General features: G+C 36.8%; 1 protein-coding gene across 2 annotated transcripts; it reads left to right on the forward strand.

The window, feature by feature from the left end:
• Nucleotides 1-6,196: 6,196 nt before the first annotated feature.
• Nucleotides 6,197-82,906, forward strand: LOC134754262 (atrophin-1-like). Of its 2 annotated transcripts, XM_063690475.1 has the most exons (12): nucleotides 6,197-6,415; nucleotides 17,427-18,061; nucleotides 23,894-23,948; nucleotides 27,493-27,587; nucleotides 33,454-33,535; nucleotides 37,065-37,224; nucleotides 46,879-46,923; nucleotides 54,178-54,261; nucleotides 55,125-55,242; nucleotides 63,894-64,229; nucleotides 66,243-66,435; nucleotides 82,607-82,906. In XM_063690475.1, the coding sequence occupies exons 2-11, from the start codon at nucleotides 17,434-17,436 to the stop codon at nucleotides 66,416-66,418; spliced, it is 1,779 nt and encodes a 592-aa protein (XP_063546545.1). In that variant the 5' UTR covers nucleotides 6,197-6,415; nucleotides 17,427-17,433; the 3' UTR covers nucleotides 66,419-66,435; nucleotides 82,607-82,906. The 2 variants fall into 2 exon arrangements, with proteins under 2 accessions (XP_063546545.1, XP_063546546.1); XM_063690476.1 differs by lacking the exon at nucleotides 82,607-82,906 and having other exon boundaries at nucleotides 6,198-6,415; nucleotides 66,249-67,234.
• The last annotated feature ends 44,189 nt before the right edge of the window (nucleotides 82,907-127,095 follow it).

Consider the following 127,095-nt stretch of genomic DNA (forward strand, 5'->3'; position numbering starts at 1 on the left):
TTTTAAATGGCGAATTAAATGAAAAGATTTACATGGAGCAGCCTTCAGGCTTTAAAAACTGTGATAAGGTTTGTTTGCTTAAAAAGAGCTTATACGGCCTTAAGCAAGTAAGCCGAATGTGGAATATAAAAATACATGATTTCTTAGCACAAAATAATTTTACTCAGAGCAAATGTGAGCCATGTATTTATACAAAGAAGACAAAGACTGAATATATTATTATTGCATTGTATGTTGATGATTTTTATATATTTCACAATAATTGTATTAATAATATTTTACAACTTTTACAAAATAATTTTGAAGTCCGACATTTGGGCAAATTAAATAATTGTCTTGGAATGAATGTATGTAGAGAAAAAGGCATCACAACTTTAGATCAAACTGAGTACATAAAGCGTTTATTATTCAAATATAATATGTCAGATTGTAAATCTGTTTCAACACCTTTACCAGTTAATTGTAAATTACAGAAATCAAATAAGACATGTCTAGATGATGAAGTCTATCAGTACAGACAGCTATTAGGAAGTTTAATGTACTTATCAGTCTGTACTAGACCGGACATATCTTTTGCATGTAGCCAACTTAGTATGTTTAACACATGTTTTGATGAAAATCATTGGCGCATGGCGAAGCGTGTGCTCCGTTACCTAAAAGGTACTATAAATTATGGCCTTTGCTTCACAAAGAGCAATACTTTTAATCTTACTGCATACGCTGACGCAGATTGGGCCAATGACCTTTCAGACCGCAAGTCCTATACTGGCTTTGTGATTAAGTTAGGATCTAATGTAATTAACTGGGAGGCAAGAAAGCAACAATGTACTTCTCTTTCAAGTTGCGAATCGGAATACGTAGCTCTTGGAGATTGTTGTAAAGACATATGTTTTGTACGAAATTTCTTGTCAGAAATTATCGATAAAACTTTTGACACTGTCATTTATAATGATAGCCAAAGTGCTCAAAAATTACTGTTAGTTAAAGAGCACTCCCACAAAAGAACCAAGCATATAGACCTAAGGTATCACTTTATTAAAGATCTGATTCAAAAAGGACACTTAAATGTAAAGTACTTGCAGACTGACAAAATGGTAGCAGATGTATTAACAAAACCCTTATGTGCTGAAAAACATTGTAAATTTATTCAGGGACTTAATGTTAAGCCTTTGAAATGTTAATAGCTTTACTTCTCTACTTGTGATATTTTTTAAATGTGATATTCATTCCTGTCTTACATAATTATAGCTGCATGCCTTATCACTATATTTATGTCTATGTGTTTTCTTTACTAGACTAAGCTTGCAGCATGTAATTAATTATAAGAATGCCTTATGTAGAGCCATACTTATAGAGCTTTTATTTGGCATGTAAAGTGTAAGGAGGAGTGTTGGAAATCGTGTAGTATACCCTTTACATGTATTGTCTATTGATATATATATACAGGCAACACCTACTTGTCTCTCTATGCTACCGCTCTACGACCGTATCCGGTTTGTCTTTCGTTGCCCTTCTTTCGATATGTAGCTCTGCATAAGTCTTTCCCAATTTTAAAAGTACTTATTATAATATGTGACAATTTCTAATCTATTTTAATCAATCGTTGACAAGAACGAAATGTAGTGTGATTTATAGCAAATTAAAACTACATATTTGTTAAGCACGAATACGATTTTATTTCCGTCGACAATCTCCACAATCCTTCGCTGCACTTCAACGCAGAGCCCTGCGCCTCCATCCTGCACATCAATTATGTATGTAAGTTTTGCAGGTAGATATACCATACCTGCATTCAAATTGATTTCCCTTCATACTTTACCAAAATAAAATGGAACTCCAGGCTTAGGACTGGCAAACTTCTATAATTATTTTACTATTATTTACAATTTCATTTAAGTATATTTATAATTTAGTTCAAACAGTCTATACATACACAAATCTAATTTCTACACTCAGGTTCGGTACGGTACGCACTAATTCACAATTAAATTAAAGGATAAACAAGTAACTCGTACTTAGTTTGCCGCGAACCGCGAAAGTCAACCAAACATTTCATAACAATATTAAAAAACGGTTTTGTTTTCGTCACATTCAAAATCTCAAACAAATTACTTGATTTAGCCGCATCCTTCTCGTACTATAAGAAAACATTATAAGCTCTACGCGGACGCACTAGAGTTTTAAATTTATTGCAGATGCAGAAAATCATATTCGTAATAATATTAGTGAAATTTGCGACAACTTAAACGCAATCGGCCGAGCGGCCCGACCCGAAGTCTTCCGAAGATAGCCGAAAGAATCGCAGAGCGAGAGCGCGCGATCACTGAGTGCGAGTGCGAGCGAGATAACGAAGCATGGCTTGGCAAACAACCAACTGTGATGACACTATTGCAATTGGCATTATACATTACGCGCACTGTGTATAGAGTTGAACTGACCATTCATATCGGCGCGTCAATCTATTGAATTTATTTAGAATTGAAACCATTACGCGCGCTTCGGCGCGGGGCGTTCGGCTCGCGTGATGAGTGATACATGAAGTAATGGTTGATTTTTGCGTGTGATACGTAATGGCATATTACGCGTTCGAGAGATATCTCATTTGTGATATTACGAGCATTACTTACACATGTCTACTAAAAACCCAGTAACAACAGTTCCAGAACAATGTCCAACTATTAGCTTTTCGCCCAATGACTAATCATTTTTACACGCCTTGCGCAGGCGGTAATAAAAGGTCTTGGCGTTTGGAGCCATGTTGATTGTATTATACCAGTCTTATAGTATTTTGCTTCATCTACTAGCTTCTCATGATAATGAAACTCGCACGCCTTGCGCAGGCGACGGGTCTTCAGCTGGCTAAATAATAATATTCACACGCCTTACGCAGGCGGGAAATTTTAAGTATGTTATTTGAATTCTAAAGCATAGCACAGCATAGCTTATCAGCACATATTTTAATAAACTTTCCGGCAATACCCGCTTGCGCAGGGGGTAATTGCTGTAGTATTTAGGGCTTGGCGGATATCCATTATATAAGTTACGTTATGGTGGTAAATTTCTCCACACCTTGCGCAGGTGGGAAATCTTAGAGTATGCTAAGTCAACATAATGCACCATTGTACTACTCTGATTATGCAGCAGGATAATGTATGCCTTGTGCAGGCAGCGGCTCCGTAACCACCAGACCTCACAGCCTCAATTACGTTACTCGGTTTTTTCACAAGAGTTATTGTTATAGCAAAGGGTAAAATAGTGCCCCTCCTGTATGCTGTTATACATATACATATATATACGAAAACAAAATTTTGTATGTATAAAAATACATATAAACCAAAATTCATAACAACACAAACTGGATAGAGATACCTCAGTTACATACAAGAGTTTCACTTTCCAATCCCTTGCTTGAACTAGCAGGCAGCTTTTAACAGCTAAGTATTTATTGTTAGGTACAAAACCCTTAATTGAAAATAAAATTCAAAGGTGCTGACGGTACCGTGACTACCGTGCAACCAAAGTTGGCTATACTTAAGAGAAAACTTTCCAAAGACTATAGACACAAAGATCGAAAAGGGAGGTTTTCGATGTAGGTTTGTTAGTTACCTTTCGCTCTTCAGAGCGGAAATAGAAGCCCAGCGATAGCTGGGCTTCGTCGACTTTAAGGCAGATAGGACCCTAGTTTGGAAGCGACTAGAGTAACTGTTTAATGGTGCCAATACCAAATATGGCATTTCTTTATTTTTGTGATATTTCGATTTCAATGCAAAGGAAAATAATTTTTATTACAGCAGCACAGTACCAGAAAATGTGGAAATGCACGGAAAATATCAGGTCATAGGTATATCTCACTATCATTAACACTTTAATTACTTAAGCCTAAAAATACTAAATGCAAACACACAGTGATTACTTAGCATAAATTACGACGTCATAGAGCGCGTCTGTTTAAGACCTTTGAAATTAGGCAGTTCTATTTTGAAATAGAAACCGTTATAACCTCCCTTTCGGAGGACACTAAAACGGAGGCCTATAAATTGCCATTCTCACTTTTTCAAGGGCCTGTTCCGTGCCTTAAGACGCATCGATTCACGGTAAACAAAATAATATAAAAGTCGCTTACTTACGGCGACCGCTGCGCTGCGCTCGCGATGTGAATCGATCACGTGTCAGCTTCTCTAAACACGTTAACGAACCCGAGCTGTCCGTTAAATGTTTTAAATTTAAATTATATTAATAATCGAACGGTAACACCGTTTAAAAAAAAATACTTTTAATTAGTACTTACAAAAAATTCTAAGAATTTAAGAATTTCTAAGATTTTTTTGTAGTGAACCGAACGTTCCGACAAACAGATTAAACAGAACGCCAATAAACCAAATCCGCGGCCGCACGTCACGGACGGACGCTGGTGGAGGGGGTTAAAAATGAAATTGGTAAGTGGAAACATGCCGGTAGGTGTCAGCACAATCATGAACCGGAACCGCTCGTCACTGACAAACTGCATCGCTCTCTCAAATATTAAAATATAGGCTTCAAATAACGGTACAGAAGCTTAATAGCCTATATCCCCTATTCCTCGTCCTTTGGAAATCTGAAATAAAAAGTTGAGTTTTGTGACCAACAATATTAATAAAAATTCATCAATGATCATTAATGTCTTTTATCTTAGGGTTCTGTACCCAAAGGGTAAAAACGGGACCCTATTACTAATACTTCGCTGTCCGTCTGTCACCAGGCTGTATCTCATGAACCGTCATAGCTAGACAGTTGAAATTTTCAAAGATGATGTATTTCTGTTGCCGCTATAACAACAAATACTAAAAAGTACGGTCCACTTGGTGCGCGCGTCCGACCCGCACTTGACCGGTTTTAAGTATTAAACTATAGTCTGGCAAACACAATCTGTCAGTAAGTAAGAACAAAGAAAACTATAGGTACAGTCGAAGGCAAAAATATCGATCCAGACAAATGGCTTAAAAATATGTGAACACGATTTTATTGTCTGAGCGTACACATATTTTTGAGACTTTGGGAATGTATATATATTTATGCCCTTGACTGTACTCATCAATTAAAATGAGACAGTCCTGGGCCAAACTATAAGAAAGCTGTAAATGTCGATAGGTTATTGATCTGAGGTCGATACATCACAATGCCAAAAATATAACCTTTCATACTTAGCAGAAAAGTTCGAAAATATATGCAAAAATCTATATAGACTTGAATGCAAGTAATAATTACATAAACAACATATCGATTTCTATGTTTAGGGTCAGGTCCTATAAATTAATTTCTTCAAAATTGAACACAACTCACCGATTAAAGGTTATCGGTTCGTGCGTATTTTCTTTTTTTCCTGTATGCGATTTACAGCCCTCGATCACACAAGACATTATCACAAAGGGAACTTCAAACCATTACAAATAAAAACTTCCAAAAATCTTTCAGGAATAGCAACAATATAATTAAAATAAACCAAGATGACCGCTGAAATTCCCGAAATATTTCAACTAAAATAATACGACTATGTCAAGTTGTTACAGTTGACACCTACCTGTGAAATAACGAACATATATTTTATTTGGCTGGATTATATTATAGAACCACATAGGACCATTTGACATTTCCCTCAGTTCATCTTATGACAATACTGATAAAAACGAAAGAACTTGCGGATTGTTGTCTCACTCACTCATAGACAAAAAGTAATAGCGTGTTGTGAATACGATATCTTTTACAAAGCTTTTATTTTTGCCCGGCTTCTTTGCTTTAGTCATTATTCTGAGTCCCTTCCTTACTTATTGATCCTGATCTTTATAATATAGTCTGTCAAGGGACTGTCTCATTTCAAACATAGACAGAGATAATCATACTATCTTTGTCTTACACTAGTACTAGCAAGGATGAGTATAGTTTTTTGTTCTTATTTACTGACAAGATTTGCTTGACCAACTATATCTTAACTTACTTCATCTTGCGTAATAATATAAAAGTATAGTTTATTTTAGTTTTTATCACATTGTATTTATTTATTTTTTGTATACCTGACCCTTTTTTTTGTTATTCCAAATTCCGAATTTTCTTTATTCCTTTCCGCGTTATTTCCAAACCTCGGCAACACCGCCCTCAAGTCCATCAAGGAAAAAAAAAACTGCCATTGCCAACTGGCGTGGCTTCCTTCTCTTCATACGCCACGCTTCCGCCATTTTGTGTTTACTTGGGTTTAATTGTACGGGACGGGCGCACGTTGAGTGTCAGTAATGATTATTATTTAAAATTACAATTACTATGGAACTAATGGTGGACAAAAGAGGACGTTCAGTAAAGACGTGATATTTTTCATATTATGACGCGGGACGCGCAAGCACGAATATTAGCTAACGACTGGCGGCCAGCCCAATTTACATATCTGGTAAGTTTTGTGTTATATTTTTTCTCTTTGTATTTAATACTACCAAAAGAAATTCGGCACCGAGTCACGCTAGTGAGCTGTTTTAAAATGTTTTTGAGTCAGCTCGGCTTAGATGGGTAGTTCCGTACTCCCGGTACTCCTAAATACGTAGTCTATGTCATATATTATTTTTATTTTACCTGAAGCTGAAGCGCACAGCATGAACAGCTCCTTATAAAAAGACCCTGTTCATTTTGTAATTAGTAAGGTGCGAGAAACGGCGACAGCGTATTGTTACTGTCGTACTGTGCTACATGCGAAATGTCAGCCATTAGTGATAAAACTGATGAACTCGCTCCATTAAGTCTACAACTTCTTGTATTCAACTAAAAATCGTACTAATATCTTTTGTGCATACTGTACGCAAAGCGAACGTGATTTACGGCATTATAATATTATTTATCTACTCCAGCACTTCAATTGGTAAAAATAAACCAACATACTTGGTTATTACTTTCTACATGCTACCTACATTAGACCTCAAAACTTTGTGGGCAGATTACACTTGCATTTTTTACTGTTTGATGGGATTATATAATTTATCTACTAAAATCTGTCCATTGTAATCTATGTGATGTAGTATTTGTATTATTCCTATTTCATGTTTAACACTTTCACTACTATTACTAGTCCTACCCTAGATATAAAGTACGTCGGTAGGTGTTACAAATACCCTATATTATTGTTTCTGAATAAGTAAATGTTTGTTTGGATTTTTTCTCTTTTTCATAGAATTTTGTAATGGTAACTGGCAGGGCTTGGAACCGGTATTTTTTTTAAACCCCGAAATAGCCCAATATTTTGAATTTTTTAATCATGTATTTAGGAAACAATTTTGTGTTATTAAAACGTCCCATTAAAAATGAAATTATAAACAAAAGAACGAAAAAGAACGTAATAATACCGGTATTTTTGTATGGAGCAAATACCGGTTTCCGACCCCTGGTAACTGGTGATAACAAAAAAAAGAGAATTATTGAAGGTGGTGAAAAAATTATATGACAGGGTCTGAAATCAAACTTAAGTATAACTGCATAAAAAATACACTGTTTTTCTTACTAAAACTATTAATGCACATTTGAATATGGTCCATGATCAGCTGTTCGACGGAGTTTAGTCAAAATGTTCGCACAAGAACGTTGGACAGCAATCTTATCCATTTTGGGTATGCAAGATTTTATCCTCTTTATCAGCTGAGCACAATCTTCGGCTCTCCAATTATTCTTGTACACCAATGAACTCAAATACCTGAAGAAATCTTCAATTGGCCGACATTGAAGCAGATTTTTGCGGTATTTTGGTACAAATAGGATCTTTTTGGTGTCCAGAAAACTGACCGTTTTTTTGGCATAATTCCCCCAAACACCACCTACCCTAGTATGTGTTTTGGCTGGATACACCTTATCCAGCCAAAACACATACTTGCCATCCGAGTGATATTTCTAAATAAATGGCATTAATATTTTCTTCAAGCATTCGTTTTTGTATATGTTTTGATTCACGGCTAAACCACTGAAATACGGTTGGCTACAACTCGCCTACGGCTTGTGGCAAGATATCTCAGTACTTGTGAAGTAATGTCATACTTTCCGCACCAGCACTGAAATGTACTATTTTGAGTTCAACCTATAACTAGGGAATTTGTGTAGTCTTAAAAGTTCTCTTTAAAGACTTGTCTTCAATAGGAGATTTAGAGGTAAAAACTGACTATGCTATGGTATATGAAATGAAATGAAAATCTTTATGAAATAAAACTATGAAAACGGATTATATCGCGTATCAATTTAAAATACATCCTTCGGGATGTATGGGTTCGGGTTCGAAATGTCGGGATGTATTTTAAATTCAATATACGCGATATAATCCGTGAGTGAGTAATGAGTAACTATCGTGGTAACCGATGACAATATTATGAAAATCTTTATTTCAGGCAACTAGTGGCGTAGTGGCCCATAAACAGATACCTTAAAACTAGCTTAAGAGGCCTTATTCCTACAAACGAGCGTATTTTGCAAAATGCTTCCTTTTTCATTCAACATTACGACGTAACTATTAGTATTTATTCAAAAACTGTTAACATTCTTAAATAATCATTTCCTAAGCTAGCAGCTGAAATAGTTAAAGTTTTCATTTTCTCTTTTTAAAACTAAAATAAATTTCTTGGGAGTATTTTTTAAAATTTGCAGTGAGAAGTGTCGTTTCGGTTGCCAATTTTGCAGTAAACAAGAATCATTTGGTACATGAATGATAACAATTCAATTCACCATATCTTGTACGAAGGGCTGAAATGATTGAAAATCAGATTCATTTAAAAAAATTGATAAAATACCTTCCGAGTTTTCTTCATTTTTTCGGTGAAAACAGGGTCGCATTATATTTTTTTATGGCAAATTGTACTTATATTTTGCCCTCAAAATAATATTATAGCAAACTCTAACTTTATGTGAACCCATAAAAAAAAAACATAACTATAGGACCTATTTTCCCCTACACATAAATATTTTTAAAAGACGTATAAATCACGCTGCACCGACACTGCGCGCTCAGTCTCCGCCGAGAGCGCTTAGGGGACGGACCTGTGCTCGATCGTCAGGCGTTTGTTTTGTTCGTAACTAACGAGCTAGTTCCGAGAAGTGGTGTATACTGCGATTAGAAAATCTTGATCCTTAGGTGATCAATGTAATCATAGGTACATTTTATAGCACAAATATTAAATTTTTTCGCCTAGGTGATCGGGTCTGTTCAGGGTGCCCAGCCAAGATGCCAACCGTTTAGGTACCTATAGTTTATATTAAAACCAAATCTGTAGCTGGCCTCTGAATGGGTAGTAGAAACGGGTTCCGTATGTCTTTCCCTTTCCAGATGACCAAGGTGCCTAGCCAAGATGCCAACCGTTTAGGTACCTGGAATATAATTTACATTAAAACCAAATCTGTAGCTAGCCTGTAAAATGGGTCATAGAAACGCGTTCCTTGTGTATTTCGCTTTCTAGATGACCAGGGTGCCTGGCCAAGATGCCAACCGTTTAGGTACCTATAGTTTACACTAAAACCAAATCTGTAGCTGGCCTCTGAATGGGTAGTAGAAACGGGTTCCGTATGTCTTTCCCTTTCCAGATGACCAAGGTGCCTAGCCAAGATGCCAACCGTTTAGGTACCTATAGTCTACATTAAAACCAAGTCTGTAGCTGGCCTCTGAATGGGTAGTAGAAACGCGTTCCGTATGTCTTTCCCTTTCCAGATGGCCAGGGTGTCCAGCCAAGATGCCAACCGTTTACGCTCCGTAGCGAACGAAACGCAACTGTCTCTGTCGCACTAATATGGAAGAGTGTTAGAGAGAGATTACCCTATCGTTCGCTGCGGAACGAACGACTGGCATCGCTTGGCTAGGCACCCAGGTTTAGGTACCTATAGTTTACATTAAAACCAAATCTATAGCTGGCCACTGTAATGGGTAATAGAAACGCGTTCCGTATGTGTTTCGCTTTGCAGATGACCAGGGTGCCTAGCCAAGATACCAACGTTTACGCTCCGTAGCGGACGAAACGCAACCGTCTCTGTCGCACTAATATGGAAGAGTGATAGAGAGAGATTACCCTATCGTTCGCTGCGGAACGAACGACTGGCATCTTGGCCAGGCACCCAGGTTTAGGTACCTATTATAGTTCACGTTAAAACCAAATCTATAGCTGGCCACTGTAATGGGTAATAGAAACGCGTTCCGTATGTGTTTCGTTTTGCAGATGACCAGGGTGCCTAGCCAAGATGCCAACCGTTTACGCTCCGTAGCGAACGAATCGCAACCGTCTCTGTCGCACTAATATGGAAGAGTGATAGAGAGAGATTACCCTATCGTTCGCCACGGAACGAACGACTGGCATCTTGGCTAGGTACTCTGATTATCTGGAAAGCAAAACACATACGGAACGCGTTTCTATTACCCATTTCAGTGGCCAGCTACAGATTTGGTTTTAAGTGGTTTTAACGTAAACTGTAGGTACTAAACCCGAGTGCCTAGCCAAGATTCCAGTCGTTCGTTCCGAAGCGAACAATAGCGTAATCTCTCTCTATCACTCTTCAATATTAGTGCGACAGAGACAGTTACGTTTCGTTTGCTACGGAGCGTAAACGGTTGGCATCTTGGCTAGGCAGGGTGTCATTTGGAAAGCGAAAGACATACGGATCGAGTTTCTATTACCCATTTCAGAGGCCAGCTGCAGAATTGGTTTTATTGTAAACTATAAGTACCTAAACGGTTGGCATCTTGGCCAGGCACCCTGGTCATCTAGAAAGCGAAATACACAAGGAACGCGTTTCTATGACCCATTTTACAGGCTAGCTACAGATTTGGTTTTAATGTAAATTATATTCCAGGTACCTAAACGGTTGGCATCTTGGCTAGGCACCTTGGTCATCTGGAAAGGGAAAGACATACGGAACCCGTTTCTACTACCCATTCAGAGGCCAGCTACAGATTTGGTTTTAGTATGTATATTTTATTAACATAATAAACTGAAATTACTACTACCATGCATATAAAATAAAATAAAAGAGTGGCTATAACAATAAAAATAATGTTACTTGCTATTGAAATCGACAACGATCAAGATTATTCTTCTCTGCGTTCAAAACGCGTTATAGTTGCCGGCGCTCGCGTACCGCGCGTCAACGCCATCTATTGAGTGTTATTTCGTGAAATCGATGAACGCTCCAGGGAATAAGGCCTCATAAATATTATAAAAATATATTACATGATATACTAGGTGGTAAATGATATAGGTGGGTGGCATATTAGCATATTACCTTTTGCCTGGTAAAGAATTCAATTACACTAAATTGAATGGCAGTTCATTACTCAGACAGGCAATGGGATTACCGTATCCCACTTTTTTTCTGGTCTACTCCTGTAGACAACTTATCCGACTTTTGTAAGTACATTTTGGACAAGACTTTCAACGTTAATAATTTTCCATTTTTCTGCCATGTACCCATTACATTAGTGGAATTTGAAAAATCTTTTATTCAATTTAACCGGATTTTTTCAAAAAGGCAAGGAATTTTTACACCCGAAAATATGGGAAAAAATTGGCAGTCTAACTGCCTGGCCACGACATGACGACATTGCGCGACCTGCGGCAGCGGCGGCGGCGAGCGAAAAGCGAATGTTACAAAATAAGGTGAAAGAAGAAAGAGGCCACGACCCGCCGCTGCCAGCGGCGACTCGCGCGAATTTACTCGAGCGACCGGCGGCGACGGGGAGCGGCGCGGCGGGCGGTGAAAACAAACACGGGCGCGAGGAACGCGGCCACGACTCACAGCGGCGCGAGCGGCGCGGCGGTACAGATCGGGCGGTGAATCGTAGAACAATTTTTTTATAATATTCGCGCGCGATAATGGACACGGGAGTGTTTATCACGGAAATATTTAATAGGCCTGCAATTTGGATGTCGAAATTACCTACACATAAGTTGCGGCACGTAATTAAAAGGTTGTGGGAAGAAATAAAATAAAATTTTCCTGCTTCTACACTTTCTACTATACTCGTAAAATTTTGCGGGATGCTTTCTATATTCTTCGTACAACACTAAATTCGCCTAACGTATAACGGCGTCTATTAAGTTCGTGCACACCTTCTCTTATATTTAAAATATCTCTCATGAAATATGATCTGTTGTCGAGGCACTGAAGAGCCACTTTTGACAAGCCCATTTTTAAACACTTGAGTACGTCCCATTCGCTCGATGCCGCCAACGCTACTGCGAAGTCGTGGCATGCTCGCCGCGCCGCTCTACCTTGCCGCGCCGCCCGCCGCACCGCTCGCCGCCTAAGACCAATGTCGTGGCCAGGCCGTTAGTACTTCAAGAATTATGTTAGAGAACTATTAGAGATGCAACGGATAGTTGTTTGGCCGGCGGTTAGGCCGAATATCCGGTATCCGGCCGCCGAATATTCGGCCAGCGGAACATTTTGAGTATTTCAGGTGCGCGGTGCGCGTCGTGCAGGTTTTGACCCGTTTCGTAGTGAACGTTCGCGCGGACTCATTTCTAGGTTCGGAACAAGTTTTATCATGTTTAACATTTAATTTGTAAAAATCTATTAGGATAACGCGGGTCGCGTTCCATACCTCAAAAGCAAAAGTAGAACCCTTATAGAATCACGTGTGGCTGTCTGTCAGTCCGTCTGTTACAACCGATTTGCTCCGAAACTACTGGACCGTTTGAATTGCAATTTGGCACAAATAAATACGAGTACTTTCAAGAATTTTCATGACCACATTATTAAATTGCAAAATCGATGCCATTTTCGTAATTAACGTCCCAAAAACCATGTTTAGACATTTCAACCCCATTGCACCCCAACAGGGGAGATGGTTTTCCGCCACGTTGGATTTTAAACCATAGAAACAATAAACAATACCCTTTGAAAGTCGGTTAAAATTTAAGTTTTGTGCGCCTGGGCTACAAAGGCGAATGAATTGACGCCTCATTTATCAAAATCAGTTCAGTAGTTGCATGTAAACAGTACATCACACGTAGACAGCAAATGCTGCCTATTTCTATTGTCTGGGAAAAAACACTGACTTCTGTAACACAGGTTTTTTACCTAGCTCAGAACTCATAGGGATACTTCAACACCTATTTTGTACTTGCTTCTGTCAATAATTTTTTTTTTAATTTTTTTTTTCAAATTCAATTTATAAATTATTATTCCACTCCAAAATATCGTTTTCATGCATTTTATGTAATGTTCTTTCATTTAATACCCGATAATTAGGACTATTCTTTGCATAATATGAGCGCATTAAGGTAAAATTGTTGGCGCGCTTTAGTTTTTTTTGTACAACTTCCACAGTTTTTATCAGAAATTAAAAATTTAAGCTGTGACGTATAGTTGGATAACTGGTTCCTTTTATATTAGACGCAACATTGTTATAACGTTTTTAAATAAATAAAATAAAATTCATTTATTTCGGACAATTCGGAATCCATATACAATTTAACATATCAAATATTAAAATTAAAATTAAAATTAAAAATTAAAATTAAAATACAATCAACTTTAAAAAAAATATATTTAGATACAAAATTCAAAATTAGAGTTAAAATTATAGTATTGTTTAAATATAAGATTACAATTAAAATAGAATTAAAATAAATAATTTTTTTTTTTAAATTGATTGGATAAAATGAACCAATTAAATTAAATTAAATTAAATTACACATCATTAAATTAAATTAAATTCAATTATATTAAATTAAATTTATAAATGAGGCTAACGTGCATGGCGGACCAGTGCTTCAGAAGGCCACTGTCCCACCTGCTAGCCACGACGGCCAGGAGGCTGTGGCGGCTGTCACGCACCCTACCGAGCATCGCGGCGCAACGCTTGCGGAGCGTGGCGTGGAAACCGTCAACGCTCGCGTCCGCAAACATTCCGGACGCGCTGCAGTATCGCGGCAGCCGCAACAGCACCCTGAAAGCGTCGTTGTACTGTACCCGCAGAGCATTAAGCGATCGTTGTGTATGGTCCATAGGCTGCAGGTATACAGCGATGTACAGTACGCTCTGAACAGAGTTATTTTTATTTGGGCTGTACAACAGTGAAACCTGCGCGCTATCATATTAGCTCTCATCGCTAATGCTCTGCGTTCCCTTTCGATGTCTGCGTCGTCTCGCAGATCTTCGGTTATCAAATGCCCTAGGTATTTGAAGGTCGTCACCCTCTTCAGTACCTGACCATTCAAGTGAATGGGAGGTACATACTCTGGGCACTTGTTTCCCGCTTTAAACACCATGTACTCACTTTTGAGTGCGTTATATTTTAAATTGTGATGGCGAGCGTACGATTCGCAAATGTCCAAAAGGTGTGGCGGAACTCTCTGAGCATGCTGTGGTTAAATAACAAAGCGCTATTTAGGCATATTAACATATATATTGAATAACGTGTATCACAATGTAAACATTAGGATCGAGTGACATAACGGTGTCAAGCAGTCAAAAATCAGAACACAGGCGAAATATAACTTCAAATAATATTATCATAGACTTACATCATTGTAAGCCAGTACCAAACTAGTTCATATATAACAAATAAGTATATACACATTACAGTAGATTCTAAATCTAACAAAAGGATCCTCAATCCGCCCACCGATGGGCTCAGCAACACCATATCATCAGCGTAACTTATATTATTAAAAAAGACCCTGTTAATATGGCATCCGACATGCGTGTTGCTGAGCTCACCGATTAAGTCGTTTACATAAAGATTAAATAATTTTGGAGAGGTAAGCCCCCCCTGCCTCACACCGCACTGCAGTCCATATTCGTCCGAGAATACATCGCCCCAGCGGACGCTATTTTTCTGGCCCCCATACCAGTACCTAAATATGCGTGTAAACGTGCTTTGGAAACTCTATCCTGTCCAGCTTTTTCCATAATAAGTCATAATTTACGAGGTCAAAAGCCTTCGAGAGATCCAAAAAGCACGCATAAATAGGAGTTTTTCTGCGGGTATAGTACTCGACAGCCTGCTTTAGACAAGCTATTGCGCTCTCGGTTGACAGACCAGCACGGAAGCCGAACTGCGCGTCATGTATTTGCAAGCACTTGTCCAGTTGCAAATTGAGCATGCTGTCAAGCACCCTAGCCACAATGGTTGCCAGAGAAATAGGTCTGTAGTTCGTCTTGTCAGATATATCACCTGTTTTATTTTTAACGATCGGAACCACTAGTGTTTTGATCATACTCTCGGGCAAATACGAATGACTAATGCAGAGGTTAAAGAGCATTGCCAATAATCTAGGCAAGTGACACCCGCAAACTGCAAATGCTCGACGCTTAAGCGGTCATGACCGGGAGATTTACCTCTCTTCATACTCCTTAGTACTTTAGCAACATATTTGGCACTAAAACGAACTTGAAGATCACTTCCGCTTTGAGCGTCAAGCACCCGCAGGTCCCCGTCCCCACCGAGAGTCGACTTCACACTAAAATGCTCCTTAAACATGTTTGCCACCTCCTTCGGATTTGAGGTGCCGTCAACACAGACAGAGAGTCCTGGCCTTGCCTCCATCCGCTTGGTGAGCTTCCAAAAACTACGAAAGTCATTTTTACCGTGATGCACAGCGAGCAAATCCATTTTTATTTGTTCCTGGTGGTTTTGTACCCATCTAAGTCTAGATTTAATTATTTTACGACTGGAACACATCGCAGCAAAAATATGACCTGACCTTGGTCTGCCACACGCGACCCAGTTCTGGAAGCAAAGCCTGGCCTCCCTGTGGGCCTCGCTAACATGCTTGTTCCACCCTATGACCCTACCCGACCCAGATTTGGTTGAGACCTCTTTACTATGTATAGATGCCTCACAAAGTGCGGTAATTATTTTGTGATACAGATTATCTAGAATCTTGTGATGGTCTAGGTCGTTACAGCAGGTATCACAACAGGCTCTAAGGTCGGCAGGAAAGTCGATTTGACTTAACAAAGTATTACATTTATTAGTGTAACTTTCAGTTTCGATAGGCGTACGCTCGCCCCAAACCGTTTGTTTACCTTCTGAATTAAGAGAAATATTACACAGCTTAGGCTTTACTATGCTAGTGTTACACTGCACTATTAAAGGGTAATGGTCAGAACAGAACACGCTGTGATTGATAGAAATATCAATAATCGTTTGAAAACCGGCTTTTGTTGTTACGCAGTGGTCTAACCAACGCTCACACCCATGCGCTTCACTTAGATACATAAATGAGTCGGATTTAGTTTTTAGTTGAGCTATAAAATATAGGTATATACGCGAACTTTTCTCAAAAAAGTGGTTTTTCTTTGTTTGTAGCTCCTAAAATATACATTGTTTTTATAAATAATGTATTAACGAATCATAATATATTTAATAACCTTTCGTTTGATATAGCACACGTGTATGTATGACTCATGGTATAGTTATAATTTAGATTTTGCAAATTTCGGCAGCGGTCACATGTATGACGCCATTATTTGTTACTCAGGCAGTATAGAGATTGTCTCCCAGCAGTTTTATGAAACTTTTTATATTGCTAATAACATACTAGAAGCTTATGCGGATTATCCTGAAAATGACCAATTTCGATTTTTTAAACTAATGCATTTGTTCTAGCAAATACCTACATTTTGATGCATAATTTTCACATTTTTGGTCTGATTTTGATTATTTTGATATCATTGTATGGCTTAAGACATCAGCTTTAATTTTGTAGTACATTGCTTTAACGTCCGACTTTTGGTTTGGTTGAAAAATCCAAATAATCGAAGTTTTTTTTTCATCATTTTTATTTATTTTTAAATTTCTCTTAAACTATTGTATATTTTATTGGCTTTCGTTTAATACCCCACACGTGTATGTGCAATGTATAGTTTGGGCGCAAAATGCAATATTCGCAACGAGGCGGGAGTCATTTTGATGACGTCATTCCGCTGAAGTAGATGGTCGGCGCCGCTGTCTCCTGGCAGTTTTGGAGACCCAGTACCATGCCCAACAATATACTAAAATTTGGTAGCGCTTTCCGGATCTGAAGTATATTCCCATAAGGCAGTGCACTATTAGAGCAGTTTAAAGTCAACTGTAGATTGTGAAATTTTTGAACGTTTTCTAATAATTTGTTAGACGAAGTAGTGAAAATGTTACAGTATGTTATATATTTGTGTTCTACTCACAAAGCCCTTTCATTTGATACCCCACATGCTATGATAAAAAAAAAAGTAAAAAACTTTGTACTGCCGGCTTTTTGACGTCACAGCAACTACCCCCACCACTTTCGCGCTTGTCATCTCATATATTTGTGTTCAGGACATCACACTGAATGCACTGATACCAAATATGTCCATATTAGCGACGACATGAGCGAAAATCGATTTCCAGAAGACTTCTAGACCAAAAACCACCGTACTATTAAGGTAAAGAATTAAATAGTGCAATTGTAATTTTTTAGTTGCCTCATGCTGCCTCGGCAACACCCTTCAACGTCAGCTTTGGGACCATTAAAACCTCCGTCCTCTTCTGATTCTGGATGTGGAAATACTCATCACACCGAACAAATCTGCCGTGAGTACATCAGGGGCAATTGCACCAAATATGGACAGTGCAAATATCGCCATGAGCTCGATACAAATATAATGAAAGAGATCTTACAGTTTTGCCACGACTATCAAAATCGAAACGGCTGTACACGTAAAAATTGTAAATTTATTCACGCCAGCAAAGAAGAGCAAAATACGTTTCTTGCAACGGGGCAAATACCTCGCGTGCTAGCTAAGAAACACGCCGCCTCGGCCGCTGCCGCTTCCAACATGCAATCGAATGCAGCTAATGCGGAGACGATTCCACAAATAGCTATGTTTATCAGCGAATCTTACATGTCGCAACCGCCGCCCGGTCCCTGGCCGCCGCTGCCACCTCCGCAAGCCGTGCTGCCGCCGGTGGCGACCGCGCCGCCGCCGCCGCCGCCGTCATCGCCGCCTCGGCACGCCGCAGGCCCATCAGTCCAATCAGCCCAACAGCTCCCTCCGCCGTCCGCTCCCGCGCCTGGCGTTTCTCAACTTCGCCCGGTAGCCACAGCATACTCTGGTAAGTTTCCTAGTTCGTCGCTTAAAAGAATAGTGGACTACCGCTTCTCCATACATTACATACGTAGTCCCCATTTTCCTCTGTAGATATTGACAGGAAAATATTGAAAGAAAGAATATTTACGTACAGGCTATATTGTATTTGTCTATGTTACTTTTCTAAGATTTAGTTTGTTGGTATAAAAACTAGCCAAGACAAATTCTGAACTATAATTACATTCCAAGTGAACTAAAACTTGGCTTGGCAGTCTTGGACCCATATATAAAATAGATCTCAATTCTTTTGCTGGCGAAGTCTACAACGACGCATATTCTTTAATTTGAACTTTGCTCTCATTTCACATTAATGTTTTTGATGGGATATCATTATAGTACTATGCCTTATGGGAAACGGTCGAAGAGATAGTTCGGATCCGGAAACCGCTACCAAATTTTAGTATGCTGTTGGGCATGGTACTGGGTCTCCAAAACTGCCGGGAGACAGCGGCGCCGGCCATCTACTTCAGCGGAATGACGTCATCAAAATGACTCCCGCCTCGTTGCGAATATTGCATTTTGCACCCAAACTATGCATTGCACATACACGTGTGGGGTATTAAACGAAAGCCAATAAAATATACAATAGTTTAAGAGAAATTTAAAAATAAATAAAAATGATGAAAAAATTTTTTCGATTATTTGGGTTTTTCAACCAAACCAAAAGTCGGACGTTAAAGCAATGTACTACAAAATTAAAGCTGATGTCTCAAGCCATACAATGATATCAAAATAATCAAAATCAGACCAAAAATGTGAAAATTATGCATCAAAATGTAGGTATTTGCTAGGACAAATGCATTAAAGTTTAAAAAATCGAAATTGGTTATTTTCAGGATAATTCGCATAAGCTTTTAGTATGTTATTAGCAATATAAAAAGGATCATAAAACTGCTGAGAGACAATCTCTATAGTGCCTGAGTGACAAATAATGGCGTCATACATGTGACCGCTGCCGAAATTTGCAAAATCTAAATTATAACTATACCATGAGTCACACATACACGTGTGCTATATCAAACGAAAGGTTATTAAATATATTAGGATTCGTTAATACATTATTTATAAAAAACAATGTATTCAATATGTTAACAATTCTCTGGAATATGACCAATTTGGATTTTTTTAACTTAAGGCATTTGTATGGGCGAATACCTACATTTTGATGGATAATTTCCACAATTTTAATCAGATATAAATTTTTTTTGATATTAATGTAAGGCTTGAGACGTCATCTTTAATATTGTAGCCCATTGCTGTAACGTCCGACTTTTTGTTTTGTTGTAAAACCCAAATAATCGTATTATTTTTTCCACCATTCTGATTTCTTTGTAATTTGCACTAAATATTGCTGTATAATTTGGGACACGGTGTATAAATAAAATATAGAACATTTAATTGGCTTTCATTTAATACCCCACACGTGTATGTGCAACGCATAGTTTGGGTGCAATATGCAATATTCGCAACGAGGCGGGAGTCATTTTGATGACGTCATTCCGCTGAAGTAGATGGCCAGCGCCGCTGTCTCCCGGCAGTTTTGGAGACCGAATAACATGCCCAACAACATAGTAAAAGTTGGTAGCGGTTTCCGGATCTGAACTATATTCCCATAAGGCAGTGCACTATTATTTTTGTACAGAAATTATTAGTATTCATAATAATTGATTTCAAAACCAAAAATTATTTTTGCTATTACAAATTCGATAGGCGCTTTGTGTGAAGATGAAAATGTTTTCTTGTAAAATATTAAGAATCGTAAAAAAAAAAATTCTTTATCTTAGGTTCGTAAACACACAATTATCCAGCTGGGTGCCAAATTTCAACTTGCTAGGTCATCTGGAAGTGGGTTAGGTTTTTGTTCTTAGGTCAATCAGTCAGTGAGAAAAATTTAAAGGGATATCTTAAATCTTAATAACCGATTGAGTTATATTCATAAAATTTGGGTTTCTAGTTAGCCTTAAGGGGTTTAATAATTTAATAAATGAACCAAAATTCATGTTTATGTTTAATAAATAGATTTTGACCTACGTAGGGGTCAAAAGCGGCTTCAAATGTTTCGTGTAATATGACACACGACAGCTGCGACACCAGTTCTCTTCTTTTGAACTTGGCTAGACACGCTACCGGGTGTCTAGGTACATCAAATTGCGAAAAAAAACCGGCCAATTGCGAGTCGGACTCGCGCACGAAGGTTTCCGTACCATTACGCAAAAATCGACAAAAAATCACGTCACGTATGGGAGCCCCACTTGAATATTTATTTTATTCTGTTTTTAGTATTTGTTGTTATAGCGGCAACAGAAATACATCATCTGTGAAAATGTCAACTGTCTAGCTATCACGGTTCATGAGATACAGCTTGGTGACAGGTGGACAGACCCATTGGGTTCGGAACCCTAAAAACTGAAATGTTAATATCCACAGAGGAAAATAGAGACTGTTTGTTTGGAGAAGCGCCTGTAAGAGGTGGTCCACTTTCCTCTTAATTATTGTTTATTAAGTATTCCCTGCAAAACGGGCTATCCCCACTAAGTTGTTACCAGTAGTAACAACTGAGATTTGATTCTAACTTGTCTCCAGTGGTAAGAACTGAGAATAAAAATCCCCACTAGTTACCACCAAAGTGAGTTGGTAAATTAATATTTGTGGCTTTCCATAGAAATGGGTCCTTATGCACATGTAAATCATTTTTGTTATATTTGAGCAAATTAACGTTTATTCCTTGTATGTTATTGTGTATTTTTTTGTGTTAGCCTAAGTATTTTAATGTATAATTTCCAATGCGATGTAAATATTGCTTGTGAATGAAATAAATGAAATGAAATGAAATGACGCACCAATTCGCTTCGGTGGTAACTAGTGGTAATAACCTTGTAAAACTGTATAAACTTATGAAGAATTCTCCATGATGGAGCATTTGCATGTAATAATAATTGAGAATAATCTTATACCTTTAAACGAGCAATTCTTGTATGTATCTATCTATATATATTTATATATTTCGGGGATCTCAGAAATGGGTCTAACGATTTCGATGAAATTTGCTATATTGGTGTTTTCGGGTGCGAAAAATCTATCTAGCTAGGTCTTATCTCTGAGAAAACGCGCATTTTTGAATTTTTTTATGTTTTCCGAGCGAAGCTCGGTCTCCCAGATGTTAGTAGTTTATGTGACTGCTACATAATGAAAGGCATTAAAATTAAAACTCGAGTGTGGGCTTATGAAATGAACAAAGTGAGTTTCATAATAGAATCACACGAGTGTTTTAATGCCTAATTATGTACAATTACATACACTGCTTTATCTACACACATATTATAAACTTTCTATGATATATTCACTAACCTCATATTACAGCCGACATTGTGGCATAGTTGCTTTCTGGCGGAATTCACGGATGGTGGCGTCTCCGAAATATGTTTATCGCACATTTTACACGAAACTTTTGCTATAAAACACTTATACTTTAAAAACAACAAAACAAATTATTTTTTTACTTACAAACTAATTTAAAGATAAACTGTACGTCAAATGGCGGCAAAAAAACTTTTTTCACGCATATCACGCATCCGTAGTTTTTATTATTCATAGAGACAAACTACGAGGGTTGATCCGTATGCACCACCCCTAACCCTCTTACAATGAAACTACATTCAAGATTTATTTTTTTATTTTTCTACATAGTCTCCCTCAACACTATGGTTGGAGAGCCAGCAGTAAAGTTTCGAACCAACGTGATACCGCGATGAGATGAACAATGGTTTCCCATAAAAGTGATGCTAAGTCCGAATTTGATAGTCTGCCACGGCGGAACTTGCCGAAAGTACGAAAAAGGAGGGGTCATTTAACCCATCTGATACTGCAATAATAGCTATGGCATCAGTTAGAAATTTACTGGTAGATACAGAAAAGCGAAATCTGCCAGTATGATTCCTGCCGGAAGTGCTTGGCATACGCTCTCAAAGGTGACCATCGGGACCCCTAAATTAACCCATCTGATACCAGCATGAAACCAATTCCAGTCGGTAGATATGAACCTTCTCTTCAGGAATATATAAGTCTGCCAGGGCGTTTTCTGCCGAAACACCTTGACATACGAGATTATGTAAGCAACATCCGTGGAACCCGTATTTTGGAATTATACAGATTACAGACATTTTAATTATTGCAGGCTTATGATTTATTACCTAATGCTTATATTTGTATATTTTTATGTCATTAGTAACATATATTTCAAATTTATTAATATACACAATATAATTTGGGCATTAATTTAATACCTGCTTACGGCTTTAGGTACTTCTTTGTTTGCCTTATAAAGGTGCTAACAAATTAGCTACCGATATCTTTACAGTTGATAGTACTCGGCTCCTAAAGTATATGTAAGTATGAAACATAGGTTTTGTGATGTTATTTTGAGAAAATTGGAAAACAAGTTTGCGCTTTGTAAAAAAACTCTGTTAATGAGATAATTAAATGAGACCTCATTGAACAGATTCTAAAACCTCTTTTAAATATAAAACTTAACTGGCAACTTCACGTTGATAAATCAAATGACACGTTGACAATGACATACAAACAAGCAGTTAAATACATGATGATTATTTTTTAGATAGAATTATAGTTTATTTATTTAGTTCGGTAAATAAAATAAAAATTATGAGAAATTTTCTTAATATCTATTAAAAGTTAATTGTTCTAGTGTAAAGTACCATCTCGTAAAATTTCTGTAGCTAATTTGTTAGCACCTTATATATAAATAATAAAATAATATCAACTTGATCTTCCGCACTTAAACTCTCGACACCAACGTTTCACTATGTAATAGGATACTGCACACTCCCCTACAGTTGCCACAATATCTTGATGGATTTGAGTTGGTGTAAAATATTTTTTTTGTAGATATTTTATTAATTTATTTATAAATAAATTAAAATCCATTTTCATACAAAAAAACCACAACTCAACAATTACAGTAAGCTGTAGCTCAATAATAGTTCGATATTTAAAAATGTTTTTTTTTTTAATAACCTCTAAATTAGTTTTGAATGATTCACGGTTAGTTTCACTAGACTTATATTGACCGGGATATAGACCGTCTTCAGTCACCCGTGAACATGATGCATGTAACTGCGTCGAAATATCGGGAGCTCACAATTAACCTCTAAATGTCTATAAACCTACAGCAAAAATGGTTTTAATAACCAAGTGACAGCAAAGAGGTCAGGGGTGGTGCATACGGATCAACCCTCGTAGAGTCGGGTCGGGGTAGATTGCCATATCGTTTGATACCAACTAACATGTAAGATTTTCAGATTTGTACATTTCGAAAAAAACGTCATCTCGACTGATATTAGAATAGGGGTCAAATCAAATTGCTTTTTTTTTACAGAGATGTTCTAAATTTGAATGTCATTACCAAATCGATTTTGATATAATAATGATTTTCACAGACAGGAAATTTGCTGTAACAATACAGTTTATAGTTGGTCAAGCAAATCTTGTCAGAAGAAAAAGGCGGCAAATTTAAAAATGTAGGCCCGAAGGGACATCGTCCCATAGAAAATTTGAATTTCGCGCCTTTTACTGACAAAATTTGCTTGACCAACTCACAATCTTAATGTTGGTCATAATTGACGGATTTGAAGGAAACATAGAGGGTTTATGATATGTGTGTAGATAAAAATGCTGCTTTATCGACATATGTTATGTATATATATTTAAGCTGACATCCTGGAACCTATAGTGAAATTGGGCCTTTTAAGAATGCTGAATGTTTTATTTTTATTTTCAGCTATGCCACAAACATTATTCTCAATAAACCAGCCGGCGGTTGTGGTACCGGAAAAGTAAGTTTAATTAACTTCTAGAAAGTTATTTTAATAGTATTTAATTCAAGTGCAAGGTGTTTTAGTCCTTATACTGCGAACTGAATGTGCAGGTTCTACTGTTACGGTCCTACTAACGTTCACGCCGAAAATCACGATTACATCAGTCCCATGGAAACGTCCACATAATATATTAACAGTCATTTTTGTACCAACAATAAAATAAAAAAAAGTGTATTCAAATGCGTGTATTATGTGTATTTATGTATACACCAACACCGAAAACGCAAAACAAACTGGCTGTTTCATACATTTGGGCTAGTCCTTTTTTCTATGGGAGGGTAAATTTTTTTTTCGCGATTTCGTGCTTCATCCCATAGTAAAAATTGCTCAGTATAATCCCAAAACCTCCCTGGCAACGGGAATGCACTTATTTTTTAGCCACCCTGTATATGTTTGTATTTACCAAAATATTAATGAAAGGTCTTAACTACAGTCAAACTGAAATGCTGCTGAAGGTCGTCACCTAATCACTTACGTATGCTAACAATCTCTGTAGCCTTAATACATGCGCAACCCAACACACACTCACACACATACACACACACACACACACATACACACACACACAGAGACAAAGTTTTTCTTTAATTTTCTTTCTTTAAATTACTTAATTTCTTTAATTATTACTTCTATTAATGTCACCTAGTTTTTTACTTAACCTTTGGTTGTTTAATGCGAACCCGGCTACCACGTGACAGGCATTGCCTAGTGTGGGGCCACTGGATATTGTCGAATATTATTAAGGTTTTTTCTTTTAAATAAATATATTCTTATTCTTCTTATTCTTATTCTTATTCTTATTATTGACAAACTAATGAAAATTGAAAAGATTATATTAATGATAATGTCAGTCATGGATAATTAGGATAAAAAAAATATTACAAGTCATGTTGTGCTAACGGTACTTTTCGAATCTCATTCTAATTTCGGTCGATTAATAATAATTGACGAAATCGATTACCTATGTATATACCTAGTTGGTTACTTAATTCTGTTACCAGTTTTCACTTAATAAAAGGAAATAGGTAGCGATTTTTAATTATTCATTTATGTATACAATTGTAAAGCTTACGCCGTTGTATGGGAACCTTGCACTTTGATGCTTCGAGATAACTTTTGAGTAGTTGAAAATACGAAATAAAAACACTGAAAACTTAATAGTTTCACATTTAATTACTATTTACACAGTGTTTTTCAATCTCACGTTTAAATTCTGTTTTAGTTCTAACAAATATTCTATAAGTTTGTTTTTCATAAAAGAAATTACTGTAGTCATCTTTTTTTTCTTCATATAATTTGCTTAAATTACTTATTTTACAAACAAATATCCATTAACTAATATATCTTTTTAATATTTTGTGTTCTACATACATTGCATCGATAAATGATGTAAGTCGATAAATGAGAACTCCATATTACAGTTCAAAAATGCCACAATAATTCCGGTCTCAGCTGATGAGTGATGACCTTTATTAAGACGAAAGTGGAGGATCCGCGCGAAATTGTCTTTTCATACAAACGTAGTCCTCATTTTCCTCTCTGGATATTAACAGTGTTGAAAATAGTATCTTGGACCAAAACGACCAAATCTACAATCTACTTTTAACTCTCCATCAACCCCCCGAAATTTAAAAAAAATCTGTAGAGGCTTTCCTGCTCTCTGGAAAATTAAACTTTATATAACCTTTTTTTCTTTGTATCATCTAATCTTTCGATTCCAATAGGTATGTACGACGCTCGAGTGTGTAGTTAACACATTTAGCATAGCCGGCTCCCCATCTATTAGGTGAAAATAGCGCATTAATTTTCTCGCTTAGATTTGATGGTGATCATTAATTATATTTGGAGTTTGAATACAATTTGAAGTGCAGTCGTGACTAAAACAGCTAGAACTAGTGTAATTTAAGACTTTATTTTTTGGTGTGTATGTTAAGTATATTTTTTAGTAAGTGAGCTTAGGGTAGGATTACCAGACGTCAGGAATTTTCCTGACATGTCAGGAATTTTGGCCGTTTGTCAGGAATGCGGCAGGTTTTAACCATAAAACTCCCGTGAGACTCAAACATATTAGATTATTTTAAACCGGGTCACTCACGTATTATTTGGCCCGCAGTACACGCCGCGCCCTCGACCAGTGAAGACGTGTCGTGTCTCCGTGAAGACGGTCCTCGTAAATTGGACCGAAACATGTCGAGCTATTCGACTTAATAATACGTGAGTGACCCGGTTTAAAATAATCTAATAATGCGGCAGGTATACGAAAATGCCAGGAATTTTAGTGAATTAGCAGACGTTCTTTATTATATACCTAAAAAGGTACATTGTTCCATTTTACATACTTATATAAATCCGATACAAATCAAATGTAAACAATGTATCAAGCATACATAGATATTTATATTACGGGCTAGCCTAGCCTAGCTAGTAGACATCATTTTTTATCGAATCGTAAAGTCTAGATAGGTTTTGTTAGTCCGGCTAATGATGGGAAGGGAAGGAAAAAGGGTTCCGTACTATTAACTATAAAAACGGTCACCCATCCAAGTACTGACCCCGCCCGACGTTGCTTAACTTCGGTCAAAAATCACGTTTGTTGTATGGGAGCCCCACTTAAATCTCTATTTTATTCTGTTATTAGTATTTGTTGTTATAGCGGCAACCGAAATACATCATCTGTGTTTCGGTTGCCGCTATAACAACAAATACTAAATTCATTTCAGCTGTCTAGCTATCACAGATCACGTGATACAGACTGGTGACAGACAGACAGACGGACGGACAGCGGAGTCTTAGAAATATTCAGCTGTCTAGCTATCACAGATCACGAGATACAGCCTGGTGACAGACAGACAGACGGACAGCGGAGTCTTAGAAATAGGGTCCCGTTTTTACCCTTTGGGTACGGAACCCTTAAAAGGAAGGAGAGAAAATGCCTAGGTTGCAAAAATCGCCTGTAAAGTGTATAGCGTGCTACTACTTTTTAACACGCTTTTATTAGGTCGACCTGTATGTACTAACTAACTATGTAATGGAATCTAAGGTAATTTAACCATCTTCCAAAGATCGTAGCGTCATGAAAATTGGCAGTTGTATGTAGTTCTGATGACAATACAATAATATGGTACTGTCGAACTGATCTGATGATGGAGCCGGAAGATATGAACTTTAACTTCATGATGGAATCAACTATGTAATGGAATCTAAGGTAACAAATTTAACCATCTTCCCGGTTTTCGATGAAGCTGAAAATTTGCATACGCATGTAAGTCGGGTGACAGTGCAATATTATGGTATCATCGAGCTGATCTGATGATGAAGACAGGAGGTGGTCATAGGAAATTTTGTGATAAAACAACGCAACCTAATTGTGTTTGGGGTTTTTAGAATTGTCTCGATGAGTATTAGTTGCCTGTGGAAAAAAAGTACAGTCAGCGATAAAAGCTTGTACCAAAAAAGAAATTTTTGCCAAAAACTTATTTACTTATGTTTTTGTTACAAACAGGTTTGACCCGTCGAAGCCTCCCCCGCCGCTGCCGTCGCACTTGCAGCCCACTAACAACGGGCCATTAAAAAGAAAAGTAGACACAAATGGAAACGGTAAATCTCACTACCTATCAGTTTATTTTATCATTCATTACAAAATTAATAATAATAATTATTTCGATGTATAATAAATTTATGATGTTCTAAATTTGACAAAGTATGCAGTTATTTCTCTAATAAAATCACTATATCGATATAGTTTTGCTCAGCGATAATAATAAATAAATATTATATTTACGCAACATAGCGAACGCTAATCAGTGGCTTTAAAGATGGACCATATTATGCGAATAATTTCGCAAAAAAAATATGACTATCAATTTAGATTCAAAAGCAGAATGTAAACTGCTCTGCAAAATAGATCATTAAAATATCAAATATCTTAACTAAATAAATCTCCGTTGTAGTTTTCCTTAGTGAAGTAGGATCAATGAACTATTTGAACTTCCCTGAAGGTCAGATCCCTGCAGCCACTATAAAGACACAAAATTGCTAAGCATCTTGACTTTTTCCCTTGAAGAATGAGTTGCTCTTGGACGCCGCAGGGTTTTTAAAGGCAGCTACTAGATTTAGTGCCGCAACGCAAAAATATCTGAATAACCACAAGTAACTTTTTATTTTTGGTAGAGTGTGTTATGGACCATAACTTATGGTGTTAGCTTTTAGTAATATCGCTAACTCAGAATCTTAAAGGTTTACATGATTGCTAAAGTTCATTCCATGATACCACACAATCCTACAATTTGTCTTGGGCATACCTCGCCATGCAGTGGTTTCATTCATCTAATATCATTGTATAATAGATAAAACCGGCCAAGTGCGAGTTGGACTCGCGCACGAAGGTATCCGTACCATTACGCAACAAACGGCAAAAAATCATGTTTGTTGTATGGGAGCCCCACTTAAGAGCCCTTATTCCCTGGAGCGTTTACCGATTTCACGAAATAACACTCAATAGATGGCGTTGACGCGCGGTACGCGAGCGCCGGCAACTATAACGCGTTTTGAACGCAGAGACGAATAATCTTGATCGTTGTCGATTTGAATAGCAAGTTACATTATTTTTGTTGTTATAGCCACTCTTATATTTCATTTTATGTGCATGGTAGTAGTAAATTCAGTATATTATGTTAAGAAAATATACATACTTGTACCCAGAGTTGACGAGGGTGCCTAGCCAAGATGCCAACCGTTTAGGTACCTATAGTTTACATTATTAAATATCTTAACTAAATAAATCTCCGTTGTAGTTTTCCTTAGTGAAGTAGGATCAATGAACTATTTGAACTTCCCTGAAGGTCAGATCCCTGCAGCCACTATAAAGACACAAAATTGCTAAGCATCTTGACTTTTTCCCCTTGAAGAATGAGTTGCTCTTGGACGCCGCAGGGTTTTTATAGGCAGCTATCTGAATAACCACAAGTAACTTTTTATTTTGGGCAGTGTGTTATGGACCATAACTTATGGTGTTAGCTTTTAGTAATGTCGCTAACTCAGAATCTTAAATGTTTACATGATTGCTAAAGTTCATTCCATGATACCACACAATCGTACAATTTGTCTTGGGCATACCTGCGCGCATTTGTATATATGACACATCCAGAAGTAATTTATTAATGTAGTCTACAACCAGAAAAATAACAACTTATCAAAAATCATCTAAACATACTTAAAAATCCGAAAAGCTGCATACCGTTTTTACAACGCAGGTACGCCGCGCGACACAACATTTTTTTTAACAGAGTTATAAACGAAAAATGTTTGACAAGTTTACTATTCTACATAGAAGGATAACTGGGCTATTCACAAGTTTTTTTTTTCTAGAGCTAATCGCCATAGTTTTATTTCTGTAGTGTTTTTTTTTTTAATTTTGAATTTCTCGTATTTTTGTATGGGTGAGTGAAAATTTAGTAACAGAAATAAATTCTTCAACCTCGAATTACACGAAAAACACACCAAACTTGATATATTTGCTAGATGTATGCAGATATAATAAATTTTAGAGTGAGGCGCGCCGGAGACACTTCCCTCCCCTCCCCTGCCCACCTGTAGGGGGGACCTAGTGGCAACCGGGCTAAATCAGCTCAGATCACCCCCAGAAACAACTGTTCCAAACGGTTTGCTTTGTCTCAAAAATGCAAGGTGGTGGACCTAAGATCTGCTATTATCAATATTATCATACAGAACGGCAACACACCGCCCCGCCCCGACTCGAATTACCTCGCCCCGCGACAGAAATCTGGCGGATTCCTGGCGTACTCTCAGTACTATTTTTAAGCAACATACTTACACTATGACGCATGACGCGTGTATAGACGTGCCTTTCACACATAGAAACGCAAGTGATTTTTGATGTATAGCGTGTCCGCCCTGTGGCCTAGCCAAGATGCCAGTCGTTCGTTCCGTAGCGAACGATAGGGTAATCTCTCTCTATCACTTTTCCATATTAGTGCGACAGAGACGGTTGCGTTTCGTTCGCTACGGAGCGTTAGCGGTTGGCATCTCGGCTAGGCACCCTGGTCATCTGCAAAGCGAAACACATACGGAACGCGTTTCAGTGGCCAGCCCGCGTGGCGGCCCATTACAGTGGCCAGCTATAAATTTGGTTTTAATGTAAACTATAGGTGCCTAGCCAAGATGCCAGTCGTTCGTTCCGTGCGAATTATAGGGTAATCTCTCTCTAACACTTACATATTAATGCGACAGAGACAGTTGCGTTTCGTTCGCTACGGAGCGTAAACGGTTGGCATCTTGGCTAGGCACCCTGGTCACCTGGAAAGCGAAAGACATACGGAACGCGTTTCTACTACCCATTTTAGAGGCCAACTACAGATTTGGTTTTAATGTAAACTATAGGTACCTAAACGGTTGGCATCTTGTCTAGGCACCCTGAACAGACCCGAATCACCTAAGCGAAAAAAAAATATTTGCGGTATAAAATGTACGTATCACCTAAGGATCAAGATTTTCTAATCGCAGTATACAGCTCTTCTCGGAACTAGCTCGCTGGTTACGAACGCAACGAACGCCTGACGATCGAGCACAGGTCCGTCCCCTAAGCGCGCTCGGCGGAGACTGAGCGGTGAGCGCGCAGCGTCGGTGCAGCGTGATTTATACGTCTTTTAAAAATATTTAAATTCACGGCAAAATAGGTCCTATAGTTATGATTTTTTTTATGGGTTCACATAAAGTTAGAGTTTGCTATAATATTATTTTGAGGACAAAATATAAGTACAATTTGCGATAAAAAAATATAATGCGACCCTGTTTTCACCGAAAAAATTAAGAAAACTCGGAAGGTATTTTATCAATTTTTTTTAATGAATCTTTGATTTTCAACAATTTCAGCCCCTCGTACAAGATATGGTGAATTGAATTGTAATTATTCATGTACCAAATAATTCTTGTTTACTGCAAAATTGACAACTAAAACGACACTTCTCACTACAAATTTTGAAAAATACTCCCAAGAAAACTCATTTATTTTAGTTTTAAAAAGAGAAAATGAAAACTAACTATTACGGCCGCTAGTTTAGGATATGATTATTTAAGAAAGTTAACAGTTTTTGAATAAACACTAATAGTTACGTCGTAATGTTAAATGAAAAAGGAAGCATTTTGCAAAATACGCTCGTTTGTAGGAGTAAGGACTCTTAAATCAAACATCAAACATTTATTCAGCAAATAGGCCACAGGGCACAGGGGCACTTTTACATGTCAATTTTTACAAACAATAAGATTCACCCAAAATTACAAAAAAAAAACAATTACATAAATATAAATGTCAAACTACACAAAAAAGCTAATAAAAAATATACAAACAACAGAATATTTATTTTATTCTGTTTTTAGTATTTGTTGTTATGGACCGCGAGCCAGGCGCAAATTTCGTCAGTCATCGCCTCCCGGGCGAAAACTCGTATAGCGGTTAACGGCTATGTATGACGAACCCTCGTGAACGTCAGCTGCCGCTCCGTTGGTGGGTTGAGGAATGGCAGCCACCGAAGCGCGTAACACGGTCTTTCCACCGCGATACAACCGGCTGACGATTTGTTTTATTAACAATAGCATCTAAACTATCATCTAACAAAGTATCAAACGGGAGGCGATGACGCCGATGACTGAAAATAATTTTCTTTTTTACATGTTCATGTGACCAGCTGACGGTCTTTCCACAGCGATACAATCGGCTGACGATTTTGTTTATTTACAATAGCATCTGAACTATCATCTGACAAAGTATCAAGCGGGAGGCGATGACAAAAAAAAAATTATAGACTTTATTTGCTGCCATTCCTCAACCCACCAACGGAGCGGCAGCTGACGTTCACGAGGGTTCATCATACATAGCCGTTACCACTATACGAGTTTTCGCCCGGGAGGCGATTGGTCATGAAATCTGTTCCTGGCCCGCGGTCTATTATAGCGGCAACAGAAATACATCATCTGTGAAAATTTCAACTGTCTAGCTATCACGGTTCATGAAAAGACAGACGGACAGTGGAGTCTTAGTAATAGGGTCCCGTTATTACTAAGACTACACTGAGTGATTTTTTTTATTACCCTTTGGGTTACGGAACCCTAAAAAACGAAAACCCTGTTATAAACAGAGTTCGACGTTGCTGTTTAATATTTATATGGATGTATTAGCCGAAGATACGTTATAAAGCCTGACCAGGAATATATGATCATTGTCAAGAGGGCGCTGTTATTTTCATGTATAGGGTGACAGTTCAGTATAGTATGAAAATATTAGTTCCAGTGAAATTCCGCAACATTGGACAAAGCCGAAATGTATATGCTAATAGGGTATTTAGAATTAGGTCGGGTTGCACCAACCCGTCTGTCACCGTTTTAGCGTTCGCTACATTTTATTGTATGGGAAGTTTCATAGTTAATTATAGTTAGTTTTATAGTTAGTTTGCATTAATTATTTTTATATGATTTTGACCCATGTTCTTTCACTGATATGAGTTAAAATTATAAATAACAAATGAAACGGCCAACGCCCTCTATACGAGAGTAGGCCAAAGCTTGTGGCGTCATCTGATCGAGAATCAAATTTTCGTGATTTTCGAGTCACGTTTTTTCCTTAGACTGTATCCATCTATTACGGAGTTATATCTATCTTCGTTCTAAGTGACTTAGAACTCGAGATATTAATAATTAACAATTTAAAATGGCTGCCATAGAATTAAATATGGCCGACGGAGGAGTTGATTCCTATCAAAAACAAAGCTATGGATCTTACAAGTGCCTGAAAAAAATTAGTGCTTTTGTCCAGCGTGTCCACATTTACGTCAATTTATTATTATCCCGACGAATTCATTGTTATTCCGACACACTTGGCCGGTTTTTTATATGATAAGATTGATGAAAGAGCACCTGCAATGTCTGTTACGTTTTGTTGTTAATGTATTACAATAAATTAATCGGGTCTCTATTGTTTTCCATAAAGTTTTATGCCATAATGTATTGTATGTCCGCATTTTGGTTGGATATAATTTGGTTTTTCTCAGAAACGCGTAACTTTTCAGGATTGCCATAAAACAAACGAAAATCCTGAAAAGTTAACGGTTTCAGAAATATGGCTTATGATAATCTGACAATTATGATTTTCAATAATTAATTAATTATGTCAAACAAAACCCCAAACTAATAATTTCTAAATCTGGATAAGAGTATAGTTTTCACTACGTTACATTACATAGTATTGCCTGAGGAACTAAGAGATTAATAAATTGTCTTGAGTGGCGTTTTAATTTCAGAATGTCGTTTGGTATAGTAATCATACTATATAAATCTAGATGTAAGCTGGGTTAAAAAAATAATGCAGTTGTTTGTAGTATTAGTGTAATGATAACTCATGAGAGTTGGCTAATTTTGAGTTTTGCTTGGCGCTGATCGATTCTGTTCTCAGCTGCAACAAACAAGATTCGGAAACCCGATGGTCCTGAAGTGTCAGAGCAACACTGCGAATGCTGTGTCCAGCGTGAATTAAGGTTTGCTATCGCTATTTGACTTAACATACCTATAATTGCATGACTATACCTTAGTAACAGTTTTTATATCGCACTTGACGTTACGAGTATGCTTTAAGTCAATCTGGTGAATATGTATTTAACTGAAAAGTAATTTCTTATGTTTTATTTTATGCATAGCGCGTTTAAATAAACAAATATACCATTTTGTTATAAGCGAATTTGAAATGCTTTCAAATAATATTTTAGTGCTTAAGCTGATACTAAAATGTGTAAGATATATATTTATATAATGGGTCCCAACTCGATGTCAAAGGGATGTGTAGCTTGACAAAAATCTATTTAACACAGCCATGTAAATAATAATAATTTTAATAAATTCAATTCACTCAATTCATTCTATATTAATAATATATTTCTTTATTTCGGACATACAATGTATCCATAGAGTTAGTAAAAGAAGCAAATATCCTAATCTCTTAAAAAGCTGTGCGAAAAAACCTATTTATAAATCGAGTGAATGAAATCGTAGCCGTTTAATTTGTCGAGTTAATTTAATAGTATTTTAACAATTAAACTTAATTCAAAGTAAAGCTGAAGCGGTACATATTAAAAGAGCGCAGCGATTTTAGTATTTTTGTACAAAATGAGAAAGTGCTGCCGTTTTGATCAAAAACTTGAGCCTAAGAAGGCTGGTTTTCTATCAGGGCTAAGCTGAACTACATTTACATACAATTCGGCCACACTAAGCAGTAAGCAACGAGTGTATTCATTATGTTAACATAACGCGGCTTAGATCTAGCGGGAAATGAGCCTTAACGAGAATCGTTGATATCTACCGAATGCATTTGTTGATGGTAGTCATAGAGTACGTCGTGCTCCACTCTAATGATAATTTAGTAATGTGGTGGGGAACTTGACTACCATAATTCAATACTTACTGTGGCGATCGTATTGTATGGACACTCCTTCTTTTCGTACATTCTTTTCAACACACTTGCTTAAAGTTCTTCATTATAACTTTCACGCAGGCATACAGGGTAGTTACACCTTTTATTACACCGAATAACGTTTTTTTTAAAATTTCTATATACCATGCAAAAAAAGAATTAAATTTAATTACTTACTTACTAATTTACTGTACCTATATAACTTATTTATTTTGTTATATCAACATAGGTATGGTAATAAAAATTACATTTTAGTAAATGACAGTGTTGGGCGCAATTAATTACTTGTGCAATTTAATTACTAATTGAATTGCATGTAATTAAATTGTTTGTAATTGAATTGCATGAAAATTTAATAACATTCATTCTTACTGTATGTTTTAAACATTAACTTTAACCCCATGGCATAAAAATGTAACATTTTAATGCTTGGATTTCCCATACATAAAACTGTTTTTTTATTTATGTATTATTTTCCCTTATACAAAATATTTTATATAAAAACTCAACACTGTAAGTTTAGTCAAATTTAAAGCTCATTAATAATTTTAATATGATTTTGAATAAAACAGATGATCGAAAACTTGTATTCAATGAACGTAATTTGTAATTGAGTAAAGTAATTAATTTAAAATTTCAATTTCAAACTGTAATTAAAAATGTTATTGCAATCGCAATTACTTTTTACATGTTATTAAAATTATTAATTTCAATTACTAATTGTAACTGCAATTGTTAATTAGTAATTCAATTACTCCGTCGGACGTACCGTTTGCGATGTACAAGCAAAAGAATGATGCACACGGTGTGCACACCTGGGATGGAGCAAACTCGGATTACACGTATTAAATCACATTTAGAAACGGGTCTATCGCGAATTTATTTTGTTACCTTTATTTACCGACGTTTCGACACATGTTTCACTGGTCGTGGTCGCGGCTAACTGACGTCCCAGCAAAATGTCAAAACAGAGATTTGTGTGACTACCCCACGAAAAGTGCATGTAAAGTTTGAGGTAGACATCACATTTTCAAACCACCCACTACACATAAAAGTTAATTATTGTCAATAGTCCGACACACAACACACAACATTGCGCACACATCCGAAGATAGATCCCTTGGCTTTAACTTCTCACTTCTTCTTCTTCTTCGGATTACACGCATTTAGGACCAAATGAAGGTATTAAAACTAGGGATGTACCGACTAGTCGGGAAAGCAGACTATCCGGCCACATTTGTAGTCGGCGACTAGTCGGCAAATTAGCCGAATAGTCGGCACTCTTTAATATACAGGAAAGAAAAGAAAAAAATAGTAAAATACCAATATTTATTTTAAAGATTTTTTTATTTCAACTCTCTTAAGTACGTTAGTAAAATTTACAGTACATATGGTGCTACTTTCTCGCACTAGTGCGGAAAGTGCACTTTTTGTGCATATGTCGAAAGTTTAAAGGGCCATATGTACTGTAAAACGTTGTTCGATACACGTGCGAATAGGTAATTCGCAACTCGTGTCGATTTAAAACACTCCCTGCGGTCGTGTTTTAATTTATCGCCACTCGTTTCGAATTTCCTCTTTTCCGCACTTGTATCGAAAATAACTATTAACAAATGATCACGGCTTCGGCGGCCCTAATTCGCTAGCATTTCTCCGTATCATGCTTCAAAACTTGTATCACCGAATTAGGCGTGTCACCAAATAATGCGAGTTTACCCTACTTTATTTTGTACCAAAGGCAAGTTATGGTCAAGAAATGTTAATGTATCCGCTCGTTCGGGAAGCAGACAGTTTCTTTTTGATTCGTATATGTTTCCGGCTTCCGAAAACAGACGATCACTATAGACCGAGCTACTTGGGCAATACATGTACAGCTATATTTCTGGAAGTCTTGCTTGAGCAGTTTTGGCGCCACCACTCAAACGGATCTTACGGATCAGTCATACGTAAACATGAACGCAAGACTTGTGCTGCCAGAGGGCCTACCGCGAACCACGTTCGACGTGTTGCATCCCTGTCACACTTATGTACGAATTTACAAGTGCGACGGAGTGACAACACGTTGAACGTGGTTCGCGGTCGGCCCTCAGGAACGAGGCGACCGAAACGGTTCCGATTGCATCCGAACTCTGCCGAAACCAATGATCGGCCAAGTAGACTAGTCGAAGTCGGAGTAGTCGGCATCTGAGCGCCGACTAGTCGGCTAGTCAGCCAAATCCATATTAAAACGTACGTTTTCCAATTAGCACCAACTGAAAATTTTAAACGTCGTCAATGAAATTGTGGTGTGTAATTAATATTATTTGCCCTTTTTAAATCATGGATGTATGACAAAGAAATGTTTGCCTTTTATGCTTCGCGTTAAAAATTATAAAAGAACCCCACCAGTGGTATTCATGTTTTGGATTTGGCATTGAGTTTAGCTTAAATCGGATTTTTGGCAAGTGTGATGAAAAACAATGTAGGAAATACAAAATTGTAAACTGGATTAAAAGATAAAGAATCCGCCATCTTTGATCTACCATATCCCTCATAATGTACAGTGTACAATAAATACCTTATTTTAATAACATTTTATAAATGATGTATTTTTTTTTCAGGATTGACGGGTACAAGCAGCAGATGGAAGCCTTGCACAATGAGGAAGAGACGCAAATATTATTGTACAAAAAGAAATTACAGGAGTATGAAATTGGAAGAGATATTTTAAAGAAACTCGTGGGACCAGAACTTTTCGCCGTATTTGACAATCTGATTGAGGTAAAGCCTGACCAGGAATATATGATCATTGCCAAGAGGGCGCTATTATTCTCATTTATATGGCAACAGTTCAGTATAGTCTGAACAATGTGGATTGGCAACTCGTTTGACTTACATCTACTTTTATTCACCGTAATCAAAATCAGAACCCATTTATTTGCTGTCTACACTTTTTTTTTATAGTCGGTACTTTTTTGCCGTAAAATTCATGTATTTTCTTACGTATCACACATAGGTCAGAATCGTCTAATTTGCATCTTCTTTTTTATTTTTGGTTTCCATAAAACCTCAGGAGGTACAACCTTCTCTCGTAATCCGCGTAATCGAATATAAATTTACATATATGTATTTAATTTAGTCGTAACATACCAGCCGGGCTAGCACATGATTGGCGCGAGAATATCTCGCCGCGACATAGACTACCCGTCCCTCTTTAATTCATACAATTAGTAAAAGACGGGTAGTCTATCTCGCGGTGAGATACTGTCGCGCCAATCGTGTGCTCGGCCTACTGATGGTGTAACTACTATTAGCCACGCCATCAGCTCAGCTCAGCTCTATAGTTGAAAAATTCGTTTCGTCTATCATGTTATTCCATTCTGGGAAGAGGCCTACATCCAAGATTGGATCACCAAAAGGCCACCATGATGATGATGATGGTCATGTTCCTAGGTATATATTCCGTAACCTTAACAAGATTGATCGTAGCTAAATTAGCGGTTTCACTCACGTATTTTTAGTCACTCGTGCGACATGTTGTGTGTTTAGCTAAGTTAATATGTCTCACGATAGTTTAAATTCGAAGATTGATCGTCTCCAAAGCCCATAGTAAATATTTTTCCAACTCGAAACTCATTTTTGTTACTGTGTTTCCTCGCTTGTATAAGGCCTACTGTCCACGGAAGCGAAGCTGCATAGACGCGTACTCGTCATTGTACGCTTGCTTGCAGCCTACATACAAAACCGCACAACTCTGTTGACGGAGCGGCAACGTCGCGTCAGCGACGCTGCATGCAAGCTTCACGCCGCTGGGCGTACTGCATGTCATACGCCGGGCTACATCGCAAGGAATAGCACGTTGAGTTTTTGTAAATAACATCTTCATCGTTGGACGACATTCTCACGAATGAAAGGAAATGTAGGCTACGATACGCTTACGCTACGCTTCGTGGACAACGTCTGTACGCCGGGCTACATGGCAGCTGCACTGTGTATTCATGCAGCGTCTATGCAGCTACGCGTCGTGGACAGTAGGCCTAACATAACACTACAATAACTAAGTCGTAATAACCAGACTATAATGATATTTTGATTTGTTTACCTGTCAGCTCTGATGTTAATTTGGAAATGTTTTGTAGCGAAATAGTTTAATGACCCGAACTGTTCTTTTCAAGCAGTTTATTATTTACATTATTAACAATGTTCCGCTCCTGACTATGTATAGTTTTGGGCATTTTTGTCATTTATTATTTAATATTCAACCCTTAAGCATTATTCAAGTCTCAGAATAATTACTAAAGCATAGAAGCCGGGCAAAAATAAGAGCTTGGTAAAATGTATCGTATTCACAACACGCTATTACTTTTTGTCTATGAGCGAGTGAGACAACAATCGCAAGTTCTTTCGTTTTTTTAGTATTGTCACAAGATGAACTGAGGAAAATGTCAAATGGTGGTTTTTGGTTATCATTTAATCCAGCCAAATAAAAATATATGTTTGTTATTTGACAGGTAGGTGTCAACTGTAACAACTTTACATAGTCGTATTATTTTAGTTGAAATATTTCGCAGAATTTCAGCGGTCATCTTGCTTTATTTTAATTACCTATATATTGTTGCTATTCCTGAAAGATTGTTGGAAAACGTTCTGAGTTTTTATTTGTAATGGTTTGAAGTTCCATATGTGATAATGTCTTGTGTGATCGAGGGCTGTAAATCGCATACAGGAAGAAAAGAAAATACGCACAAACCGGTAACCTTTAATCGGTGAGTTTTGTTCAATTTTGAAGAAATTAATTTATAGGATTTGACCCTAAACATTGAAATCGATATGTTATGTAATTATTACTTGCATTCACCCCTGTATAGATTTTTGCATATATTTTCGAAATTTTCTGCTGACTATGAAAGGTTATATTTTTGGCATAGTGATGTACTGTGTATTTATCGACCTCAGATCAATAACCTATCGGCATTTACAGCTTTCTTATAGTTTGGCCCAGGACTGTCTCATTTTAATTGATGAGTACAGTCAAGGGCATAAATATATATACATTCCCAAAGTCTAAAAAATATGTGTACGCTCTTACACCTTAGACAATAAAGTCGTGTTCACATATTTTTGAGCCATTTGTTTGGATCGATATTTTTGCCTTCGATTGTACCTATAGTTTTCTTTGTTCTTACTTACTGAGAGATTGTGTTTGCCAGACTATAGTATAATACTAAAAACCGGTCAAGTGCGGTTCGGACGCGCGCACCAAGGGTTCCGTACTTTTTAGTATTTGTTGTTGTAGCGGCAACAGAAATACATCATCTGTGAAAATTTCAACTGTCTAGCTATCACGGTTCATGAGATACAGCCTTGTGACAGACAAGAAGGACGGCGAAGTCTTAGTAATTGGGTCCCGTTTGGGTACGGAACCCTAATAAAAAAAACATTAATGATCATTGATGAATGTTCCTTTACCTTTTATTAATATTGTTGGTTTACCTATCTCATAAAACTCATCTTTTTATTTCATATTTCCAAAGGACGAGGAATAGGGGATATTACTGCAATGTTCTGCCACCAGAGTGCAGCACTAGCCTTTTTAGTAAACGGTAGAGTAACTTACTTATACATACTGTACCTTTAACAGGTTTTTGACAAGTTTTCAGAGGACCTACCGGAAAACTCGAATCCGAAATTTCGTTATCTGCCTCTTTATCGCTCGAATACGCAAGAGTGACAGAGATGTTATATAACGAAAGCTCGATTTTCTTGTTTCGCGATAGACCCTCAGATTGTGGTAGTGGCGCCACCTACTCAGAGTTTCTCGTAATATTCCCTATTATTAAATTGAAAAAAATATATTACACGAACTTTTTTTTTCATTTCCTATTTGGTACATGACTAGAAACTATACTTAGTTATAGTTATATTAGCATTAGAATAAAAGGTAAACCATTTGCACGTGTCTTTTTATTGACTAGTTTTTTTTTTGTAAATATAGCAATATTTTACTTATGAAAGCAAAAGTATGTAAATGATCGTATATTATATTTGTTGTGGCTTATTTTCAAAAGTGTTTTTCAATAAAACGACACGTTAAGATGGCTCGCCTTCTTTCCAATGATAAGAAAACGAGAGATATAGTTAGACGGTTCTGAGTGGTAGACTGCAAATGAGATAAAAGCTATATTAGGTACATGCATAAATCCTCATATAAGGCGGCTCTTTGATTACAAGGATTGCATAATTTTTAGGGTTCCGTACCCAAAGGGTAAAAACGGGACCCTATTACTAAGACTCCGATGTCCGTCTGTCTGTCACCAGGCTGTATCTCATGAACCGTGATAGCTAGACAGTTGAAATTTTCACAGATGATGTATTTCTGTTGCCGCTATAACAACAAATACTAAAAACAGAATAATATAAATATTTAAATGGGGCTCCCATACAACAAACGTGATTTTTTTGCTGTTTTTTTCCGTAATGGTACGGAACCCTTCGTGCGCGAGTCCGACTCGCACTTGGCCGGTTTTTATGATTTCTAGAATATGAAAATTGTAAAAAGTATAAAAGTTATGCAATCATTGTATTCAACGAGCCGCCTTCTACAGATTTCTTGAAATTGCCGCGTTGTTTCAGGTTCAACTTTCATTAGCCAGACTATTAATTTGCCAATTTCGTGATAATTTTTTTACACGTCACATAAACATGCATAATTTTTCGATATAAAAAGTCGACACAGTTACTTCCCTAGCAAATTATGAAACTTGTGACACCCTACAAATGAGAAATAACAAACATATATACATCTCTTTTTGACACATTATCTAATTCGTAAGGAAGTTAGGGACGGGTATACATGTTTGCGAAGCATTTTTGCCCGGCTTCTATGCTTTAGTTATTATTCTGAGATTCAAGTAAACCGCCACAATGACACTGACAACAATGTTTGCGAAGCATTTTTGCCCGGCTTCTATGCTTTAGTTATTATTCTGAGATTCAAGTAAACCGCCACAATGACACTGACAACAATGTTTGCGAAGCATTTTTGCCCGGCTTCTATGCTTTAGTTATTATTCTGAGATTCAAGTAAACCGCCACAATGACACTGACAACAGTGACAACCTATCATGCATTGCAATGGAGACATTGGGCCCGTGATCGACTGACACCAAGAATTTTGTAAAGGAAGTGTCGGTCCGGTTGATAGGCATCTCAGGCGATCATAGGGCGGGCGCTTTCTGTATGTCCGCTGACCAAGGTCCCATTGTCTCCACTGCAAGCGCCGCAAACTCATAATCTCGCAGTAAAGATGAGTATTTGCGGCGCTTGAGTAGTTGGGCCTGGTCGGCAGCAGCGCCGGCCTGTGCACGGGTAGCTTGGATGTGGGACTGTGCAAAGGTGTCCACGCATGTGGCGTCCCACACCAGTGGCCTACCTAGTTTCCACGGCACCATTGTTGCTCCGTCGGGTCGCTTGCCATCGTCTCTCACCATACCTGCGGGTTCAAGAATGGCAGGCACGGAGACGGTGGCAAGCGAGCGGTTGATCAAATCATTAATGGTGCCGTGGCGGTAAAGTCGGCCGGCGCTTTTGATACATGAGAGGCCATGTCGACCCAGCTGATCCACACTTTTGCCGCAGGCATAATTTGGAGCCGGTTCTTAGACAGACGGCTATTCTCAGTGTATTCTTATCTAAAACTGTACCGATGTTATGTGATGGCAGGGCGTAAATAAAAACTGAATAAAGTTTTTTGCTGGTGCTGAATTACAAAAAAATATAACAAATCTAAAATCAGAAATTATTTTTATTTAAAGTGACTACATTTGTAAACAAAAAACTTAAATGTCCTCTTCGGGTTCACCGGTAGACCGGTTCACCGGTAGAACTGAAAAAGAAAAGTCGTTTTGAGAAGTACTCATACCATTCCAATACCTACAAAATCACCGATCATACATGAACTGGTTGCTGTAGATTACTGTTGAATTATTTTTGTGCCTGTAGATTTACTGTTGAATTCTTTTTGTGCCTAGTTGATTACCATTAAACCTATAATTTTGTGCCAGACCTACATATAATCAGTGGTCAGCATGCAAAATAACCCTGGATTGAAAATTACATTCTTACTTTTGATTTGTACAGCCACCTTTACATTATTTAGACTGGGCTGTGCATGGTAAGCTGACGCGACGACACCCACAATGCATAGTTTCGCAGCCAGATTTGCAGCCACAATGGTCCAAGAGGCTTAATTGCGACCAAATCGCTGTAACTGCCGACCATTCCCGGAGTCCAACTCTCTTTTTCCTCAGTCCATCCCCAAGAAGATGGACATGGTATGGAGACTTTTGGTTTCAGAGCGTTTCCCCATATATGGCCCGTTTGGTAAGCCGCTCGAAGTGCATGTTTATAGAGAGCAGCTGATGTAGGCGGCAGGCTTGTCACAAGCTTGTTTTTTGAAGCAAACAAATCTTTGCGAACTTCATTTACGTTTATGTGTTCCGTTTGGCCAAACAATAACACAAATCTAGGGTTACTTTATACTAAAATTAAAATATGTAGTTACACACCTGACAACTGACAAAATCAAAAACTTAAAAGTTGACGTACTCCTATTTTCCCGTCTTTTTATAGTGGCCAGAGAAAGTCAGCTTGATCTGAACGAATTCTTCCAGTATGAAAACCAAATTTGTCCACCTTCGTTGTCAGTCAGTGGAGGGCTTCGTTCAGGGAATAAATCTGATTTGGCCGAGAAATAAGAACGAGCAGCTTACCAACTGGGCCATATATGGGGAAACGCTCTGAAATCAGAAGTTTCCATACCATGTCCATCTTCTTTGGGATGGACTAAGGAGAAAGAGAGTTGGACTCCGGAATGGTCGGCAGTTACAGCGATTTGGTCGCAATTAAGCCTCTTGGAACATTGTGGCTGCAAATCTGGCTGCGAAACTATGCGTTGTGGGTGTCGTCGCGTCAGCTTACCATGCACAGCCCAGTGTAAATCATGTAAAGGTGGCTGTACAAATCAAAAGTTAGTTAATGTAATTTTCAATCCAGGCATGCTGGCCACTGATTATAGGTCTGGCACAAAATTATAGGTTTAATGGTTATCAACTAGGCACAAAAATAATTCAACAGTAATCTACAGGCACAAAAATAATTCAAAAGTAATCTTCAGCAACTAGACATGTGCGCCGCGCCGCCGCCGCCGACGATTTTTCCACGCCGCCGCCGCCGGTCAATTTGACCGGCGTATAATCGGCGTGGAAAATTTTGATACCGATCGTGTCTTATTGCATGTTGCGTAGTGAGTAGGTCAGAGGTATAATTTAAAGATCCTTATGCTTTTTCGCTTATTATTTGCCAGTGAAACAAATTAGCATCATTTTGGTCGTAACGAATTAGCGCTAATTTAAAGTATTATCTCATAAAACGTTTCTCAAGCGACTTAAATTTTCCGTCGGACGGCTCGTCTATTTAATCTTTGGGTTGTCGACTAGTCGCTCGCAGTATGTAGGTCTCAAGACACGCTGGTTTGCCCTGCAGCAAGTGCCATGCGACAAGGGACAGTTCTAAGACATTCCGTTGAGCGAATCAACCTGCCAGAGACGTTTACTTTCAAAAACGACGACATCTGATTATCTGTCTGATAAGTTTAGACAAATGTATAAAGTAGTTCATCATTATTTCGTAACAAATCATAGGTGAGGCGACAGCGGCTAGGAAAAGTCAATGTAGTTTTTTTTTACTTGCGACTTAACTTATAAAGAAATCTTTTTGTATTTTATTTATATTACGCTTACAAAGTCATTATACCTAAAATGTAGCGTTTTAAAGTATCCTTTTTATGTAATTTTATTTTATTTTATTTTATTTATTAAATACAGCAACTATCCTTACAGGTAACCCTAATACAATAGTGCCTTAACCTTAAATTAAAAATAATCCTTATTACTACTTAACTAAATAATTCAAATATTCAAACATACCGTTGGTAACCGTTAGGTTGGTAATAAAGGGTTGCCAATTTTCGGCAATAATTTAGAAAACACACATAATATGTTTTGGATAGCCTAGTAAATACTCAGAAGGCTATAATTTAGAAATTCTACTGCCACGTTCTCATGCAGTATCAAAAATTATGCCACGCCGAGGTCACGCCGATCACGCCGCCGCCGCCGGTCAAAAAATCATCGGACGTCGCCGCCGATGATTTTGCCATCGGCGCACATGTCTATCAGCAACCAGTTCATGTATGAGCAGTGTTCAGTTCTACATCTACCGGTGACCATAGAGTAACTTATACTAGAGCGGTACTGTCATAGTAAATTTTGTAACCCCAGTAAATTCACTGCCATCTGTCGACACACTTTAAAACTAAAATTGAAGATTTGTAAAAATACGATAAAATGTATTTAAATATAGATAAATGATTTTTTTTATTTGCATTAATTATTTTGATGATTTTGACCCATGTTCTTTCACTGATATGCGTTAAAATTGTTAAATAACAAACTAAACCGTCAACGCCATCTATACGACTGTAGACCAAAACTAGTAGCGCCCTCTGAACGAGAATCAAATTTTCTTGATTTTCGAGGCACGTTTTTTCCTTAGACTGTATCCATCTATTACGGAGTTATATCTATCTTTGCGGTGACATAGTTTTTTTGTTTACAAATGTAGGCACTTTAAATAAAAATTATTTCTAATTGTAGATATAATATTTTTTTGTAATTGAGCACCAGGACATTTTTTATTTAGTTTCTATTTTATTTATTATTTATTAAAATAAATTGAGTTTTTTTTCATATGACACATTTCATATTAAAATCAGTGCACTTACTGCGGTTGAAGATTTCTTTTAAATAAATTTATTTGTAAGAACGTGCATAATTGAACTTAAATATTTTGTGAAGAATGAAAGGTATCGGTGTCGGGTTTTTTTTGTAATGCTTTTATATACTGAGTACTATATATATAGGTATATATTTATTAAACTATTCCGTATTCAAATTTTTTTTTAAGGAATCAAGTAAAAACTATCAATCGAGTAAGAAAAAAAACTTAAGATGCCGATTTTTGGCAAAAGGATTCAGTATATATTATGTTTTTTGAGTATTTTTTTGTAAGTAATGTATATAATGAGCTTTTATTTGAGATATTAATCATTGAAATCGGTCAAATAGTTAAGCATGTAGATTTCTTTGAAATATACTTTGAAGAAATTTTCACTCACATTCAAACTTTCATATTTCGTGAAGTATGAGAGGTATCGGTGTCGCGTATTTTTTTAAATACTTGTTATTTATTCAGTAATATATACATGCATTAAACTATACATGTTACATACATATTTTTTGAGAAACCGAGTAAAAACTATCAATCGAGTAAAAATAATAATTAAGATGTCGTTTTTTGTCGAAAGTATTCAGTATATATTTTTTGAGTATTTTTTTAAAAGTAATATATATAATGGGCTTTCATTTGAGATATTAAACATTTAACTCGGTTCATTGGTTTAGCTTGTAGAATCTTTTGAAATATTTTTTAAAGAAGTGGCGCCATCTCTGTTCCTAAGGGGTGAAACTTGCGCTGCTGCGGGTCAAATCACTCAGTTTGGTCCCTACTAGCACTGTGCAAATAGGCTAGCTTTTATCATGAAGTGCAGCATCCGGGCAAAAAATGGCCATAACAAGTATGACTAATATAGCTAGGGCCCGTTTATCAAAAGCTTGTAGCTTGTAATACAAGTGGAAGTCCCTTTTCGACAGCTTTTATTAGAAAGGGACTTCCACTTGTATTACAAGCTACAAGCTTTTGATAAACGGGTCCCTGGTCAACAGCTGCAGATGGCTACACATCACATAACACTTACGCTCTGACGAATTATATGTCAATTATTATTAGAAATTTGGTATAGTCCGTCTAAGCTAACTGTGCACCGTGTTTCATAGCACAGCCAAATTTATACAAAATTATGACTCACACTTTGTTCTATCATAGAGTAACTTATACTAGAGCGGTACTGTCATAGTAAATTTTGTAACCCCAGTAAATTCACTGCCATCTGTCGACACACTTTAAAACTAAAAATGAAGATTTATGAAAAATACGATAAAATGTATTTAAATATGGATAAATGATTTTTTTTATTTGCATTAATTATTTTTATGATTTTGACCCATGTTCTTTCACTGATATGCGTTAAAATTGTTAAATAACAAACGAAACCGTCAACGCCATCTATACGACAGTAGGCCAAAGCTAGCAGCGCCCTCTTAACGAGAATCAAATTTTCTTGATTTTCGAGGCACGTTTTTTCCTTAGACTGTATCCATCTATTACGGAGTTATATCTATCTTTGGTTCTATCAAACATGGTACAGAGTTAGCTTCGATTGACTTTATTTCTGTAACTTTACTTCTTTTGTTGCAGGGGGCCCAGGCACCACAGTTGGATAATTCAGTATCTTTTCATTCGGTAAGCTTTACTTTTTACAAGCTTTTATTTAACTTGCCCTGTTAGTATGTAAGTTAGTTTGTTTGTTTGTCAGTTAGTGTGGATCAAATCTTGGAAGTTAATTCTGACCGACTTCCCGATTTCCAATTGAGCTGAAAATGTGCATACGTATGTAAGTCGGGTGACAATGCAATAAAGGTTGAACACGCCAAAAGTGAGGCACATTTGCATACTTAAATTCTAATCGGTATCACACGTGAAATCAATACCATGATAGGTGTCCAATTGTACTATTCGTTTTCATGATAACGAGCTTTAAACAATGACAGAGGGAAATCACTGCACAAATAATCTACGGAAATTCGATTAGGTTAAAGAAACTTGTATCTTAAGATATCAATAATCGATGACTTTTGTGTTTTGGAAATATTAAGCGACGGTAATTAATGGAAAGACAACCAGAAAGCAGAAAAATATAAGATGGAAATGAAAAAAAAAATTGAAACTAACATAGCGCGTTCTTATATAAAGCTTGAACACGTCAAAACGTGGGCACATAAAATTACAAAAATATAGAAACTAAAGGTCTCCTGGAGCGAAATATATATTGAATATAGTTGAAAATATTATAGTTTATCATGCTAATATAAAAGACTTTCATTTTAGGCTCAGGATTTAACATGTCACAGACTTTGTGATGACCAGGACACGGGCACTTTGATTGATGATTAGCGTATGTTTAGGTAGTCCAAACCAGAGTTATTTGCGGATTAATTGATAATATAACTTTAACAGGTGTCTTTATCATATATTCCTTGATATGGACCCAGTCCATTGCCATCAGCCTTAGTTTAGAACCATCCGCCAAAAGTACCCTTTTGGCGTTGTCAGCATGTCTATCGTGATAATACCCCTTCGTCACTGTTATAGTGTAGTGACAACATGATGAATGCTACCAAAATAGTAACTGTGGGATGTGACTTCTTTAAAATAGGTTTAGGTCATTTTCGCAAATATTACTTGCATATATTTCTATGGTCAATGTCCCTTATGCGAATTAATTAACGGCGACGCTCGATATAATCACTAATCACTTGCTGAACCAATAAATAATGGGGATACTTAGAATTATTTTTATCTTGCAATCTTCTGGAATGATAGGTTGGTCAAAGGTTTTATTCTGGTTTATTGTTTGAAGTTTGTATTTCTATAGAATCCATCGTCTAACACTTAACACGCTCAAATACGTTAAAAATTATCAAACGTTTTATACCCTACATTTTGCATACAAATTTCATTTAGCACCACTATTTTGGAGGCAGATAAGCTCTTGCTAGCTCTTAATCTAACTTGACTTCACTTTTTGTGCATAAAGGGCCTGGCTGGATCGCAGTAGTAAAAAATCGCCTCTGGCTGACATAGAAATATTGTTATGCAAGTTTATTTGTTTTATTATGATATTATATAATTTTGCTGCATAAGCCTTAAATACTTACGATTAGCGAAATAATAAAAAAAAAGTTTTTAATTTTTATTAGCCAAACTACTTTATCGATTGACATGTCCTTTGGATATTTTATAAGTACATGTATTTAAGATACATTTATAAAAAAAAATAAGGTCCTAGCGTCTTTTAAAGTCAAAATTTTTGGCTGTTTGTTTTTCTTGTTTTTTTTTACTTGCAAGTTAGCGACACCTACCATTTTTTGATATAATATACACATTTTTATAATCTATTACATATATTTTTTTCAAAAATATTAGTTGAGATCAACAAAGTCGAAATAAGCTATTTGTATAGGAGTGTTATTCAAATCGGTTCCGTACTTTGTACCCATCATTATTCAATAATAAACAGAGAAAGTAAGTTGTTCCACCGTGTTCGAATTTCAAACTCGCGTTTTGAATTTCGAACACGGCGGGCAGAATCTTGCTTTTTACACGACTGCCCAAAAAAGAGTGTAATGTTTTTGAACACGCTTTTATTAGGTCGACCTGTATGTAACTAACTATGTAATGGAATCTAAGGTAACTAATTTAACCATCTTCCCGGTTTCCGATGAAGCTGAAAATTTGCATACGCATGTAAGTCGGGTGACAATGCAATATTATGGTACCATCGAGCTGATCTGATGATTAAGACAGGAGGTGGTCATAGGAACTCTGTGATAAAACAACGCAACCTAATTGTGTTTGGGGTTTTTAGAATTGTCTCGATGAGTATTAGTTGCCTTTGGAAAAAAAGTACAGTCAGCGATAAAAGCTTGTACCAAAAATGAAATTTTTGCCAAAAACTTATTATTTACATAGAATGCACCTCTGTGGTGTATGTGCACGGCATCGGCACGATGTTCTAAAAAAATAATGGCGGGAACGAGAAAAATGTTTTTATCGGATAATACAAAATTAGTTGTAAATAAAAATACAGTTATAAAACGATTATTTCAAAAACGTGTCGAACGAAGGGGTATTAACATGATAGAAATGCTGACACTGTCCAAACGGTACTTTTTGAGGATAGTCTTAAATTAAGGCGGATGGCAAAATATTGCTTCACATCAACGGATATTTGAAAAATAACCCCTTTTGACGTTATATTATCAACTAATCTGCAAATAACTCTGTCTGGGACTGCTTAAACAGACTGTCATCATGTCGTGCAAAGTGCCCTGTGACCTGGTCGTCACAAAGTCTGTAATATGTCAAATCCTGAGGCTGAAATGAAATTCCAATATATTCGTATCATAAACTATAAATTTCGCAACTATGTTCAATACCGTAAGGTCGGGGTACTTTAGCCCTGATAAGGATACAATGTATCAATTCAATAAAATAGGTTTTCATGGGTGTGCAAAGTAACCTTGGAGAGCTAAAGTACCCCGACCTTACGATATGTATTTCGCTCCAGTAGACTTTTAATTTGTAATTGTATGTGCCTCAATTATGGCGTGTTCAAACCTTTAATATGGTACCATCGAGCTGATCCGATAATAGAGACAGGAGGTGGCCACAGGAACTCTGTGATGAAACAACGCAACCTAATTGTATTTGGGTTTTTTAGAATTGTCTCGATGAGTATTAGTTGGCTGTGATAAGAAAAGTACAGTCAGCAATAATAGCTTGTGCCAAAAATATTTCTTTTTGCCAAAAACATTTATTTATTTTTCACCTCAGCAGCTCGATCAAGCCTACTATAGCTACTCCCTGGAGTGAGGAATCTGCGACTTTCCTCACTCCAGGGAGTGAAACAAAGTAGCTTTTTAATTTAGTGAAGGCCATGAATTGCCACTTAATTTTTTTTTCTGTATTATTCCGTGTAATTCGAAATACATTTTAACCTTTAATATGTTCTCACTACTGAGGTGATAAATTATGTGTGCAACATGAGAGCAAAGTTATTTTACGTCGTGTTTTTGAGTCCCTCGCTACGCTCAAGATTCTAAGTTAGAATCACTCGCTTCGCTCATGATTTAATTATAGAATCTTTTGCTGTCTCTTCTTCTTTTCCTTTGCCTTATCCCACATTAGGTGGGGTCGGCTCTCCTTATCCTTCGGCGCCAAGACGATCTGTCTTGAGTTGTCGGGTTGGGTAGTTGGGCTTTTTCCAATAGTTTGGCCATACTCGTCCACCACGTCAGAGGGGGCCTTCCTCTACCTGTTTTGCCTTCTGGCAGAGCTAGAGCTTTTTGCACGACATGGCCGTCGTCTCTCCGCATAACATGGCCGTACCACCTTAGTCGCGTTTCCGTAAGTTTTTCGGAGATGGGAGTGACTTTGAAGCTGCCTCTGATAAGTTCGTTTCGTTTCTTATCTATTCTTGTAACTCCACCTGACCATCTAAGCATTTTCATTTCGGCCACATGTAGCTTTTTGACGTGAGTTTCCTTAACCGGCCAGCACTCAGCACCATACAGCATTGTTGGTCTCACCGCTGTTTTGTACACCTTACCCTTTGTACGTATGGGCATTCGTGGATCACAAAGAACTCCGGTGAGTGTCCGCCATTTTTGCCATGCGACATTGATTCTATGGGAAACGTCTACTTCTACCTTCGCGTCATTTGTTATAACCGAACCCAGATATTTAAATTGGCTAACTTTTGGTACTTGTGTTCCATCCGGGTAGTAGAGATGGCATCTGTTTGCCACATTGCTATAGTTGCATTCAAGGTGTTCGGTTTTCGATCTACTTACTCGGAGTCCCGCGTTTTCTAAAGTAGTGATCCATTTGGTTAGGGTTATTTGCAGGTCTTCGGCACATTTAGAAACAAGCGCAATGTCGTCGGCATATAGGGGGTTCCAAGGCAGTTCCTGCTGAATGGGTTTTGTGATATAATCCATAACTATATTAAATACTATTCTCGTGCCTTTGATGCCATTAACACTCGATTGTTATTATCCAAAATGAAATACTACGGTTTTGAGTCACAGACAGTTGCATGGTTTGCCAGTTATCTTAGTGGTCGTTCGCAGATCGTTAAAATTCAAAATGATAGAGGGTTATGTGCAAAGTCAAAGCCATCTGCTGTCTCCAGAGGGGTATCTCAGGGCTCTATCTTGGGTCCACTGCTTTTTATTCTCTATACCACAGATGTCCGTGACTCCATAAAGCATTGTAAGTTCCACCTTTATGCTGATGATATTCAAATCTACATCTCATTTAATCCAAATAATACAGGACACGCTGTTGCGAAACTAAATGAAGATTTAGAAATTATTACAGCCTGGTCAGAGTCCAACTGCTTGGTGTTAAATCCAAGTAAATCTAAAGTTATGGTATTTGGCTCTAAAAATCAACTTAAGCGGATCGAACACCATAAACCAGCAGTTATAATCTCGGGAGAGGAAGTAGAACGTGTATCGGAGGCACGCAATCTGGGATTAATAATGGATGAATCTTTGCGTTTCGAGGGGCATATTGCGGAAATTACAAGAAACGCATTTTATAGACTCACAATACTATATCGAATTCGGAATTTTATCAGCGTCGATCTGCGAATCAAACTTTGTAATTCTTTAGTACTTTCTAAATTTGATTATGCGGACATAGTCTACGGTCCACGTTTACTAGCCCGCACTGATCGTATAGTGCAGAGAGTGCAGAATGCATGTGCTCGTTATTGCTTCGGAATTCCGCCACGAGAGCATGTGACACCTTATTTGAACTCAGCAGGTATTCTCAAAATGGCATTTCTCAGAGAACTGCACCTGTCATCTTTGTTGTTTGGAGTTTTTAAAACATCAGAGCCAGAGTATCTGTTCGATAAGTTCACTTGGCGCGCAAGCAGGTCGAGCTTGTATGGCATCAGATCGGTTTGTGACGAGTTGGTATTACCACGTCACCATACTGCTGCATTTCGAGGTAGCTTCAAATATACAGCAACGAAATGCTGGAATAATATACCTCCACCCCTCAAAAACTTAAATACAATAAGTAGTTTTAAATTGCGGTTTAAACAATATCTTTTAGCAATACAAAACTCGCTACCTCTTGGTACTAGACCCACGCCGTCATATTTAAAATGATTATATCTATGCACCTTATGTCTTTATTTATTTTTATCTATATTAAGTATTTTTGCACTCATATCTATCTATCATAAGCTTATATACTTCCTTTAATACATATGTAACTATTAAATTCTGCTTACACACTATACCAGCAATTGTTCTGTCCAAATTCTAAAACATAGTTTACACTCATACATACATGTTAACATAATTCTAAGCCATTTAGTTTTCGACTAACAGCGAGTAAGGGATAATGTATCAAGGGTCTGCCTGAAAACCAGCGTTGTAGTAAATACACTGCAACATTATGCTGAGGCAAGCTCCTATTTAACACGCATGAATATTTCTCTCTGATGTGCAACTCAATTTCTTAGTTTTGTAAGTCTAAATTTAAGGTTTATCTATAAAAAATGTACTACGCTATCTGTTAACTCTGCCATTTCATGTGATGTTGAATAAAAATGTTCTATTCTATTCTATTCTAAATAATTGGGGGCTTAGCGCTGATCCCTGGTGGACTCCCACTTCGACCGCGAAATCTTTGCTTAATCCGGTAGGGCTTTTGACTTTCGTGCTACATCAATCTTTTGCTGTCTCGGGACTCAAAATAAACTCGCAAGAAAAACCAACTTTCCTCTCTTGTTGCACAAATAACTATAATAGCCCATGTATTTATGATGCCAAGACTATCCATTAAAATATTACGTCCATTAATTACGTCACACAAATTTCTAGGTTTTTGAAAATCTCAAAAATGGACGGCAAAGTCGACGTTGCCGGTTAAAAAGTAAGTCGCGAAGTGCGTAGTTTATGGTCAGTCAAAAAATTAAAACGTTTAAAACATTGCAGTCTCGATTTCGGGACTGCAATGTTGCATACAAATTCCATTACTTGTCGAGTTTCAAACTTTTTAAAAGTTGAAGTGGCCATATCAAATGAAGGCATAGGTCCGTTAAACAGCCAAACAGATGATCAGTACTTATTATTATAATGTTGGTACCGCGACTATTTAGGTGTCTCAAATAGGTTGGCGTATTTTCAGCAGAAAAATACACTTCTATTTTTAATTAAAAAAATAAAAAGGCGGCAAAGCAACTCTTTTTACTTTTTTCTGTGAAAATATATACATATACATAAGAACGTTGCTTCTGTGAAATATTTCTACTATATTTGTATTTATTGAACCAATTTTTGAGAAAAGCACTATACATGACTGTATATGACTCGGCTGGAAGGCTACTTGCTGGCTTCGGATTCAATTAAACGGACTCCCAAGGTCGTCCGTTTAAAACGAAACCTCAGCCACCAAGTAGCTACTTCCGAGCCTCGACAATAATGTACTAATAAATTTTCGGCTACTGATGAAGTTAAAGTAACGTCACAAAGTTTGTGACTTCCCTCCACCATGTCACAACATGTCACATTTTCTTGACCCCCTCCCTCCCCCTAAACGTGTGATATAATATTAATGGTGACCAGTCGGCCTGATACACTTTTCTAGTTTTTTAACAGTTGTCGGTAGTACACCTGTTGTATGGCTTGATATCGTTTTGTGTTGTGTGACGTGATGCCTCCTAAATATGAAATTAGTGTTTGCCACTATCTAAAAGTGTGGAGAGGAACGTTGTGACGTCACAAAAATTCGTTAATATTACATTTTGTCTGTTACCTCAGAAAGTACTAAAACAATCTAGACAAACGAGGGAAGCTCTTATGTTGTCACAAGACGTCCAGTTTATTGATAAATAAATATGTTTCTTTGTAGGATTCACCAACTGTGTCTAAGCAGGCTGTTATACAGCTATTTAACATGCTTCTCGGCGGCGGCAGCAGAAATATCATCGATCCGGTAAGCATGTGTATTATTTTGCCGTATTATTCCGCATTGGGCATTACGGTAATTTTAAACGACGGACACTTCGTGGTGTGCGCGAAAGTTTCCCGTTTCGCTCGCCTGGCAGTTTGACAGTTGACAACACTATGAACTTTGCATATGAGTGTGCCCAGACTCAGATTTCAGAACGATTACCTATAGTTTTTAGGGTTCCGTACCCAAAGGGTAAAAACGGGACCCTATTACTAAGACTCCGCTGTCCGTCTGTCTGTCTGTCTGTCTGTCACCAGGCTGTATCTCATGAACCGTTATAGCTAGACAGTTGAAATTATCACAGATGATGTATTTCTGTTGCCGCTATAACAACAAATACTAAAAACAGAATAATATAAATATTTAAATGGGGCTCCCATACAACAAACGTGATTTTTTTGCTATTTTTTTCCGTAATGGTGCGGAACCCTTCGTGCGCGAGTCCGACTCGCACTTGGCCTGTTTTTTTTTACAAGGGAGAAAAGTTGTTGTTTAACCCCTCGAGCTAATTATTAGGCGGGTCCACACAGAGCTAGAAGCCTCGCCTAGTTCCGCCTATTGATAATACAGCAAGCGAAAAAAATCTTAGAGCTTAGCGAGTGTTCCGAAAAGTGGAATCTTGAGGGTTTCCAGGCACGAGGGTTAAAAAAGTTAAAAGTAAATTCTACAAATTTTCAAAATTCTCAAAATTTGCATCACATTATTTTGCCACTCTTATGGGTAAAATGCAACTTTCTCGTCAGTTGTTGAAGAATAAAGAGAGCCTTTACGAGCTGGTGCGGTGAAACTTTTTTCTCCACCTTAATAATAAATAGCTTTCTATGTGTGTTCATATTTTATTGTAGGTTCCTTCAACATCCCATATGGACGAAACGTTGCAGTCCCTTACAAGACGGCACAATGTTGGCTACTCTAATGCTGGACCAGACTTGATAAAATTCGTCACGGATACATTAAGGAATAGTAATAGTAAGTAGTATTCATTTGACGAACAAGGAAAGGTACCCAACTGTCGGGCTCCGATTGGATTTATTCTTATACATATATGATAAAGAATGAGAAATATGAAACATTGAAGTGTTTTTAGGGTTCCGTAGCCAAATGGCAAAAAACGGAACCCTTATGGATTCGTCATGTCTGTCTGTCTGTCTGTCTGTCTGTCTGTCTGTCCGTCCGTATGTCACAGCCACTTTTTTCCGAAACTATAAGAACTATACTGTTGAAACTTGGTAAGTAGATGATTCTGTGAACCGCATTAAAATTTTCACACAAAAATAGAAAAAAACAATAAATTTTGGGGGTTCCCCATACTAGGACCTGAAACTCGAAAATATTTTTTTCATCAAACCCATAGGTGTGGGGTATCTATGGATAGGTTCTTTTAAAAATGATATTGAGGTTTCTAATATAATTTTTTTCTAAACTGAATAGTTTGCACGTTTGTAACTTCTAAAATAAGAGAATGATAAAACTAAAAAAACATGTGATACACATTACCATGCAAACTTTCGCCGAAAATTGGTTTGAACGAGATCTAGTAAGTAGTTTTTTTTAATACGTCATAAATCGTAAACCGCAATTTACCTTTCACTCACGTTTAACATAAAAAATATATTGTTTAAATTGTGTAATGTACGGAACCCTCGGTGCGCGAGTCAGACTCGCACTTGGTCGGTTTTTTTTTGTAAAATATGAGTGAGCCAAATCAACAAAACACGTGTCCATTATTCAACTAATCACCAGCTTCCATTACTCACCAGCCAACCAGCTTCAACTAACTCTTTATAAAAGTTAGAGGGATTTGTCACTTTTCAGTACTTTGGAGGCCAATTTCTGAAGCTGAAAAAAATACGTGTCCGTTATTTTAGACTACTCTATAACACATATAAACAGATGTCATTCAACACAAATAGAAACTTAGAAGAGGTAGAGCGGAGAATTGCAATCACGTGGAAGAAATATTGGGCCCATAAAGAAATTTTCAAGTCACAAATGCCGCTATCAGCTAAGAAAATAGTCATGGACACGGCTATACTTCCATGTCTTACTTATGGATGTCAAACATGGACGTTTGACACCAAAACCAGAAACAAAATTCAAACCACTCAAAGACGAATGGAAAGAAGTAGTATGGGACTTAGGCTCAAAGATAAGGTGCGAAATGCTGACATCCGCAAGAAAACCAAAGTTACCGACGCCCTAACTTTCGCGCTAAAAAACAAATGGAAGTGGGCAGGCCACGTCCCTAGTACGAAGATAACCGATGGACTCGGAGAGCGGTAGACTGGTCCGGGCCGCCAGGAAAAAGATCAAGAGGCCACCCGTACGCAAGATGGGCAGATGAAATAGCGGTAACAGCAGGCCGAGGTTGGCTAAACACAGCCAAAGACAGGAAAAAGTGGTATACCTTGGAGGAGGCTTTTACCCAAAGGGGGTCCATTTAAGAACAATAATAAAAAATAAAAATAAAAATCTAATCATAACTAATTATTCTGCCAAATTAATTTAATTAATGGTAAATTAACTATTTAAGTGTTTACAACCAATAATTATAAATGTAAAAAAAAAAAAATACATTGAATGTTACACAAAATTATCTACTTCATATTGTTATTAATTATTGTATTATTACTTTTTTGCGTGAACAAATAAAGCTTTATTATTTCTCTTTATTAATCTTTTTTCTTAAGTTAGGATTTTTATAATATGTATATAAAAGTAAAATATAAAACACTTACAAAACAATACAAAATACATATAAACACATTATAAAAAACCTAACCTAGGGTGCCGCCAGCAGCGAGGCAGGGCCCAAGCTGCCGGTGGTCAGGGCCGCAGAGAGAGGAACCGGCGGACTATCCGCGCCGTGTCCAAGATCACCGCCTTCTGCATCTGACCCTTGATCCAACCATCTAGCGAGAGTCTCTCAAGGTGTTGGTCGAGACTCTTCGCTATGAGACCGTTCGCCGAAACGACTATCGGGACAATGATCGTCGAATCAACATCCCACATGGCGGTTATCTCGTGAGCCAAGTCTAGGTACTTACTGGACTTGTCCTTCTCGGCTTTCACGAGATTCTCATCATGGGGGATGGTGATGTCGACAAGCACGGCCCGGCGTTGCGATCGATCTAATATCACAATGTCAGGCTTATTGGCTACAATAGTCCTGTCAGTGATGATAGATCGATCCCAATAGAGCGTGGCACGACCATTCTCAAGAACTGGCACAGGTAAATACTTGTAGTACGGTACTTCGCGGTCCACAAGTCCGTATAGAAGAGCAAGTTGCTGGTGAATAATCCTGGCTACGAGGTTATGTCTGTGCAAGTACTCGCCGTTAGCAAGATGAGAACAACCGGAAATAAAATGCCTGAGTGACTCTCCGGGACGGCGGCATGCCCGACAAATGTCGACCGTACCGTCCTTCAGGATATATTTCCGATAGTTGTTCGTCATCATAACTTCGTCCGCAATTGCACAGGCAAAACCCTCGGTTTCTCCGAAGAGGTTCCCGAATCGTAACCAGTTCACCGACGCGAGCAGGTCTACATCGGCTCCCGTGAGGGCCTTGTAGCACCTTACTCTCCCATACCGCCCTGCGGCCCGCAGTACTTTGTACCACAGGTTTGTGCCAGTTCTCGTTTGCCAAGGAGAGCGGCGTGAAGTTTCTGTCCACTGCTACAACATCACGATGCATCCCACACTCGTTGTTAAGGAAATAATTCCTGAGATTGCACACCTCGCGGTTGTGGAGATCTTTGGCGTTAAGGAAGCCTCGACCTCCACACTTCCGTGGGATGTACAATCCCCCCTCTGTAGCCCCATAATAGGCGCGCATCACATTCTCATTCATAGATTGAGACCATCTCTTGCGACGCACTATACCACCGGCAGCGGGAGCCGTGGGCGGGGCGGGATGTTATATCACGGGCCTATAAATCCCGGTCTTTTGATAGGCTTGCGTGGGGATATAGATCCAACACGTAGAGGCCCCTTGGAGAGCTTTAATGTCATGTAGAACGCCTGCTGGAACCCGTTCACAGGCGCAACAATAGACACCCATGAACCGGTCGCAGCAGGCATTGGGACTATTGCAGAAAAAGTGAACAGTATACCGGTCTATGGATTGAAGTTTGGGTGGACAATGAGACTGGGCTATTGTAAAGAACTCCGGACACCTGCCATAACAATGTTAATACACGTTATCGAGGCAGGTGGTGACTTGCCGCTGACTAGATGGGCCCCTGAAACTGCCGTCGTGAAGACGACCAGGAGCAACACCGGTGTGAGCGGCTCAGGGGTGTCGAGAGGTGTGCGCCGCTTTCTACCCAGTGGCTGTTAGCAGCCACTGTGCCAACTCGCGTCTTATGCATCTTTCACTTCCACCCCTGGAGCATATAGCTCTTACGACTCCCCTCTGGACGGCCAATGAAGGCAAGCCAGAGCTGAGAGTCCTGCGGGTCCCCTTGGGGTCCACTCCGACCGACGAAGACACGCCGGAGACGGAGACCCTGACCGACTCTCTGGAGCACTCGGGTCCGTGGGGTCGTCACTCCCCAACAGCTCGCCACAAGCTGCCCTGCGGGCTAACATCAGTTTTCGGGCTAAACCTACTTACATCAGCGAATAAAGTCTCCAACCCGCATTCGGCGGTGTGGGACTACCCAATTCTGAGCTTGTTATTATTATTATTATTATAACACATATAAATCAAATCGAAGCAGGTCAATTGGGTACCCTTCCTTGTTGTAAGTTTATTTACGTGTTAGTGTACATTTTGGAATTTTTGTACCAAATGTCATTTGATATTTACCACTAGCTTTCCAGTGAAGGTATAAGGAAACCTACTTACATCAGCGAATAAAGTCTCCAACCCGCTTTCGGCGGTGTGGGACTACCCAATTCTGAGCTTGTTAGGCTACATGCATGAGAAATCTTTTATATGACCATGATATATTTTTTTTAATTCATAAACGTTCAACAACACGAAATGAATCCGAAAAAATGTAATCGCCATTTTTGGTTTAACATTTTTGTAAATATAATAGTTTGAAAAACTTTTTTTAAATCCTCCTAATGTGTATTAAACACTTTTTCTCAAAAATGGACGGCAAAGTCGACGTTGCCGGTTAAAAAGTAGGTCGCGAAGTGCGTAGTTTATGGTCAGTCAAAAAATTTAAAAGTTAAAAACATTGCAGTCTCGATTTCGGGACTGCAATGTTGCATACAAATTCCATTATTTGTCGAGTTCCAAATTTTTAAAAGTTGAAGTGGCCATATCAAATGAAGGCATAGCACGGTGGGCTGGATGGCTCGAAAAGAGGACATTCGCACTTTTTTCAGAAAATCATTTTTTGAAAAATGCTATCCAATAGAGAATTATATGAGGAACAATAAATGTGGTATACATTTTTGCGAAATAAGGCATATTGACAGCAGAAAAAAATAAAGTCTGTTTTTTTTGTATGGGACCCAAAAATAGGTATCTTGTTTCTCAGAAACTATTAGAGGTCCCGTCTTCTACCTTTCAAGACTTTGTTTTTCTACTTTTATAGAGTAAGAAACGATAAGCAGATTTTCTATTCAGGTGCTGTTTTTTTTTTTAGTCCAGTAAAAGTTAACACATTTTCGATTTTTTCGTTTATGTCTTTTTTGGGATGCCACAATATTTTTTGATAGTTTAATTCTATAATATTAATAACAAGTTACAGATGCGACGATTTTTACTTTTTTTTTGGGAAACAGTTGATTTTGGTTCAAATTTGTTGTTAGTTATTTACAACTCAATCATTTTATGGAAGACGAAATAGTGAGTATTCTTTTATCTTGAAACAATTATTATTCGCAAAAACAAAATGAATCATAAAATGTTAATTATATTTTACAATATGGTCAAATAAGACTCATTTAAAATAAAAAATAACAAAACTGCAGTTTTGTGTACAAGTGAAGAGTTATACGCGTGGTATTATATGCCATCTAGCGTACACAAGCTTTTAATACATGGGGCTGACATAATTAAGCATTTCGGCATGTTACCAATTGGAAAATTATCAGAAGAAGCATCAGAAGCGAGGAACAAAGATTTTCGCAATGTGAGAGAACACCATGCTAGAAAATGTAGCAGAACCATGACGAATGAAGATATTTTGCACAACTTTCTTATATCTTCTGATCCACAAATAACTCTTCTAAGGCCACGACTAACTAAGAAAGCTAAAAAACTCTCACCCGAAGCTTTAGAATTACTAATTATAGAAAATAATACGAGCGACGACCATGAATATAATCTTTTTGAAATGTTAGAAAATACCAATGAATAACTTTTTCACTAAGTGTAGTAATTTTTGTATTTAGGTATATGTATTTTTTTAAGAAATGTTATTTATGTATCGTAATTATTATACCATAACCATATTACTTTTTGTTGTTTATTGTTTATTTTAAATGACATGTGTCTATTGGGGCATTTCACGTCAAGCGGGCAGCAAAAAAATTGTCAGGTTCTGGATTTTGTTCATAGTTGGATTAATTGGACCTATATGTGAACAAAAAAAATTGGCATCATTACTTTTTTAATATATTGCTTCGTTAAAAATTTATACGCATTTGAAAAAACTACAAAATTTGAGGAACGGATTTTTAAAAAATTATTATTGCAATTCTTTCAATGGTTTTAATTATAACTAAATAGTGATTATTTGAGAATATTAGTTGATTTCTTTGAAAATTTATAAAAAAAGTTTTTTTTATCTTTTTTTCATATAACAAACCGGAAGTTAGATTTAAATTTTATTTTTTTTCCAACTTCGCATTTTTTTATATTTTTTATTTTTACACAATAATGTAGCTTATGGTGTACTAATGTCCTATAAATTTTTTTATAATGGCATCTCGATTGGTTTTGAAGGTTCATGAAGTAATTCGAAAGTACTGCGCGACGCTCCGTACTGAGCGGTAGTTCTATGTGGCAATCTTTAATGGCCAATTACGGGTTTTTTTACTTTTGCGTAACGGAATTAAAGCAATAAACAATATTTCATCGGTTAAGATGTATAAAAGCAAATCATGTCTTATTCAATCGTGCCTTGTAGCGCTATCACTGATCAACCATATCTTGGAACTGAAAACAAAACGTTTATGTTTTAACAAAACGCTAGAGGTAACTTAATAACTATAGCTAGGTTTAGGCGGGGTATGTCACATGCTTAAGATGTCACTTTTGAGTTAGGTCACGTTCTGAGGACGTCACTTTCTGTACGTCACATTCTGAGTTCGTCACATTCTGAGTACGTCACTTTCTGAGAACACCACTTTCTGAGGCCCTCGCTTTCTGAGTTCGTCACTTTCTGAGTACGTCACTTTTATAGCAAAGTAATATTTAAGCGTATACCTGCATTAACAATGGATACCAGCAATCATATTAGCTGTACGGCATAAAAACGGCCGTAGGCCGTACAGCTGTTATGATTGCTGGTATCTATTGTTCATGCAGGTATACGCTTTAATCTTACTATGCTATAAAAGTGACGTACTCAGAAAGCGAGGGCTTCAGAAAGTGGCGTTCACAGAAAGTAACGTACTCAGAATGTGACGAGCTCAGAATGTGACAAACTCAGAATGTGACGTACAGAAAGTGACGTCCTCAGAACGTGACCTAACTCGAAAGTGACTTCTTAAGCATGTGACATACCCCGCCTAAACCTAGCTATAGTTATTAAGTTACCTCTAGCGTTTTCTTAAAACATAAACGTTTTGTTTTCAGTTCTAAGATATGGTTGATCAGTGATAGCGCTACAAGGCACGATTGAATAAGACATGATTTGCTTTTATACATCTTAACCGATGAAATATTGTTTATTGCTTTAATTCCGTTACGCAAAAGTAAAAAAACCCGTAATTGGCCATTAAAGACTGCCACATAGAACTACCGCTCAGTACGGAGCGTCGCGCAGTACTTTCGAATTACTTCATGAACCTTCAAAACCAATCGAGATGCCATTATAAATTTTTTTATAGGACATTAGTACACCATAAGCTACATTATTGTGTAAAAATAAAAAATATAAAAAAATGCGAAGTTGGAAAAAAAAAGATATTTAATACTAACTTCCGGTTTGTTATATGATAAAAAGATAAAAAAAACTTTTTTTATAAATTTTCAAAGAAATCAACTAATATTCTCAACTAATCACTATTTAGTTATAATTAAATCCATTGAAAGAATTGCAATAATAATTTTTAAAAAATCCGTTCCTCAAATTTTGTAGTTTTTTCAAATGCGTATAAATTTTTAACGAAGCAATATATTAAAAAAGTAATGATGCCAAATTTTTTAGTTCACATATAGGTCCAATTAATCCAACTATGAACAAAATCCAGAACCTGACAATTTTTTTGCTGCCCGCTTGACGTGAAATGCCCCTATTGTAAAACATTAGATTATTTCTTTTTAGTTGTATGAAAAATGTAAAAAATGTACTTAGGATTTTTTTATAACTTAATAAACGTTACATATACTATGTGTTATTATCATTTTTACTTTTAACTATCGAAATATAATGTAAAAACCCAAAAAAGACATAAACGAAAAAATCGAAAATGTGTTAACTTTTACTGGACTAATAAATAAAAAACAGCACCTGAATAGAAAATCTGCTTATCGTTTCTTACTCTATAAAAGTAGAAAAACAAAGTCTTGAAAGGTAGAAGACGGGACCTCTAATAGTTTCTGAGAAACAAGATACCTATTTTTGGGTCCCATACAAAAAAACAGACTTTATTTTCTTCTGCTGTCAATATGCCATATTTCGCAAAAATGTATACCACATTTATTGTTCCTCATATAATTCTCTATTGGATAGCATTTTTCAAAAAATGATTTTCTGAAAAAAGTGCGAATGTCCTCTTTTCGAGCCATCCAGCCCACCGTGCATAGGTCCATTAAACAGCCCAACAGATGATCCGTACTTATTATTATAATGTTGGTACCGCGACTATTTAGGTGTCTCAAATAGGTTGGCGTATTTTCAGCAGAAAAATACACTTCTATTTTTAATTTAAAAAATAAAACGGCGGCAAAGCAAATCTTTTTACTTTTATCTGTGAAAATATATACATAAGAACGTTGCTTCTGTAAAAATTTTCTATTATACTATTATTTTCTACTACATTTATTGCGCCATTTTTGAGAAAAGCACTATATATGACTCGGCCGGAAGGCTACTTGCTGGCTTCGGATTCAATTAAACGGACTCCCAAGGTCGTCCGTTTAACCGTCGACGAATCCTCAGCCAGCAAGTAGCTACTTCCGAGCCTCGACAATAATGTACTATTATTAGATTCCTTATGTATAACGATAAAAAAGTAAGCTAAGGCAAGTAAGTACTTAAATGCATTTTTTGCGGCGTAATAAAAAACTTTTCATCAATCTTTATATATTTTGGCGCAGCCGTGTATGCTGTGACGTCACAGGCCGTGCGTTTTTTGTATGGGTCGTTTTTACTTGCGGTGCGCGCCACATTTCTGGTTTTTGAGGTAAAATAGATAGCAGGTTTATTAGAAATATTTGAATCTCAATCTATTGACATCTAATTGCTGCACATATTCAGGTAATACGGCAGAGAGGTCACCGTCAGTAGAAGAACGCCCAAGTGAACCGACGCTAAATAACAGAACAAATGGCTATTTAGCAAATGGGCAAAAACCTCACATTAGCACAAGCGAACCTACAAGGTATGGCGCAGCCGCTGGTTACGCGGGGCCAAGCTTGCAAGTTCCAGACTTCGGAGGCCGTGCGCACCAAGTGATGCCAAACTATCCCGTGGCGGGCCCCAGCGGTTATGCAGGCGCCCCCCCGCCCGCACCGCCGCCCACCGGCTACATGTTCCACCGGGCCGTCCCGCCACCGAACCGGCATTACTACCCTCAGAACCCTGCTGTGTCCGGTGAGTCGGTGTACAGCTCTTTGACGTCACTTATTTTACATTGTTATGTATTAATATATATATAAATGTACGTGTCCTGACTGACTGACGCATCAACGCAGAGCCGAAACTACAAAAGATAGAAAGTTGAAATTTGCACACCATATTACATTTATAATGTGTACAAGAGATAAGCAGCGATTTTGAGAAATTCAACCCCTAAGGTGGTTAAAAAGGGGATGAAACCCTGAATGAGGTTTGGTGGGGTCAAGTTTTATTTTAAGCTAGGAATTTGAATCTTCGTAAAAAGATGTTTTTAAAATACAAGAAAAATAATTTCAGTTTTTGAAAATTTATCCCCAAAGGTGGTGAAAAAGGGGTTTAAGTTTGTATGGATATTAAATATTTTTGCGAGTGCCCGCACTCTTGAATCTTGAATCTTTGTATAAGGGCATATTATTAATTAGAATACAAGAAAAGTAATTTCAGCGTTTTTAATCATTCATCCCTTAAAAGGGTTAAAAAGGGTTGAAAGTTTGTACAGGGTTCTAATTTTATTTCAAGCTAGGAATTTGAAACTTCGTGAAAAGGTATTTCATTTTGAAAATTCATTTTATAAGGTGGTAAAAAAGGGGTTTAATGTTTGTATAGAGGTCAAACATCTTTTTAAGTGTGGAACTTGAATCTTTGTATAATCTATATAATCTAAGGCATTTTATTATAATACAAGAAAGTAATTTCAGCGTATTTAGGGTTCCGTACCCAAAGGGTAAAAACGGGACCCTATTACTAAGACTCCGCTGTCCGTCTGTCCGTCACCAGGCTGTATCTCATGAACCGTGATAGCTAGACAGTTGAAATTTTCACAGATGATGTATTTCTGTTGCCGCTATAACAACAAATACTAAAAACAGAATAATATAAATATTTAAATGGGGCTCCCATACAACAAACGTGATTTTTTTGCTGTTTTTTTCCGTAATGGCACGGAACCCTTCGTACGCGAGTCCGACTCGCACTTAGCCGGTTTTTTTTTTTTTTTTTTTTTTTTAATTTAATATTCATCCCCTAAAAGGGTTAAAAGAAGCTGAAAGTTTGAATCCATTAGAAATGCTTTGAAACTTATTAGAAAGGCATTGTAATAAGATTTAAAAAAAAGTTATTTCAACGTTCTTAAAAATTCAACCCCTAAGGGGAATAAAAAGGGGATATAAGTTTATATGTGGTACAAATTTTCTTTTAAGCTAGGAACTTTAAACTTGGTAAAAGGGCAATATATTAAAATAGACAAAAACTGATTTCACCGTTTTGAAAAAGTTTGTATTGATAAAGTTTATATCGGGAGCGATTTTTTTTTAAATCACTGGACTTAAAAATCTTCTAAGATGGTTGAGAGGATTTCTTTCAGTTAGGGACTTGAAACTTCGTAGTTTGTGAAAGACAAATTTCATGCGTTGTATAATTATTAACAAATGATTAACCGTCCCTACTGCTATATTTTGCTGCATAATATTCTATGGGGTCATCCATTAATTACGTTACACGAATTTCTAGGTTTTTTGACCCCCCCCCCCCCCCCCCCCCCCTCCTTGTCACACTTGGTCACAAGGAGGCAATTTGGCAAATCCCTCCCCCCTGGTGTGACATCACATTTTTGGAAATTTTATTTTCAACTCAATTTTTTTTCTTTTTTTTAAATAGAGTGATTCAAGAGGAAGGTTTACATGTATAATACATCAGCATTGCACCCGTGCAAAGCTGGGGCGGGTCGCTAGTTATATGAATAAAAACGATTATCGTTCCAAAAACTCGTTAACTTTACAAGGAACGAAAAAACTAAAAAAAAGTTGATATAGTTCCCCTCCCCTTGTCACATGTCACATTTTCTTGACCCCCCCCCCCCCCCCCCCTAAACGTGTGATGTAATTAATGGACGATCCCTATGCTCATGTAGAATATATAACCACTAACATACAAATCGACACGTACGAAGTCGCGGGCAACAGCTATATTATCATAATTGTAATGTTGTAGGTACAGGTACTGGGGGCATGCAGTACAATGGCACAGAGAGAGCAGCCGGTTCGGGCCAGGTGCAAGGGATGCAGCCGCCTGCTGTGCCAGGAGCGCTCCGACCGGCGGCAAATGCCCCAAATTACAATTATACGCCTCGGTATCATCAGCCGCCTTACTTCCCACCTTACCAATAGCCTCTGCAATCCGCAAGGTACGTTATACGAGCGTAAAACAACGCGAAATCGCTAGCGAATTGCCACTAACTTGCGGGTAACTGATGTTGATGATAGTAGTCCCATTTCCAAGTTAGGTATGTTTAATGTTATGTTAGACTTCATCTGTGCAATACGATTACTTTCAGTTTGTTTTCCGCATTTGTTTTACAAATGTACATTATACCGGGTGTTTCCTGTAACAGGAGCATTAAATTAAGCTGTAGGCCGTACTCCTCAAACTGACCAACATTTGTTCAGCAACTTTTAAAAATAACTAGTGTTTTGATTTTCATTACACTTTAAAGTTGATTCTAAGACGCAATGTATTGCAAAATTTGTTATGTTTAAAGGGTGACAAGCAACGTCAAACACACAGGTGGCAGCGTACATTGAAAATAATATTTAATTAGTATGAAAAAGATAGAATCTAAAAATTTCATAATTTTAAAAAGTTGCTGAACAAATGTGACATTTTCAACCAAAAGGTACCACATTGTCGCTTATCCATTAGGTTGATTTCAAATTGAAGCTATATGGAAATAGAGCCGTATTGACAACCGACAATAAGTACCCTTTTGGTTGAGAATTGCACAAATGTTGGTCAGTTTGAGGCGTACAGCCTCCAGTTTAATTTATTGCTCATGTTAGGAAACACCGTGTATACCAGATTAAACATAGTTCAGTTTCAGACCTGGTTACATCAATAAACAGGAAATAGTCATGAAAAAGACAACTGACTAAACTTGTCCCAGAGCTCAGCTACCGTCTACTAGTAAATACTATAGGTATAGTCGATTAGTCACCATCAGATATATCGGAGCGGCCGAGGTGGTCAAACATATCAGAACACGCACTCTAGCGCTTTGACAATAGAGGCGTGTTCAGATATTTGTAAGCACCTTAGCCGCTCCGATATATCTGATGGCGACTGTACTACGCAACTTCTTAACAAACCGCCTGAGATAAGAGTTGCAAAATTATCACATGGGAAATTATTTTTCTGCTATGCTATTACAGGCATGCTGTTTTATAAATAACTTAGGTTTCAACAATCATCAAGAAATGATGATACCAACCTGGAAGTAGTCGTACCATACCTAGCTAGTTCTTTATGTTACATAGTATTTCTTATACTCCATAAATTAGTCCGTAGTGCACACGGCAAAAAAGTGCGATATACGGCAAATGATGATGATGGAATTTCCTTTTGCAAAGTTGCTCCTTTTGACACAGATTAATTTAGCAAGGGGAGCCAATCGAATTTTTGATGCAAAACTTTGATTTACGGACAAAGGGGGGGGGGGGGGGGGGGCGAAATTTGTAAAAAATAAAGTTTTTTACAAATATTTATTACATTTTTGTATAAGTAACTCAGGAATGCTAAATTCATTTCTGAACTTTAATTTATACGGTTTTATATAAATATTTTGGAAAAACTGACATAAAAATTTGCTATTTAATTTTTTGTCTTAATTTTTTTTTACTAGCCTATTATGGTGTCCCACTGCTGGGCAAAGGCCTCCCCCCTTGTCTTCCACGACTTACGATATAGTGCCTCCTCCGGCCAGTTGTTGAGAAAGGTGTCTAGGTCGTCCCGCCATCTCCGTCTGGGCCTGCCGGGTCCGCGCCCCTCTTCTGGCATCCATTTGGTGGCTATGCTAGCTGCTATGGATGGAGTTTTTAGTGGTTAGCTGTATGCTGTGTGCATTGCAGCGACAACAAAAGGGTTCCGACTCGGCTATACGCTCCACTCTATTGAGCAAAGCACTGATATTCTGCCGGAACCCAGATCACGTTACAGTTGGGTAAATATGACGGTGATAAGTATACGGTACTGTAAAAAGTGATTTAAGATTTCTTATTTTAATATACACACAAAAAATAAAAATTTCATAAAAAAGCCCTGTTATTCCTCGGTATAAAAAGTATACACATGGCATATTAATTTTAAAAATTTGGACAAAAAAGATGTAGACCTACTTTCGACCACAAGCTCACTGAATAGAATGCAACAATGTGAGTTACAGCTATGAGAATTGATGAGATACCCTTTAGCATAGTGAGTCATTAGAACCCTTAGATCATTTTAGGAAGGGGAGCCACCTATATTTTTGGTGCGATGTGGATGAAAGGGTGTGAGGGGGGGGGTGCCATACAATCATACATTTATGAAAGCACCTGTTTAGAGTGTTTAGGTTTCTGCATTAAGTTGCAAAATGACACCACATTTTCGAGTAAATTAAAAGAAAAAAAATATGTAAATGAACTAATATGAATGATTTTGTATTTCAAAGATTTTACTACCTATATATTTGTCTACACTTTTTAACATTGTTTATGCTCGGTGCAAAACGTAACCCGTTTTCCAAGGGTCCTATTTACATTATTTTGTAATTTGAAGATTTAATTACCTAAATAATTTCTTCCTTTTGATTTACTCGAAAATGTCACCAAATTTATTGCAGAAACCCAAACAGGTGTGCTCATAAATTTATGATTGTATAGGACAAATCACCCCCACCCTTTCATCCCCACCGTACAAAAAATCGACGTGGCTCCCCTTCCTAAAATGATCTAAGGGTTCTAATGACTCACTATGTAAAAAGGGATCTCATCATCATCAATCACCGTAAATCGCTTAGCCTAGATCACATCGTTGTATCCTGTTCTATGAGCTTGTGGTCGATAGTAGGTCTACATTTTTTTTGTTCATATTATTAAAATAAATATGCCATGTGCATTTCATTTTTTGCCTGCATTTTAAAATAAGTAAAATTAAAGCATTTATTCCGAAAAAAAATAAAATAGCAAATTTTTATTTTTCTTTTTATCTTCCAAAATATTGATATGAAACCGTATAAATTAAATATCAGAAATAAATTTAGCATCCTTGAGACACGAAAATGATACCAAACTTGACCACATGAGCAAAACTTTTTTTTTTTAATTTCGGGGGCACCCGAGTTTGGCAAAATTTTGCATCAAAAATTCGGATGGCTCCCCTTCCTAAATCAATCTGTGAGTCAAAAGGAGCAACTGCAGAAGGAAATTCTATCATCATCATTTGCCGTATAATTAAGTGTACACCACGGACTAAAACCATTTCTAAAGCAGATCATGTGAACCGAGGTCCTGTCGTTAACTATATTTTCCTAATTATAAAAAATAAATGATTATATCTCAATTGTATGTTAAAAGGAATTATTTTCTTTAACCGCCTACTTACGGTTCACCGCTTATGTCAGCGATGCGAATTTTGGTGTGATTAAGGCCCCATTTAGACGGTTCAAGAACTTGCATGCAATATTCGATACATCGCTAACTACAGAGTACAACGAATTCAGTCAGTCGATGAAATCACATGGAAGTTCTTAAATCGTCTGAATGGGGCTTTACCTGTGTCTTAGAAGGAACATTGTAATGTGTGATGTGATAATCAGGATCAGAGTGTGGTTATTTTAAAGCCCACTTTGGGTACGTAAACCACTCACCCGTACAGTTAAACGTTAAAATTTTAGCGTATTGTGTTCATTAATGTGCCTTACGTATCGTAGTAACAATTTTAATCACTTCATAAATTCAGTTTATTAGTCGACCCTTTCATTTAAGGAAGTGGATGTTTTAACTTTAGTTTTACAAAGAAGAAATCGTGTAGACAATATTTCTTACATTTGTTGATTTGTTGACTATACTGAAAAACTGCAAATCTTTTGATGAAGTTTACTTAGATTATATTCGTGTTCATACCAACCAGCTATGTGGACGTCTTGGACTGATTGCTTTTTTTTTTTTACTTTTGACTTTTTGGAGGGTACATTCGTGCACATGTATAATGTGGTACATTTTTATCTTACCCATCTACATATTGTATTTGACATGTCTATATCGGCTAAACGTCGCATTAGTTGGTTGGTAATAACGGGCAAGTATTAGGAATGATTTTACAATTCCTAGGCTACCCCTATTAGTTCAAACCGCCAGGCAAGGACGAATAGCAGCCCATAGTCTTCCCGTAAGAGTAAATTATTTTACAAAAAAAAATGCAATAAGTATTGTAATATGACAACATGATCTCATTGAGGAGTTAAAGAGCCGCAAATCTTTGGCTAATAGATAGTTGGCAATACCTTCGTCATTAGTTACCTACTAAACGAGGTTGTAGTATGCATTTTTCAATTGGAGGACATCAATAAAACGAGCATTCCACGGGAATGTCGCTTGCGAAATGCCATTATTGTAATAGGTACTCCTGAAAATACTGAGAAAGCTATATTTGATCTGGTAGGTAATATTTTATGGCTTGGCTACTAATTAGCAGTATATTCTCGAGATTTACGCATTTCATTGAGTTTGTGCCATATACAGCAAAAGTATTTCGTAAGTGACATTCTCATGGGATGGCACAAATACATCTAGTAGGCTGACAATTGACATGTGCCAATACATAATTCATTACGCTAAGTAGAAGAAAAATCTCACCAAAGGTTATAAGTTTTTTTTTTCTTAATACGCCATTTAATATTGATCTCGATAGACATAAGACATACGAATTAAACATAATCTAATCACTGATATTTTAGGTTAAGTATTATGTACCTATATTAATTTACTGATATTGACATCATTCCATTTTTTTTAATATCTGAATGTTACCGTTTGCTTGTTGTGAATCCTAAAACTGATTGGTTCAATATACATAATACATTCTATTGACGTTTAACTAACCTAACGTCTTATTAAGACTGATTTTTATAGCTTAATGAATAACGTTACACTAATATGCGCAATGCGCACTACTTAACGCCGCGTACACGCCGCGCGACACGTTCTGCAGTAATGTCTGCGCGCAGCCCACGGAGTGAATAAAACACCTTAGAAATGTAATATCGCCGTAGCGGAACGTTTATATTTAATCCGTCCGACTACATATTTATATCATAAGATTACTCAATGTGCTATGCGATTTTAGCTAGTTATGCCACGCAAAATAAAATAGTATATTTTGGCTATAATTTACACAGTCTATTGTAGTATGTACGTTCAATTATTGCGCTAAGATTCTTATGTAAGTACTAAATGAAAACAAATAGATGCCATATTTTTTGAGTCCAATGTTTGCGTTGCGTAGCGTTTATGGTTATGGGTCACACCATATTTATTTATCGACACGGAATGGGCTTGAGCCGATCACGTTTCAGCTGTATATATTAGACGCATTTATAACTGTTAGATTTCCTCTGTCACGGTCACTTTAACGCTATCAACAACATTCAAGGCGCCGCGCCGTTTGAATGTTGTTGATCTCTCTTTGCCGATTGATATTTTTCGATTCCGTGTCGATGAATGTATTCATATAATAATATTATGTCGTGTATTTGTTAGACGAAGAAATGTACCATGTTACCTGATATTTTACCAAGTTTATACCTATAGTTATAGGTTAGTAAACAAAAGTTCCTTAGACACCTCAATTGCCTGTGAGGTTGTGGTACTGGTGTTACTACTACCTATATTATAAGTAGTTATTGTAAGCATAATAATGTTGAAAGTATTTAAATGGTATTCCATTAAAGTTGTAATTGTTTGATCTATTGACTTGTGCCATGCGAATGTACCTGATTTTTATACTTAATGTGAACTTTATTTTATTACTATGAAAAATTAAATTTATAACAAACGTGAGTAGTTTGTGTATGCTTGTCCCATTCATATCCTAAACCGTCTTTCTCCAGATCAGTGATCAGGATCACGATCAGTGCAAAACGGGTGTTGGTTTAGCCGATAACGATATAAAGAGTGAAGGTACCGCAAGTATCTAAGCTACTTGGATAAATAATATGTTTCATATTTATAACGACATAATTAGTATCACTTAAACGCAAGTAAATTTTAAAAAGAATGACCAACAACGATAAATGTACAAAAATAAATAAATGTTGGTTTCATTAATTTTTATCACAATGCAGGAAACCGGACTAATCCCGATAAGGCCTAGTTTACCCTCTGGGTTGGAAGGTCAGATGGCAGTCGTTTTCGTAAATACTAATGCCTACGCCAATTCTTAGGATTTGTTATCAAGCTGACCCCAGGCTCACATGAGCCATGGCAAAAATGCCGGGATAACGCGAGGAAGATCACAGTAACACAGTCCTTGATTGTCTCCCGATTTGTATAAAAATATGGCATTTACTACTGCGTTACCATCTTTTTACATTGATCAATATTAATAAGTATATGAATTGTAGTCAACAAATTCTTATTATTTGGTTTAGGTATAATTTGGGAATACAATTTTTATACACGAATTGAATATTTTTTCTGGCAATGGATTAATGGTCATGATTCATGAAAAAAACGGCCAAGTGCGAGTCGGACTCGCGCACGAAGGGTTCCGTACCATTACGGAAAAAAACAGCAAAAAAATCACTTATATTATTCTTTATTTAGTATTTGTTGTTATAGCGGCAACAGAAATACATCATCTGTGAAAATTTCAACTGTCTAGCTATCACGGTTCATGAGATACAGCCTGGTGACGGACAGACGGACAGCGGAGTCTTAGTAATAGGGTCCCGTTTTTACTCTTTAGGTACGGAACCCTAAAAAGTACAATGACCCACCTATGAAAATATTTCTAAAAATTTGCTATATCATGCTTGAGGGAACGCGATTACTTTTTTTATTATTAAAACGCACGAAAAAATAAAATTCAAAAGCATGATATCCGCGGTCCCGAGCACGCACTTTTGACTTACGCAACAACACGCGAACGTGAAGCGGCGCGACGCGGAGCGGAGCGGAGAGAATCGATCCTTTGATACCTATAGAAGTGTCCTACGTGGGCGATCTCATTGCGAACTAGGGCTCCCGGTATCCGTGTTACACGCCGAAACGAATACCCGTGTTCTTAAGCCCGGCGGTACTAAGAACCCGGTTTACACGGAACCGCCGGGATTCGAAAACGTTTTTTAGTTAAATGCCTACAATCCGAAAAAAGTTTCACTTGCATCGTGGTTTCATAAAACATCACAATTACTTTTTTTTGAAATTGTTTTTAACCGTATTGATAAAACATAGGTACTGAGCCATCTCCCTATGTTTAATAGTAGGTATACATAATTTTTATTTTAAACTATTTATATCATTTAATAAAACCGATTGCTTCTAAGCTAATTACATACATTTGATATCGATCATAGTTTTTTTTTTATAATTACATAATGGTATAGTATTTTCGTTAATAATAGGTGTGCAGACAGAATACAATATTAATTAAAAATAACAGTTTAATTATTTCGTGGTTATTTTTATCTCGGATCTATTAGAGTCATTCGGGGTAACAGCTCGCAGTGTGTAAGAGATCGCAGCTCCCCGCTCTCCGCCGGTGAAAAGGGGGCTGAGGTGTGTGGTCATTTTTTCCTTCGTATATGACATTTATTTCAGTTTATAGTTTAAATAGCAGTGTGTCTACTTGAAAACACAAATTAAAATATTTTCATAGAAAATAATTTAATTTGTTCTTAGAGTGATTTTAAGATTGTGGTTCGTTGCAATAATTAATGTTTAAAGTTCCTGTTTAAATTAAAGTACTAAAAGTTACCAATTATATTGATGTTAAAGTTAAATAAACGTTGATTAAACCAATAATCTTATTTTTATTTATCGTATCCATCAATATTCCTGAATGCGTACGTTTACCCCGCACGCGTAATTTTACCCAATAGCTTGCGTAATTTTACCCGCATAACGGGACAAGAGTACGCGGTCGCCAAATTTTGCTTAATCACGAATAGAAACAAAATAAGTAGCCTTGGACGTAAACAGACCTAAATAATGGAAATACATAAGATACTCTACGGGAATTTTATCCAAGAACTTCGGAAATCGCATTTTTGGTTATTTTTTAAGACCATTGAAAATAAAGTGCGTGCTTTTGACCCGAATGACTCTACTGCTTTGCGAAAACAACAAACCTGCCAACGGCGCAAAAAAGTTATTAGTAGGTACACAAAAGCGGGATTATCGAGTAATCATGCTCAAATGAAAAGCAGAATTTTACCCAAGAACCATAAAAACCCATATTACCTTGGATAACTTGCGATAATATTGCTAATTACATTAAGATAGATCTTTAAATTGGTAATCATTCATAATTCACTTTGGTCACTTTCTCACTAGCGTTCAGGTAATAAACTTAAATGCGCACGTTGCCGACCGGTGGTCCATCTATCCATTGTTTTCCAATATCCTTTTGTTTGTCATCGTCGAAAACATGTAGGTTCCCAAACTATTATCGCAAGTGTCACCGCCAATTACAAGCTTTATGTCGTTGTAATAAGGTCAAAACATCTGCACAAGAAAATGTTTTCTATTGTTTTGTAGCTGCACCGCACTAAAAAGCGTTTTACTGTGGTAAGAGGTACCTAAAGCAAAAACAATTAGAATTTATTGAGAAGGTGCAATTTTATCAAGTTGATTTAAAGTGTTTATTAATAACTATAGCGACCCGCCCCGGCTTCGCATGGAGAGTCAAGCATAATAAAATACATTCTGTAACAAGTATTCACTTCGGAAGCCTAATAATACTAAGAGTTTACTGTCCATTTGTCTGTCACCACTCACTAGGCGTATCTCATGAACCGTGATAGCTAGACAGTTGAAATTTTTACAGATGTATTTGTACGGAACCTTCGGTGGGGGAGTCCGACTCGCACTTGTCCGGTTTTTTTAGAAGTTAATAATGTGTTAATTATTCTTAAAATATAGACAGACAGCCATCGCGCACTTTTTTGTAGACCAATGAAAGAGAGACAAGTCCACCATACATTGATATCAAATAGATTGGGCAGCGTTTTCGATTAAGCCAGCGTGATTTTTTCTAACTTCATTAGCAAACATCGTCATATTTCTACCAATTTAAACAAAACCTTAACATAATATACACATAAACATTCCCAAAGAAAAACTCATTCATAGGTGAGGTCTGGTTATCGCGAACATACAGACAGACATACGGACGCGGCGGGGGACTTTGTTTTATAAGGTGTACCTACATTATATACAATAAAGAAGCAAGTTAAAATTGTATTTTTTTATAAATACTTACTTAATGCCAATTTCGAACATTAGTTTGACTTCCTGCCTACATACTGAACTCGATGGTTCTAATTTTTTTTTTAAATAGGTACTAGCAGGTTTTTTTTATTATATTGCTAACCCGCAACGTAAAAAAAGTAGCTATTCAAAGTGCTATATAAAATACTATACTTTGATAAGAAGCGTGAATACTCGTAATACCTATTGCAAGCAAAAACTACCTGCTCAAGAAAGGGGTTTCTAAACTGTTTATTGAATTTCGACTCTATAATCCACGGAATAAGGTTAAATATGACAGAAATTCGTCATGAATCTTTTGTCTATTCATTTGTAGCTGGCGTTCGTTCCTTCGCTACTATCGTCAAGGACGTGTCCGGAGCCACGGATAAATAAGATACGTTTCTTCGAATACCCGTTTATCCGTGTACACTGGTCTTAACTACACGTTTCTTAATTAAACGTGCGGAACGGGCCAGAAAACCGTTTACGTATTATTCGGAAACGGGTATTCGAAACGTGTAAACGAGACACGGATTCGACCGCGAGCCCTATTGCGAACGCGAACGCCTTGGGCCGGACGCGCCGCGCCGCGCTGCGTCGCGCCGCTTTGCTTCGCGTTCGAGAGTGTTCCCCTACGCAAGACGCAGCGTTATTTCCTCATATTGGTTGCTAGGCCTGCGAGTACCTATTAACTTTGAAATGATTTTGTAATGATGATATTTAATAGCATTCATTTGAAATAATATCCCTCCCTCCCTCCTTCCTTTCCACGTACACGTACTCCGGTCTTGATCCGTCTCCCACCAGTTAGGCGTCAATGTTAAAAGGTTATATGTATTCTAATTCAGTGAATTTTTTTATGACGGATCTTGAGGGTCCATAAAATGTCCGTTTTCAATAAACTCCATCACATTTTCATTGCTCAAATGATTCACTTGAAATGAAGTTTTGAAGTGTAACCACTTGCACTTGCACGAACGTTGTCGCGATAAAATATATATATATAAAAACCGACAAGAGCCCAAACAGCATTCGAGTTCGTCCGAAATAGTCCGAATGATTCGTGTTACAGCTTACAGCGAACTGCGTGGCTATATACATGTCGCAACAGGTCGAACATTCGGCGAATCCCGATAATGTGATGCCGCAGGGTTATAAAACAACGTCCCCCTCCGTGTCTGTCTGTCTGTATGTATGTCTGTTCGCAGTAAACTACTGAACGGATTTTTATGCCGTTTTCGCTAATTTCGCCTATCAATAGAGTGATTCTTGAGGAAGGATTAGGGTGAGCGTCAGGATGGCGGGTGGGCCTCGGCGTTTTCAACGAAATATTTATTATACCTTCAGTGTACCTTTAATAAAAACCAGTGTGCCTCTCTCTAAAACGAGATATTTAACAAAAAAGGTCCATCCTGACGACGCGATGTCAGGTTGGCGGGTGGACCTATGAAATCTTGCATTATTTCACGCGAAATGTATGTATTTGTAGTTTACCTTCGTACCTTCAGTGTACCTCCGTAAACTTTTATTAGAAATCGGTATATCTATCCCTAAAACGAGATATTTAACAAAAAAGGTCACCCGCCATCCTGACGTCAGGTTGGCGGGTAGACCTATGAATCTTGCATAATTTCACGCGAAATGTATGTATTTGTATTTTCCCTTAGTGTACCTCCGTAAACTTTTATTAGAAATCGGTATATCTATCCCTAAAACGAGATATTTAACCAAAAAAGGTCCACCCGCCATCCCGACGTCAGGTTGGCGGGTGGACCTATGAAATCTTGCATTATTTCACGCGACATGTACCGTAAAACTGTACAACTTTGCCCGCTTTTTGCAGTCTTTTACTTTTTTTTTTTCAAGTTTGTTGGTCCATATTGCATTACTTATCTGTGGCAATAACATATTGACATAACTTCTTTGTGTGAGTGAGCAAACCGTAGTCGAAATAAGTTTCTGTACTGTAGAAAATGGGTCTTAAACAGGCGGGCCTCACAGCTCACCGCCAAATCTGGTAAGGAAATGTGGGATAAACTTCACTCGGTCTACGAGCAGAAGAATGAGAGAAGACTCGATTTGTTGTACTGCCAGTTGTTTGCTTATACGAAAGGTGCAGGTCTCTAAGTTACATACATTATGGCAACAACTCAACGACGAATTAAAGGAAGAAGGAGCACTCCCTCAATCATCGTTCAAGAAAGCAATTTTGAAAATAATTTCTTTGTTTTTTTTTTAAATATTTTTCATGTGTATAATTTTTCAATATTACAATATTGAGAAATTAAAAAAAAAATCTAAATGAAATTATTTTCAAAATTGCTTTCTTGGGGTTAGACATGAGGATATCACGTATCATTTGTGGTATATTGTACAAAAAAAAATTAGCCATATCGTGTCTGGAGGAGCCCAAACTTGGTATGTTTCGAAAATTATTTTTGTTTTAATTTATAAAAAATGCCCGAAATGTAATGATGTGATATATTTTTAGAATCGCCTCAAAAAGCCCTTTCGTATGATACCACACTCGATGGGTTTAGGAAAAAAAATTTTTTTTTCCATACAAAAAAATAATGTTTTACCGCAGCGAAATTTTTTTAGGAACTGCGGGTCAAAAATTTTGTTTTGGCCTCTAGTATGTGTGTGCCAAACGGCTAACCTGTACATCTATTTGCGGTATTCCTTTGAAATTGGGGTCGAGCGGCTTCCGCTATTGCCGGAAGTGCTTGGCGCAGATGCTCTCAAAGGTGACCATCGGGACCCCTAAATAAACCCATCTGATACCAGCATGAAACCAATTCCAGTCGGTAGGTATGAACCTTCACTTCAGGAATATATGTCTGCCAAGGCTTTTTCTGCCGAAACACCTTGACATACGAGATTATGTAAGCAACATCCATGGAACCCGTATTTTGGAATTGAAGGCATGTTTACAAAAACAACATAACTACACTAGACATGAATTTACAGGGAACGAAAAAAACTAAATGTCTTCTTATATATTAGTTATTGGATATAAACATTGTATAGGTGATTTTAGTAAGTGGCCAATACTTCCGAAATATACACATTTCAAAGACCAGTATTATTGGAAATAAATTGAAAAATAAGTTCGTCACTTATGCTGTTTTTGTAAAATTTTGTTAGTTATGTTCTTTTTGTAAGAAAATAAAACAAGTTTCTATAGAAATTATGTTTTGTATTCTATCAGAGAGGTACAGATTTATCTTACTTAACTAGTATAGGTATATTTTTGGAACTGATTTTGGACAATTGGGGTCATTTTTGGACACTATCTTTTGCTCTACGTGTAGATCCTGCTTAGACGAATGTTATGATACCAAAAACTCAAATCCGCAAAAAATGTTAGTTATGTTGTTTTTGTAAACATGCCTTCAATTGTACAGATTACAGACATTTTAATTATTGCAAGCTTATTAATTTATGACCTAATGCTTATATTTGTATGTTTTTATGTCATTAATAACATATATTTCAAATTTATTAATATACACAATATAATTTGGGTATTAATTTAATACCTGCTTACGGATTTGTACTTCTTTGTTTGCCTTATTAAGGTGCTAACAAATTAGCTACCGATATCTTTATAGTTGATAGTACTCTGCTCCTGAAGTATTATGTAAGTATGAAACATTATAGGTTTTATGATGTTATTTGGAGAAAATAAGAAAACAAATTTGTTACGTAAAAACACTCAATGAGAGAATTAAATGAGACCTCAATTAAATTGATTTAATAAAGTACCTATTTTGAAAGTTCAGTATTTATCTTCACTTATCGCTTACACCTCATTGAACAGATTCTAAAACCTCTTTTACCTAACACTTAACTGGCCACTTCACGTTGATAAATCAAATGACACGTTGACAATGACATTTATGACAAACAAACAGTTAAATGGTGATTTCTATAGGCTTCCGGTTCGAGCGCCATCTTGATAGTTAGCATCGTGATTAATTACTTTGTTTTTTGCTTATTAATATTGTTTAAAATGTAATATCGATAGCTTATTATACAGTAAACTAATGTGGTAGTGTGCAGTGAATGGAGAATTAATTTTGAAGCGCGTTTAACCACCATCTTGGAGTCAACGGCCGGTAGTCCACGTGCTTCTTGTAAAGTCTAGCTATCGATTTACAAGAGCTAACAAATCACCGTACACTGTCTTGTACAACCGTACAATTTTTGTCGTTTGTAAACCTCTCAATACCTTGATACTGGCGAAATAGTCCCACTGGGCTGAAGCCATAATTTTAAAAGAAGAAGAAGAAGAAACAGTTAAATACATGATGATTATATTTTAGATAGAAATTCTATCTAAAATATAATCATCATAAATTATAATTCTACCATAGAATTATAATTTATTGAAAGCCTGACCAGGAATATGATCATGCGCCATGTTGCGGAATTTCACTGGAACTAATTTTTTCATACTATACTGAACTGTCACCCTATACATGCACAACAACAGCGCCCTCTTGACAATGATCATATATTACTGGTCAGGCTTTATTTTTTTCGGTAAATAAAATCAAAAAAATTATGTGACAAATTTTCTTAATTTTTATTTAAAGTTAATTGTTTTAGAGTAAAGTACCATCTCGTAAAATACCTGTAGCTAATTTGTTAGCACCTTATATATAAATACTAAAATAATTTCAAATTACAATATCCGTTATTTACCAAAATGAACAAAATTACTATACTTATTGTAAACGGGTGTGAAAAGACAGGATTTTCAACGTCAAGGACGATTTTTACCAATAATCCAAATGTAATCATTTTTACATAATTTTTGAGTCCCTTGTTAGTTTTTAATTGTGCACTTGTGAAATTAATTTTTAACCGCTAATTCAGAGAAAGTCAAAAACAACTACGAAATTTTCGATATTTTTAAAACGGGGTCGATATACATAACAAAGGGGCGAATGTAATTATTCAGTTTTAGTTGTCATAGACATCGAATTTGGTAAATTTGGTTATAATGATGTTGATAGAACCCAGGGCCATCGGCTATGCAGGCAGTAGGCCAGACCGGTCCTCAATAGATTAGTTACCTCAATTTGTAGTGCTATTAAACAATACCCTTGAATGAACTACGTAATTTTTGCGTCAACGTCATGAAATGTCCCGTATGGGAAAGGGGGGCATGACGGAGTACTTAATGTTTTAAGTCCAATAAATCTGAAAATGCTATACTTTTTAAGTTTTTTGTTATTTTTATATTTTAATTTTAATAATATTATTTAAGCTATCATATAATGTTTATAATTCTCTGAATTCAAATTTCTGGGCTCAATATATGGCAAAAACAGTTTATTTGCAAATAAATAATTAACGACATAATTTGTCTAGCCGGTCACTGTGCGAACTGATTGCCATGATGGTGACGCATCGTCATGCACTAACGGGATTCTGGTTGGTCAGTCGTGTCGCCATATAAAGTCGCTATCCCGTCTTACTCGCCACCCCGTCTTACTCGCCACCCCGTCTTACTTGCCACCCCGTCTTGCCCCTCTCTCCCTTACATAAGATAGTGATTAGATACACCAAAGAGGTGAAAAAATACGGCTCAAGTGTACAAGAAACCACCAAAAATAATTTTATGTCGCATTACAAGCCTGATTTAGCTATCAATACTAATACCCCCTTATTCATAAAACTTTACGAGCCTGAATTAGTTAAATTATGTTTAATCCCTTTTTTACAAATACATAAGTCAAATACAAAGACAAACGATTCATATAGCTAATTCAGTTTGAAATATTTGCGAAGAGCATGCCAAGAGAGTATCAATCATATTACCACGAACGCTGTAAAGTATTCGAAACGTCGGGATGTATTATAAATTCAATATACGCGATATAATCCGTCTTCATAGTTTTATTTCATGAGTAACTATCGCGGTAACCGAAGACAATATTAATTTATTTTAACTTAATTTATTATAAATATATGTTATTAATAACATAATAATATACAAATATAAGCATAGAGTAATAAATTAATAAGTATTTGAAATGTCCGCAATATGCACAATTCCAAAATACGGGTACCACGGATGTTGCTTACATAATCTCGTATGTCAAGGTGTTTCGGCAGAAAAAGCCTTGGCAGACTTATATATTCCTGAAGTGAAGGTTCATATCTACCGACTGTAATTGGTTTCATGCTAGTATCAGCTGGGTTTATTTAGGGGTCCCGATGGTCACCTTTGAGAGCGTCTGCCTAGCACTTCCGGCAAGAAAAATACTGATAGATTTCGCTTTTCTGTATTTACCAGTAAATTTCTAACTGATGCCATAACTATTATTTCAGTATCATATGGGTTAAATGACCCCCCCTTTTTCGCACCGGAAGTGGCTTCTTTTTAGGGTTCCGTACCCAAAGGGTAAAAACGGGACCCTATTACTAAGACTCCGCTGTCCGTCTGTCCGTCTGTCTGTCCGTCTGTCACCAGGCTGTATCTCATGAACCGTGATAGCTAGACAGTTGAAATTTTCACAGATGATGTATTTCCGTTGCCGCTATAACAACAAATACTAAAAACAGAATAATATAAACATTTAAGTGGGGCTCCCATACAACAAACGTGATGTTTTTGCTGTTTTTTCCGTAATGGTACGGAACCCTTCGTGCGCGAGTCCGACTCACACTTGGCCGGTTTTTATTTGTACTTTCGGCAAGTTCCGCCGTGGCAGACTGTCTAATTCGGACTTAGCATAACTTTTATGGGAAACCAGTGCATCTCATCGCGGTATCATGTTGGTACGAAATTTTACTGCCGGCTCTCCAACCATAACCTTATGAAACAAAAATTCCTCTTGAATAATTTTATGAAGTCTGTCAAATATACATTTGAAAATACAGCAGATATATAAAAAGTATGTACCTGATGGCCAGTTTCAACAGTTAACAATCTACTATTTCTAAATTAAACGGAGCTTGCGAATGTGTCTATCTTGCTGCGCTGTGCGAATGGTGACTAATTAACTTTATGTAACTAAAGTTACTCAAACTACTAAGTAATTATGACAATTTCAGCTGTGGATCATGTGGTGACCATTATCGAGGACAATTTTAAACTAGAGGGACAGGACACTACATGTGCTAGGATTACCTAAGTACGTTTTATGGTGTGATGCAACTGCCAGTGTGAACTTAGTGGAGTGCAAGTGTATTTTCCTTAAGACGAGACGTGTAAATAAAATACTCTACAATGTTAGATACTTATACCTATTTAGTTTATAAGCGAATACTGTAATTAACATAAGTATAAGTGAATAATTTTTACAATAGATTGTAATGTTGTTGTTATTAAATATCTACATAATATAAAATTAATGCTGAAATCAGAAAGTTTCTTTTAAAAGTTAAATAATGTCAGACAAACAAATTGTAATGAGCAGCAATAGGCATTTGATTTCTCATCGTCACAGAGACAGCTCAAAGCAGGCATGCATGTAAGTAACTAAAATAAATAATCCATACCTAGCTATAAATGCTCATATTACCTATACTATAAATTTTATGAAATTATTTGTTCGGCTCGGACCCTAAACTGAACAATAGTACATTGTGCAACAAGAGGGGCAATTAAAATTTTGCAAACGATTTCTTTAGATGCACGACAGCCGCAGGCTGGAGTGCATAAAGACTCGAGATATTGGAAACTATAGTTTGTCAAAGGACTGTCTCATTTCAAACATAGACAGAAAATGATGAGTATAGCTTTTTTTGTTCTCATTTACTGACAATTTGGTTTGACCGATTATATGATCTTTTATACCTAGTCGGCTCATAAGTTCTGTCACTGGCCTTTAAAATTTAAATTTGGAACTCCTAAAACAAAAACCGTTCTGCATTTAAATTTCGAATCTTTATTAAATATTTGAGTAGTATAATTTTGCAATTTTCTGTTTTCTTCAACATGGAGTGGACGCTTAAAGATAGCCTTACCGCAATAATTGCACTATATCGTTGTGGTCACTCGCCGACTAAAATTTTTAAGCTACTTGAAAATTTAAAATTCTCTCTAAGATTTGTGTATCGTACCATAGAAAGATACAGTGAGGTCTCTAGTTTAAATGACAAGAAAAGAAGCGGTCGTCCGCGTACAGCTAGGACTCCAGCGGTTGTACAAGCAAATAGGGCACGCATTGCCAGAAATCCCGCTAGGAAACAAAAAGTTATGGCCCTCCAGATGGGTTTGAGCAAAAACACGGTGAAAAGAGTGCTTAATCAAGACCTGAGACTTCGTGCTTATAAACGAAAAACTGGCCATCTTCTCAATGGTCGGCTTAAAGCTTTAAGGCTTAAAAGATCTAAAGCTTTATTGAAGAAGTACGCTAAAAATAAGCACCGTTGTATACTGTTTTCGGACGAGAAAATTTTTGACATAGAAGAAAACTGTAATAAACAAAATGATAGAGTGTACGCTCGCAATAGTAAAGAAGCGTCTAATAGCATTCCCCGTATTCAAAGAGGTCATCACCCTTCATCTGTGATGGTTTGGCTGGGAGTTTCTTATGCGGGCGTCACTAGTATGCATTTTTGTGAGAAAGGAGTAAAAACTAGTGCCAAAGTGTACCAAGACACGGTGTTGACTAATATTGTGAAACCACTATCCCATACGATGTTTCTAAACCAGCATTGGGTTTTCCAGCAGGACTCTGCTCCAGCCCATAAGGCAAAGTCTACACAAGCCTGGCTCGCCTCCAATAAAATCGACTTTATACGGCATGAAGATTGGCCCTCCTCTAGCCCAGATCTTAATCCTTTAGACTATAAAATATGGCAGTATTTAGAGGAAAAGGTGTGCTCAAAACCTCATGCAAATCTAGACTCGCTGAAAAAATCTCTTGCTACGGCAGTGGCCAATATCGACATGAAAGTGGTGCGTGAATCCATTGACGACTGGCCACGAAGACTTCAAGCCTGTGTAGATAATTATGGCGGTCATTTTGAATAAATGTTATACATTTAGATTCTCTAGTTTATAAGCTTTCAAACGCTGTACAAATTATACGGAATAAACTTAAACTTTTGATTTTATTTGATACTATGTATATGACAGAACTTATGAGCCGACTAGGTACAAGATGAGGCATGCCTAAGATGACAAGCGAAAAAAAAATTGTGTGGAAACCACGATGCAAGTGAAACTTTTTTCGGATTGTAGGCATTTAACTAAGATTTACAGGTTCAATTATTTTAAGGAAAGGTTTTAAAGAGCGGAATGAAAATAACAAAAACATGCTTTCAATTTATTATACAAAGATAGTAACTAATTATTAGCATGTGTAAGTACCAAGTAGGTTGAATCCACCGCATGCAGCTTCTGACTTTATCCATTTTCTTTGCAATAATAAGTTATCACATTAGGAGAATTTCGGGTAATATCGCCACGCCACGCTCTGTAGCCCCGTACACAGTTTAGGTTTAGAGATTTTACATGGCAATCAAACCTTTGACACCTACCTATCTTGTAAAAAGTAAACAAACTTATGTCGATTGTGTCTTTGCGTATATAATTCAAAAAATCCACGATTTATTTGTGAAAATTATGTCGATACGGGGTAAAACCTTAAACAGTTACTTTTTTAACGAGGGAAATTATATTTAATATAATACGATTTTGTCAGAGAAAAAGCGGCTAAAAGTCCCATTATCGACTTCAAAAAGTCCGTTTGTCCGCTATGACGGGTATTTACCAATGTATTTACGATGTATTTCATATTAAATCATTAGTATTTATTAGCAATTTAATAGTCCCCCTAAGTAGTTAGTCTCGGACACAAATTGAGTAAGTATTTTCATTCATAATATATTATTTTCATATGTATACAGGTCATTCATGATTTTAAAATAACTGCCGAACAGTTTAAGTAGATACTTTGCCATTTTATGCATAATTACTTATATAATTTTTTTTAGGAGTGAGTAAATATACGGTTTTCAATTAAAATATTTCTTTTTAAGTTTGTATACTTGTATATTTACAGTGCTACAATCATTTCATATTTAAATTAAGGACGCTAAGCACGAAGAATATTGTCCAATGTATGCGCTTGCGATAGAGATTGAAAATGGCGGGTCAATGTACTACAATGAAGAATCATGCTTAGTGTCCTTTCCTTAGTTTTAGTAATAATTTTTCGGCGAAGCAAAGTATCGCAAGGGAAGGGAACCGGACTGATCCCAATAATGCCTAGTTGTGCACTGCTTTTAATTTTCTATATCCCAAATACAACAATGACATGTTGCCAAATTCCTACCCAATCTACCCATCTGGATTATAATAAAATGACTGTTGGACTAAGCAGATTAAGTAGTTAGATCATGATAAGTCTGCAACAATTTTGATAGCACATAAGCACACGCAGTGCGTGTTATTTTAACGTCAAACTTCTATAAAATTACGACTTCTATTAAATAACACTTGCACTGCGTGTGCTATCAAAATTGTTGCAGACTCATCTTGCTCAAATTCTAGTACCTAAATTAGACTAATTGCTTTTGTACTAAAATGACAGTTGGATCACGCAAATTATTAACTTCCGTGAAAATACTGCATGTGCTAATTAATAGGATCAGGTTGGTTGATGAGGATGAATTTCAGGCATAGGTCTTATCGCTTGTACAAGCAGGTACCTCCATAGATACGCTCGTTCCTCCCACGTGCCTTTAGCGAAATCAAATCGCACTATTTTCTGCATAATAATGATAACTAGCAAAAAGCAGAGCTTTTTAAGGGCTCGCGGTGTTTTTCTACCTCATCATCATCATATATTTAAGAGTTAGACTTGTCGGTGGAGTGATTTCTATACATGTCGGTTCTCTGCCTTCTCCTCGACAGCCTGATACGACGCGACGACGACGTTAAGACAACATCATAGATGTTATTTTTTGTGAGGGCGAGGTCATCGTCTGCTCATGCTGGCAATAAAATTTTATTAGGCTCTCAATAGTCCTTACGCCGCGCCGTTCCGGTTGCTGCCTCTGCGTGCATCCCATGATACGGGCAAGAGCATAAGTGTCAAGAAGGACTCTACGTGTTGGCTTCGGCTCCGCGCAAGCCTCCTAAGTGTCCAGAACCATTGTTCCGCGATGGGCGTCAGTCATCATGAGATACGCGTACTAAGTACCTTTAACAGAAGCATAGAAAACTGCAGTCTAAACGCGAATTATACAGCAGAACTTGGTGAAAACTTGAAAAATTTAAATAATATTAATGCTTTCAATATTAAGTATTTAAATTTTTTTTTTTTTTTAACAAAATCTGCTGTATAATTTGCGTTTAGACTTCAGTTTTCTATGCTTCTGTTAAAGGTAGTTAGATAGTACGAGTATCTCATGATGACTGACGCTCCAATAGAATAGTTTTTCTATTTCACGCCAAAAAATTATAACTTCACATTTAAATATCCAACGATTTTGTTTATTATTGTAACCAGGGTGCGTACTTGCGTAGCCCACATGCCTATCGTTTACGATCCGTAGCGAACGAAACGCAGCTTCACTTTCGAACGAATATATGGAGAAGTGATAGAGAGACATCAAGTTCGGCCGAATTTCACCTTACCATACAAACGGAGTTTCGTTCTCATTTTAAAACTACGTGTTGGTTTGTAATGAAACTTGGCACATACAATGACATGAGGTATATCTATGCGTGTAATTAGTATATAGCTCCAGCTTATAAAACAAACGAAATAGAGAAAAAACAAGTTTTGTACAAAAAAATAACGTAAATTCGCTGTATTTTTTAAACTATGGTATCCGAAGCTACATAAACATTACAGGCATATATTATCCTATTGTAAGTACCTACAAAGTTTCAGAGCAATCTAACTTGTCGTTTTAAAATGAGAGCGTAACAACGTTTGTATGGAGATTGGAGAACCGAGCTTGTTGCGGACTCTTAAGGTCGCAGCTATAAGTGAGAGCTAAGAAAGAAATATACTGACCAGACCACGGTCGCTGTCCGGTACGACTGTCTGTTACAGCTTTTACTTTGTCCTTGCCTTTTTTAGGGTACCTTAGTTGCCTTACCCAAAGGGTAAAAACAGGACCCTATTACTAAGACTCCTCTGTCCGTCTGTCCGTCCGTCTGTCTGTCTGTCACTAGGCTGTGTCTCATGAACCGTGATAGCTAATACACCATAGACCTAGCATTACATAGCTGAGCTATACGCGTGCGCCCGTGAGGGACAAAACATACGCAATGCGACAATATGATTGGTCGAGTAGATTTGTAGCCCACCATAAACCATACTAAATTTACGGCGGGGAATAAAAAAAAATGGGACTGTGACAAGGACAAACAATAACAGTGCTTTCTCTGCTAGTCCTACTGAAAGATACATAAGATTATCCCGTTCGGTTATTCCCGAACCAGTTATACTAGATTCATGTAATAGATAGACAATTGAAATTTTCACAGATGATGTATTTCTGTTCCCGCTATAACAACAAATACTAAAAAGTACGAAACCCTCCGTGGGCGAGTCCGACTCGCACTTGTCCGGTTTTATACTACTAACGCCATCTGTTAGAAAATTAAAGAATTAACGTTAGTACGAATGTTAATTCATTATTTTTCTAACAGATGGCGTTAGTTGTCATACAAAGTGTTATTCCTTTATTCTATTTTTTTATGTTTATAAAATGATATTTTTATGTTTGATAACACATCTAGACATGAATTTAAATTACTATGTTAAATCTCAAAGTTAACAGTTTGATAGTTTTTCTGTAAAGTGTACCACAAGAATGCATAGATTGTCGAATAGTGATAGGGCTCGCTAAGCTCGCCCTAATAAATAAATTCTTTGTTTCGAAGCACTGAGACTCCATAGATGTTAGTTATAAATGTACTTAAAAGCTACGTTAGTTTACACATTATTATTTACATATAAATTTACACATTATTATTTACAACGACGGGACTTAATAAATTACACATTCTGTAATTCGGGGGGGGAGGCTGAGTGCTACCTGTTTGATTTGTCTAATCCAGTAGATAAGGATTGGGCAGTCATATTTGAAAATTTGTTGATAAATAACTAACAGGTTTGTTTTTCAAATAAACGTTGATGTGGGCCAATCTTATGGCACCCTCCTTAATTTAGGACCATCCACGAAAAGTACCGTTTGGGTGGGGTCAGCATTTCTATCATGTTAATACCCTTTTGTCACTGTTAGCGCAGTGACAACACGATCAATGCCACCAAAATAGTAACTGTGAGCTGTGACTTCTTAGGCCCCATTCGCACGAAAGCTTTAAAAGCATTGCGTGTGCGACGCACCCATAAGTAAGAGCGAGAAAGCGATATTTCTTTCTTGCTCTTACTTATGGGTGCGTCACACACGCAACGCTTTTTAAGCTCTCGTGCGAATGGGGCCTTAATAAAAAGGTTTAACTTACCCACTGTGACGGTCAAGAATGACACTCCCTATAATACCCTACACTCTAACCCTCCTACCCCGAATATCTAAAGTCCAAGGACCCATAGAACCCAATAACTAACCTACATCATAAAGAACCCTAAAAGAAAACCTGCTTTAACTAAGAATGTGATTTGTCTCTGTCTTGCATTTAAAACTATTGGCCATAAAAGTGTTGTGATCGTCTAGGAATAGGACCCCGTTGTTGTGCGTAATAACCCCTGGTTCTTTTACAAAGAGGAGAGTTACAAAACCTAAATGAAAAGCACAGTAATAAATTAATGTTAACCCGTAGAAATCTAACAGTAGCTTAATAAGAAAGGTTACTACCAATAGTAGGTAATAAGAAATGCAATGTAATAAAGAACATATTTTAATAAATTTAAGATTACAAACACAATGATAGTTTATTTCGGTATAAAAGTACAACAGTACTTGTAGTGTACAGACGTCTCGAGCGCATACATCATGGTTAAGTCGACTTAGAAATAGACGATGTCAGACTGCAAGCAGAGCTGGTCGTTCCACGTGATGTTTGCGTTGACGAACCGTAGGAATTACATTACATCATATAATTAAAAGTATACAATACTGCTTCCACTTGATGGTGGGGTTTCTTGATACTAGTAGGTAGCGATGAGGAGTTCTGGCTCGCTGATATACTCACATTCCATCTTTACAGCGGAGTAAAAGAATATATAAATAAATAAAAATATTTTTTTGGTAAAAATCCCCTACGCCTAATTGGACTCCCGGATAACATTGAGGAGCATTTTTCCTGGGATAAGCCCTTTAGATCTCTACTTGGGAGGAAACTTTACAACCTAATAACATCTGAATGCTATTCTAGAGTGTTTTATTCACACTACTATGCCACCTCAATGCTCGATGGGGTTTGGAGTCTTCCTGAACCAAACACTGTGGGAAATCCCGTCGTTTGGGCTTCCTATCCCTACCTCCCTAGTCTAGGAGTTTAGGACTCAGCGAAAGGTTCAACAACGTTTCACAACCCTAAGTGATATCTGATGATAAGAAACGCCAAGTATTCATCAGCCTCTCTACCTACTACCATTTCACGCTAAGCTAAAATGTCTGAACCCATCAAGTATGAACCCATCCCATAAGCTGTAAACTATATTGAATGGCAAGTCCGTAGATTATTTACCCTTAGGTAATAAATGTAATACTAGGCTTATTACATTTATTACCTAAGGGTAAATAATCTTTATAAACATGACCTTAGTCAGGAATACAATTCATTAGGTTCAAGTTGCGTGAATCGACTGCGTTCCAAGTATACAGTTCGACTCCTAACTTTACGTTGCGTTCAGTTAGTGCAAGTTTGACCATAAAAATGTTCACCTGAACATTTTGTCAATCAACAATAATGAAATAATATAGATCGTATCTACTTCATGCCATCAATAGGAATCTGATAATCCAAAATGTCAATAAAGTCTTTAGGTATGTTAATATCAATATTTCTTCTCAGGTAATTAATTTCAATAATGCATTTATCTAAACTAATTCAAAAACAGCTAAATAATATAAATTGTAAGTATTACTTATCACTTACTCATTTATTACCCCAATTTCCCAAAATCCCAATAATAAATATTATAAGTCTATTAAATTAATATTTCTTCACAGGAAGTTTGATTATTATAAGTTATTTAACTCTGTTAAGTCAGAGACAGTTATATAACATAAATCGTAAATAATATCAACTTCAATATCCAGTTATTCACTATCTAATGGTCTAGAATCTTCAATTACACACTACTTATTCAATAAAACTCATTTAACTTCCAATGAATAATGACGCGTAATCTAGCCTCTCTCACTTGAAGTATTTCTTTTACTTCTATTATAATATCAATCAGAATATGTATCGATACTATCGATCAAATAAATATACTCAAAATTGTAATAATCATAATTTAGAAAAACATCGTAGCTTTAATTCATATACGATAAATATTACGCATTTAACACAAATATCACTTCAGATTTCTTTCAATATAAATAGGTACCATAAGTATCAAACTAACTCATTGCAACTTCCATTCACATGTAGGTACTTACGTCGTAATGAGGCGCGGAATATGAACGTGCCTTTTTATGTATCTTTACACTTAACTATAACTCAACATTATAATGTTCCCATTTTAAAATATATCACTAAAATCAAATAACTTCAAACTTGAAAATACTATTCACATAAGTACTTGTGTTAGTACAGAGTACCATCCCAACCAATTGAGATCAAACCCCGACTCGCCTAATAACCGTACTAAACCACGGGTCAACTTGTGATAGTCGTCAGCGCATCCTACAATACGATATTAATAAAATATATACTATATATTTGTAAGGACCGGTATATCTCGGTCACTTAAAAATATATATTTAATAAATAATACGAAATAAAAATAAAAGAGCTGCATTTCCGTGATCGTTATGACGAATACTATCGGATAAAAATATAATTTGCCTATCTTCAAAAAACTTTACCTACCCAATTGGAACGAATTTCGTTTGTTTTACAACGCAGTGAAACAAAAGAAATGCTACTTTATTTGTTTCTTAAAAGGTTCAAATTAGATTGAATATGTACATTTTGACTTACGAGGTTAAGTCGGTTTCACAAATGTTTCTTGTATATATTTCTTTGGTCAATGTCTCTCCTGCGAGTTAAATAACGTCTACGCTTGTCACAAGAGGCTTGCTAAACCATTAAAAAATGAGGACTCTTAGCATTATTCTTATTCTGAAATCTTTTGGAGTGTATTAACAATTCATACAAGTAAAAGTTTTTTCCCCTCACTAGCTCGGAAAGCCGTTTTTTATCCTTTAAAACAAGCGGGGAAAAATGCATTTTATCCACTAGTGGGGAAAATAATTTGACCTTGGATGGAGCGTGTTTAAGTAGCTTGACAGATAACAAAACGTAAAACTCTCATAATAATGGTTCGTTCGATATTAATTATCATTAAATAAATGGTTAGAGAATCTAATAAAAACTACCAGATTTAGCCTTATTTAATGATTTTACGTCATAAACCTTAAAATTCCATAATAAACGTTTGTTTTTTAATAATTATGTTAAATATAACTCTGAACGCACAAGTTAAGTCGATGCAATTTCAAAACGCATCATTGACATTTCATACGTCAGAAATGTCAACTGTGTCAACATTGTCAACGAAAATTTTACTTAATAACTTCTTACGGACTTCCGGTTCGAGCGCCATCTTGATAGTTAGCATCGTGATTAATTACTTTGTTTTTTGCTCATTAATATTGTTTAAAGTGTAATATCGATAGCTTATTATACAGTAAACTAATGTGGTAGTGTGCAGTGAATGGAGAATTAATTTTGAAGCGCGTTTAACCACCATCTTGGAGTCAACGGCCGGTAGTCCACGTGCTTCTTGTAAAGTCTAGCTATCGATTTACAAGAGCTAACAAATCACCGTACACTGTCTTGTACAACCGTACAAATGTTTGTCGTTTGTAAACCTCTTAATACCTTGACACTGGCGAAATAGTCCCACTGGGCTGAAGCCATAATTTTAAAAGAAGAAGAAGAAGAACTTCTCACGTAAAAGTACAGAATTTCCAGAGTTTTTTGTTATAATATCGTAAAAAAATGAGTGATTCCAGTTGATGAAGATGACCTAACGCCTGTGGATGTTGCACTTTCCTCGCTATAGTGAGGGGAAAAGTTTTGTTTTACACACGGGTGCCAATGTATTTTACTTCTCGTGTGTTAAAACACTCGCGGGTAAAATACAACTTTGCACCCTTGTATAACAAATAACTATTGTTCTGTGTATTGCTTGGAGTTTGATTTTGTATAGGATCCGTTGTCTAACATAAAACGCACTCAAACATAAACTTTTTTTACCCTACATTTTGCATACAAATTTTATTTGGCGCCACTGTTTAGAACAGGCAAGCCCTTTGCAAGCTCTTAATCTAACTTGATTTCACTTTTCGTGCATAAAATTGCGATATTTGTATGTTTTTTGCTACATAACCTAAGAAAGGTTTCGATTCTCATATAAGAATGCTGTACGTTCCAAGTTTCAATTTTTATGTCATTTACATCTGATATTATTCTGCTCTCTGGTTCTCTTTCTATTCATTACCGTCTTTACAACATTTTAAAAACTCTTAGCCTAATCTAAATTTATAAGGCAATTCGTGTAAAGTGATTTCGATATGTCATGAACTACTATTATGGTATCATTGATTCCCCATGTTATAGCTATTAGAAATATTAGAATTTAAGTATACAAAAAAAACTATACCATCCATGATTTTTTTTTTAGCAAAAATGTGTGCCCTATTATTGGCCTGTTCAACCATTACACGAAAACATGTGTTTGAGTAAAAAAACCTTAAATTTTAAGTTGAAATTTATTTGTCTTATTTGTACGACAAGAACCAAAGAATGAATGCAACACCATGACGCGTTTGTTATGGTAATAATATTGGTAACTTATGTACGCAGTTGAGGTGCAGCTTTGTCGCTCTCGCCGATAATAACATAAGCTTGTCTCTTTCTATGTGTTTTTGTTTGTTTGTTTTATTTAAGAATTTTATGATTTTTAAGAAAAACGCTTGATATGTGACGCCGTCAATTTTTTTTGCGCTTCTGCGGATAATTTGAACATTTTAACATGCGTTATGTTTAATGTTCAAATTATCCGCAGAAGTCGGCGGCCGGCATTTTGGTGCATAATTCACGCTATTTGTGGAAACGTATTAGCCGGTGTATTCGTGCCTACACCTCTCGCTTGCGTCAGGCAGACTGAAGGAAACGTATTAGCGGGTGTACCTACACCTCTCGCCTGCGTCAGGCAGACTGAAAGACACGTATTAGCGGGTGTCCCTACACCTCTCGCCTGCGTCAGGCAGACTGAAGGAAACGTATTAGCGGGTGTACCTACACCTCTCGCCTGCGTCAGGCAGACTGAAGGAAACGTATTAGCGGGTGTACCTACACCTCTCGCCTGCGTCAGGCAGCTGAAGCAAACCGTCCAATTTGTCACAAGGTGAGTGCTTCAATTGTGGAGCGTGTAAAACGTATCTTGTATAAAAGATCATACATTGGAAACTGATTTATGTAGATCTTTGTTGTAAATGTCCATTGCATACGAGTATGCACAGAAAACTACATAAATTCCTTTTTAGAATAAATAAATTACTACTGATGTTGGTTCAAGTACAATATATTACTTAACAGTAAGTGTATATGTAGTAACAATTTATTTCCTGAATTTATGTTTTAAATAATAAATAATCAAAGACAGCTTGTTTCATTTCATCTTCTAGGTCCCAAAATGTGGTTTTTCCCATGATGGGACTATGATAGTCACATTTATATCTGATTATGATCCTGATTAAAGTTTCACAGTAGTATTGATGGCAATCGCTTTAAAAAAAGTGGCAGTCGTTTTCGTAAAAACTAGTGCCTACGCCAAGTCATGGGATTAGTTGCCAAGTGTACCCCAGGCTCCCATGAGCCGTGGCAAAAATACCGAGATAACGCGATGAAGAAGAAGAATCTTTTTTTTCACTATGTATTTTCCCAGAAAGAGTAAACAATTAAGTGTCACATATTAATACTTTTAACTAGCTGCTGAAGCCGGAGCGTGTGGTCCGCCATGCCCAAAAATCTCAGAGATTTCCGTACATTTCTTGAACTATGGGGGCGTGGTATACGTGATTTTTGTGCAAAATGACGCCGCCTTTCGACATCTCCAGGGTCAAGCTCCCTCGCCGGAGGTTTTTTAGTGGTAGTAATTTTATTGTAGTCCTTTATTTGGTCTGTTATAATAGTGAGGTTTTTCTCTTCTGGATTTAATGTGGAGTAACTGGAGTAGTTTTGGTAATGTGTTTTTACCATTTCAGTCACAACGTGAACATCGTAGTACAATCTTTGACATGATGTTGCATTCTTTATCATCTGTAATGAGGATAATGGCAATTTATTAAAACACAAATTATTTAACCAATATCTGAAAATTATTTGAATTAACTACGAGGGTTGTTTGACAAGTAACATGGTTTGATATGAAAAAATTATAATATTGCAAATGTATTTATTTTATTTGTCTATAACGTAATCGCCCCGAAGTTCTACGCACTTGTCCCAACGAATCTGCTAATTCTCTATGCCTTCACGGAAGTACGTCTCTTCAAGGGCCTCGAAATATGCATTGTCCTCCCTTATAACCTCAACTTAAATTTTCGCCCTGAGAGAAATGTTTTGAGTTTCGGGAAGAGGTGATAGTCCGACGGAGCCAAATCTAGTAAATAAGCAGGGTGTGGAAGGGTCATTCTCGCATTTCGTGCAAATCGGAGTTTTAGGAAATTTACCAAAAATGTGGCGTTGTTTTCGAATATCTGTAAATGCAAGGCCCTTCAATCAACAATTCTATAAAGGTAATAATTACCCTACAATAAACACCCAATTTTTTCATTCCTCTCTACATGTAAGAATCCGCGAGTAATGGGCCCAACCTATTATGAACGTCTACCAACTGAATTATCTGACGAAGCATTTGAACGACTGAGGAACTTTTTATTGAATAACCCTTTATATTCAGTAGATGAATACATGGAATTAAAATTTGAATAAACAACTGTTTGACATTATAGTTTTTAAAAACTGTAATAGATTATAGTTTTTGTAAATTGGATTTTATTTGACATTAGTTCTTAACTGTTATTATTACGGCTCTTAGTTTTAGTATGACGATCATTACGAGATACCTTTTTTGTTTGACATGTATTCCATTATTTATATAGTTTTAATTTGACGGTAATTTTCCAATACCTTTTATAATTGTTAGTTAGTTTTTCATAATTTGTATTGTTTTTGATTTATCTTTGTTGACATTTTATAATTACATGTTTGCATGCTGAATAATTGACGATCATAATATAAATTCATATAGATTAGTGTAAGAATAATTTATATTGTAATTTATCATTATGAAAGAAATAAACTAAACTAAACTAAACATGTAACGCGTGAATGTGTAAATTTGACCTACATTTGAACCTTAAGATACTAAAAATAGAAAACTCGTTGTTTGCTCAATAAATGACTAATTTAGTTATGTTTTAAATCGTATAATATTAGAAGCTAGAAATTAACAGTTAAAATAATACAGCCAATGTATGGTTCTAGTAATTTCTTCATTACCGACGCGAGAAATGGATTAGCTATATTTTGCTACATAACAAGGGTATCTACCTAGTCGGCTCATAAGTTCTGTCACTGGCCTTTAAAATTTAAATTTGGAACTTCTAAAACAAAAACCGTTCTGCATTTGAATTTCGAATCTTTATTAAATATTTGAGTAGTATAATTTTGCAATTTTCTGTTTTCTTCAACATGGAGTGGACGCTTAAAGATAGCCGTACCGCAATAATTGCACTATATCGTTGTGGTCACTCGCCGACTAAAATTTTTAAGCTACTTGAAAATTTAAAATTCTCTCTAAGATTTGTGTATCGTACCATAGAAAGATACAGTGAGGTCTCTAGTTTAAATGACAAGAAAAGAAGCGGTCGTCCGCGTACAGCTAGGACTCCAGCGGTTGTACAAGCAATTAGGGCACGCATTGCCAGAAATCCCGCTAGGAAACAAAAAGTTATGGCCCTCCAGATGGGTTTGAGCAAAAACACGGTGAAAAGAGTGCTTAATCAAGACCTGAGACTTCGTGCTTATAAACGAAAAACTGGCCATCTTCTCAATGGTCGGCTTAAAGCTTTAAGGCTTAAAAGATCTAAAGCTTTATTGAAGAAGTACGCTAAAAATAAGCACCGTTGTATACTGTTTTCGGACGAGAAAATTTTTGACATAGAAGAAAACTGTAATAAACAAAATGATAGAGTGTACGCTCGCAATAGTAAAGAAGCGTCTAATAGCATTCCCCGTATTCAAAGAGGTCATCACCCTTCATCTGTGATGGTTTGGCTGGGAGTTTCTTATGCGGGCGTCACTAGTATGCATTTTTGTGAGAAAGGAGTAAAAACTAGTGCCAAAGTGTACCAAGACACGGTGTTGACTAATATTGTGAAACCACTATCCCATACGATGTTTCTAAACCAGCATTGGGTTTTCCAGCAGGACTCTGCTCCAGCCCATAAGGCAAAGTCTACACAAGCCTGGCTCGCCTCCAATAAAATCGACTTTATACAGCATGAAGATTGGCCCTCCTCTAGCCCAGATCTTAATCCTTTAGACTATAAAATATGGCAGTATTTAGAGGAAAAGGTGTGCTCTAAACCTCATGCAAATCTAGACTCGCTGAAAAAATCTCTTGCTACGGCAGTGGCCAATATCGACATGAAAGTGGTGCGTGAATCCATTGACGACTGGCCACGAAGACTTCAAGCCTGTGTAGATAATTATGGCGGTCATTTTGAATAAATGTTATACATTTAGATTCTCTAGTTTATAAGCTTTCAAACGCTGTACAAATTATACGGAATAAACTTAAACTTTTGATTTTATTTGATACTATGTATATGACAGAACTTATGAGCCGACTAGGTACAAGATGAGGCATGCCTAAGATGACAAGCGAAAAAAAAATTGTGTGGAAACCACGATGCAAGTGAAACTTTTTTCGGATTGTAGGCATTTAACTAAGATTTACAGGTTCAATTATTTTAAGGAAAGGTTTTAAAGAGCGGAATGAAAATAACAAAAACATGCTTTCAATTTATTATACAAAGATAGTAACTAATTATTAGCATGTGTAAGTACCAAGTAGGTTGAATCCACCGCATGCAGCTTCTGACTTTATCCATTTTCTTTGCAATAATAAGTTATCACATTAGGAGAATTTCGGGTAATATCGCCACGCCACGCTCTGTAGCCCCGTACACAGTTTAGGTTTAGAGATTTTACATGGCAATCAAACCTTTGACACCTACCTATCTTGTAAAAAGTAAACAAACTTATGTCGATTGTGTCTTTGCGTATATAATTCAAAAAATCCACGATTTATTTGTGAAAATTATGTCGATACGGGGTAAAACCTTAAACAGTTACTTTTTTAACGAGGGAAATTATATTTAATATAATACGATTTTGTCAGAGAAAAAGCGGCTAAAAGTCCCATTATCGACTTCAAAAAGTCCGTTTGTCCGCTATGACGGGTATTTACCAATGTATTTACGATGTATTTCATATTAAATCATTAGTATTTATTAGCAATTTAATAGTCCCCCTAAGTAGTTAGTCTCGGACACAAATTGAGTAAGTATTTTCATTCATAATATATTATTTTCATATGTATACAGGTCATTCATGATTTTAAAATAACTGCCGAACAGTTTAAGTAGATACTTTGCCATTTTATGCATAATTACTTATATAATTTTTTTTAGGAGTGAGTAAATATACGGTTTTCAATTAAAATATTTCTTTTTAAGTTTGTATACTTGTATATTTACAGTGCTACAATCATTTCATATTTAAATTAAGGACGCTAAGCACGAAGAATATTGTCCAATGTATGCGCTTGCGATAGAGATTGAAAATGGCGGGTCAATGTACTACAATGAAGAATCATGCTTAGTGTCCTTTCCTTAGTTTTAGTAATAATTTTTCGGCGAAGCAAAGTATCGCAAGGGAAGGGAACCGGACTGATCCCAATAATGCCTAGTTGTGCACTGCTTTTAATTTTCTATATCCCAAATACAACAATGACATGTTGCCAAATTCCTACCCAATCTACCCATCTGGATTATAATAAAATGACTGTTGGACTAAGCAGATTAAGTAGTTAGATCATGATAAGTCTGCAACAATTTTGATAGCACATAAGCACACGCAGTGCGTGTTATTTTAACGTCAAACTTCTATAAAATTACGACTTCTATTAAATAACACTTGCACTGCGTGTGCTATCAAAATTGTTGCAGACTCATCTTGCTCAAATTCTAGTACCTAAATTAGACTAATTGCTTTTGTACTAAAATGACAGTTGGATCACGCAAATTATTAACTTCCGTGAAAATACTGCATGTGCTAATTAATAGGATCAGGTTGGTTGATGAGGATGAATTTCAGGCATAGGTCTTATCGCTTGTACAAGCAGGTACCTCCATAGATACGCTCGTTCCTCCCACGTGCCTTTAGCGAAATCAAATCGCACTATTTTCTGCATAATAATGATAACTAGCAAAAAGCAGAGCTTTTTAAGGGCTCGCGGTGTTTTTCTACCTCATCATCATCATATATTTAAGAGTTAGACTTGTCGGTGGAGTGATTTCTATACATGTCGGTTCTCTGCCTTCTCCTCGACAGCCTGATACGACGCGACGACGACGTTAAGACAACATCATAGATGTTATTTTTTGTGAGGGCGAGGTCATCGTCTGCTCATGCTGGCAATAAAATTTTATTAGGCTCTCAATAGTCCTTACGCCGCGCCGTTCCGGTTGCTGCCTCTGCGTGCATCCCATGATACGGGCAAGAGCATAAGTGTCAAGAAGGACTCTACGTGTTGGCTTCGGCTCCGCGCAAGCCTCCTAAGTGTCCAGAACCATTGTTCCGCGATGGGCGTCAGTCATCATGAGATACGCGTACTAAGTACCTTTAACAGAAGCATAGAAAACTGCAGTCTAAACGCGAATTATACAGCAGAACTTGGTGAAAACTTGAAAAATTTAAATAATATTAATGCTTTCAATATTAAGTATTTAAATTTTTTTTTTTTTTTAACAAAATCTGCTGTATAATTTGCGTTTAGACTTCAGTTTTCTATGCTTCTGTTAAAGGTAGTTAGATAGTACGAGTATCTCATGATGACTGACGCTCCAATAGAATAGTTTTTCTATTTCACGCCAAAAAATTATAACTTCACATTTAAATATCCAACGATTTTGTTTATTATTGTAACCAGGGTGCGTACTTGCGTAGCCCACATGCCTATCGTTTACGATCCGTAGCGAACGAAACGCAGCTTCACTTTCGAACGAATATATGGAGAAGTGATAGAGAGACATCAAGTTCGGCCGAATTTCACCTTACCATACAAACGGAGTTTCGTTCTCATTTTAAAACTACGTGTTGGTTTGTAATGAAACTTGGCACATACAATGACATGAGGTATATCTATGCGTGTAATTAGTATATAGCTCCAGCTTATAAAACAAACGAAATAGAGAAAAAACAAGTTTTGTACAAAAAAATAACGTAAATTCGCTGTATTTTTTAAACTATGGTATCCGAAGCTACATAAACATTACAGGCATATATTATCCTATTGTAAGTACCTACAAAGTTTCAGAGCAATCTAACTTGTCGTTTTAAAATGAGAGCGTAACAACGTTTGTATGGAGATTGGAGAACCGAGCTTGTTGCGGACTCTTAAGGTCGCAGCTATAAGTGAGAGCTAAGAAAGAAATATACTGACCAGACCACGGTCGCTGTCCGGTACGACTGTCTGTTACAGCTTTTACTTTGTCCTTGCCTTTTTTAGGGTACCTTAGTTGCCTTACCCAAAGGGTAAAAACAGGACCCTATTACTAAGACTCCTCTGTCCGTCTGTCCGTCCGTCTGTCTGTCTGTCACTAGGCTGTGTCTCATGAACCGTGATAGCTAATACACCATAGACCTAGCATTACATAGCTGAGCTATACGCGTGCGCCCGTGAGGGACAAAACATACGCAATGCGACAATATGATTGGTCGAGTAGATTTGTAGCCCACCATAAACCATACTAAATTTACGGCGGGGAATAAAAAAAAATGGGACTGTGACAAGGACAAACAATAACAGTGCTTTCTCTGCTAGTCCTACTGAAAGATACATAAGATTATCCCGTTCGGTTATTCCCGAACCAGTTATACTAGATTCATGTAATAGATAGACAATTGAAATTTTCACAGATGATGTATTTCTGTTCCCGCTATAACAACAAATACTAAAAAGTACGAAACCCTCCGTGGGCGAGTCCGACTCGCACTTGTCCGGTTTTATACTACTAACGCCATCTGTTAGAAAATTAAAGAATTAACGTTAGTACGAATGTTAATTCATTATTTTTCTAACAGATGGCGTTAGTTGTCATACAAAGTGTTATTCCTTTATTCTATTTTTTTATGTTTATAAAATGATATTTTTATGTTTGATAACACATCTAGACATGAATTTAAATTACTATGTTAAATCTCAAAGTTAACAGTTTGATAGTTTTTCTGTAAAGTGTACCACAAGAATGCATAGATTGTCGAATAGTGATAGGGCTCGCTAAGCTCGCCCTAATAAATAAATTCTTTGTTTCGAAGCACTGAGACTCCATAGATGTTAGTTATAAATGTACTTAAAAGCTACGTTAGTTTACACATTATTATTTACATATAAATTTACACATTATTATTTACAACGACGGGACTTAATAAATTACACATTCTGTAATTCGGGGGGGGAGGCTGAGTGCTACCTGTTTGATTTGTCTAATCCAGTAGATAAGGATTGGGCAGTCATATTTGAAAATTTGTTGATAAATAACTAACAGGTTTGTTTTTCAAATAAACGTTGATGTGGGCCAATCTTATGGCACCCTCCTTAATTTAGGACCATCCACGAAAAGTACCGTTTGGGTGGGGTCAGCATTTCTATCATGTTAATACCCTTTTGTCACTGTTAGCGCAGTGACAACACGATCAATGCCACCAAAATAGTAACTGTGAGCTGTGACTTCTTAGGCCCCATTCGCACGAAAGCTTTAAAAGCATTGCGTGTGCGACGCACCCATAAGTAAGAGCGAGAAAGCGATATTTCTTTCTTGCTCTTACTTATGGGTGCGTCACACACGCAACGCTTTTTAAGCTCTCGTGCGAATGGGGCCTTAATAAAAAGGTTTAACTTACCCACTGTGACGGTCAAGAATGACACTCCCTATAATACCCTACACTCTAACCCTCCTACCCCGAATATCTAAAGTCCAAGGACCCATAGAACCCAATAACTAACCTACATCATAAAGAACCCTAAAAGAAAACCTGCTTTAACTAAGAATGTGATTTGTCTCTGTCTTGCATTTAAAACTATTGGCCATAAAAGTGTTGTGATCGTCTAGGAATAGGACCCCGTTGTTGTGCGTAATAACCCCTGGTTCTTTTACAAAGAGGAGAGTTACAAAACCTAAATGAAAAGCACAGTAATAAATTAATGTTAACCCGTAGAAATCTAACAGTAGCTTAATAAGAAAGGTTACTACCAATAGTAGGTAATAAGAAATGCAATGTAATAAAGAACATATTTTAATAAATTTAAGATTACAAACACAATGATAGTTTATTTCGGTATAAAAGTACAACAGTACTTGTAGTGTACAGACGTCTCGAGCGCATACATCATGGTTAAGTCGACTTAGAAATAGACGATGTCAGACTGCAAGCAGAGCTGGTCGTTCCACGTGATGTTTGCGTTGACGAACCGTAGGAATTACATTACATCATATAATTAAAAGTATACAATACTGCTTCCACTTGATGGTGGGGTTTCTTGATACTAGTAGGTAGCGATGAGGAGTTCTGGCTCGCTGATATACTCACATTCCATCTTTACAGCGGAGTAAAAGAATATATAAATAAATAAAAATATTTTTTTGGTAAAAATCCCCTACGCCTAATTGGACTCCCGGATAACATTGAGGAGCATTTTTCCTGGGATAAGCCCTTTAGATCTCTACTTGGGAGGAAACTTTACAACCTAATAACATCTGAATGCTATTCTAGAGTGTTTTATTCACACTACTATGCCACCTCAATGCTCGATGGGGTTTGGAGTCTTCCTGAACCAAACACTGTGGGAAATCCCGTCGTTTGGGCTTCCTATCCCTACCTCCCTAGTCTAGGAGTTTAGGACTCAGCGAAAGGTTCAACAACGTTTCACAACCCTAAGTGATATCTGATGATAAGAAACGCCAAGTATTCATCAGCCTCTCTACCTACTACCATTTCACGCTAAGCTAAAATGTCTGAACCCATCAAGTATGAACCCATCCCATAAGCTGTAAACTATATTGAATGGCAAGTCCGTAGATTATTTACCCTTAGGTAATAAATGTAATACTAGGCTTATTACATTTATTACCTAAGGGTAAATAATCTTTATAAACATGACCTTAGTCAGGAATACAATTCATTAGGTTCAAGTTGCGTGAATCGACTGCGTTCCAAGTATACAGTTCGACTCCTAACTTTACGTTGCGTTCAGTTAGTGCAAGTTTGACCATAAAAATGTTCACCTGAACATTTTGTCAATCAACAATAATGAAATAATATAGATCGTATCTACTTCATGCCATCAATAGGAATCTGATAATCCAAAATGTCAATAAAGTCTTTAGGTATGTTAATATCAATATTTCTTCTCAGGTAATTAATTTCAATAATGCATTTATCTAAACTAATTCAAAAACAGCTAAATAATATAAATTGTAAGTATTACTTATCACTTACTCATTTATTACCCCAATTTCCCAAAATCCCAATAATAAATATTATAAGTCTATTAAATTAATATTTCTTCACAGGAAGTTTGATTATTATAAGTTATTTAACTCTGTTAAGTCAGAGACAGTTATATAACATAAATCGTAAATAATATCAACTTCAATATCCAGTTATTCACTATCTAATGGTCTAGAATCTTCAATTACACACTACTTATTCAATAAAACTCATTTAACTTCCAATGAATAATGACGCGTAATCTAGCCTCTCTCACTTGAAGTATTTCTTTTACTTCTATTATAATATCAATCAGAATATGTATCGATACTATCGATCAAATAAATATACTCAAAATTGTAATAATCATAATTTAGAAAAACATCGTAGCTTTAATTCATATACGATAAATATTACGCATTTAACACAAATATCACTTCAGATTTCTTTCAATATAAATAGGTACCATAAGTATCAAACTAACTCATTGCAACTTCCATTCACATGTAGGTACTTACGTCGTAATGAGGCGCGGAATATGAACGTGCCTTTTTATGTATCTTTACACTTAACTATAACTCAACATTATAATGTTCCCATTTTAAAATATATCACTAAAATCAAATAACTTCAAACTTGAAAATACTATTCACATAAGTACTTGTGTTAGTACAGAGTACCATCCCAACCAATTGAGATCAAACCCCGACTCGCCTAATAACCGTACTAAACCACGGGTCAACTTGTGATAGTCGTCAGCGCATCCTACAATACGATATTAATAAAATATATACTATATATTTGTAAGGACCGGTATATCTCGGTCACTTAAAAATATATATTTAATAAATAATACGAAATAAAAATAAAAGAGCTGCATTTCCGTGATCGTTATGACGAATACTATCGGATAAAAATATAATTTGCCTATCTTCAAAAAACTTTACCTACCCAATTGGAACGAATTTCGTTTGTTTTACAACGCAGTGAAACAAAAGAAATGCTACTTTATTTGTTTCTTAAAAGGTTCAAATTAGATTGAATATGTACATTTTGACTTACGAGGTTAAGTCGGTTTCACAAATGTTTCTTGTATATATTTCTTTGGTCAATGTCTCTCCTGCGAGTTAAATAACGTCTACGCTTGTCACAAGAGGCTTGCTAAACCATTAAAAAATGAGGACTCTTAGCATTATTCTTATTCTGAAATCTTTTGGAGTGTATTAACAATTCATACAAGTAAAAGTTTTTTCCCCTCACTAGCTCGGAAAGCCGTTTTTTATCCTTTAAAACAAGCGGGGAAAAATGCATTTTATCCACTAGTGGGGAAAATAATTTGACCTTGGATGGAGCGTGTTTAAGTAGCTTGACAGATAACAAAACGTAAAACTCTCATAATAATGGTTCGTTCGATATTAATTATCATTAAATAAATGGTTAGAGAATCTAATAAAAACTACCAGATTTAGCCTTATTTAATGATTTTACGTCATAAACCTTAAAATTCCATAATAAACGTTTGTTTTTTAATAATTATGTTAAATATAACTCTGAACGCACAAGTTAAGTCGATGCAATTTCAAAACGCATCATTGACATTTCATACGTCAGAAATGTCAACTGTGTCAACATTGTCAACGAAAATTTTACTTAATAACTTCTTACGGACTTCCGGTTCGAGCGCCATCTTGATAGTTAGCATCGTGATTAATTACTTTGTTTTTTGCTCATTAATATTGTTTAAAGTGTAATATCGATAGCTTATTATACAGTAAACTAATGTGGTAGTGTGCAGTGAATGGAGAATTAATTTTGAAGCGCGTTTAACCACCATCTTGGAGTCAACGGCCGGTAGTCCACGTGCTTCTTGTAAAGTCTAGCTATCGATTTACAAGAGCTAACAAATCACCGTACACTGTCTTGTACAACCGTACAAATGTTTGTCGTTTGTAAACCTCTTAATACCTTGACACTGGCGAAATAGTCCCACTGGGCTGAAGCCATAATTTTAAAAGAAGAAGAAGAAGAACTTCTCACGTAAAAGTACAGAATTTCCAGAGTTTTTTGTTATAATATCGTAAAAAAATGAGTGATTCCAGTTGATGAAGATGACCTAACGCCTGTGGATGTTGCACTTTCCTCGCTATAGTGAGGGGAAAAGTTTTGTTTTACACACGGGTGCCAATGTATTTTACTTCTCGTGTGTTAAAACACTCGCGGGTAAAATACAACTTTGCACCCTTGTATAACAAATAACTATTGTTCTGTGTATTGCTTGGAGTTTGATTTTGTATAGGATCCGTTGTCTAACATAAAACGCACTCAAACATAAACTTTTTTTACCCTACATTTTGCATACAAATTTTATTTGGCGCCACTGTTTAGAACAGGCAAGCCCTTTGCAAGCTCTTAATCTAACTTGATTTCACTTTTCGTGCATAAAATTGCGATATTTGTATGTTTTTTGCTACATAACCTAAGAAAGGTTTCGATTCTCATATAAGAATGCTGTACGTTCCAAGTTTCAATTTTTATGTCATTTACATCTGATATTATTCTGCTCTCTGGTTCTCTTTCTATTCATTACCGTCTTTACAACATTTTAAAAACTCTTAGCCTAATCTAAATTTATAAGGCAATTCGTGTAAAGTGATTTCGATATGTCATGAACTACTATTATGGTATCATTGATTCCCCATGTTATAGCTATTAGAAATATTAGAATTTAAGTATACAAAAAAAACTATACCATCCATGATTTTTTTTTTAGCAAAAATGTGTGCCCTATTATTGGCCTGTTCAACCATTACACGAAAACATGTGTTTGAGTAAAAAAACCTTAAATTTTAAGTTGAAATTTATTTGTCTTATTTGTACGACAAGAACCAAAGAATGAATGCAACACCATGACGCGTTTGTTATGGTAATAATATTGGTAACTTATGTACGCAGTTGAGGTGCAGCTTTGTCGCTCTCGCCGATAATAACATAAGCTTGTCTCTTTCTATGTGTTTTTGTTTGTTTGTTTTATTTAAGAATTTTATGATTTTTAAGAAAAACGCTTGATATGTGACGCCGTCAATTTTTTTTGCGCTTCTGCGGATAATTTGAACATTTTAACATGCGTTATGTTTAATGTTCAAATTATCCGCAGAAGTCGGCGGCCGGCATTTTGGTGCATAATTCACGCTATTTGTGGAAACGTATTAGCCGGTGTATTCGTGCCTACACCTCTCGCTTGCGTCAGGCAGACTGAAGGAAACGTATTAGCGGGTGTACCTACACCTCTCGCCTGCGTCAGGCAGACTGAAAGACACGTATTAGCGGGTGTCCCTACACCTCTCGCCTGCGTCAGGCAGACTGAAGGAAACGTATTAGCGGGTGTACCTACACCTCTCGCCTGCGTCAGGCAGACTGAAGGAAACGTATTAGCGGGTGTACCTACACCTCTCGCCTGCGTCAGGCAGCTGAAGCAAACCGTCCAATTTGTCACAAGGTGAGTGCTTCAATTGTGGAGCGTGTAAAACGTATCTTGTATAAAAGATCATACATTGGAAACTGATTTATGTAGATCTTTGTTGTAAATGTCCATTGCATACGAGTATGCACAGAAAACTACATAAATTCCTTTTTAGAATAAATAAATTACTACTGATGTTGGTTCAAGTACAATATATTACTTAACAGTAAGTGTATATGTAGTAACAATTTATTTCCTGAATTTATGTTTTAAATAATAAATAATCAAAGACAGCTTGTTTCATTTCATCTTCTAGGTCCCAAAATGTGGTTTTTCCCATGATGGGACTATGATAGTCACATTTATATCTGATTATGATCCTGATTAAAGTTTCACAGTAGTATTGATGGCAATCGCTTTAAAAAAAGTGGCAGTCGTTTTCGTAAAAACTAGTGCCTACGCCAAGTCATGGGATTAGTTGCCAAGTGTACCCCAGGCTCCCATGAGCCGTGGCAAAAATACCGAGATAACGCGATGAAGAAGAAGAATCTTTTTTTTCACTATGTATTTTCCCAGAAAGAGTAAACAATTAAGTGTCACATATTAATACTTTTAACTAGCTGCTGAAGCCGGAGCGTGTGGTCCGCCATGCCCAAAAATCTCAGAGATTTCCGTACATTTCTTGAACTATGGGGGCGTGGTATACGTGATTTTTGTGCAAAATGACGCCGCCTTTCGACATCTCCAGGGTCAAGCTCCCTCGCCGGAGGTTTTTTAGTGGTAGTAATTTTATTGTAGTCCTTTATTTGGTCTGTTATAATAGTGAGGTTTTTCTCTTCTGGATTTAATGTGGAGTAACTGGAGTAGTTTTGGTAATGTGTTTTTACCATTTCAGTCACAACGTGAACATCGTAGTACAATCTTTGACATGATGTTGCATTCTTTATCATCTGTAATGAGGATAATGGCAATTTATTAAAACACAAATTATTTAACCAATATCTGAAAATTATTTGAATTAACTACGAGGGTTGTTTGACAAGTAACATGGTTTGATATGAAAAAATTATAATATTGCAAATGTATTTATTTTATTTGTCTATAACGTAATCGCCCCGAAGTTCTACGCACTTGTCCCAACGAATCTGCTAATTCTCTATGCCTTCACGGAAGTACGTCTCTTCAAGGGCCTCGAAATATGCATTGTCCTCCCTTATAACCTCAACTTAAATTTTCGCCCTGAGAGAAATGTTTTGAGTTTCGGGAAGAGGTGATAGTCCGACGGAGCCAAATCTAGTAAATAAGCAGGGTGTGGAAGGGTCATTCTCGCATTTCGTGCAAATCGGAGTTTTAGGAAATTTACCAAAAATGTGGCGTTGTTTTCGAATATCTGTAAATGCAAGGCCCTTCAATCAACAATTCTATAAAGGTAATAATTACCCTACAATAAACACCCAATTTTTTCATTCCTCTCTACATGTAAGAATCCGCGAGTAATGGGCCCAACCTATTATGAACGTCTACCAACTGAATTATCTGACGAAGCATTTGAACGACTGAGGAACTTTTTATTGAATAACCCTTTATATTCAGTAGATGAATACATGGAATTAAAATTTGAATAAACAACTGTTTGACATTATAGTTTTTAAAAACTGTAATAGATTATAGTTTTTGTAAATTGGATTTTATTTGACATTAGTTCTTAACTGTTATTATTACGGCTCTTAGTTTTAGTATGACGATCATTACGAGATACCTTTTTTGTTTGACATGTATTCCATTATTTATATAGTTTTAATTTGACGGTAATTTTCCAATACCTTTTATAATTGTTAGTTAGTTTTTCATAATTTGTATTGTTTTTGATTTATCTTTGTTGACATTTTATAATTACATGTTTGCATGCTGAATAATTGACGATCATAATATAAATTCATATAGATTAGTGTAAGAATAATTTATATTGTAATTTATCATTATGAAAGAAATAAACTAAACTAAACTAAACATGTAACGCGTGAATGTGTAAATTTGACCTACATTTGAACCTTAAGATACTAAAAATAGAAAACTCGTTGTTTGCTCAATAAATGACTAATTTAGTTATGTTTTAAATCGTATAATATTAGAAGCTAGAAATTAACAGTTAAAATAATACAGCCAATGTATGGTTCTAGTAATTTCTTCATTACCGACGCGAGAAATGGATTAGCTATATTTTGCTACATAACAAGGGTATCTACCTATATATTATAGCGCCTACCGCTGATGCAACACATTGTTCGTCAGTCAGTACTCAGTTGGCCGCGTGCTACCACAGCGGACGTCCGTATTATGTTGCTTTTGGCGAAAATACCTACGTTCTCTCGTATCGGGAAGGGGTGTTGTTCGGATAAATCTTCATCGCCATCCAGTGATTTATACAGTAAGTACCAATTGTACATGATTAAAATTATGCCTAATTGATGTGTTTTATGGTTGCCTTTCGGGTGGTTTATTCTGTACAATCAAGGTCTAATATCAACCGACTTTGGCGACAAAAACTTCCAAAACTTCATTCATTTCTTTTCCTTTAAATTTTGCTAGGGAAGGTAATGATAATGTATTCGAGATAGTGCATTTAATGGAAAGAGGGTTAAGTTATTATAAATACTACGTTAGTATAAGCATTTAATACTATGTAATAATATATCCCAACAAAAACATAAATGAAATGGAAGCCAAGTTGTGTCGTTGTTGACTCCGGCGATAAAAGAATTGAGATTTATATGGGTGCCAAGTTCTGCGATGTGTAGAAAATCCTGAAATTATAAAGGATTTGACTTGGCTAGTTTTTACCAACAAACAAGTTTTAGAAATGTAACAAACAAATATAATAGCCTATTTATACGTAAAAACTAGCCAAGACAAATCCTTTATAATTTCAGGATTATCTACACAGCACAGAACTTGGCACCCATATAGATCTCAATTATTTTATCGCCGGAGTCAACAACGACACAACTTGGCTTCCATTTCACATTTATGTTTTTTTGGGATATCATTACTTTTTGTACAGAAATTATTAGCATTTATCATTGATACATTGTAATTTGTAAAATCACCCTATACCCAGTGGCGTGCACTTCATAAAGACAAAAAGACACTGCCTACCCTACAATAATTCCATACCCATCCCAGACTCTAGCCCCGGAAGGTAAATCATCATCATCATCATCATCAAGGACAAACATAAATGCAATAGCAAAAAGGGAAGAAGAAGCGAATGAGGTAATATCAATCAGCCAACCAGAAGAACTTCCACGATCCACACCAGATAACGGGGAAATTATTATTGCCAATATACCAACTCAAAACTCTTTTTCCTCCTTATCGTCGGAAGACGAAGATGCTGATGACTCATCAGATGATAGCAGGCTGAACAGGAGTTGTCCTGATACTACCAGATGTGAATGTGATAGAGTTCCAGACATGGAGGAGAAAATAACTACCTTACAGACCCGCCTATTGTCGGCGGAAAAAGAAATCGAAGATATTCTCTCAGAAAACTTCGCTCTTAAGGAACAAATGTCCCAATACAAATTAGAAATAGAAACGCTGCAAAATTTATGCAGATCTACCCCATTACCATCACCGTCGATAAAAATCAAGAAAAATACCCCCATGAGGAATCATAGCAAAAATAAAAGAGATCCCAAAATAAATATGGATCAAAAAATGCAAAAGGATGAAAAAGAATTTCTCACAACTGCTATAGGAAAAGAGGTGTATGAAGAAAATAAACAGAATAAGCATCTCAATGAGCACAGCACGACCTCAGAGAGTACTCCGAATCTCCAGTCAAAATTGCAAACAACTAAAGACGATAATCAAGCAAAGGTTAAACTGTGTATTTTAAGTAACCACAAGAAAATGAGAACGCTTCAAGCTATAGAATCTTCATTTGAGGACAACATAAAGTACTGCCACTACAATGTACCTGATGGTGGAATAACTGAACTCTTATGTAACTTAGAGCATAAATTGGACAATTTTACTATGAACAATTACTGTGTCATATTTATAGGCGAAAGAGATATTATTAGGTCTGAAAACAGTATCAATCTAGTAAATTGTTTACGAGAATCGCTAAAAAAAATAACTCACACCAATACAATTATTTGTGTTCCGACATATGTGTGTGGAGCACTTATATATAACTATAGAGTCGAGATGTTTAACAACTTACTAACAATGGATATGCAAAGCAATAACTATGCCTATATTTTCGACACTAACTTCGATTTAACACTGGACATGTTCTCTTACTACTCAGGGAAAATTACTAGATACGGTATCAAAAATGTATTTTCGTGTCTCAATAAATTTATAAGCAGCATTCATTGCAAGTCTACCAGTGCCTATGAAAATAATCAGAGTAATCAAAACAATGCTGTATGTGACATTAAGGATATCACTGCTGAGGAGGATAAAAGTACGTTTTTTCGTTCGTAACGAACAGCTCGTACAGTTTAGATTACTTCATCAAAACATCGCGGGTTTACTCAGCAAAAATGAATTAGTAGAGTTAACGGTTGCGGAGCTTTCTCGGGAAATTGGCACTATTGACTTTATATGCTTCTCAGAAACTTTTATGAAAAGTGGATCAGAAAGTAACTTAAAATTGCCAACATATAAACTCGCCGCATATTTCTCTAGGAAGCATCATAAACGAGGTGGCTCATGTATCCTTGTAAGGCATGGGCTAGAATATACACAATTACAAATTACTCGTGAACTAAGCAGTCCATACTACTTCGAATGCTGTGGAATTGAATTAAGCAGCTTTAATGTTATCATAATATGCATTTATAGAATACCTCAACATGACATTCAGCTATTTATTTACAAATTAAAAACAATGCTTAATAAACTGACATACAACAATAATAAGAAAATCATTATCTGTGGGGACTGGAATATCGATATGCTAAAATCCAGTAACCAAGCTAGGGAACTGACATCATTGCTAAGTAATTTCAACTTTACCATACATGTAACTAAAGCGACACGGAAAAAGTCTTGTATAGACTTAATAGCCTCAAACATAGACGTTTCCTTCATAGTAAGCAATACACATCAGCTTGCATTGTCTGATCATGATACTGGACAGTCCTTATCATTCTCTATCCCGAAGCCAGACCACGTAAAACGACGAAGTAAATACTGGATTGAAGAGAGACGTGACTTTAGCCAGGAAAATGTCGATACGTTTTGCAAGCACATGTCATGTCTAAGTTTTAACGAAGTATATGAAGAAACAGACTGTAATACTTCTTTCACGGTATTTCATGACTTACTTCTACTCTTATTTAAACTATGTTTTCCAATAATAAAGGTCAAATCACAGGATAAACCAATCAAAAACAGATGGATAACGAGAGGATTAAAAAAATCCTGTAAAAAAAAGAGAATGCTCTACTTTAAATATTTAAATGACCACACTAATAAAAAATACAACAATACCGTGTACAAAAATTACTCAAGGCTACTCAAAAAATGCATGTTACAGTCTCAACATATAAATAATATTAAATACATAAATAGATCTAACAATAAGGGCAAAGCTGCATGGAAAATTATAAAGGATAACCTAAATTCTGCTAGTACTAAAGATACCCAACTGGACAAAGTAGAATCAAATGGTATAACTTATAAAGAACCTACAGAGATTTGTGATTTATTTAATGACTTTTTCATTCAACAAACAGAAAAAAGGACATCCTCTGACTATTATAACGCACGGATAGATACGTCCCCACGTAGCATTTTTCTCGCACCTCTAGATGAGCATGAAATCTTAAAAGTCATTCGAACATTGAATAACACTAACTGTACAGGTTATGACGAAATACCTACTAAAATAATTAAATTATGCGCCACTTATATAGCGGCACCCCTGAGTCATATCATTAATTTATCTTTTGAACAAGGGTGTTTTCCAGAACGACTAAAAACTTCGATAGTTAAGCCACTTTTTAAAAAAGGCGACCCGAAAGTAATGAATAACTATAGACCCATAGCTTTAGTACCCGTATTATCAAAAGTGTTCGAAAAGGCAATGTATATTAAACTAGACGATTTTCTAACAAAGACTAATGTTTTAAACCCGAACCAGTTTGGTTTCAGGAAAAATAGCTCCACCTCTCTTGCATGCTTTACCCTAGTCGAGAATATTAGTAAGTGCCTCAACGATAAACAATCAGTGCTGGCAGTTTTTTTTGATATGAGTAAGGCTTTCGACCTGGTTTGTCATCAAACCCTACTAAATAAAATTGAGAAATACGGTATTAGGGGTAATGCTTATTCCTGGCTACAAAATTACTTGTGCAAGCGTAAACAATACGTTGAAATTACAAAAATTATAGAAAATAAGAAATGCATTTATAAATCTGTTCCAAAAACAACCCATAGTGGCGTTCCACAGGGTAGCGTTTTAGGTCCCCTCTTGTTCCTGCTTTACATTAATGATTTACCGGCATCCCTAAGTCACAACTGTATACTTTTTGCCGATGATACGACATTAATAATTAAAAGTAGAAATAGGAATGACCTAGAAACCGAAGCAAATACTGAAATATGTAAGGTTATTAAATGGCTAGAGGATAATAAACTCAAACTAAACGCAGACAAAACTAAAATAATTCATTTTCAGAACTATAATTCTCCAAATCTAGATCTCAAAATCAATCTAAATTTCGATTTAATAAACACAGTCGACTCAGCCTCCTTCCTTGGTTTGACGATAGACAAACATCTAAACTGGAAACAACACATCGATAACATATGCAGCAGATTAGACAGATTTGTGTTTGCACTACGAAAGCTTAGAACTTTAACATCTAAAGAGGCCGCTCTTTCTGCGTATCATGGATATGTGTCGTCTGTGTTACGTTACGGACTGATCATTTGGGGCAACTCAGTTGATATACAGAGGGCATTCATCGTTCAAAAAAAGTGTATTCGGGCTGCATCTGGCGCTCAATATTTAGCCCACTGCAGACCAATATTTAAGGAGCTAAACGTTCTTCCCCTGCCCTGCTTGTACATATATGAGGTTGTTAAATTTGTCAGAAAACACCCAGATCTATTTCCTCTACATGATGCCGTTCATAATAAAACAAGTGGAAGGTATCCAAGCAAACTATTTGTTCCAAGACAAAAAGTAAACATATTTAGTAAAAATGTTTATATCATGGCAATTAAATTGTATAATAAGATTCCAAATGACATAAAATCACTAGATATAAATAAATTTCAGAAAAAAATGTTTGATTGGTTACTTGACATGTGTTTTTATTCGATCAATGAGTTCCTTAATTATTAATAAACTAATTATTTTATTGTTGTAATATAATTTTAAAGTATTGTAATTTATTCCTGACTTAACTACTATTGTGCCAATACCTAGGTAATTATAAGGTTTGTAAAAACTCGATATGTAAATATTAAAATATATTATATGCATGTTAGTAATAATCAAGTAGGTATAGCAACTTAGTTGTAAGTAATACATATTTCTACGCCGATAGAGGCAGAATATGCCGCACTTATTGTAATTTGACCATCTTTGTACCATATTCTATGAAATAAACATTTGTATTTGTATTTGTATAAGGGCCGGTGTATACCGGAATTGCAGTTAACACAAACAAGTGGTAAAACAAATCGAAAATTCAATCCAAAACAATATGATTCGTATCATTGGCTTACGGGGTGCCTCCATAGCAATCGCTTGTTCTGTTTCCCGTGCTTATTGTTTTCAAACATTAAAACAGTATGGAATGACGCCGGTTACGTTGACATACATAATTTTTCTGCGGCGGCAAAAAAACACGACCAATCAGATAAACATTTGGAAGCTTCGCTTAAATTTCACACTTTTGGGAAAAACCGTATTGAGACGCGATTAAACTCTCAGATCCAAATAGACATCGACAGACATAACGCGAAAGTCGATCGAAATCGAAATATTTTTCAGCGGCTCATTGATATTGTTTGCTTCTTGGGAAAGCAGGAGCTCTCATTTCGCGGACATGACGAATCCGAATCGTCGTTTAATAAGGGTAATTATTTAGAGATGGTTGAATTGCTAGCTAAATACGACGGCGTTTTGGAAAATCACCTGCAAAATTCGACTAGCTCATTTACGGGTTTATCAAATCGGATTCAAAATGATCTAATTTCTAGTGTGGGGTCTGTGTTGAATGAAACGATAAAACGGCAAATAGCTGCCACTGATTTTGTTGCTGTGATGGTCGATGAAACTCCCGATGTAAGCGGAAAGGAACAACTGGTAGTAATTTTGAGATATTTTCACAAGTCGGAAGTGTGTGACCGATTCATCAAATATGTCGACGTAAGTTCCGACCGCACCGCGCCAACTTTAAGCAGTATCATACTACAGATTTTGTCAGAGTTTGATTGTTTGTCGAAATTGATAGCTCAGACATACGATGGTGCCGCTGTGTTGTCATCCGCCGGGCTATGATGCTTTGTCACCATTTCATTTATCATTGTATAAGTGAAAAGACGGCATATCTGATAAGTGATTAAATTGGGTATAAAGTCGCGAGGATAACGTATAAGTGACAAATGATAGCGATGAGGTTTTGAAAAATGAATTTTAAGCTCAATGACTTAAGGTGTATTTTAAAGAATAGATTGTTAAATCACATTCTACCACTTATCCATGTACAAATGACATAGATAGTTATAAATTATCCATGGTTTGAGCTTTTGAAAAATCAATTCTAAACAAGTTTACTTAAAGTGTATTTTAATGAATATTTGGCTAAATGACATCCTATCACTTATGTACATGTGATATTGATAGTTAAAAATTATCCATGGTGTAAGCTTTTGAAAAATAAACTCTAGACTTATATTGACCGGGATATAGACCGTGATTACCTTTTGTATTATTTGACACCCGTGAACATGATGCATGTAACTGCGTCGAAATATCGGGAGCTCACAAATAATACAAAAGGTAATCACGGTCTATATCCCGGTCAATATAAGTCTAGTGAAACTAACCGTGAATCATTCAAAACTCTAAATAAACTCTAATTGAGTTTATTTAAGGCGTTTATTAAAGTAAAACTTTTATACCGTCGCCTCAAATTTAACCGTCTTTAGCATGTCGCATTACAGCAGTAGTAAAATTCTACTTTAATCATATAATATATATGTAAAAATGTTCTTTTAAAATGGAAATATGCAATGTAAGAATTTTGTGCTACGGTTTGAAATTGTGTTACGATTACGACCCTATCGAATTCATTGTTTACCGATGTCCCCGAAGGCGCCTGTAAAAAAGTAGGCCTACCCATTGGAGTGCCGGCTTTCGCCTGCCGTAAGGCCCCTTTCGTTTCGACGCCCCGTCTGAGGCCTAGCGCTCCGGCTCCGACCAAGTCCCCGCTGCCGCCGCTAGTCGCGACGGTGCACCGTGCACCACACATCGAGAGAGTATCGACTCTGCAGTATCGTGCCAGACGTTAATTGTGAATTGTTTAGTTATACGTAATTATATACTGTGGTTTGTGTTTGTTATTTGATATAAGTTTCTCATTTACTATGTTACTATTTTATGGTGTTAGATGCAATGAGTTCTCTGTCTGAGTCGTCGCGAGTGTTCACATCCCGAGGTCTTAAGTCGTATATTACTCGTAAACACAAAGATGTTCCCCACCTTATGCCTCCGCAACCCGCCGGCGAGGCATCTGTTCGCTTTAATATCACACCACCAGCTCCAGCTTCACAAACACATAGCTGTAGCCTGGACCAACTTGTTTCATTAAGGGTCAGTGCGAGTTTTTCCCCACATTCAAAATGGGGCGAGGAGTATCGCCGCTAGTAACTGATGTAGTATCATTGATAATTGCATTACAATTAATGGATTGAACGAATGGTTCGCCCTCCTATCTTTTTCCTACAGAGCCCTACGAACGCCTGTATCAGAAGAAGCAGGATTTCTTACCGCCATGCCATTTTAAATGCGTCCATCTTTTTCAAACATGCATGAATTAGGTATTTTATTTAGTAACTAGCTTTTCCATGTGACTCTGATCCTATTAGCAGATGCTTTTAGGGGTAAAAGCTATCCTATATGTTCATCTTATGAATGATACTTTTTGTTCCGCCATGTAAACAGTAATCTTCATTTAAGAGTCCCGGGCAAGCTCGGCCGAATTTCACCTTCCCATACAAGCGGAGTTTCGTTCTCATTTTAAAACTACGTGTTGGATTTTAATGAAACCTTGCATATACGATAACATGAGGTATATCTAGGTCTGTAATTAGTTTATATAGCTCTCGTAAACGTAAACGAAATAGAGCAAAAACAAGTTTTCTATAAAAAACTTATATTCGCTGTATTTTTTTTACTATGGTATCTGAAGCTACATAAACTAATTACAGCCGGGCTAGCACATGTTTGGCGCGAGAGTATCTCGTCACGACATAAAATACCCGACCCCCTTTAATTCATACAGAAAGACGGGTAGTCTATCTCGCGGCGAGATACTGTCGCGTCAATCATTAGGTAAGGGAAATTAGCTAAAATTACGGCATAATTAATGGAAGACTTTTTTAAATTGGGATATGTACGTTATGGACCGAAGTTATTTTTCATCAACCCTCCCCATCCCTCCCCCCTCTGCGTCACCCCCCCATCGGGCCCGGGCCCGTAACCCGGTTTTTCTCAATTTTTAAGGAAACCGTTCAAGATACAGAAAAAGTGTGTAGGAACGAAGTGATCCTTAATAAATTTGCTAATAATCTCTTATACACACCACAGTGCTATCACTTATAGTTTTTGTGCAATCTGTCACCAAAGATGCAAATTTTTTAGCATTTAACGTTTTTTTCTTTTTTAAGATAACTTTTCTCAAAAAATACTCACGATATCGCCCAATTTTGTTTTATTTAAGTAAATAGTTAATATGTTCTTTAAAACGAAGTATTATTTATTATTAAACTACTTCATTTGACGATTTTATGCCATTTTGAAAATACATCCTCGTCAAACATATTCAAAGTCAGCGAATATCCTTATTAACCACTTGTCTGTATGAAACGGACCCTAACCGAAATTCATACCTAAAGCACAACCCGAGGGTGAACCCACGATTTTCGACCACCACATACATATGAAAAGTAATGAGCGAAAGAGACATAGATAGTTGGATTTTGCTGTTAGGACACTCTTTACGAATGGGAAACGTAAACATTTCAAAAGTTCCCTACGTGTGTCCAATGTACCGTGGTTCCGTGGTTACTTTTTAGGTTTCCGTACCCAAAGTGTAAAAACGGGACTCTATTACTAAGAATCTACTGTCCGTCTGTCTGTCACCAGGCTGTATCTCATAAACCATGATGACAACACGTGCGCTAGTTTTTTAAGAAATTCAGCACCTGAATAGATATTCAGGTCAATTTGGTATAAATTCAGATATTCTTTGTCAAATAAACTGGTCGGAATGTCTATCCTACCTATTCATAAACTTTGTCTTAAACTGAAACTGAAAAGTCCAGACTCAAGGTTTGTCAGAGAGCAATGGAACGCAGCATGCTGGATGTTCGTAGAACCGACCAACCGAGCATATTACATATAAACACCGCACTGCGATCCAAAACCGGTATTGTGGATGTGGGCATGAAGGTCGCAAAGCTATAAGTGGGCTAAATGGGGCTGGGCAGGGCACGTTGGCCGAATTAACGAACTAGCCACATACTGGATCCCACAGGATGGACCTCGAAGCAGAGGAAGACCAAAATAGAGATGACAGGACACTTATTTAGAAAAGAAGTGGGAGTGTGCATTGGACAATTTGGATAGGACTAAATAGCGGTGAGAGGGAAGGCCTTTGCCGAGCAGTGGAACACTCTTATATATGTATAGGCTAGTAAAAAAACACACAAAATAGGTGACATAGACAATAAAACAATTCCGATTGGTCTAAATTAATTCCGTGACCATAAGTGCTGAATATCTGAAAAAAAGGCATAGAGCATGTCGGGCCATGCTCATTGTAGGGCTCCGTAGTTACCCGTCCGTCACAATAGGCTGCCTTGAATGGAGCCTATTAGTAAGTAACAACATAACATAACAGGCAAAAGGGAGTAGGTGCATACCTTCGCAACGCTTTGTACATAGGTACGTCTTTTTACTAAGAAGGGAAGTTTTAGCGATAAGTCAAAAACGACTTTTCATTGAATGTCTTTCTACAGCTCTACATTCACGATTTTTTTTTTGTTTTGAACCCATGGTTCAAATGATACATAAGTCTAGATATTTAACTCCAAAAACTGGTATATTTCACAATTTATATTCCAAAAGTCTTTTTCGCTGATCTTAGCAGAACAAACGAAAGATGTACTATCCTCACAAAAAGACCTTAAACCAAACTTCACGGTAGAATATGATGGAACTTGCATTAATTAGAAAACTTAAGATCACATCAATGTACCATATTCTGACAAATAAATACTTTTCATTTCATTTCATTTCAAATACCCTTCTAGTATTCAAGTCCATGTGTTTCCACTTATCGTGCCCAGTGAGCACTACGATAAATTAATCAAAGGCTAGCCGTCAAAAATCGACTATATGTCTAATTATCCAACAATCGTAGCCATTTACCGGCTATTGCTGTCAAAGTGGACAAAAGTGTATAAAAATGTATAAATCTGGACAAGTGTCATATATATCATTTAACTTATCCACTTATCATCAAATTTTAAGGTGGAAATTTAGACAAATGACATATTATCCAACGACCATGTTATGCAGTATATCATTTACCGGCTATCGTTGTCAAAAGTGGATAAGACATCAAAACTGGATAAAATGTCAGTTTTATCATCATTTATACAGCTATATCATTTATACAGTCGAGCATCATAGCCCGGCTGAACTCAATGGCGTTCAGTCGTTGGTTCGTGAGCAATGTCCTCTTGCTCTGTATGTCTGGTGTTCTGCCCATGTTCTCAATTTGGTACTTTCAAAATCCTGTGAACGTATTCCTGAAACTAAACGTTTTTTTAATGTCATTAAAACGTTAGCCAATTTTTTTCACTGCAGTACCAAAAGACAAGACCATTACAATAAAATGGCTGACCTGAAAAAATTGCCTCGCGTTGCTGACACACGCTGGACATATAATTCACGTACCGTAAACGTAATATACAATTCTTGTCCACATCTGATTAACTTGTTGGAGGATATGGCAGAAAACGAAAACACCTGGGACGGCGACACATTGTGTCAAGTATCATCATTCTTGCACAATTTAAAAGACTTTGAATTTCAGTTTTTACTCCGTATATTTAACGAAATTTTCGCAGAAACGGATATACTTTACAACATCATTCAAAAAAAGACATCCGATGTGGGTTATTGTGTAAAAAAAATAAATGAATTTGAAGCATTCCTGCAATCTTTTTGATCGAAATTCGATGCAATTTTTGAAGACGTTAAAAAAATAACCGGGCCACCAAAGCGAAAACGCAACGTTGCAGATGCAAAAACGAATTTTAAAAGAATTTTTGTCGAAATCGTAGACAATATATATAACGAGTGCCATGACCTTTACCGCAATATGAAAAATTTGAATTTTTTTCAGTTACTATCATGCGAAAATTTCACAAAATATAACGAGAACTTTCCCACCGGTATAGTTAATGATTTCGTCAACGAATACAAAGCATTCAGTTTCAACTTAGACCGCCTGATAAACGAGCTTAAATGTATATATAAAACCGACGATTTTAGCGATATGAGCACCTACAATATGGTACAACATTTTAACGAATACGGATTAAATGCAGTTTTTCCCGAAGTCCTTCGATTGGCAAAATTAATTGTCACTGTTCCCGCCAGCAGCGCTTCCACAGAAAGATCGTTCTCTGCGCTCAAACGAATACATACATATTTAAGAAACACGCAGGGTCAGCAACGACTCACTGATCTAACTAAAATTTCAATTGAGAAATCTCTGTTAACGGAAATTAAACGGCTTCCCAACTTTTACGACTCCGTTTTGCAAATATATTTGCAGAAAGACAGGCGAGTAGATTTAATATACAAATAATTAATTAACTGCACATACTTCATAACTCCCTCTAGTATTTCGTTCCTTTGTTTCATAAAAAAAATCTCTAATTAAACTTCCGACGCATACACACACACACACTACTGAATAACTTTAATTAAGTAATTAAAAAAATAATGAAACAACCAAAGAAAAATGCCGAAAGGCCACTTCGATTATCCGCAAATTGATATGTCCATAAAATCAATCAGTCTTCGGATATTTGACGTGGTTAATTACGTACTTCATTATTAACCGACTTGACCTTGACAACGAAATGAAAACCATCACGCAATTTTTTTTGGTAAGTTACTAGCTCTTTTTTTATGCCTACCCAGTCTCAAATCTCTGTGCACGCCACTGCCTATACCTGCTTACATTTACTTCGGGCCCAAGGCCCGAAGCGTCCAGGTTGGTAGTGCTTGAACTCAGAACAACAGTACAAGTGTCTAAGATATCCGAAGGCCGAAGGCTAAGCTCCACGAAGGGCCGAAGGCCCGAAGCGTTCAGGAGGATAGTGCTTAAAATACAGAACAATAGTACAGTGTCTAAGTGCGAATGACAAAGGCCGAGCTTCGCGTAGGGCCGAAGGCCCGAAGCGTCCTGAATGTTAGTGCTCTAACACAGAATAATAGTACAAGTGTCTAAACGCGAAGGCCTACGGCCGAGCTACCCGCAGAGCCGAAGGCCCGAAGCATCCAGGAGATTAGTGCTTAAATCCAGAACAATGAAGTGTCTAAATGTGAAGGCCGAAGGCCGAGCTCCGCGTAGGACCGAAGGCCTGTAGCGTTCAGGAGGGTAGTGCTCTAACACAGAACATTTATGTGTAGTGGGTGGTTTGAAAATGTGATGTCTACCCTACCCCAAACTTTAAATACACTTTTCGTCGGGTAGTCACACAAATCTTTGTTTTGAAATTTTGCTGGGACCACGACCAGTGAAACCTGTGTCGAAGCGTCGGTAAATAAAGGTAACAAAATAAATTCGCGATAGACCAGGTTGTCAATGTGATTTAATATGCAACACAGAACATTAGTACAAATGTCTAAACGCGAAGGCCCAAAGCGTCCAGGTTGTAAGTGCTTAAACACAGAACAATAGTACAAGTGTCTGATTGCAAAGGCCGAAGGCCGAGCTCCGCGTTGGGCCGAAGGCCTAAAGTGTCCGAAACATCGCTCCATAACGAGTAGCATTTTCACAGAGCGTTCACGTTGGTAGCCCGACGCACGCAGACTGCGGGCTGCAGCCCTCCGCGACCGATTACTCGGTGCGGTCGACGGCAGCGCCAGGGGAGACAAGAAACTACCCTTGTTTTCGGCATTATTGTCAATTGTCAAATGATGGGTTGCACACAGCACTCACTACGTCAGTCGTAAAGGATCGTCCACACTGACTAACGGTGTAGTACGTTATACAGTTTTCCAGCTTGGAGGCGTTGACCAACCACAATCACGGTTAAAGTTCGGATGACGACTAATTTCAATAGCCGCATATATTTCAATAGCGCGCAATAGAACGCATCGGCGCATCCTCGATCGACTACGGCAGAGAGAGTGCCCTACTCCTGTGGGAAAAGCATATAGGTAGTTTGAAGAACAGGGATAGCCGGGGCTCTGCGGTGACGGAACACGTATTGGACTCAGATTCGACTCACTTTATCAGTTTCGATAAAGTAACCGTGCTTGCGGGAGAAAAAGTGTGATTCAGCAGAAAGTACCGGAGATTATTGAAATTAGTCGTCATCCGAATTTTAACCGCGATTATGGTTGAGTCAGTGCCTCCAAGCTAGAAAACTGTGTTACGTACTTCGCCGTTGGTCAGTGTGGACTTTAGCGAATGAAGTAGTGAGTGCTGTTTGCAACCCATCATTTGACAATAATGCCGAAAACAAGGGTAGTTTCTCGTCTGCCCTGTCGCCGCCGTCGCCCGCACCGAGTAATCGGTCGCGGAGGGCTGCAGTCCGCAGTCTGCGTCGGGCCACCAACGCGAGTGCTCTGTGAAAATGCTCCTCGTTATTAAGCGAAACATGTCGAGCAATCATCGACTTTATTAACGTGAGTGACCCGGTTTAATATGTTTTAATATGTCAGTGCCTCAAGGAAATTTTGTTATTAAAAATGAATAAAGGTTAAATGAGAAAATTAACCTTTATAGCCTTTAACTTTTGGGTATGTCTACAGGAAAGACGTGAACACAGTTTTGTGTTAGACCCAAATGCGACCACCAGATGAGAAGATACGAAAGCAATTTTGCCCAAGCTGAAAAGGAGACACTCGCTAACGCTTGGCCAATAAGCAGAAATTTTCAGTTTTTAGATTTTTTATTTTGTATACGCCTAATAGTCTACCTTCGTGCCAAATATCAAGTTTCTAGGTCATCTAGAAGTGGGTTAGGTTTTTGGGCTGTAAGTCTTAATTAATCTAATTATCAATATATGTTTTTTTTTCTATCTAATTATTAATAATTTTCAGGTTTCAGATTTTTTTCTCTATATTCATTTAATAGCCTACCTTGATGCCAAATATCAAGTTTCTAGATCATCTAGAAGTTGGTTAAATTTTCGATTGAAATCTAAATAATTAAATAATCATTAAGATATATATTTTTTTTTTCAGTCGAATTATCAATAATTTTCAGTTTTCAGATTTTTCCCTTTATGTACTTCTAATAGTCTACCTTGATACCAAATATCAAGTTTCTAGGTCATCTAGAAGTGGGTTAGGTTTTTGGGCTATAAGTCTTAATTAATCTAATGAGTATCAATATATGATTTTTTTTTCATCGAATTTCAGGTTTTTAGATTTTTTCCTTTATATTCATTTAATAGTCTACCTTGATGCCAAACATCAAGTTTCTAGGTCATCTGGAAGTGGGTTAGGTTTGTAGCCGATTAAGTGCTAAATTATCAATATATGGTTTTTTCCATCGAATTATCGATCAATTTTAAATTTTCAGATTTTTCCCTGTATACATATATAATAATCTACCTCGATGCCAAATTTGAAGTTTCTAGGTCATCTGGAAGTGGGTTAGGTTTTTTTAGGTTTTTGATCTATAAGTCAGACAGTCACAAAAATGCCGATTTTTAAACGTGAATTTTTTAATAACTGTTTGAGCTACGTTGATGAAATATTGTATTCTGGACAAGTTAAGGGGGTTGAATAAATGTGCCAAATTTCATATGTGCAGGTTAAATAGATTTCAAGTTATAAGGGGGTCAAAAGTAGCTCGAAATGGTTCGTGTAATATTACATATTACACACGGTTGCTGCGTCGCCAGTTCCTTTATTTTAGAACTTGGCTGGACACGCTGCCGCGTGTCTAGATAGGAGCCCAACTGGTGATTTTTTGGATTTACTAGAGCGCAGTAGATTAACATAACCTGCCGCTCTACATATAATACCAGACCGCTCTCAAGGACTGTGTTGCGAAGTTTGACACCGTTAATAAGAGACTAACGGGCCAATTCGAACAATGATCTAGATATCCACTAGATATTAAACGGAAACGATAGCGAAATATTTAAGAAAGTCATGTCAAATTTGACATTACCGCGATTCCGAATGTCCTCTTGAACGATCTCTATAAGATTTGCTTACGATATTACTTAGACATGCAATGGATATCTAAGGGATATCCCAAAACGTCACAATAATTGTAGCGTGAAATGACAATTGGTTTCTCGAATCCAACTGCAAAAGATAACTAGTTGAGAACTAAACTATAACGTATCTATAAAGGGGCCCACTGACTATTCGCCGGACGATATCGGCCTGTCAGTTGTTCGGAACTGTCAAATTTTTGTTCTAACTGACAGGCCGATATCGTCCGGCGGACTGATAGTCAGTGGCCCCCTTTAGATCTCGTATTGTTCTCATATCTAGTAATTATCACGTTGTTGGAATTGACCGGTAAGTGAGTTGGAATCAACTGATACCTGTCTCTGTGGCCATAAAACGTTGACAGCCTCGCTGCTGGACAATGATTAGACGGCGTCGCAACTTGTCGATGATCAGGTAGAGAACGAGGCAAATGTTTGTAATAAGAGGCAGAAACTGTAGGAACATAAACACAGGCTGATATTAGCAGTAATAGTGCCTCCGCCGTCGGAGTACTGCAAAGCGGCAATTCCCAATCCGTGCCGCTTTGCGACGTGTCATTCACGTCGTTGAATGACCCAATAAGCTTGTTGTTGGCGGGCCAGAAATCACGGGAGGTCGTAAACTACGAGGATTTATCTGCTGATAAATCTCAGAAAACTAATACCAGCAATAAAAAGCCTCTCAGACCGGTGGAGCATCGCAACCGCAAGTTTATCCATCTGTGGAATATGGCTTGATGATCGGAGGACATACGGGTAAGTTTATCTGGTAACTCTTATTCAAGGTGCACTGTGGACGAACTTAAGCCCAAAGGGGACTACAAGTCTTTCAAAATAGGAGTACCCACGACAATGTATGAATCCTGTTAATATCCAACTATGTGGCCCAATAATGCTCGCGTTCGACCGTGGTCATTTCGCAAATCCAACGTCAATGGGAGTCAGTCAAAAACCAACTAGTAATAGTTCGGAATCCTGATTCGAAACCTTCACTGGATCTAATTTACCAAAATGTAAGGGTCAACACCAAGGTCAGTTTCTTCAGGCTGTTGTGCTGTAGGACCGGACTACTTACCTGCAAATAAATATCTTAAAGGCGTGCTTAGAGCATTTAAAAGTTCTTATACACTTCATGCTTAATCTGGTAGTCTCCACAAGTACATAATATGTACTATACTGTCTATACTCACCATTAGAATAACACGGGTAAGACCGATCTCAAACTTTACAGCTCAGCTTTAGAAAGCTGTTTGAGTCCTTACTCCATAGTACGTTGTCGAAACAAGTGAAACCATTATTCCTGTGTGACTTGTTCCTGTGTGGTTTCAGAGCGAAACGGTCTGTGGAAACTAAACTTCTGACCTTGTTTAATATCATCTCAGAACATCTCGATATGGGTATTCGGTTGAAGTCCTGTATTATGATTTCCGAAAAGACCTATGCCTGAAAATTTTCAGCTACAAGATTGACCCGAATCATGACATCATTACTCATGTGCTAATTTTAAAGAATTTCTGGAGCAAACTGTGTACGGAGCTACAGAGCGTGGCGTGGCGATATTACCCGAAATTCTCTTTATGTGATAAGTACCTAATTATTGCAAAGAAAATGGATATAGTCAGAAGCTGCAAGCGGTGGATTCAACCCACTTGGTACTTACACCTGCTCTTATTAGTTACTATCTTTGTATACCAAATTGAAAGCAATAAAAATACTTTAAAACCTTTTCTACATAATATTTACTAAAATATATAACTTTTCGAAAAATTTCAGTTAAATGCCTACAATCCGAAAAAAAGTTTCACTTGCATCGTAGTTTCCTAAAACCACCCAATTTTTGAAATAAAACTATGAAAACGGATTATATTGCGTATACTGAATTTATAATACATCTCCCTTCACCTGTTGACCACGAACGCTGTAAAGGGTTCGAAACGTCGGGATGTATTATAAATTCAATATACGCGATATAATCCGTTTTCATAGTTTTATTTCATGAGTAACTATCGCGGTAACCGAAGACAATATTACACACAATTTTTTTTGATTTCTGAGCAAACCTCGGTCTCCCAAATATTTAGATCCTCCAATAAATATAAAAATACGGGCATACTCACTAAATTATGAAAATACCCGACAGCGGGAAAGTTCGTTTCTTAGGTTGAAGGTACCTAGTTATGTCTTTAAATTTTACGAGCCACCTGTATTTCCGCGGCGCGTATCATTAATTGCATATCAAAATACGCAAGTAAGTATAACGGGTTAGCACTGATAGCCTAGCACTAATATTATTTAGCAGTAATATTGTTGTTTTAATTAATATGGATTTTCGCAAACGCCTGACGCAATTAACTAATAGCGTTTTTTTTTACCTCCATAATGCTG

This window comes from Cydia strobilella, chromosome Z (assembly GCF_947568885.1).
Source record: "Cydia strobilella chromosome Z, ilCydStro3.1, whole genome shotgun sequence".
NCBI lineage: Eukaryota > Metazoa > Arthropoda > Insecta > Lepidoptera > Tortricidae > Cydia > Cydia strobilella.

Bases quoted from the DNA above. Each gene is read 5' to 3' on its own strand.
- LOC134754262 (XM_063690475.1), top strand. From the start codon at position 17,434: ATGCTGCCTCGGCAACACCCTTCAACGTCAGCTTTGGGACCATTAAAA. The intron at 23,949-27,492 runs GTAAGTTTAATT...TGTTACAAACAG, and splicing joins GCGGTTGTGGTACCGGAAAA to GTTTGACCCGTCGAAGCCTC. The intron at 64,230-66,242 runs GTGAGTCGGTGT...GTAATGTTGTAG, and splicing joins TCAGAACCCTGCTGTGTCCG to GTACAGGTACTGGGGGCATG.